Raw genomic sequence first — 108986 nt, 5'->3', positions numbered from 1 at the left:
TTTCTTGGCGCTGAGTCAAGGAGAGTTTAGCAATGAAACACTCTCCTGAAAGTCATCTAGAAACACTTGAGATAAAGGGCACCCGCTTTAAACACAGCAATGATGCAAGTTATATTTAAACTCATTTGAGGTCATTGTTCATTGGGCTAATGTTCTGATTATGAAATAAATAAACTGGAAATATATTTCAATGTTTGTTCATTGGAAAGGATGTCCCATGTGTGTACAGCTGTTATTTTGCAATGTGTGAAACAGATTTAGGGCTGGTGTTTAAATCTTTTCAGTGGGAATGCCCATGGTGGCTGTTTCATTTTGAAAATTGGATGCTCTTAATATTCCAGTCAGAATACTAGAATATTAGAATTGGACTTCTGGTGTTTCTCAGAATATAATGTAATAACCAGAGAGTGTATTGAGACTTCAAGAGCAGAGATGACCAAAGAACAGGAAGAAAGCAAGAAACAGAAAGACCCAGAGTAATAAAAATGGAAAAGAAGAGAAGCGAGGTCAAAAGAAGTGAGTTTAGATTAGACTTACTGCAAGAGGAGTTCGATGGAAAATGTGGGTGGGACTATGACTTCCTGTAGGACAAGCTGGTGTAGACACATCTGTCCCTGATCTTTGTCTGGAAATAACTCAAGGAACTACCTGTGGAGAATGTTTTAAGATTTGGGACCCCAGGACTGGAGAACTAAAACTGTCAGAGAATTCTGTGTTCCCTTCCCATGACACCCAACAGAAGAAAGTTACTATGACTTGGCATTTCCTGATTCCCCAATCTAATGATAAAAGGCAACCCAGGTAGTCTCTTTCCTCTCCCTGATTGATGGCTTCCCACTGACAACTCCAGGGGAGTCCAGCAGCACCAGCAAAGGGGGCCTAGTGGAGCCCGGTGACATGAGCAGCTAAGGAAAGCTCTCATTCTTCCAGATCTGAGACCCCCCTGTCCCACCCAGAGACACCATATGGCCAGGAACACCAGTAAGGGTGAATTCATCACCATCTATGAAGCTTCCTTCATCTCTGTGGGGTGGAATCTCACTTCCTCCAATGAGATGGGCCAGGCTGAGTAGCTTGGGAAAGTCCTTCTGCCCCGTAAAGCAGCACCAGCAGAGACCAAGGGAGCCTTTGCGGCACCAGATCAACCAAGGAGATCAAAATAACACTGGAAAGTCTCTGAAAATTAGAATGTCATTGGAACCACTGATCACAACAGTACATCAGAACATGCATGCTAAGTCTAAACAGGATGGCTGCCTGTTTAGACAGGCAGTCTAAAATAAAATAAAAATAAATAGTTCCCCAAGTTTCCAAACATAATAGCCAAAGGTCTAGGATACAACAGAAAGTCACCTAAAGGAACCAGGGGAAAACTTGATTAAAAACTCTCAGAAAATTAGGAATAGGGGAAGCACTTCAACTCAATAAACATCATCTACCAAAAAAAAAAAAATTTACAACTAACATCATTTTTAATGATGAAAGACTAAATGATTTCTCCTTAGTATCAGGAACAAAGTAATTATGTCCTCTCTCTCCATCAGTATTCAACATCAGAGTGAAAGTTCTAGGTGATACAATAGGATAAAAATAAAAATAAAAAAAATAAAAATAATAAGACATACAGATTAGAAAGAAAACTGCCCCAATTTGCAGATCACAAGATTATCTATGTAAAAAACACCTCAAAATAGAAAAAATAGCAACCTCTTAGAATTAAGTGGGTCCAGCGAGTTGCAGGATACAAGTTCAACACACAAAAATTAATCACTGTTTACATACTAACAATTAACATGTGGAAACAAAAGCACAGTAGCACCTATAATCATTCCAAAGAAAGTGAAATACTTATGTATAAAATTAAAACGTATTCTAGATAGGAATGCTGAAATTTTAAAGTGCTGATACAGAATGAGAGAAAAACTACATATAAATGGAGGTAAAGATTGTATTCATGGATTTGAAGCCTTAACATACTAAAAATATCAGTTCTTCCCAAAGTGACCTATAGGTTCAGTGCAATTTCCATCAAAATTCAGCAGGATTTTTGTAGACATATAGACTATAGACAAACTTATTCCAAAATTCAAATGGAAGGCCCTAGGCCCTAGAATAACTAAAATAATCTTGAAAAAGGTGAATAAAGTGGAAGGAATTATTGTATATGATGTTAAGACTTACTCTATTGCTAAGGTCATTAAAGTAATATTGGCAGAGTGCTGAGCACATGGATTAACATAACAGAATAGCGAACCCATAAATAGACCCACACGAATATGACCAACTGAATTTTCACAAGGGTACAAAAGCAATTCAGTAAGTAAATGATGCTGGAGTAATTGGACATCCACTGGCAAAAATGAACTTCAACCTAATCTTACATCTGAAGCAAATATTAGCCCCAAAGGGACTCTAGGCTTAAATCTAAAACATAAAACTAGAAAATTTTGAGAAAAAAAAACAACAACACAGGAGAAAAAATTTTGGATATAGAGCTAGGCAATAAATTCTTAGACCTGACACCAAAAGCATGATTTATAAAAGGAAAAAAAATTAAAAAACTAGATCTCATCAAAATGAAAAACTTTTATTTTGTATAATACTTTGTAAGAGAATAAAAATAGAAGCCTGGGAGTGGGAGGAAAATACGCACATCAGATGTCTGACAAAGGACTCACACCTAGAATACAGGGCTCTCAAAACTCAACAATAAGAAAGGTCCAGTTGCAACAGAGATAACTTCAAAAACCACAGACAGGAAGCTACAGAGATTTTCCATATACTCCCTAACGACACACATACATAGCCTCCTCAGTTATCAGTAACACTAATCAGAATGGGACATCTTTCACCAAAGATGAACCTACATTGACACGTCATCATCACCCAAAGTCTATAGTTTCCTTTACTGTTCATTTTTGGTGTTTTGTATTCCATGGGTTTGGACAAAAGTATATTGACATATATGCATAATTACAATTTCACTGCCCTAAAATACTCTCTTCTGGGCCAATTTATCTCCCTCCATTCCCTCCACCCCCATAACTGTTTTTTTTTTTAATTGTCTCCATAGCTTGGCCTTTTTCAGGATATCATATAGTTGGAATTGTACAGCTTTTCAGATTGATTTCTTTCATTTAGTAATGAATATTTAAGACCCATTACCTCAATGTCTTTTTATGAATTGACAGCTTTTTAAAAAAAACTGAAGTATAGTCATTTACAAAAATGTGTCAATTTCTGGTGTACAGCACAATATCCCAGTCATGTATATACATGCATATATTTGTTTTCATATTCGTTTTCATTAAAGGCTTTTACAAGATACTGAATAGAGTCCCCCATGCTATACAGAAGAAATTGGTTAAATCTATTTTTATATATAGTGACTAACATTTGCAAATCTCACACTCCCAAATTTATCCCTTCCCACCCCCTTTCCCCCCATAACCATAAGACTGCCTGCTATGTCTGCAAGTCTGTTTTGTAGATGAGTTCATTAGTATCTTCTTTTTTCTTTTTAAAAATTCCACATATGAGTGATATCATATGGCATTTTTCTTTCTCTTTCTGGCTTACTTCACTTAGAGTGATGGTCTCTAGGTCCATCCATGTTGCTGCAAATGACATTATTTTATTCTTTTTTATGGCTGAGTAGTATTCCATTGTATAGAAATACCACAACGTTTTTATCCGGCCATCTGTCAATGGACCTTTAGGTTGCTTCCATGTCTTGGCTATTGTAAATAGTGCTGCTATGAACATTGGGGTGCATGTATCTTTTTGAATTTTGTGTTTCTCCAGATATACACCCAAGAATGGGATTGTTGGATCATATGGTAACTCTATTTCTAGTTTTTAAGGAATTTCCATACTATTTTCCATAGTGGCTTCACCAGTTTACATTCCCATCAACAGTATAGGAAGGTTCCCTTTTCTCCACACCCCCTCCAGCATTTGTTACTTATGGACATCTTAATGATGACCATTCTGACTGATGTGAGGTGACACCTCATTGTACTTTTGATTCACATTTCTCCAATAGTGATATTGAGCATCTTTTCATATGCCTGTTGGCCATCTGTGTGTGTCTTCTTTGGGGAAATATCTATTTAGATCTTCTGCTCATTTTTTGATCGGGCTGTTTGTTCAAAATGGATCAAGCCAAAATCAAGGTATTGGAAGAGCCGTGTGCCTTTTGTAGGCTCCAGGGCAGAATCTGTTTCCTCACTTTTTAGGGTGTCTAGCGGTCCTTTGAATTCCTTGGCTGTAGCCTCTTGCTCCATCTGCAAAGCCAGCAGTGTAGCATCTTAAATCTCTCTCTGATGGTGACATTGCTTCCTTCCCCTAACAAAAAGCCATGGGATTCAATTGGTCCAACCCACATAATTCAGGATAATCTCCCCATCTCAAGATACTTAATTAACCACATCTTCAAAGACTCATGTTTAAAAAATATAAGGTACATATCAACAGGTTTGGGGGATTAGGACTTGGTTTCTTTGGGGGGCTTGGTGTCCTATCTACCGTGTGAATGTGAAGTCAAATAACCACCAGGGTGAAGAGTCATTATTTGTGTTAGACTTGTTTGGCTCCAAAGCTCTTTCTTTCCTGTCTCTCTCCCTGAATGCGTTCCTCTTTCACTGACTACATCTACCATCCATTCTGTTGTCAAAGGCAGAAAGGCCCGAGGGAAGCAGGGGCAGAAGTCACCTGGTAACTCATAAACGTGAGCTGATACATCCAATCACATATCAGTGATTGTAGTACTTTTATTTTAATTGCTTGAGACAGACACTTCTTTAGAGCAGTAATGGGTAACTTGATGGGTAACTTGCAAGATTCCTTTTTCTTTTATTATTGTTTTATTTTGAAATAATCATAGAGTCACGGGAAGTTTAAAAAGAAGTTCAAAGAGGTTCTATGTACTCTTCACTCAGTTTCTGTCAATGGTAATGTCTTAATAAGTACAACAAAAGCAGGAAGTTGGTACAATCCACCAATCTTATGCAGATTTTGCCAGTTTTATATGCACTTGTGTGTGTCTAAAGTTCTATGCAATTTTATCATGTGCAAATTTGTGTGCCAGCTCCATAACCAAGATACAGACCTGCTGCATCACCATAAGCATTCCCCTTGCTTCTCTCTCACAGTTACATCCATCTCCTTCTCTCTCCACACCCTCAGAACCAGTTTCTAGCCCCTGGCAACCACTAATGTGTCCATCTCTGTAATTCTGTCATTTTGAGAATATTGTATAAGTGGAATCATAACGGTGGTGGTCTTTTGAGTTTAGCTTTTCTCACTCAGTATAATTTCAGATGCTTCTATTTCAAGGTATATATGTTAGTGATTATGATTCTGTATTTGTCAGGGAATAAAATGGAGTAATGGGTAACTTGAAGGGGCTTTTTCTTCTGTCTTCACATCCAGTCAATTACTCATTTCTGTCTCCTAAATGTAGGTGCAATTAAAAAAAATTTATTCTTTCCCCAGTGAAATTAAAATGATTCTGTGTACTTTCCCCCTTCATACCACAACTCCCTAAGGACCATGTGAAAACATATCGCTATGTCTCACATATGGTATCAGCTATCAGATGGGGTTTTATAAGAAAATAGACAAGAGGCTATGGCTTAGGAGTTATGAACTCACATAGATGGATAAGGAGCCCTTGTGTTAACTGGACGGTTATTTTCTCATCCTTCTTTCATAATTTGTACTCAAGCCATTTTAAATTTAAGAAGGTTTCCCAAGTCTACTATGTATTATGTTCTCTTTGGGCATAAATTAATGCAGTTCCTTTCAACTAGAACACTTCTCCATGCACCTCAAATGCCTCACATTTAGCTAACACCTACTCAGTTCTTCAGTTTGCAAATTTAGTTAACATCTCCTTGGAAAAATTTCCCTGGGATCAGGGTTCTCCTTAAGTGCTCTCATAATAACTTTTTCTGTTGTCTTTTGCAACTTGTCCCAGTGAATCATCTTAAATACTCATTCAGCTTTCCAGTTCCCCTTTAAGTTCCTGAAAGGAGAAGATTATATCTTTTCATTATTGTATGCTTAGAATTCACCTGGCATGGTGAGCTAAACTATGAAGCTTCAGAAACATGCTCTAAATGGTAATCGAGTAATCATATAATTCTGACTCCAGCCACAAAATGTTCAGTTTCGTTTCCTCAGAAAGAGGAGCAGTTACAGCAAACAGGCCGATTTGGCTCAGCGGTTACGGGAATCACGTGGTTTAATAAGGAACTTCACTTGGTGTAAGGCAGTTACTGACTGAAACAGAAATGCACAGTGTGAGAGTTGTTGTTTAAGTTTTATCTGGGGCAAAATGGAGACTGTAGCCTGGGAGACAGCATCTCAGAAAGCTCTGAGAAACTGTTCCAAAGAGGTGGAGAAAACCCAGCATTATATACGATGTCAGTGAAGAGGGGGGTCGTGCAGTCAAGCACTCACACAGGCAGAGGCTGCTGCTGGTCATGAGGAGCAGATGTCGCCGTTAATGGTTTTAGTGCTTTTCTAGATAGGAGGAGATGCAAGCATTTGGGCTCATAAAAATCTTCTGAAAAGATCTGACTGTCTGAAGCCCTGTTCTGCCAGTTTTTCCAGAGCATGGACTGATCATTCCTGGTCTCCGCCCTGAGCCCCTTTCAGGGAGGGTTGCAGGTCAGTGCTGCCGCTCATGATTTAATGCCAGCAGAGGTGGATGGCAAGTGCCAATGTGATCATATCCTTGTAGAGGCAGGTGGCAAGGCTAGTTTTCAGTTAGTAGTTTTTAGTAGAAACTGAGAAATTTTATATTAATAGATGGTGTGACTAATGCAGAAATGCCACATGAGTCAACACTTGACCTTTATTTACTGACCTTCATTTCAAACTAATTTCCAAATCAAATCATTTAATCATGGACTCTGCCCCTAACTGTGAACTTAGACAAAGTTACTTGAACTCTCACTCAAGGAACTCTTCTTAAAATCAAAGTAATAATATTTGGACCCATTAAATGAGAACATATCTTTCAATCTTTGCCCAAAGTTTCGAGATCACAGGAAGTGATAATAAACTGCAGCTTTAGCATCATGCCATGAGAATAGCGGTAAAAGTAACATTATTAGTTCTGTCACCTATATGGGAATTCCGAGAAAATGTGAAATTTATCAAGGTTTATTTCTTTTCCTCTTTGATAACAAAATAAAGAAATGATGGAAAAAGGATAAACCTGAAAGTTGTACTTCTGTCTATAATACAAGTTGAGAGACACCAAACTGCTACTGAGAAGTTAGAGGAGCCAGATGCAAGTTAAAAAAAAAACATTTTTTTAAGGAATTGGAACATTTCCAAGGAAAGATTCAGAGACGTGAGTAAACATTTTGTGAGAGATTCTTCTCCTAGAGGCCCCTTGGTGATGGGTGACATGCTCTGGGCTAGCAGGCAGTCCCCTAGGAGAGATAAAAAATCTTTGTCAATGTCCTTGAAGAGCCAAAATTCCAAACAGAAGAGAAAGCCAGAGAAGTGAGATGAATCTTTTCCCCTCGAGCCATTTGCAGATTCTTCAACTTTACAGGGAGAGACTAGGAAGACAAATGTGAAAAGCAGAGTGGATTTTTGACAGTCATCTGATGTTGAGGAGAAAAAAATTCAATCTCCAACAAGGAGAAGGAGCTTTAGTAATAATCTGAGCTCACAGGTGGAATTTCTAGAAGGCTTAACCATTGGTACCAAAACAAACAAGAAATGGTGGAATGGTAGAGAAAGGGTAGACAGAATCTTGCAGAAACTGCAATGTAGATTTAAATCCACTCAGTCCTTGGTGGATTAAGGCAATAGCAACCCAATCTAATGCTGACCAGAGGATAATGTGATCATGTGAATACTCCTGGAGGAAGCTTTCTTATTATATATAGATCTAGATCTAGATCTAGATACAGATGTATTTACACTGACAAAAGTCAAGCAAAAATTCTCTTGTTGTGTCAAGAGGTAAAACAAACAAACATATAAACAAATAAGAAGCAGACACATAGATGACTCAGAAATTGGAATGATCAAACCCAAACTTTAAAATACTCTGATTATGATTAACACATTCCAGACAATAGTCGATGAAAATGACATGTTTTACCAGAGAAGTGGATTCTCTAAATACAAATCCAGTGGAAATTTTATAACCCCAAACTGCAGCAAGAATTAAATAAGTTAGCATGAAGACATTTATGTAGAGCGTAAAAGAATTTATCAGCCCCAATCCTGGGAACATTAAAACGAATTCCTCAAGCAGGAGAAAAATGATTTCAGATAGAAACATGGAAATGTGGCCAAGAGCCAAAGAGCCATGGAAAGGGGAATATAAATTAATATTGATTACACAAAACAATAATAAAAATACCTTGAGAAGTGTAAAAAGTAAAACTAGAATTAAGTGCATGACAACAATAAAAAGTTGGGAAAGAAGTCATTTGAGTTAAAGCATTGAGTTCTAGCAGTTCTTGGAAGTGGTTAAGTCCTAAAATATATGAGACAGCATAAAGTGAAGGATACTCTTTTTATCTTAGAAGAAACACAAAAACAATAGGTACAATAATGGTTGACTAGTTGTCAGAGAAAACATGCTAACCAATGATGAGTGATGATTCTTTTCTAGGGAATTTGAAATACTCAGAAAAATTTGTTACATGCAGGCTATCGTTGGGGCCCAGGGTAGACTGTCCCTGAATGTGCCTCAATGGCATACGGACTATTTTGAATGAAAGTCACTTAAGAAATGGCGGACGCGGGATGGACATTTTGACCCTCCCGCCTGTCTCCCTGAACGCAGAGTGTAAGTCTCTCATAGGAAGAACACTGTTTGCTTCTGGGGGTGGAAGGACGCTCTTACCACCAGAGACAGGGAATTTGGGGCTGAGAAACCTGCATAAACAAACTCTGTTGCTTGTTTGATTGACTACTCCAAGCCCAAACTCAGTTTAGATTCTTCACTAATTAAGCACCCAAAGCGTAAATTTCTTTGTCCTGTCAATTTCTCACAAATTTATTGTTTGTTTTCCTAAACAGGATAAAAGCTGCCTGTTTTGAACACTTATTAGGTCTCATTTCTATGAGACCTCCATGCTCATGAATGAAAAATTGCTTCTGTCTTGAAATAGAAACACACATAAAACAAGGCTACCTGTTGATTGGTTGATGTAAATGCTTTGCCTAGAGGATCATAGGAACTTTAACTTTTATTCCTCCAGGAGCAATGGGGTCAACAGTCACTGATTCAGTTTATGGAAACTTTATGGAACCTAACGACCACAAACAATGACAATCAACCAGAAATCAAAACGTGCACGATTTAATTAATATTATACTCATAAAGAATTTTTTAACCTTAAATGCATGTATTGGTAAAGGAGAAAGGAAATAATGAATGAGCAAATTGTCCCAAAAAGTGAGATTAAAAGAACAGCATATTGGACCTCCCAAAGGTAGAAAGAGGGAAGGTTAAAGGTCAGAAATGTAGACAATAGAAAAGGGCATGCAGTGGAGAGAACCAGCCAAACTAAAGACTGGTTCTTTGAAAACATTAAGGATTGGAAAACACCGATGAATCTACTAAAGTGAAATCTAAGCAACCCCTATCAGTCAGAAGCTCCCTTCCCAGATACATACCCAACAAGGAGATGTATGAATGTCCACCCAAAGGCCTTGTACATGAATGTTCATAGCTGCTTTTTCATAATGGCCAGAAAAACAGAGGCATGGATTTTAATTTGGAATAGAGTTGTTGTTGTTTCCACTTACATAATATTCTCTTCCTCTGACAGCCTCCTTATTCCTTTTAATAAGTCCTTATTTTCTTTGTTCAAATGAACAAGCATCAATCTGTCTTGCAACAAAAGTACAATTAGTGAAAGAGCTTCATTGCCTTAAAAAAATATTATTTGTTTATTTATTGAAGTATAGTCAGTTTACAATGTTGTGTCAATTTCTGGTGTACAGCACAGTGCTTCCATCATACACAAACGTACATATATTTGTTTTCATATTCTTTTCACCATAAGCTACTACAAGATATTGAATATAGTTCCCTGTGCTATACAGTAGAAACTTGTTTATGTGTTTTATATATAGTAGTTAGTATCTGCAAATCTCGAACTCCCAACTTATCCTTTCCCACCTTCCATAACCATAAGATTGTTTACTAGGTCTGTGAGTCTGTTTCTGATTTGTAATTAAGTTTATTTGGCTTTTTTTTAGACTCCACATATGAGTGGTAATCTTACAGTATTTTTCTCTCTCTTTCTGGCTTACTTCACTTAGAATGACATTCTCCAGGGCCATCCTCTTGCTGCAAATGGCATTGTTTATTCTTTTTTATGACTGAGTAGTATTCCATTGTATAAATATACCACTGCTTCTTTATCCAGTCATCTGTTGATGGATGTTTAAGTTGTTTCAATGTTTTGGCCATTGTAAATAGTGCTGCTATGAACATTGGGGTGCAGGTATCTTTTTGAATTAAAGTTCCCTCTGGATATATGCCCAGGAGTGGGATTGCTGGATCATATGGTAAGTCCATTTTAGTTTTTTTGAGGAATCTCCATACTGTTTTCCACAATGGCTACACCAGTTTACATTCCTACCAACAATGTAGGAGTTTCCCTTTTCTCTATCTTCTCTCCAGCATTTATCATTTGTGGACTTTTGAATGATGGCTATTCTGACCGGTGTGAGGTGATACCTCACTGTAGTTTTGATTTGCATTTCTCTGATAATTAGTGATATTGAACATTTTTTCATGTGCCTATTGGCCATTTGTGTGTCTTCATTAGAAAATTAATTGCTTGTTTAGTTCTTCTGCCCATGTTTTGATTGGGTTGTTTGTTTTTTTCTTATTAAGTTATAGGAGCTGTTTATATATTCTGGAAATTAAGCCCTTGTCAGTCTCATATTTTGCAAATATTTTCTCCCATTCCATAGGTTGTTTTGTTTTGCTTATGGTTTCCTTTGTTATGCAAAAGCTTATATGTTTAATTAGGTCCCATTTGTTTGTTTTTGCTTTTAATTCTATTGCCTGGGTAGACTGCCCTAGGAGAACACTGCTGAGATTTATGTCTGATAATTCTTTGCCTATGTTTTCTTCTAAGAGGTTTATAGTTTCTTGTCTTGTCTTTAAGTCTTTAAGCCATTTTGAGTTTATTTTTGTGTATGATGTGAGGGGGTATTCTAACTTCACAGCTTTACATGCAGCTGTACAGTTATCCCAACACTGAAGAAGAGACTGCCTTTACTCTATTATATGTTCTTGCGTCTTTTGTCAAAGATTAATTGACCAAAAGTTTGTGTGTTTGTTTCTGGGCTCTCTATTCTTATCTATTGATCCATATATCTGTTTTTGTACCTTCACTTCCTGTTAAAGAGATCACGGAAAAACTCAGTGTATTCTGTTATGACGTGTTTCACTGATCTATCTTTACACCACTCATATTTTGCCTAGCTTAACCGTCTCATTTCCTTAGTGCTAATTTCAAACGGTTTCTACTTTACATGCTTCTTGAAGCTCAAATGGTTGACTGTAATTTTAGCTTACTCTTAAAACGGAAGACAAAATGTGCAGTGCTGATAACACAGAGAAAGACTTTGTTCCAACTGAATTGATTAAAAATTCAGGTAAGAGGCTGGGCTGCATGGAGTGAGTTTAGTAAGCAGGGTGGGAAGGTAGTGATCCTGATGGACTCTAGTTTTTACACGGAAAATGGTTAGCTGGTACAGAGCTTCCAAGGATGAGAGACGAAGTGCTGGAGGTCACATACTGGTTTATAATTTGTGTGACCATTAGCAGATATTGAAGTCCTTGCACTAACAGCTACGGAGAGGGGATTATTACGAGAAAGATGTGAGAGGACGGAGTTGAGCTAAATTTATGACTGAGAATGAAATGATTAATTACACTGAGAGCAGTACCAACTGTGGAGTGTTACACAGACATAACGTATTATTATTATTCAATAAGGTAGAAAACCTATCATGGGAGATCATAGGAGAGAAAACATTAAAAATTAAGTAAAGATATTTACAAATAAAAAAGCTGAGCAAGGGGGAAGGGATAGCTCAAGTGGAAGAGCATGTACTTAGCATCCATGAGGTCCTGGGTTCAATCCAGGTGATATTTATTAGTTGGGGAAAATTGAGATACCATAATTTAGGATAGAAAAGGTATTTTTGTCCTTGATAAAAGTAGTAATCAACTTAGAGAGAAGGCAATTTAGATGAGAAAAAGATGATTTCTAATTCTTGTTAAATTATTTCATGTATTTCTTCATTCATTTGATATTTTGAGTATTTTTATAACAGCTGCTTTAAAATCTTTGCCAGATAATTGCAGCCTCTGTGTTACTTCAGCTTGGGTTCTGTTGACTGACTTTCCCCATGCAAGTTAAAACTTTCATGGCTGTTCATATGCTGAATCATTTTGGATTATATTCTGGACATTTTGGATAAGTTTTTTTTATGAGACTCTTGGACGGTGTCTATATTTTTCGAGCATGTAAGTAGCATTGGTTTTAGCAGGAAATCACTCTGGCTACGTTCAGGCCTTCTGTGGTCTCTAGTCCCAACGTCAGTTCAGTTTTCAGAGCCTTTGGAGTGTTACTCAGATATTTCTTGTAAGTGCTTCACCCAGTGGCCGGTCTGGGATTGTGGCAATGTTCTATTATGAATAATTTAGGTCTTAATGTCTTCAGTGCTTTAATTTGAGTCAAGGGTACACATGCACAGCTTGTGTGTGTATGTAGAGGGTAGAGGTGAGGCCAGGAGTTAACAAATAAGGTTCAGAGGTCTCTACAGATTTCCTCCCTCTTCGTCATCTGTCTGACACTTTAATGGTTCCCAGAAGCTTTTTTCTTTCCATCCTTCAGCCCGAAATTTGTGACTGTAGTTACCCTGCTAGAACATACACTTCTGCAATTGTGGCTGCATCTGTAAGCCCACATAGCAGGAAGAAAGAGAAAAAGGAGGCGGAAGAAAGCAAAGCACTTGGCTCCACCTTCTTGGAACCACAGTTCCACCAAGTGAAGAGGGTGGTTCTCCTCCCTCCGGAATTCGGGCATGAGGTGTCATGATTGTCACTGCTGCTGCTGTCTTGAGATTGCCCGAGGTTTGAGGCACACAAGAATGGAGAACAAAGCGAGAAAAAAATGACGTAATTTCATACTGTCTGGATTAGGAGCTCACTTCCCTACTCAAGGTGGAGCCAGACTGCTTCTCCGGAGGCTCTCTCGGTCTGCGCCCTGATGGGCGCTCCATCCCTGGCTTCTGGGTGTGTTACACTCAGGGCACGGCCACTGGGGAGATGGAGGAGGGCTTATTCAACACGGACTTGAGGGCACCTCAAATTCTGGTGTTTTTCATAGAATTACTGCTGCTATATAGTTTTTAGAGTCCTCAAGTAGCTGTTCTACGCTTTCTGTCAAGGCTATATAGTTACATTCAGTAGGAGAGACAGTCTGTGTTGTGCTAACTCCACTTACATGGAACCAGAATCACCCATTTGTCCGGTGTTTATCGAATCCTTTCTATTTCATAGACACTGACCTAGATGCTGGAGATACAATGAAATGGCAAGCAAATCGACAAAGTTCTGTCCTTGATAGAGCTTACAATAAAATGACAAAAAGTTTTTATTAATCAACTTTCCTTTTTTATTTTTAAAAATTTTGTTGTTTGTTTTTGGGGGGGATTGGGGGGAGTAATTAGGTTTATTTATTTATTTATTTAATGGAGGTACAGGGGATTGAACCCAGGACCTCATGCATGCTAGGCATGTGTGCTACCACTGAGCTATATACCTTCCCCCTTTCTTTTCTGTATTAACCTAGCCTATTTTGCCTTTGGTCCGTGCTTTTTCAGATAACCCCACCTCCCATTTGAGATCTCTTGACTGGCCTATCCTCTTGCCCTCAGAAATGTTCATAGATGCCTAGAATTTATGGTTTAGGCTTAACCTGAGACCTCTGTCCTGTCCTGTCCTGTCCTGTGGGTATATGAATTTAGCACCAGGGCATAAAAGAGAAAACTGTCTCCTAAAGGACTTTAGATATCTGGTCTACCATAAAAGGGGCTTAAAAGTCATTGCTTCCATCTATAGAACAAGAAAAAACTGAAAAAAAATCAACATCCCTTCTTATATCAACCAGACAACTGAGGTGATATGGAAAATCACTGCCCCAGAACTGCAGAGAGACACTACTGGATACAGACACCACACCTGACTGGAGCAGGAACCCAGGGAAAGGAAATTCCACAGGGAACAGTACCCGGTTTCTTTGACCAGTATATCTTCTGTGGCTTTGTGTTCTGACACCAATTGGGTATCCTGTAATTCAATTCAGTTCTGACTCTAACTAATTGTAGTTTGCATCAGATCTCACAAATTAAAGATAGCAGTAATTAGATAAAACTATTTTATCTAACAACAGTAGAATACACATTTGTCTCAAGGTCCCATTAAGCATCCACCAAGTTAGACCACATTCTGAGCCTTAAAACATAGCTTAAAAATTAAAAGAAGAAAAATCAGACAATATATGCTCTCGGGCCATAATGGAATTAAAATAGAAAATTGATGTCCATATAGAAAATTTTAAAAATCTAAAAACACAATGCCAGTTATATTAGCATGAAACAAAAATTTGAATAAATATAACCATATATATATATATATATATATAAGATTTGTATAAAGAAAGCTATAAAACTTTGATGAGAGAAATTAGTAAAAATATAAATGGAGGTATATTCCATGTACTTGGAAAGAAAGACTTAGTAATGTCACAATGTCAGTTCTCCCCAACTTAATCTAGTCATTCAATTCAAAGTCCCACCGAGGTATTTTATTGGTATCTACAAACTTATTCTAAAGTTTACACAGAAAGATGAAAAGTCCAGAATAGCCAATACAGTTTTGAAGAACAAAGTTGGAGGGCTGACACTACCTAACTTCAAGACTTACTATACAGCTACAGCAATTAAGACTGTGTGGTATTGGTGAAAACGTAGACAAACAGGCCAATGGAAGAGAAAAGAGACCCCAGAAACAGACTCATCTCTCATCAACTGATTTTGACAGAGGAGCAAAGGCAATGGAGAAATGACAGTATTTACAACATATGGTGGTGAAACAACTGAACAGCCATATGCAAAAAAAAAAAAAAAGAAAAAGAAAAAAGGATCTAGACCCAGACGTCACACCTTTCACAAAAGTTAAAATGGGTCAAAGACCTAAATGTGAACTGGAAAGCTGTAAAACTTCTAGAAGATAACACAGAAATTTTAGGTGACCTTGGGTTCAGCAAGGAGTTTTTAAATACAATGCGAAAAGCATGATCCACGAAAGAAAAAAAATTAATAAAGTTGGGCTTCATCAAAATAAAAAACTTCTGCTCTATAAAAAATACCACTAAGTGAATGAGAAGACTGGAGAAAGTCTTTGCAAAACATATATCTGATAAAGGATTGATACTCAAAACATATAAAGAATTCTTAAACTCAACAGTAAGAAAACAAAAATCCCAGTTAAAAAGTGGGCAAAAGCTTTCAACTGACACCTCACTAAAAAAAAGATACACAGAGTGCAAATAATCATATTCTGCTTGGTAGAACAACATCAGGGGGCTGAAAATCAAAACAACAATGTGACCACCATGTGCCCATTAGGATGGCTGAAATCCTAGACGCCAAGTCCAGGTGATGCTGTGGAGCAACAGGCACTCTCATTCACTGCTGCTGCACTGCAAAATAGCACAGCCACTTTGGAAGACAGTTTGTCAGCGTTTTGCAGAACTAAACATACTCTTACCCTATGACCAAGAAATTGCACTCTGGTATTTACCCAAATGAACTGAGAACCTACATCTGCACAAAAGCCTGAACATGAGTGTATATAGCCACTTTATTCATAATTGCAAAAGTTGGAAACAATCAAGAAGTCCTTCGGGGGAGGATATAGCTCAAGCGTTAGAGTGCATGCCTAGCATGCTCAAAGTCCTGGGTTCAATCCCGAGCACCTCCTCTAAAAAGGAATAAGTAAATAAACAAACCTAATTACCACCCCCCCAAAAAGAAGATAAAAATTGAAAAAAAAAAAGAATTCCTTCAATAGGTGAATTCACCAACTATTACATCCATACTCTGGAGTATTATTAAGTGATAAAAAGAAATGAGCTATCAAGACACAAAAAGTGATGAAGGAACCTTAAATGCTACTGATACGGGAAAGGCGGCTATCTAAACACACATGCTATAACTCTACTTCTATGATATTCTGGAAGAGGCAAGGGAGATAGTAAAAAGACTAGTGGTTGCCAGGGTTTTGGGGTTGGGTGAGAGCAAGAAGAATGAATGGGTGGGGCACAGTGGATTTGGGGAGCGGTGGAACCATTCTGTATGACACTAACGGTGGGTACATTTCCTTATTCATTTGTCAAAACCCATAATGTACAACTCAAAGAGTGAACTCTAATGCAAACTATAAACTTATAATTAATAATAATGTACTGATAATTCTCTCATCAATCGTGACAAATGTACCAAGCTAGTTTGAGACACAGCAAGGCTAATTCATAGTTTGTGTGTTTAATTTTAACTTCTATGAACAATACAACTTTAAAGACTGCATTGTAAATTCGTAAAGTGACAGGTCAATAGATCCCTCTGGTGAAAAGAGGAGGAATTAAATGGAAGTAACATTTTGATGAGGAATGCATCTAGTAGTCTGATGTCTGTATTTAATGCAAAAAATATTTTTCGACGATTTTTCCAGGTTATTGTCCTTCCAAAAGGCATTCTGGTGAACTTAACCTGAAACTACATGTGGTTCTTATCCTATGTCTGACATTCATGGTGTGTGTACTGGTTACTTTTTTCGGTAAGTGAATTGCAATCTTTGTTCACCTGGAGAATTCCATTTACTAAAAGAAGGCATGATAATTTTCTTGTCTTTTATAGCTTCTAATAGTTTTTTTTTAATTTCACCAAGTGAATTAAATCCCAATAACCTTATAAGAGGGTTTTAAGTTTTAACCAGGTAAGATAGAAGTCACATTGCCACGAATTTAATGGAATGACCAGAATCTACAGAAAGCAGAACCCAATTGACAGCCAGATTATGCTTTAATTTACATTGTTACCAGGCCTTTTATCATGTGGTTTTACTATATATATTTTCTCTCAGAAACTGTGTTTTCAGTTAAAATCACTTCAGTGTCATTGGGCCTAGGATTCTAGTAGAAGATATATTGAAATAGATCAGTAACAGCCTATGTGTACAGTTTGTAAAATTGTGTTTATGGTTGACTTTTGGGCAAGGATTCAGTGTGTATTTTTTAAACAACATATTAGTTAGGGTATAGGCTAATGACATTGCAAAGAAGAGAGGGTCAAAAAACATTGAGGTCCCAGGTCAGACTTCCTGATAAGTTTTGGCGTGATCAGAATAATACAGAATCTTATAACTCTGAGCAATTTAAAATAAAATCTACGATTCAATTCAAAGACAGGTAATAACTTATTGAAGTATATGCTCATGTCCTCTTATATTTTTATGTCCTTTGTCATCCTCACCACACCTAAATGCATACTTGTTCATCTTTTATTAAATTGCTCTCAGGTCACCAAGTTGCCAGTCAAATTACAAGTGAGAGTGTAACGTTTAAGAGCACAGATCTGAGTGCAGATTCTGGATTCAGATGTCTCAGAATTGAATTTCAGCTCTTTTACTTGTGATGGCTCTGTAACCTTGGACAGCTCTAATAACTACTCTGTGCTTCAGTTTACTCGTCGGTTTTGTAATGATAAAACTTGTATACGATTGAGCTTGGACAACGGACTTAAGACAGAAGTAATAATTAACCCTTCATGGTCATCCTCATGGTCACCTACCAAAATTTCTTAGATATTTGCTCAAGATCACCTCTGGACAGAACTGTGGAGCAGAGTGATTACTCACCACTTTCTCTAACAAAACTTGAATTTTGCAAAACAAATACAAAGAAGAAAGATTTGCTTGGACTTTGGTCAATAGGTTTGTTGTCCAGTATGTGTAGCAGTCTCTATTCTGTCATAGCTGGAGACAGAGATTTGCTTTTTCTTCCACAACACACATGCTGCGTGAATCAGAGCAGATGCGCTAGCACTTGTAGTATTTCACAAAACTGGTGGAAAAGGCATTAGAAAGCACCTGTGTTACCAAACTCACCTTGGGTCTGCTCACTTGAAGAACAGCAAAGCCAAGCTACTGACACCTGGTTGTGGTGAAGGAAGTGCAGTGTTTACTGCAGGACACCAAACAGGGAGCAATGAGCAGCTAATGCTCAAAAGACTCAAACTCCCCAGCAGCTTTCAGGGAAGGGTTTTTAAAGACAGTGTGAGGGAAAGGGTTGTGGAGTGCGTGATCAGCGTGTGCACAGCTCTCTGATTGGCTGAAAGTGAGGTCACAGGGTGATGTTTCAGGAATTTCAATCATTAACCTTCTAGTTCTCAGGGGTCTGGGTTTTAAGTGCTTGGTTTCATCTTATGGGAGTCTGGTTTCTGCAAAAACAATTTAGGAATGTGAATCATCCATTGCTACCTGTGTGCTTCAGGGGAAAATAAACACACAGTGACTGCTGTCTGAGTGATCATTGTTTAAATTGTTGCCAGTTCTCCTGCCCATTGCTATTCTTTGTCTCTGTGTGTTCTGACTTCTCTGATAATTAACTGGTGAGTAAGACTTTTTGAAATTCAGGGAAGATTCAGGAAATAGAAGTTACAGAAGTTTTTCTTTAAGCAAGAGGTGGGGAACATGAAAGGGCCTGTTCTCTAGAAAGCCCATCTGGGGATTGCTCTGTTTGGAAATCTATGTAGGAATATATAAACTTCAGTTGTTTTTCATTTCAGTAACTAGAGCTATCTTCCACCAAAACCCATCAGAATGTCTTGTACCTGCATGCCCAGAATACTGGATTGGTTTCCAAAGAAAGTGTTTCTACTTTTCTGATGACACCAAGAACTGGACATTCAGCCAGAGATTTTGTAACTCACAAGGTGCTGACCTTGTTCAGGTTGAAACTCTCCAGGAACTGGTAAGAAAATACTTCTGGCTAGAATAAAAATTTTTGACCCCATCAAGACACTATGACATTCTTTGTGTTTTTATATTTACCTAGATACTTAACTTTCAGCATAAGAAGAGAGGAATCCAGCAGGTCCTTCATTCTGATGTGTGCCATCTATAATTCCCCTAACGTTCACAGCAGGAAGATAGTCAGAGAGCAAGCCAGTGCCTTCTTTGACTTATTGATGCACGAAAAATGGATGTGGGGCATGAGGTGGGGCCATGTCCCAGGCTTCAGCTGAGCCCCTGGGACGTGCCCCACCAAGTATGGTTCCTTGGCTTTGTGCAAGAAAGAATTCAAGAGCGAGCCATAGTTGAGTAAAGGTAAATTTATTCAGAGAGATACACTGAAAGGCAAGAGAAAGGCCATGAAGTGTGGGGGTTGAGTGCTCAGATTAAAAGTAGGTACATACCCCATAGACAGAGTGTGCACTGTCTCCAAATGGGGGGGTGGGGGCAGTGTTGCCAGTTTTTATGGGCTCAGTGGCTTCATATGCTAATAAGTGGAAGGGCCATTCTGACTAGTCTGGGGAAGGGGCTGGGATTCCCAGGAAGTTGGCTATTTCCCACTCTGACCTTTTGTGGCTAGCTTTGGGCCTGCCCTGGTGCCTGTGGGCATGTTATTCACCATGTTAATATATTACAATGAGCGTATAATGAAGCTCAAGATCTGCTAGAAGTTAAATCTCACACCATCTGGAGCCTCAAGGCCTCCTAGGGGTTGAATCTTTTACCATTTTGATGTTAATTGCTGTAGCATTCCTTGAATGGCTGTACCTTGCCCACTTCCCGTCTCATTATGAGCAAGGGTTGTGCAAATAGGGGTTTCAAAATTAGAGGTGGAAACAATTTTAAATTTCTGTGAAGTTAATAACACTGCTTCAAAATAAGTCAAGGAGGAGTGATGTTGGAGAAGACGGCAGAGTGGGAAGCCCCTGGAAGTTGTGCCTCCACCTAAATAACTATTGAATTGACAGAAACTCTCCAAAATAACTAATTTGAAACTGTGGAGTCTAGATGAACGCTTGTTGAAGAGGTTGGTAAATTTCAGTTTATCTAGTGAAGTTCAGCCTTTCTGCTCAGTAGTGGCCACCATTCTTCACACCCCATTCTTCACACCCCATTATAGCAGGGAGCCAGGGGACTGCTGTCCTTGGTCCTGGTGCAGCTTGCTGGAGCCAGGGTTGACAATGAGGACCTCCAGATACTGGGGTTATGTATTGTCAGTCCTGAGATCTGCTTTTCATTGCTAAGGGGCAGGCACAAAGGTGCCATTTTTAAAACTCCACCAACTGAAGTGGTTTCCAAGGGGCATAAAGAAATAGCGTTTGATTTTTCCCTTTTGAGGGCCAAACATTTAAGAAAATATTTGGCAGATAACTTGATCATAGAGAGATAACAGAACAGAAATTTTAGTGACCACATGCAAAAGGGAATACGTTTTCTGCAAAAGCAGTTCCGAAACATCACAAAGAGATGACTCCAAGCTTCAATGATCAAAAATTCAAGAATCCCTGAAGAACAGGAGAATAAGATTCAGTTATCACAAAATACCCATAATTTCCAACTGTCAACAATAAATTACAAAACATATAAAGGAATAGAAAAGTATAGACCATTCATAGGAAAAAAAAATACCTGACAGAAATCATCCCTAAGGGAACTTAGACATTGGAAATTTTAGTCAAATATGTTAAATCTGCTGTTTAAAATATGTTCAGTGAGCTGAAGGAAACTACAGGCAAGAAATGAAAAGAAACCAGGAAAATGATATTGTGAAGGAAAAGCCCAGCTGGGCTAACAAGATAACTCATAAATCTGAAGTTTAGTGTCAGTCTATTGGGCTAACGAGCTCAGTCACAAATCTAAGTGTGATAAGTGTCGGTTTACTGATACAAGTTCCGCCGGGCTAACTTGTAAATCTAAAGTTTAGTGTCAGTTTACTGGGCTAACAAGCTAACTCGTAAATCCAAGCTCAACAAGTGTCAGTAACGTGATCTGTTCCAAATTGATAAGCTCCAGTGTACTGATTCCTTGCTTTTTGTTGTTTGAACCTTATTGGCTAATAGCCTCATACTTGTAATTAACCCTATAAAACCTCATGTGCACGTCTTGGAGGTGCTCAGAGCTTTGGAGCAGAAGCCCCTCTGAGCCCGCCAGCGTAATAAATCTGAGTACTCCAACCCTCCGAGTGGTGATTGTTTCTTGGCTGGCCTGTCATTTCCGTAACATTTCTGGAGGCCCCAGCGAGATACAACCACCCCGGCCCCTTGAGCCGCTGGACTGGTGGCTCCGGCCCACCGGGGGACGGGACTCCGGCAGCGAACGAGGAGGCGCCACCCGACGGTATTCCGGGTTCTCTTTCGTGACGGCAACTCGGCCCCCCGGGTGGCTGGGCTACAACCAGAGCCAGACTCCGTGGAGGGACGGACAGACTCACCAGGTGGCCGTCCGGACAAGGTAGGATCCCCCGGGAGGAATCAGGTCCTGTCCCATTGGACAGAAGAGGAGGCTGGTCCCCTCCTACAGGCTCTCCGTATGATGGTATTTCAGACGGGGAAATCAGGAATCAGGTCAGGGATCAGGTCCTGTCCCAGTGGACAGAAGAGGAGGCTGATCCCCTCCTACAGGAAACAGAATACTGGAATTGGTGGGAGGACTGTTGTTAACCTCTGTGTGTGTGTGTGTATGTGTGTGTATGTGTGAATGAGCGGCCTGTGAAGCATGCGATCAGGCTCGAGTTCGTAGCTCCACGGCATTCTGCTACGGAGTTCGAGTGAGTCCCAACCTGCGGTTCCGTGGTGACCTCATACGGCTCAGGGCGGTATCGGTCCCTCAGGGTCCCGATCGGAGTCAGCGGCTTATACTGACCCGCCAAAGCTAAGAGGCACCTTCGTCCCCGCGAGGGGAGCGGCCAGGCGGACGCAACGAAAACCCTCCCTTGTCTTGTCTGCGACACCGGCACAGGGTGGCTACACTGGGAGGGAAAAGGACATACACAGCCAACGAGTCAACGCCCCTGTGCCCTCGGAGACTAGGATGCTATTTCTTTGAGAAAGTCTCCTACCTAACTCTGTCACAGAACACACGAGACTTATTGTTCCCCTACTGAACTGACCCAAGTAGTGCCCCTTTTGCCTAGCCTCAGACCCCCAGGACTCAAGTTTAGAAGACAAATTCCTTCAGGACCGGGCTTGCCCGGCCCCGGAGGTCCCTTTTCTAGTCCATTTGTTTTGCCATCTGCCTTCAGTCCCACACCCCTGATACGTTAGTTCAGGATATAGAGAGGATTTAATGAAGAAAGCCCCTGAAACTGCTTGAGGCCTTGAGATCCAGAGACATCAGCTGTGACTGGAACCCAGAGTCCCTGATCAAGTTAGCCTTAAAACAACTCATAGACCCAGCAAGAGAGCAGTCTCTCTGGGAACTTCGGTGTTTTGAAGAGTGAAGAAAAAAGATATAAAGGCTACCTTCCCAAACATCTAAAGCAACAGAACTATTATCCTTAAACATCTAAAAAGAATGGGAGGCTCTAAGTCAAAACCCACCACTCTAGACTGCATGATTAAAAATTTCAAAAAGGGGTTCTCAGGAAACTGTAAAATTTAAATGACCCCTGGCAGGCTCTACACTTTGTGTGAGCTTGAATGGCCAGCCTTTGGAGTCGGGTGGCCCTCAGGAGGAACTCTGGACCTAGCAACAGTGTGAACAGTCTATCAAATAATCACTGGAACCCCAGGCCACCCAGATCAACTCCCTTACATTGACTCCTGGCTAAATATCGCCCAGACTCTACCCCCATGGATTTGGTTTTGCTCAAATGAACCTGGGCAATGCAAGATATTAGCAGCTCAGCCGGTCCAGGCCAAAAAGACAGTCAAATACTTGGGATTTATTATCTCAGAGGGACACCGAGCCCCAGGACCAGAATGAAAACAAGTTATTTGCACCATACCCAGACCGGAAACAAAAGAAAACTGCGAGAGTTCCTGGGCGCAGCTGGGTTTTGCTGTATATGGATCCCCGGGTTTTCAAGAATAGCCAAGCCCCTCTACGAAGCAACTGCTGGATCAGAAAAAGAGACCCTCAAATGGGAAACTAAACAAGAAAATGCCTTTAGGCAATTAAAGGAACTACTAACCCAAGCCCCAGCACTAGGCTTACCAGATGTAACATGAGAGTTTAATCTGTTTGTACATAAAAGAGACCAAACTGCTCTTGGAGTCCTAACTCAGAATGTGGGGCCATGGCAGCGCCCTGTGTCCTATTTATCTGAAAGACTGGACCCTGTAGCATCAGGATGGCCACTCTGTTTACGGGCCCTCGCTGCCACAGCCCTCCTGGTCAATGAGGCAGACAAACTCATACTGGGACAGACTTTAAATGTAAAAGTGCCCCATTCTGTCGTGGCCCTGATGAACGGCCCAGGTTACAAATGGATAACTAACACAAGGATGACCCACTACCAGAGGCTTCTATATAAAAATCCACGAGTCCATCTAGAGACTGTGCGAACCTTAAACCCAGCCAAATATTTGCCTGAGGGGGAAGGGCAGCCTGACCACGACTGCGAAAAAAATCATCGAAGAGGTGTATGCAAGCAGACCTGATCTAACCGACAAGCCCCTGCAAAACCCAGACCTGGAACTTTTCACAGACAGCAGCAGTTACATTCAAGATGGACAACGGCGAGCAGGTTACGCTGTAACAACAACCCGAGAGGTAACAAAGGCAGAGTCCCTTCCCCCAGGATGGTCTGCTCAGCGAGCAGAGATCTGGGCACTGGTCCAGGCACTAAGGGAAGAAAAAGGAAAGCAAGTCAACATATACACTGATTCCAAATATGCATTTGCAACCTTGCATGGACATGTAGCCATCTATAAAGAGAGGGGACTTTTGACTGCTGGGGAAAAAGAAATCAAAAACAAAGAAAAATTTTACAGTTACTGGAGACAGTGTGGGATCCAAAGAAAGTGGCCATTATTCACTGTAAGGGACACCAAAGAGAAAATGATCCTGTGAGCCAGGAAAACAGGCTAGCTAATCAAAAGGCAAGAAAAGCAGCCGCCTGAAAACACTCAATAATTAAAGTTATGGCAGCGCCAGAGCTACCCACTGCCCCAGAATATAGTCACGACGAAAACAAGTGGGCACAGGCTGAACGAGGAGAGAAAGGAAAGGACGGATGGTGGATGGAAGTGTTTTCATCCCAGAACGACTAGCTTATCATCTAGTCCAACAACAACAGGAAGCCACACATATGGGAAAAACGGCTTTGGAGGCCCTCTTAAAGCGATATTTCCTAATTTCTCGTCTCCCTACTCTGTGTGCATCAGTTTCCCAACGCTGCTTGCTCTGTGCACAAAACAATCCAAAACAAGGGCTAACTGGGCCAATGGGAATACAACGATGCGGATTGGCTCCCTTTAAAGATTTAAAAGTGGACTTTACTGAACTTGGGCCCAGTAAGGGATATAAGTACCTGCTGGTTTTCGTCTGCACCTTCACAGGGTGGGTAGAGGCCTACCCCACCAGGACAGAGAAAGCAAGGGAAGTGACAAAGGCTCTTCTCAGGGATGTTATCCCTCGATTTGGAATGCCTACCTCCATCGGGTCTGACAATGGACCCGCCTTTGTGTCAGAAATTGTACAGCAAGTGGCAAAGGCACTGAGCATCCGCTGGAACCTGCACACAGCATACCGGCCTCAAAGTTCAGGGAAGGTAGAACGAATGAACAGAACTCTAAAACAAATTATAGCTAAAATCAGCCAAGAAACCCAGCTCCCCTGGGTGGACATTCTACCCCTGGCTCTGTTGCAAATTAGATGCACCCCAAGATTTAATATTGGGTACTCTCCCTTTGAAATCCTCTATGGGCGACCGCCACCTTTAGTCAGGATGAGAAATCCCACCCCAGAAATAGGAAATTTAGGGCTCCACCAACAACTGTTGGGACTAGGAAAAGCACTACGAGAAGTTTGGGGTTGGGTGATAGAGAAAACCCCCATTTCATTAGGGGTTCAAGTACATCCCCATAAACCAGGTGACCAGGTATGGGTAAAGGATTGGAAAAAGAAACCTCTCAAACCAACATGGAAGGGACCATATTTAGTGGTATTAACTACTCCTACAGCTGTTAAAGTTGCAGGAATCATCCCTTGGATCCACCACTCCAGGGTCAAGACAGCGACTGCACCTCAGACAGAGGGTCCCTAAAAAATATTAAGAGTGTCCCGGGAGACCCGCTCAAGATCAAGATCAAGAGGGACCAAAAAAAAAAAAAAAAAAGATCGACGAGCCCTGCTCTAGCCACACCCGGAACCTGGCTAGTCAACGCACGGCCAAACCTTGAGGAAAGCTCAATGCAGCTGTTAAATGTAAATTCAGCCATGACCTCCAACGAATAGCAGAAACCCTGGGAACTCAGCAAAATCAGACTGACTCTCCGGCCGAGGTGGTCTTACAAAACAAGAGGGGTCTGGACTTACTCACAGCCAAAGAGGGGGGATTATGCCTCTTCCTAAACGAAGAGTGTTGTTTTTATGCCAATCAATCAGGAATTGTCAGAGGAATGGTTCAAGAGTTACAAGACCGAGTGGAAAAGAGAAAACATATTTTAGATAAGAGCCCATGGACAGGCCCCTGGGGCTGGACCTCCTGGCTGGCACCGTTCATAAATAAGTCCCTTGTTCCTAATTTGTGCAGCTCTGTTTGGGCCCTGTGTCCTAAACTTCCTGACCCGCTTTGTCAGTGAGCGGATAGAGGCGATAAAACTTCAGATGTTAGCCTCCAATTATGAGCCCCTGCAACATGTAATTTATGATGCTTACTCCAACAAGGGTTGTGAAAGCATCAAGAGGGGGGAATGTGAAGGAAAAGCCCAGCTGGGCTAACAAGATAACTCATAAATCTGAAGTTTAGTGTCAGTCTATTGGGCTAACGAGCTCAGTCACAAATCTAAGTGTGATAAGTGTCGGTTTACTGATATAAGTTCTGCCAGGCTAACTTGTAAATCTAAAGTTTAGTGTCAGTTTACTGGGCTAACAAGCTAACTCGTAAATCCAAGCTCAACAAGTGTCAGTAACGTGATCTGCTCCAAATTGATAAGCTCCAGTGTACTGATTCCTTGCTTTTTGTTGTTTGAACCTCATTGGCTAATAGCCCCATACTTGTAATTAACCCTATAAAACCTCATGTGCACGTCTTGGAGGTGCTCAGAGCTTTGGAGCAGAAGCCCCTCTGAGCCCGCTGGCGTAGTAAACCTGAGGACTCCAACCCTCCGAGTGGTGCTTGTTTCTTGGCTGGCCTGTCATTTCCATAACAATATAAATAAAATGAGAATATCAATAAAAAGATAGAAAGGAACCAAACAAATTCTGGAGCTGAAAAGGACAAAAAGAATTAAAACCTTACTAACAGGTTCAACAGCAGAGTTAATCTCATGTTACCCTAAGCTCTTGTATTTCATGTACTATGAAAATAGTGTTTCCAAGCAATGGTCTGCTCATCAAAATGGTGCATCTCAGTTGTGTTAAGTATATAATGACTTGCCGTGTTAGCAGGATAAACCCAAGGTTTGTTTTTAAAACATCAAGGTTGAAACCATGCCAAGTTCCTGTTGCAGTCATAATGGAATCAGGCTAGAAATCAATAACAGAAGGAAAATGGAAAAATTCACAACCATGTGGAAACTAAAGAACTCACTCATAATATCGAATGATGAAAAAAGAAATCACAGAGGAATTAGAAAATACATTGACACAAAGTAAATGAAAACACAAAACACCCAAACTGAAGGTGTACAATGGATGCAGTATTGAGGGAAACAGATAGCTTAAATGTATTCTCTGTGTATTATTAAGCAATATAAGATTAAAAAGAAGAAAATTAAAAGAACAGTTAAAAACCCAGCGTAAAAGCGGCATTTCTTCTGGGAGAGGCTGGGTAATGCCAGGTTAATGAATATTATCTCTGTGTTTTCTGGAAGGGTTTCCTGTTAAGGTATAAAGGCCCTTATGACCACTGGATTGGGCTGAGCAGAGAAGAAGGACAGCTGTGGAAATGGATAAATGGCACTGAATGGAACAGTTTGTAAGTTCTGAAAAACACGGCAGCAATGTTTGTGTTTGAATTTACTTTGCCTGAAAATGAGAGTGTTCTTCAGTTGTTTGCTCTAAAAATTCTTATTTTATGATTAGTCATAAAGGAAGTGCCAGTTTGTACGTTGCAAGGGCTTTGCAAGCTCTTTGAACCAACCCAAAGTCTATCACAGGTGGCACGGTACAAGGACTACAGATTTGATGCCAATCTTATCTACATCATTTACCAACTTTTTCAGTTTGAGCAAACCACACAACATCTTACTACCTCTGTAACAAAATCAATTGTACTTGCCCTGTTGATCTTACGGTTGACAAAAGGATCAGAGTTTTGAGGTGTATGACTGTGATGTGCTTAACATTAAAATATTGCATAAATGCAAGATAAGTTGCTAAATTAAACTACCATTGCATCAGTCTTTGGCCCTTTACAGGGGGATGACGAGAGATGGTAATAATACCTAATATTTATAAAATTATAGCTATAAGGTATAGGACAGGCAAAGTTTGGCGTTGTCAAATTTAATCTCAATTGTATATTTATAAGATCTTCCTATTACTGAAAACATTTTGGATAATGCTGAAAGACTTGGATTCAGATATTTTCACTAAATGCTTTCTTGTCTGAGGAGATGAGGGGATTTTGAAAAGCTGCTTTATGATGATAAAATAGCCAACACTGAAAACATTTAGTGACAAGGGCCCTGGACTGGACATTAGTAGGTCTGAAAGCTAGTTCTTACTCATTAACTCTTTGACCTTGGACAGATAGTAAGTTTTAGGAATTAGAATGTATATTTATCCACTGTGGTATCTGCAGTGCCTAATTTTGGATGCTTGATAAATATTAGAATTAACCTTTCTTTCTTTACAATTCTGATGTATTTACTCTGTCTAAACGTGTTTTAAGGATCAAATACATTGTTAACTATCCAGTTATTGAAAACTGATGATCACTATGGAAATGAAAAACATTATATTTATTAAGACCTAGCATGTCTCAACAATTAGCAAATCCCATCAGAGTACTGAAATTTCAACTAGCAAAGCGGAGAAACTTACAGTCTAAATGCTGACCCAAATGTCTGTGTCAGGCCATGAAACTCAGCTGAACAGCATCATATTTTTAGTACTAGAACAACCAGGGAAGTATGAAGACTGTCGTGAAATCTGGGGCTTAGAAAAAGCTGCTGAGGTCTCCAGCTATTTAAGGAAGTGGAATATTGCTGAAACTGTTGGGAAAAGACCATGGGTCTGACCTTTCCCACGAGCCAACTGGAGCTTTGGATGTAGTAAGGAACACTGCGCTTCAAAATTTGTAGCTACTGACAGGCATATGCAGAATAGAGAAACAAGGTTATACTGTAGAGCACAGGGAAATGTATACAAGATCTGGTGGTAGCTCACAGCGAAGAAAAAATGTGACAATGAATAAGTGTATGTTCGTGTATAACTGAAAAATTGTGCTCTGCACTGGAAATTGATACAACATTGTAAAATGACTATAACTCAATAAAAAAAATGTTAAAAAAAAAAGAAAAAGAACACTACGCTTATAGATGGGAGACAGATTTGCTTCATTGACTCTCTAGTTGATTTATTGTAGCTGCAGCTAATCAAAGCCCATTGACTAGTTAGTGATCAACACATAAGCCAGGAGAAAATCTGGCCCTAAGAATGAAAAGAAGGTACCTGCAACATAGTAGCATTTCTTCACTTCTCTCTTTCTCAGAGTGAGGGAGGTGGAAATAGCTTAGGCCCTGGTTTTTCATGGATTTAGGTATAAATCCTAGTTTTATTTGTTATGGGACCTTGGAAAGTTCAAAGGTTATTTTTTGTTTTTGTTTCTAGAAAGAGATAATAATAATAAATATCTTACTGGGTAATTTTTAATATTGAAGAGATGGCATGTGTGATGTGTCTTCTATTTAAAAGCTGAGTTAATGTTGTTTATTTTTCCATCTTCATTCTCTCTGCATTTGAAGGATTGTCCAGTGACCAACTGATTGATTCTGCTTCTTCCATTGCAGTTTTCCTATTAAAGGAGGAGGCGAGTGTGCCTATTTGAATGACAAAGGGGCCAGCAGTGCCAGGCACTACTCAGAGAGGAAGTGGATTTGTTCAAAGCCAGACGTGTACGTCCAGATGAGGAGACAAAGCCCGAAATGACCTTCAGACGTACATTTGTAGGTGCTTAATAGATTAGTCTCCCCATGCTTTCCTTGCATTCATTTATACTGATAAACCAACTGAAGATGATGCTCATATGCAAATAAGGTATAACAAAAGTTGACCAACTAGGAACAAGCTTTGTAGAAATAGACCAAGCAGGAGGGAGAGAAATAACCAATCAGAGTGAAGGAAACAACCAATCAGGAGTGAGGGAAATAAGCAATCAGGAGTGAGCTCAGGGAACCAATAGAATTTTAGGGGTAAGTGAGCAGTTTCAGGCAAAAAGTGAGAGAGCCTCTGTGCCAGGGAATCAGATGGTGCTGGCCGGAGAGCAGTGCCCCTCCCTGGGGGTCCCGCTGGTCTTTTTATGGGGCTTCCCGCCTCACAAGCACAGGGGATGTATGTGTTCTGATTCTGAGGAGACTGGGAACAGAAGAAAAAGAGGTAAAAGTGCATACAGTGGTTGATCTTGGTTACTGCTGTGAAAACTACTATTACGTGCAAACTGAAACATGGTGAAATAAGAACTTCCGTTCACAGTGGGGATCTCAGTGTACAAACTGGATAGAATACTATGTAGAACAGAATGCAGAATATCAGCTTCATCCTATGGAATGCGGGTCGCCAAAAAAAGATACAGCTCCAAGTTTTTCCAGTTTCAAAACAGGTACAGTTTTATTTTTTATGGCAAAGAAAAGAAAAGAGAAACTAACAAAAATCTTCAGCAAGCCTTGACGAACTTAAAAGCCTGCTTTCACTACTCAGAAAGCCTTCCTCCACCTCCTCCACACCCTGGACCGCCTCTCCAGTTTACTTCTTCAGGTTGACTCCTACTTCACTCAAATGCACCTCAGGCTTTACGTCCTCAGTTAAACTTGTGTTGATCCTCCAGGTCAGCCCTTTGCGTGGAGGGACCTATCTGTTTTGTGCCCCAGGAGCCAAAAATAGTTAACAAGCACGCCCTTGCTCAGTAACTGACTTAAAATATCCTTCTCACAGTGGTTTATTGTTTGCTTTTGTTGTTGTTGTCACAGAAAGGAATAACAGAAAAATATAATTGCAAAGAAAATCCCTTTTGCCATGTGTTAAATAAAGACTCTGGACATCATGTAGTCAAGTCCTCCGCATCTAGAACCCTAGATAATGACCACAGCAGCGTGTTTTTTCTTTACAGCTCGTTCTGCTTTTCAGCCATGTTTCATTTGTCTTTGAAAACCATTGGTAAGTTTCTTGGGAAGGCTTCATCTCTGATGGACAAAGTTGAGCTCTAGTGACTTCTGGTGGCAAAATCCAAATGATAAGGAGAAGACTGTCAGCAGGGTGTGCCTTGAGAAAAATTTGGAAGAATAAATGTTTTTATGTTGTCTGTCAACATTGTTTGTTCTGCTTCCCAGTTTCTAGTGCCCTCTTTGCAAATCTTAACGCTCCAGTCCTGCTTCTGTTGTCCTCCACCCTCCCACTTCTCTCCACAATGTTGTGTTGCATCAGATTTTTCTTCATCTTCAACCATTCCATCCAAACTTTCTTGTCCCTTTACCTAAGCACTTGGCAGGAACGAAACAGTCTATGGTTTCAAGCTAGCTGATTAAACTCCCAAAGAAATTAAAACAATAAGTGAAAGAGCAGCGTCAGGAACTAAAATCAAGGATTCCTTTGGGTTAAACAGCTCCCATCACAGCTGCACTGTGAGAATGACAATGATCAGCTACTTTGATGCTCCTTTCACAGCAACACCTTCAAAAGAGATGTCGATAATCCCCTCTTCTCTTACTCTCCGCTCATTTTCTCTTGACCCCACGTGGATGTCTGCTTTAGTTTGCTTGTTTATGTTTTTGGTTTTTTTCCCTATCACTTCACCAAAACGGCTCCTGTCAGGGTCACCAGTGACCTCCTTTCAGTGGAAACCTAGAGTCAGTGTCTCCCTCCCCCACCCTCGAACACTCCCTCTGGCCGGATGCCTCTCTGGCTGGGATGCAGCCAGCCTCGCCACCACTTCCGGGCGATGCTCTGGAGGAGGCGCAGCAGGTCCTGAGTTCTGGGTAGGCAAATGGTGCAGGGTGTGGGGGAAAGCCCTGTTGTGCCTTGGAAGGGCATGGTGACCTTAGGCGCTGGACTGAACTATGGAGAAGTTGCTACTTCTTCCCAGGAAGCATGAGTGGGAGGACAGAGAGCAGGTGCAGACACCTATAGGGCAGGGCTATTGAGTACCACAAACACAGGTTGTTATCACTTGCCCTTGCAGTCCCACCCTCTGCCCGCAGCTGTCACCGCAGAGAAGACGCGAACCAGTGCCCCACTTCCTTCAGCTGAGACCATAAATAGAGGTTTCTTCTGCTGACAGATCTGTGAAATTTCCTTTCATCTTGGAACAAAAGGCAAACGTGGTTAAGACATCGCCCTTTGCAGGAAATTCATCTACTACTCTTCCAGGTAGCACATGGCTTGTTGACGTTCCTGTGTGCACAGTGTCATTACAGCCTCCAAGCCGCAGGGCTGATCCGCTGCAGGTTGTAAATAATTTCATTATTTAGCTCTAAGCCAAATACTCTGATTGGGATGTTGGATGTGGAGAGGGTCATTTTAAAGAGAACTATTTTGGATGAAAAAAGAGCCCTACGACCTGTAGCGGGAGAACGCCCTAGGGCATGATCAATTTTAAGAAAGCTCACATGATGTCTGTATCTGGGTGGGTTGGGGTGGCTCTGTCTCAGCCCAGAAGGGGCAGATAAGGTAATTTTATAAAAAGTCTCCCTAGCCCCAAAGGGGTGCTTTACCTTATGTGTGCAAAGGACATCAGATGACTAGAGGGGGGGTCTTGTCTCAGCCCCTCTGAGTTCACAGGGATTGATCTTGGAGTTACATTCACTTCATTGAGGCAGGAAGCCCCATAAAAAGACCAGCAGGACCCCCCAAGCAGGGCCACTACTCTCCTGCCAGCACAGTCTGGTTCCCTGGCCCAAAGGCTCTATCTCATCTTTTGCCTCTGAAATGGCTTAATTACCCCTAAAATTCTATGGGTTCCTTGAGCTCACTTCTGATTGGTTATTTCCTTCACTCCTGATTGGCCCACTTCAGTAACTTCTGATTGGTCCATTTGTAGTACTTCATTTGCATGGAGCTCACTCCTGATTGGTTATTTCTCTCACTCCTGATTGGTCCTTTTCCCTCACTCCTGATTGGTCTATTTCTACAAAGCTTGTTCCTGGTTGGTGAACTTTTGTTATACTTTATTTGCATATGATGTTGCAAAGTGTAAACTTACAGCCTATAAAAGCCTGTGTAAACATACAGATGGGGTCCAGAGCTTGGAGTGTTAACTTCTCTGGTCCTGTTGGCCTTATAAACCTGAGTTCTCCAACTCTAGGGGTGCGGCTTGGTCTCTCGCCTGAACCCAGGTTGCTGTCACGACTGAGCTGCAACAACGAGCTGTAATGCTGACCTGGAACACGTTTTTCCACAACACCATTGCATCTGGCAAGACGGGTTCAAACCATGGGCCCCGTGGGGCTCACTCGAAGTGGGCACACCTGCATCAGCAGCCCCTCAGGAGGCCAGGAGGAGAGGCTGATCACGGGAGCTCTGCCTGTGAAGGCGGGGAGGCTCCTCGGACTTTGGTCAGAAGGAAGTTTGCTTTGCCAGGGGCACCAGCTTAGCGGTGGTGGGGGCGCTCTTCCACTTTAGTGGTTTGTGCTTGCAGCGTGGGAGCCAGGCTGCCTGGTAAGAATTCTTGACTCTGATTATTACTCCCCTGACCCTGTGCAGGCCACTCAAATTCTCTGCACTCCAATTTTATCTTTCGTAAAATGGGCGTAAAGAAAAGAAAAGGTGTGGCTGTCCACCTGCAGCCCGCTCTGTTTCACTCTGACGCTTGTCTGAAGGGCCTGTATGTGGGCTTTTGTTTTTAATTGTTCTTTTGATTTTGTGGAATGTTACAAAGAATGGGCATTTAAAGGCTCCATATTAATAAGTGGTCCTGGCGAGGGTCTACCTCAGTGGTAGAGCGTGTTCTTAGCTTGTGTGAAGTCCTGGGTTCAATCCCCAGTATCTCTGTTATAAAAATAAGTAAACTTAATTACCTGTCCCCTCAAATTAAATTAATAAGTGTTCCTATTAACTTAGAATGATTTTTTATTTTAACCACGCATCCCACTCTGTTAGTTACGCCCAACTTATGTCAACCCTGTGTAAGCGAAGGCAGGAAGGAAGCTTAGCTTTAAATACAGCCGTTCTCTAATCTTGGCTGCACGGGAAACATTTGGAAAGCTTGCGAGGGAGAAAAAAAACAAACAGTATCAAGGCCACACCCCAGCCCAGTTAAATCAGGTCCGCCAACTGTGGGACAAAACTATATGCACCAGTGCATTTTCTAGCCCCGCCTCAGCTGATTCCAGCTTGTGGCCATGAAAAAAAAAAAAAAAAAAAAGAGAGAGAGAGAGAAAACAAACAAACAAAACAATAAAAAGGAAGTGTCTGCAACTTGGTAGGGTCAGAGTTTGTGACTTCAAGGACGAAGGACCACCTCAGAGCCCACAGAAAGGGACTGTACCGGGCACTTCAAACTCCTCACACTCCCATCCAAAAAATAGATTTGTGGGGACAGGCTTCTGGTGGCCTTGCCTGGACACTGGTCAGACCTTTCCAGCGTGTTGATCAAGATTTCCAGAACTCTTTGTAGTTGAGAAACAGACAGCTTCATGAGACTGCTGACCCCAAGTCCAGAAGAATGAGGCTGCGTGAACTGATAGGGACTATTTTACTGTGGTCGTTTGGAATTCTGTCTACATTGTTTTAATGCTTGATTTTCCGTATCTATCAGGGAACATTTTTTTTTTTTAAAGCTGTCTGTAACTCAACAATCGAATAGGTCCTTTGGTAAACTGAAGTGAAACATTTAAAAATGATATCTGATTTTTACCGTCTGCCTTTCCTCATCCCAAATTCTGAAGTGTACTGTCTTCACTTTTCATGGAAATACAGTCATTGCAAAGTTTCAAAGAAAAGAAAACTCGGAAGACAATGGCGAGGGTCAGTGCGTGGGTCACTTCAGCACCTTGTCCCTGTCATTTGCAGCACATGTGAGACTGACCAGCACCCCTGCTTTTGAGGAATTGTCACACTCAGGGGCCTCTCTACCCAACAAAGTCCCCTCCTGACCAAAAGAATGGGATGCCGTAGATACCAGCAGAGTCCTGTCAAACATCACAGAACCCAGACACCGTGAAAGAGAAAGAAAATAAAGGGGTTTTCAGCTTTTTCCAAAGCAGCAAGAAAAAGCAGGAGGAAATCGCAGGTGCCTTTTTAATGCTTCTAGTAAGTAAGCCTTGCCTGACTTTTATGAGGTTCAAAATCAATTCCAAATCATGCAGTTCGAACCCTTACTGTCGGCTCCACCTACGAAGACATGACATCCCTTGCTTCAGTGTGAGAGTCCCAGAGTGCCCCGTGGGACTCGCCCAAAACCCAAGGGAAACCGGCTGTTTGTGGAGTGAATTCCACGAGTGTTGATGAAACAGATTAGATCTCTGTAGAGCAGGTACTGTGAGAACAGGCTCCCTGCAGCTGAGAACCACTTCCTTAGAGAACTCGGCTTTGAGAAGAACAAAGCAAAAAGCACCCTCTTCATCCTCTGAAATACTCCTCACATGAAAAGAGCCACGTGAATGATCTGCAGCCCCTAGAAGCTGTAAGCTGTTGATGCAGATGGCACTCAGAAGCAGACTCTGCTGAAAAGTTACCCAACCCAGATGCCTACCTTGGCTCTGGGCTACCCAATCATAAACCAGTGCCCTGTACTGACTTGACAGGTACAACTTCCATCTCTGATTGCCCAGAAATGACTGGTGCAATTGTAGTATCACTGAAATATGGAATAAACTCTTTTTTTAACATTTTTTATTCATTTATAATCATTTTACAATGTTGTGTCAAATTCCAGTGTTCAGCACAATTTTTCAGTCATTTATGGACATATACACACTCATTGTCACATTTTTTTCTCTGTGAGTTATCATAACATTTTGTGTATATTTCCCTGTGCTATACAGTGTAATCTTGTTTATCTGTTCTACAATTTTGAAATCCCAGTCTATCCCTTCCCACCCTCCACCCCCCTGGTAACCACAAGTCTGTATTCTCTGTCTGTGAGTCTATTTCTGTCCTGTATTTACACTTTGTTTTTGTTTGTTTGTTTGTTTTTGTTTCTTAGATTCCACATATGAGCGATCTCATATGGTATTTTTCTTTCTCTTTCTGGCTTACTTCACTTAGAATGACATTCTCCAGGAGCATCCATGTTGCTGCAAATAGCATTATGTTGTCGGTTTTTATGGCTGAGTAGTATTCCATCATATAAATATACCACATCTTCTTTATCCAGTCACCTGTTGATGGACACTTAGGCTGTTTCCATGTTTTGGCTATTGTAAATAGTGCTGTTATGAACATTGGGGTGCAGGTGTCATCCTGAAGTAGGGTTCCTTCTGGATACAAGCACAGGAGTGGGATTCCTGGGTCATATGGTAAGTCTATTCCTAGTCTTTTGAGGAATCCTCACACTGTTTTCCATAGTGGCTGCACCAAACTGCATTCCCACCAGCAGTGTAGGAGGGTTCGCCTTTCTCCACAGCCTCTCCAGCATTTGTCATTTGTGGATTTTTGCATGACGGCCATTCTGACTGGTGTGAGGTGATACCTCATTGTAGTTTTGATTTGCATTTCTCTGATAATTAGTGATATTGAACATTTTTTCATGTGCTTTTTGATCATTTGTATGTCTTCCTTGGAGAGTTGCTTGTTTAGGTCTTCTGCCCATTTTTAGATTGGGTTGTTTTTTTTTTTCTTATTGAGTCATATGAGCTGCTTATATATTCTGGAGATCAAGTCTTTGTCAGTTTCACTTGCAAAAATTTTCTCCCATTCCGTAGGTTTTCTTTTTGTTTTACTTCTGGTTTCCTTTGCTGTGCAGAAGCTTGTAAGTTTCATTAGTTCCCATTTGTTTATTCTTGCTTTTATTTCTTCTAGGAGAACATTTTTGAAATGTATGTCAGATAATGTTTTGCCTATGTTTTCCTCTAGGAGGTTTATTGTATCTTGTCTTATGTTTAAGTCTTTAATCCATTTTGAGTTGATTTTTGTATATGGTGTGAGGGAGTGTTCTAGCTTCATTGTTTTACATGCTGCTGTCCAGTTTTCCGAACACCATCTGCTGAAGAGACTGTCTTTATTCCATGGTATGTTCTTGCCTCCTTTGTCGAAGATGAGTTGACCAAAAGTTTGTGGGTTCATTTCTGGGCTCTCTATTCTGTTCCATTGGTTTGTATGTCTGTTTTGGTACCAATACCATGCTGTCTTGATGACTGTAGCTCTATAGTATTGTCTGAAGTCTGGGAGAGTTATTCCTCCAGCCTCTTTCTTTCTCTTCAGTAATGCTTTGGCAATTCTAGGTCTTTGATTGTTCCATATAAATTTTATTATGATTTGTTCTAGTTCTGTGAAATATGTCCTGGGTAATTGGGATAGGGATTGCATTAAATCTGTAGATTGCCTTGGGCAGTGTGACCATTTTAACAATATTGATTCTTCCAATCAAAGAGCATGGAATATCTTTCCATTTTTTAAAGTTTTCTTTAATTTCCTTCATGAATGGTTTATAGTTTTCTGTGTATAATTCTTTCACCTCCTTGGTTAGATTTATTCCCAGATATTTTATTACTTTAGGTGCTATTTTAAAGGGGTTGTTTCTTTACTTTCTTTTTCTGTTGATTTATCGTTAATGTAAAGAAGTGCAACTGATTTTTGAACGTTAATTTTGTAACCTGCTACCTTGTTGAATTCTTCAATCAGCTCTAGTAACTTTTGTGTGGACCTTTTAGGGTTTTCTATATATAGTAACATGTCATCAGCATATAATGACACTTTTACCTCTTCTTTTCCAATTTGGATCCCTTTTATTTCTTTCTCTTGCCTGATTGCTGTGGCTAGGACTTCCAGGACTAAGTTGAATAGGAGTGGTGATAGTGGGCATCCTTGTCTTGTCCCAGATTTTAGTGGGAAGCTTTTGAGTTTTTCACCGTTGAGTACTATGCTGGCTGTAGGTTTGTCATATATAGCTTTTATGATGTTGAGATATGTTCCCTCTATACCCACTTTGGTGAGAGTTTTTATCATAAATGGGTGATGAATTTTATCAAATGCTTTTTCTGCATAGGTTGAGATGATCATGTGGTTTTTGTCCTTTCTTTTGTTGATGTGATGTATTACATTGATTGATTTGCGTATGTTGAACCAGCCTTGTGTCCCTGGGATCAACCCCATTTGGTCATGATGTATAATCTTTTTTATGTGTTGTTGGATTCTATTTGCTAAAATTTTGGTGAGGATTTTGGCGTCTATGTTCATCAGTGATATTGGCCTATAATTCTCTTTTTTTGTAGTGTCTTTGCCTGGTTTTGGTATCAGGGTGATGGTGGCTTCATAGAATGAGTTTGGGAGTATTCCCTCCTTTTCAATCTTCTGGAAGAGTTTGAGAAGGACTGGTATGAGTTCTTCTTCGTATGTTTGGTAGAATTCCCCGGTGAAGCCGTCCGGTCCTGGACTTTTATTTGTAGGGAGGTTTTTAATTGCTAGTTCTATTTCCTTTCTAGTGATCGGATTGTTCAAGTGTTCAGTTTCTTCTTGATTCAGTTTTGGTGGACAGTATGTTTCCAGAAACTTGTCCATCTCCTCTAGGTTATCCAGTTTGGTTCCATATAGTTTTTCATAATATTCTCGTATGATATTCTGTATTTCTATTTTGTTTGTTGTAATTTCTCCATTTTCCTTTCTTATTTTGCTAATTTGTGCTCTCTCTTTTTTCTTCTTTGTGAGTTTGGCCAGAGGTTTGTCGATTTTATTTACTTTTTCAAAAAACCAGCTTTTGGTTTGGTTGATTTTTTCTATGGTTTTGTTAATCTCTATTGTATTTAATTCCTCTCTGATTTTTATTATTTCCTTCCTTCTGCTGCTTTTTGGGGATTGTTGTTCTTCTTGTTCTAATTCATTCAGGTGGTGGGTTAAATTTTTTATTTGAGATTGTTCTTCTTTTTGAGGAAGTCCTGTATCGCTTAAACTTCCCTCTTAGCACTGCCTTTGCTGTGTCCCATAGGTTTTGAGTGGTTGTGCTTTCATTATCATTTGTCTCAAGGTATTTTTTAATTTCAGCTTTGATTTCCTCATTGATCCATTGTTTTTTCAATAACATATTGTTTAATCTCCATGCTTTCCTTTTTTTCTCCTTTGTTTCTCTGTTGTTGATTTCCAGTTTCATGGCATTGTGGTCAGTAAAGATGCTTGAGATAATTTCTATCTTCTTAAATTTGTTGAGGTTTCTTTTGTGCCCAAGTACATGATCGATCCTGGAAAATGTTCCATGTGCACTTGAAAAGAATGTATATCCTATTTTGGGGGGGTGAAATGCTCTGAAAATATCCACCAAATCTAGTTTTTCTATTGTAGTATTTAATTTCTCTGTTGCCTTATTTATTTTCTGTCTGGAAGATCTGTCTAGGGATGTTAATGCAGTGTTAAAATCTCCAACTATGATTGTATTCCCATCAATATCCCCCTTTATCTCTGTTAGTAATTCTTGTATGTACTTAGGTGCTCCTATATTGGGTGTATATATATTAATGAGTGTAATATTCTCATCTTGTATCACTCCTTTAATCATTATAAAATGTCCTTCTTTATCTTTCTTTATGGCCTTTGTTTTAAAGTCTATTTTGTCTGAAATCAGTACTGCAACACCTGCTTTTTTGGCTTTTCCATTTGCATGGAATATCCTTTTCCATCCTTTCACTCTCAATCTATATGTGTCCTTCTCCCTAAAGTGGGTCTCTTGTATGCAGCATATTGAAGGTCCTTGCTTTATTATCCAGTCTACCACTCTATGTCTTTTGACTGGAGCATTTAGTCCATTAACATTTACAGTAATTAATGATAGATGTGTGTTTATTGCCATTTTGAACTTATCTTTGCAGTTGAATTGGTATATTCTCTTTGTTCCTTTCTTCTTCCTTTTGTGGTTTGGTAATTTTCCTTTGTATTATCATGGATTTTATTTAATTTTTGTGACTCCCTTGTAAATTTTTGGCTTGTGGTTACCCTTTTTTGTATATCTATTAACCCATTACTATAACTGTTTTTATTAAACTGATAGTAACATGATCTCAAACCCATCCTACTGTTAAAAAAATTTTAAAAAGAAAGAAAAAAATATTCCATATTTCCCTGCCTCCCTCTCCCACTCTCAGTAATTTGTATGTCTTCTTTTATAACTTCGTGTTTTCTTTATTTGTAATTCATGAGTTATCACCTTTCCAGTTGTGAGTTTCTCATTTCTGTAGCATCCTGCTGCTTTTCTATTTAGAATAGCCCTTTCAATATTTCTTTTAGCATGGGTTTAGTGTTGCTAAACTTCTGCAGCTTTTTTTTTTTTTTTTTGTCTGTGAAACTCTTTATTTCTCCTTCTATCCTAAAGATAGCCTTGCTGGATAAAGTATCCTAGGCTGCATCTTTTTTTCATTCAGGGTTTTGAATATATCTTGCCACTCCCTTCTGGCCTGTAGTGTTTGTGTAGAGAAATCAGCTGAGAGCCTTATGGGCGGTCCCCTTGTAACTTACTCTTTGCTTTTCTCTTGCTGCCTTTAGAATCATCTCTTTATCCTTGACTCTGGCCATCTTGATTATGATATGTCTTGGTGTGGGTCTATTTGGGTTCTTCCTGTTTGGGACCCTCTGAGCTTCCTGTACTTGGATATCTGATTTCTTCTTTAAGTTTGAGAAGTTTTCAGTCATGATTTCTTCAAAAACCTTTTCAATCCCCTTTTATCTTTCTTCCCCTTCTGGGACTCCTATTATGCAAAGATTGGGATGCTTTATATTATCCCATAGGTCACTTATGCTATTTTCATTATTTTTTATTTGCTTATCTTGTAGTTCTTCTGAATGGGTGCTTTCTGTTGCCCTGTCTTCTAGATCACTAATTCGTTCCTCTGCATTATCTAGTCGGCTTTGCACAGCTATTAGATCATTCCTTATCTCTGTCAATGAGTTTACCCATTCTACTTGGCTCTTCTTTATAGCTTCAATTTCATTTTTGACATTTTATATCTCTAAACACTATCTCTTTTAATTCCTTCAGCAATTTGATCACTCCTTTTTTGAAATCTTGATCTAGTAGGCCATCAATGTCTATTTTATTGAGCTTTCTTTCAGGGGATTCCTCTTGTTCTTTTAATTGGGAAAGGTTTCTCTGCTTCTTCATCTTACTCATACCTCTCTGGCACTGTGGTTTATGGAGTATCAGTTGTCTATTTTGGATCTTAAGGATTTTATCTATCTAATGCCTATTTAGGAATAGAACTTAGGGAAAAAAAGAAAAAAGAGAGAGAGAGAAAGATTTTTAAAAGAAGGGAGAAAGAGGGTTTGAAAACAGTGTATAATGAATAATAGAAGACCGAGTTGAAGCAGAGTATTAATCGGGTTGAGACATCCTTTTAAAACCTTTAAAAAACAAAAAAGAAGGGCGGGAGATGAATAGATGTATTTGAAACCTGTGTCTAATCAATAACAGGACATCAATACCCAATAGAAATAGAAATGAATTAAGAAGTAAAAATTAAGAGAGTAATAGAAAATAGAACAGGTAAAAACAGATTTAAAAAAAAAGGGGGGGGGGTGTTGTTGGTGTTCTCCTGGAGTCTGTGTGCTTTTAATGTGAAGTCTTTCTGTCTTCATCCTGTTTTGGAAGCGCAGCTTGTTTTCATAGGCCCTCCGTTGGCTCCCTCTTCTTTGCTGCTCCCAGCACCTGTCAGCAAGCAGATTGCGCCTCCTCCTAACACGGGGTCAGATGCAGCTCTCCTCTGCTGCGGGCGGGTGGGTCACTGCCCCTCCGGATGCCGCAGTCAGATGTTGCAGACTGGCCAGGCAGGAGGGCGGGTCGTGTCCCCTCCCAGCGCCTCGGTCAGGGGCTGTGTTCCTGCCCTACCGGCGGGGGGCCGCTGTCCCTCTACCTGCGCCACCGGTAGCTCTGCTGCTCTGTGCGGCTGCGCGCTCCGCCCTGGTCGCGCTCCGCGGGTGGGCTCGGGGAAGACCGAGGGGCAGCCTCGTCCCTGCTCTGAGCCAAGACCCAGATCCTTGTTTGTCTTTGTGGAGCAAGTTCTTTGAAGGACCAGGATGGAAGGATCCCACCTGCCCCGGGCTGTAGGCCCGTCTCAGTCTGGCCCTTGAGGCTGCTGAGCCCTTCGGTGCGGATGCAGGTTTCGCCCCCGCCCCCGCTCGGGTGCTCAGCGCCTGAGAATATGGCGGCTGTCCCTGGGCCCCGCCTCTCTTCCCCTGAAAAGTTTCCACGGGTTTTCAGAGATGGGGGTGTGCACCCCTCCCCCGAGAGCACATCAACCTGGCTGTTTTATGGAGGGCCCAGGTTGTTCTGTCCTGTACACCCACAGCCATGGCGCCCAGCCCCTTGCAGTCCCCTGGAGTTTCCTCCGTGCAGCCGCCCCCGTCCTCCGCCCGGCTTGTGCAGCCTGGCCCTGCCTGCCGCTGCCGGCCCGCGTCTCAGGCTGGGTGTCGGGGGGACGCTCTGTGCCCGTTTAACTTAGTTCTGTCAGACAAGGGCTGCTCTGTACAGATCCGAGCCTCGGAGGCTCCCACTCCGTCCCGCTGGCCTCTCAGTTGGAGAGGGGAGACCCAGCGAGCGAGCGCCAGTCCTCCTTTGCCGCTCCCTCCCCGCGGGACCCGTCCCGCGCTGCTTTGCCTTTTGTTCTTTCTTTTTGCCTTTTCTCCTACCAGATTTTGGGCGTCTTTATCTTTTGAAGAGGGCGATGTTCTGTCGGAGTTCCGCAGGTGCTCTGGTTGGCTGAGTGGGTCTGTGGATGTGGGTCTTGGTGTATTTGTGGGAGAGGGTGAGCTGCGAGGACCCTTCTACTCTGCCATCTTCTCCTGTCTCCCCGAGAAGAATTTTTTTTACCATCAGTTTTTCACCACCAATGTCAAGAGTGGAGTGGCAAAATCAACACACGTTCCAAAACAAACTCTCAGTTACTTCAGACAGTTACAGATCATAGGCATTAATCAGATATTTGTTTATTTGTTATGTTTACACAAATGAGTATCTGAACGAGGTGTTACCTAAGAGTTGATTTCAAAAGATCTGATGCTTGTGGTCAGTCTGAAGATACTGTGTTGGAGAAGCATTAATCAGGCAGTGAAAGAATAGAACCTTGACAAAAATTCTAATTAGGGAAAAACTATACTATGTAGTGTAGTTCATGATTACAAAGATGGCCTTTGGTGATGAACAAATGCACGTGAGCTTTGACTTGGCCATGGTTAGCCATACAATATAGGCAAGTTACATAGGCTCTCTGAGAGTCATTCATTTCACTACTAAGGTAGGAATAATAATAGTTTCATAAGTTTTAGGATACATAGTACAATGCCTCAGAAAACACAAACACTATACATGTTAACCTTTCATATAATTAATTCCTCCATGCATGTCTAAAGCATATAACTATACAAATTCAGAAGTATATGAATTTTTTTAAAAAGTAAAAAAATTACTTTGATGATGGATAAGTAAATAGATCTTCAATCTTCCCAAGTCCTCAAAAAAGGGAAAATTACATAATTTCACTTACAGATGCCTGTGAATGTAGGTTCACACCACTAGGGGGCAGTATAATACATTAGATTAAACAGAACTTTGGTGCAGGTACAAATTTGGGTACAAATCTCTGCTACGTTATTCTGATTCTGTGACTTTAAACAAATTATGTAACCTAAGTCAACTATAGTGGAAATAATGAAGTCTCTCTTGACTTTATCACATTAAAACATCTACAACTTTAACATATACAAAAAGCCCCCATTCTCCAAACTTTCATTCGCAAAATGGCTGTCGTTACGAGGTTGTGTAAGAAAGCAATAAATGTTAACAGCGATAGAAGAAAAATTATTCACTGATAACTGACACAGAATTGGCTACCACTAACCCTCTTCCCACCGGCATTCGTCTCTATCTCTGTCCTGACATCTATTTTGTGGTTACATGTAGCTATGCAGATCATTACTTTTAATTACTGCAACAGTAATTAAAATAATTCTTTTGATGGACAATTCAGGTGTTTTTTGTTCGTTGAGGCTTTAAAGGAAAACAGCTACAATGAATATTCTTCATATGTGTCTTGGTAAACATAATCACAATTCCATCACTAGCTTTTCTAGGAAAAAGGCTTAGATTTTCTTGTTCCTTGGGAATGTGTTTCTATTATTTTACTAGATAACACTTAAAGTGTTTTCCAAAATGGTTGCGCATCTCCACCCACGATAGGTCATTGTTGCTGTTGCTTCACAATCTCTGTGATAGTTGGTTGTGTTAGATGGGCTACATTTTGCCAATCTGAAAGCTATATAATGCTATCTCAAGGTTCCTAAATTTTGCATTTTTTTCCTGATTATACCAAGAATCACCATCTTTTTTCATGTGTACTAGTTATTTAAATATCAATTGTTGTGAAAGCCTTTTCAAGTGTTTTGCCCAGTTCTTGCTTGTGAGTGTTCCTTATCCTATGTTTTCTTGGTGTTTTATTTTAATATACTTGGAGATTCTCTTTAAACACTGTGTGTTGCAGGTATCTTTTCTAATTTTTGCATCTATATTCACCAGGGATATTGGTCTGTAATTTTCTTTTCTTGTATTGTCTTTTTATGGCTTTGGTATCAGAGTAATTCTGGCCTCATAAAATAAATTTGGGTGGGTTCCTTCCTCTTAAATTTTTGGGAAAAGCTTGAGAAGAATTGTCATTGATTCTTTTTTAAATATTCAGGAAAGTGAAATTGGTAAATACTGATTTTCTTCTGTATTCAGTAAAGTGGGATGGAACTTGGGATATTGTGATTTGGGTGCTTAATGAAACAGGACCTGGTGTATGACCCAGCTAGTCAAGTTGGAGATATTTAGAGGAATAAAACTAACAAGATAGTTACCTTCACTTAACTTTTCTTGTGAGCTATCAATTTCATTTTTTGTCAAATTATATCCATTAGAAAAAGAGTCAGTAATAGAGTAATTTTGTATGCTAGAAAGAGTGCTGGAGGCTGTGTTTCAGTTTCTTCTTTATTACAATTGTCTGGGTGAGCAGTTAACATCAGAAGATATTATTTTTTCATTTTCAAAACTGAACTGTTCGTTTTGACCAATGCCTCCCAGTTACAATGTGTGTCAAGATGATCTGGGGAGCTTTTGTTTAAAATATACATTCCCACACACCACCCCAAATCTATTGGATTATAATTTTGGGGGTTGGGAACCAGGAATCTGAACTTTTTAAAGGCTGTGATGACAAATTTGGAACAAGGCTTCTATCTATGGTTGATTTCAGCTCCAAAGTTATGAATTTGGTTCATTTAATTATCTCCTTGCACTCTCAAAGTCTATGATGCACAGCCATGTACTTCAGTAGGTGCAGAAACACTTTTTACAACACTGTTTAATAAAAAATAAAAAAATAAACAAAAAAACCCTCCCAAAATGTATATTGCCATATGTCACTTTTTGAAATATCCCAGGGTCAACAGCTCAGATTTTTCTGTTAACAGATTATTGCCAGAGGAATTATGAGGCACAATTCTAAAAATGGTTTAGCTCTATTAGCTCACAGTGTATTTTCAGTTGTATTATGTTTTCATCAGCAAACACATACACAGACATACACACACACACACAAAACCAAATGGCGAGTTGAGTGACCCAATCCTGTATTGCTTGTGGCTGAGCTCTGCTTTCCTCTGAGGATCAGGGATGAATAACATTATGTTACATGTGAACAGGAGATGCTGTCTTTCCTTTGCACAGAAATTGAAAGGACTGGTCCTCTGACTAGGGCTTTCTTTCTCGGAGTCCCAGAAATCAACACTTTCATTTGGAATTGGTATTGTTTCAAATGACCACATCATTATCTTTAATAAGACCATTCAGAAAATGTGATCATGACCAGGGACCACAACTTAGATTATTTGCACTTGCTCCCTCAGGAAAAAAAAAAAAGTAAATCAATAGTTCAGAGTCTCATTTCTCACGAGACTTACAGATCCATACATTTTTTTCCTTCAAATTATGAGACATTGCTTGAATGTGTCAAAAACAGGAATCTGAATGAACATTTTAAGTAATAAAAGTTGCATATGTTTCTGTCTTATCCTATAGATTCTCTCACTGTAGACCAATAATTAAAAGCAGTCATTCTTTCTATGTGTGTGATGTCAGTTTGTATTCATTATAGAAAAATAGGTAGAACATATTTTTAATAATTTTATGAGAGGGAAAGCATTTAAATTATTCCAACTGAATAGTTTATAAGGACTAAAACAATTTTAACATATAAGCAGAAACAAACTCTCCCATCATCCGATTAAAATTTTTAAAAAATTGAAATAAAATGAATGAATGGAACATAATGTCCATGTTGAAAAAATAGTATGATGAAGTTTCGAGTTCTCAAATTATAAAATGTTCATAGAGAGGAGCAACTGAAGGCTTAACTTCTCTGGATGTTCTGGTCACTAACACACATTCAGTGAGTCTTTTGATACATTCCCATTGGCTCACTGCATCTTTAATTGATCTAGACTCTTATTACTTCTTCTACATAAACTATCAGTAAAGAATTTTGATTTCTGCTTCAGGCAAAAAAAGTTTCTCTAAAGACTTGGGTTATATATTCTTATACTCTGTATAAGTCACAGTTTTTAGTCTCAAGAGCAACAGATTATTTTCTCCCGTATTTGTTTTCTCCTCTTCTGTGTGTTGGTTTTTCTCATCGCAGATACAGATGTTATCTCTCACAATACTACGACTTCAGGAAGCATAGCGGCACTATATGCAATAGCTAAGACATGCAAGCAACCTGAATGTCCATTGACAGATGCCTGGATGAAGAAGTTGCGATGTATTTATACAATGGAATGCTACAGAAGACTGTACATGAATGTTCATAATAACTGCCCAAAGCTGGAAGCAGCTAAGATGCCCTTCAGGAGGAGAATGGATAAGCAAACTGTGGTACATTCATATGCTGGGAACAGCAACAACAAAAATGAGCTCTCCAGCCACAAAAACATATAGATAAATCTTCAATGAATATTTCTTATTGAAAGGAGTCAGTTTGAAAAGGCCCTATTCTATATAATTTCATTTATATGATGTCTGGATAAGGCAAAACTGTAGAGAAGGTAAATATTATCAGAGTTTGGGAGAGGGATAGGGTTGGAAAGTGAAACACAGGGGCTTCTTTTAGGGCAGTGAACCTATGATGTTCCGTTGATTTATGCACTAACAATGAAAAGGTAAGACAAGACTTACATATGTATATAAGAAAATATCTGTATTTGCACAGGAAAGAAATCTCGACATTAACCCTTCAATGTGCATGATGGATTTTGTATGCAAATACAAACACAATTTGACTGCTCCTACAAAATGAGCAAGTAAAGAATGCTTGTTTCACTTTTCACAATCACTGTGGCTATATGTATGTATGTATGTATGTATATATATAAAGTCTTTGGGTCTGACATGTGAGTTTATGACAATGGTTAACCCGTAAGTGTGCACCATATTGTTTGGGCTTCCACTTGTGCCTTTAGAAGATGTAAATGAAACTTGTGAGTACATTGTGGAGAATGCAGAAGAGAATTTAGACAATCTAATGGATTATGCTGAGAGAGTGTATGTCCATGGACAGCATGGCGGGGACAGAAGAAGATCAAAAGTTCCAAGATTTCTACCAGGAATTTAGAATGTTTATACGTCAGTACTGAACAGTGATCACAGGAAGAACAACTCAGCAGAAGGCTGGCAAAATTCAAGAGCTGATGGTAGTGCATTATTCTTCAATTTGGAGATCCACTGAAGTGTTGAAAGATCAACGGCAAAGCAATGAACAAGTTATCACCCAGGTTCTTAGTGGTCACATTCAAATATGGCCACCACAGTCACGAAAATAATGACAAAATCAAATTTGTATATACAAAATTGTTAACAGAGCAAACAAAAAACCAACAATTGAGAAAAATTGCTCATGGATTTAGGAGTAACCCTGCCAAACTTCATTTGAGAAAGAGCAAGGATAAATGTGAAATCTAAAATTTGTCATGAATTATAATAATAAAAACACAAAATTTTAACAAAGTTAATGTTTGTATTATTTAATGAATCATGGCCCAAATGTCTCAATGGATGCTTTGGATAGATCAGATGTTTTGTAAGAAATAAAATATTTTCTCACATGATACGGGATAGCATCTCTGAAACCACTAAATACATATATTGGAATTGAACAATTAAGTAAATGAATGGTGACGGTGGTAGCCATGTTTCTCACTATTGGAGTGGGAGATTATAAAAATGCAAATAAGGAGATTAGCCTGGCCCATGATGTAATGTATTAGAGGTGGAGACATCAGTGTAAACTCATGGAGCCAACTCAAAGAGTTCCCAGTGGCCAAAGCTGGAACAATGTGAACAAAAAAGTAGTATTCGATTATAACTCAAAATGTAAAATAAATGTGCATGATTTTTACTGATAGAAATGATTGAATAAATAAGTAAATGAGACACTAACCAAGTATCCTCTGCAGAACAATTGCAAATGATTTATGTAGATGCTCCGTTCTGAAAGAGGTGGGGCATAAGTGTGGACTGCACACACTGACTTCTTTCCAAGGGGTACAGCATGGAAATGAGGAACAAAGAGTAACTCTTCAGTAGATAAAGCTTCCAAACACTGTTGCAGTCAAGTGCAGTCATGCTGATAGTATGTACCCTTAGTAAAGTGTGCTAAGAATGGTAATTTATCTTGTGGTCTTCCTCCAAAAACCTATAACCCAAATATAATGATGAGAAAAAACATTAGACTATCTCAATTTGGAAACATGTTACACAATATCTGAGCAACGTTTCTCAGAACTGTTAAAAATAATCAAAAATAAGAAAGGAGTGAGAAACTGTCACTCCCAAGGAGACGTGAGGACTGAATGCATTGTGACATCCTGAATGGGACCCTTGATTAGAAAAAGGTGTTAGGTAAATACAAAGAAAAAGGTATTAGGGAAAAACTGAATAAGTATAGACTTTAATTAATAATAGCATATCAACATTAATTCATTAAGTTTCAAAAACTGTACCATATTAATGTAGTATGTTAATAATAGAGGAAGTTGGGTGTTGGGTATATGGCAACTCTGTCTGTATTACCTTCACAATTTTTCTATAAAATATCCTGAAAGAAAACACTCATTCAAACAATGAAGTTCCCCCAACTTAAACCATATCCTTTGTGGTTTTTTAGCTCTAAGCTTTGTTTCGGTGCCACAGTCTGTAGACACTGACTGTTTTTGATCAGGTGATGTCTCTCTCTCCATCTCATTCAAACATGGATTATTCTATTTATAGAAAGTTTGGACAGAGTCAAAACACAGAGAGAGCAATGGTGAAGAAGCCAAGGAAACATCCCTACCACTGCCAACACAAGTGGACATGCAAAGGTAGGAATTGATACAGCGAGAATTTTCTGTGGGTCTCGTAATCTTAGGCTTTTAATGGGAAGTTTTTAAGAACTTGAACTAGAATTTACTGCTCAGAAAATTCATGAACTTATTCTGAAATAATAGGCTTACACAGATGTCTCCCCATCGGCTGGGCAGTTTTCTCTCTGCAACGCTTACATCCAGCCCAGTTCCTGGCATGTGATTATACGTTTATAAATATTGTTCAATTGAGCATATAATGGATCAGATTTGACTTGATCTGGGTTAAAAATTATGAAAGTGTTATAATGCTTCCTTAATCGAAGCAAAGTTTATAATCATAAAGATTGGTACCTGAGTTTTGTTTCACGAATTGACATAGATATACAACTTTTATTTCAAACAACATTTAGGAAAATAGATGGCTGCAGTACTCAATCTTGTTTATGTTTCTACATGAGGCACTCATTTTTACTGTCATTCAATTATTTTGGTATTTTGGTACTTATATTTTTCCTTCCTGGGCCTCAGTCACAATGAATATTATCTGTTTAATTCAGTCAAGATGTACATAAAGGTAAATGACAGATTTTAGTGGACATGTTTTAATTAATGTGATTATTATATGAATTATAGTTTTGGAACAGAAGTGTTAAGAGGAGTATTTAATAAATAGCAAATAAAGCACATTGACTCCTAATTTAGAATCAACACGTCCAGTTTTTTACAGATAATTAAACATGTGTTCATGGTAAGGCAATTTATTAATTTTTTTGTGGCAATATGAATGTTTTTAATTTATCTTTTTATTGAAGTGTAGTTGACTTACAATGTCAGTTCCAGTTAGTTTCTCAACTATATAGAAAATATAATTACATATATTTTCAAATTCTTCTCTGCTATATCTTGTTATAAGAAACTGAATATAGTTCCCCGTGCTATACACTAGGCCCTTGTTGTTTATCTATTTTATATACAGTAGGTGTGTCTGTTCATCCCAAACTCCTAAATTGTCCCTCCCCTCCTTTCTCTGTGGCAAGGAAATTTAAACAGAGATTGTAGTTTTTTTTCCCTCACCTTAAGATAATGCATACCCTCCAAATATGACATTTGTATGACACATTTTCAAGTTCATTTTAAACGTTTAAATATTTCAGAAACAAAAATTAATTCTTACAGATTACCCTGAATGTCCAAAATGGCATCAGACTGCTCTGAGACTGACTAGCATCGCCCTGATTTTGCTTGTTGTCGCAGTGTTAGGACTAACCACTTGGGGTGAGTAAATTGAAGCTGTATGTTCAACTGTCGAGACCAACATATTTCCTTTGGAGTTTTAAAAATTTCTCTAACTTTTCCAGAATCATTGTTCACCTTTACCTGATATTCTCTTTCATCGTTTTAAAAAATTATGTTGGTATTAAATGACACAGTTGATGATTTTATTAATAATTAGTAGTTTTTCCTTATACAGAAGACATAAAAATCTTGTTCATTTATAAGGTCTGTTCTGCTCATAATTGTAATTAATCGCTAAACGGTGTGAGTTTAGTAGTCACAATTCCATGAACTGGAGTTTTATTTTTTGGTGAAAGCATTTAGTTTTGTGAAAGTTGATTTGGTCATTTACATAAAACTTTTACACTTTACATGTGACTTGATATGTTGAAGTTTTGACAACATTTGTCAGTTGCTTGAAATTTGAAGGGTAAGTAAAATTAAAGATTTATTCCTAAAAATGAGATCTACCTCAGTAAGAGCTGTAATTCTATCTGCTACTGTTTCCATCTGTTGTGACCTACACATGTTAGGAGTTGTGATAAGCATTTTATGAACATTATCTTTTAGCCTTACAAGAAGTCTAAGTTCGTTAAATATTTCCCCGTTTTATGTATGAAGAAACTGTGGAACAGAGAGGCTGCATTACTAGTTGAAGATCACACAGAATTCTAACCTATTATACTAAACAGATGCAAATTTAAATATATTTTAAATTTATTTAGGCAATTTGTCTTTATTATTTCTACGTACTTTTTCCCTAAGTGGACATCCGAATCTCTAAGCTTATTACCATCCTTTGTCAAATTAAAAGGTGCAAATGTTAGAAACAGACCTCCTGTCAACCAGCAGTCTGTGCATTCACTTGTTTTAATGGAGAATTAAAAGGCACAGGGTTATGTTTGTAGAAATCTAATTAGCGTTACTACTTTTCTCCATTTCTTAGTAAGTCATCTGAGCACATATTCCTGCAGCGAGATGTTTGGTAGTGAGAATGGAACCAAAGAGTGCAATTGTATGAAGTTCTCTCCCAGGAAACAGCAGGACAATACAAACTTCACAAGTGAGTGGTTTTATTTCACTACGTTGTAGGGGAGGACAACGCCGATTAACAGGAGAGAAGGGTTTATTTGTATGCATATGCGAGCTAACAAAAGAAGCAGCTGACTCTAAGTGGTTAAAGGTAAAGGCTTGGGCACCTACTTAGCAGGGGAAAGGGAGGGAGAAGAAATGACTTTGATGGAACAGACACACTTGTCTTTCTACTCAAGTGGGTTTTTCAAGAGTACAAACGGGAAGTAAGAACCGGCGACCGCGTCTGTTCAAGCGGATGTGAGTAGGCTCTTCCTCTTCTTCATGGCCAAAAATTCCCCGAGAGAAGGAACTTCGGGTAGGTTTCCTCTCAGTCTTTCTCCTGGGGGTAAGCTACCCTAAAAGGGGGATTTATGGCAGCCTTCTCTCTCAGAAGTGTCTGCTTCTAGTCAGATAAGGGAAGGCTTCCTCCTGTATCTGCTGCATCTCAAGTGTCTTCAGCTTAAAATGACCCTTGTATCAAAATGGAGTATGTTGGCCTGGCGAACTCAGATCCCTTTCAGTGGTTTGAAGTCATTTTCTTATTTCAGTTCTTTGCCTCCAAGTCTGGCTCCTGCTAATTTGTTCAGGCTCACCGTTTGGATTATCCGTGCTCGCCTTACTGCTGCTAAATCTCTTCTCAGTACCGCTGTCTCCAACAGCCAACTTGCTGCTACTTCCAGTGTTGTAATTTTCTTGCTAGGGAACACACATAGTGTCGTCCAACCCGAGTTTGTGTGTCCGAAAGCACAGTGAGGCCAAAGATACTCAAACATTAGAGTTTTGAGCAGAGAAGGTTTTATTGCAAGGGCCCCTGAACCCCTGGATGGTTTCGAGGAAGAGTTTTCATAGGCACAATTTGCGGGGAGGTCTGCAGGGTGTGCAACCTTCCTCTGATTGGTTGGTGATGAGGTAACAGAGCGTTGCTCCAGGAATGTCAATCATCAGCCTTCTGGATCCTACCAGTCAGGGGTCCACTTGCTTGTGCTCAGCCTGAAGTTACCATCCCCCACCTGGGTGGGGACCTTAGTTCCTGTGGACGAACTCAGAGGTGTATTGCTATATACATCCCTTGAGGAGGAACCAAGACCCCGATTTATTGCTGCACTATTGTTCCTTGACTGCTTCTCCTCTGTTTCTGCCTTTCCTCCTCGCGCCCCATCAGTAATTGTTTGCCTCTGCCCTTTGGAACTCAGGGAAGGTCTAAGAGACTGAAGCCTACAAATGAGAAACAGGGGATATGGAAAGGCTTTTGTACCTGGGAGGGGCCCCCGGGTCCTGCTCGGTTTCAACTCCCCCTTTCCTCCTTTCCTTTGATGGTCTTCAATCTTAGGGGAACAGGTATTGGACGAGGAAGGGAATAAGGTTTTAGATAGAGTGGTTAGTCGTAAACTCTGCAGAGAAACTCGGTGTCAGGGGAACTCGATTTCAACATCACTCTCTCTTCCCATTTTTCAACGTTTTAATGCATTTATTTGATTTATAGACTTAGAGGCATATACAAAACACCTGGCTTAATGATAAGACATGTTGAGACAGCAAAACATTTAAGAAAAAGTCCCCGCCAGCCAGATGTGTGAGATACAGTCAAATACCACTTCCACATGAGGCTTAAACCAATAAAACTCTTTCCTGACAGAGGTCCAGAGTAGCTGCTCGCGCTAAGCGTGCAAATATTGAAAGGTAAGGTGAGCACAGGACGTGGTGTGGTTGAGGATGATATGATCACAGTCAAGGAGCAAAGGGCTCACTCCCTGACACGCACAGAAGCTAATATTATGACACTGGCTTCTGAGAAAAGAAAAAGATGTACTGTGAGGCCCACTAACAAGGAGACAGGAGGCAGGCTTGAACCAGCCTCCCTGGTCTGGGTTTCGGTCAAGCGTCTGTGAGTTAGGGCAGGGAGGCTGGTGTGCTGTTTCTGGTAACATACGGTTAAGCGGTAAAAGAAATGCGGAAAAGATCAGCTCCTAATCACCCTGGACAATAGACCTTTCGCTTCTGAAAGCCCTCAAACCTTCAGGTTCCAGTCGTGTTCCAGTCCTTTAATGCCACTCGGGGAGACACTTTGGTTCCTAGTGTTGCTTGAGATCAGAATTTTCTCCTCTGCACATGCTTTGGCTGCAGAACTTGTGGTTTTGTTCTGTTTTCTCTGGAGAACAACTTAGTATCTTGTTAGAAACAAGATGGGGCCAGTTTGGGGCTGGTTCTGTGCTTACATTACTTGATGACAATAGAGTCATGTTCCTGGAACATCAATTTTATTTGATGGAAGTTAATCGAGTTAGTATAGTGAGGATTAGAGTGTAGCATTTGTGTGAGAACCTAAGATGAAATCAGCTTTTCAGGAGATTGTGCCTGGGCCCTTAAGGAACAAGTTCATTGTCCTTCACTGTTGGAGATGATTTGGTGGAAAATGGTGAGGTGCATTAGTCTGCAATAGTTTTATTGATATGATTGCCTTTTACTCTGTTACCCAAGGACGTTATACCAGCGTTATATTCCTATGTTTATCCATGTAGCTGACTCTTCTATACTCTGCTGATTGCTGTTTTTATAATTATTATTTGTTATAATATGTGATTAGGGTGACTTAGATCATTCTTTAAAAATTGTACTCTCAAAAGATTGAGTTGTAAGGTATTTGGAGATCGGTATGTCTCACTATGAAGGGAATTAGTGACATAATTTTATCTGGATCTTTATTCATCCTCCATGCAGCCAATGGGATGTTTCTAACATGCAGATCAGCAGCCAGGCACTCCTGAACTTAAAACTCTGCAGTGACTTTCTGTAGTCCTTAGAGTGAATTCTAAGCGCGTTAACGTAGTCTGCAAGTCCCTCTGAGTCTTCACTTCCTGTAAGAGCAATTATCCATCTCTTTTGAATATTTCTCTCCATTGCAACTTCCTACCTTCTCATCCTTTCAAAGACACACACAAACACACATACGTAGTTCAGACTATACATGCTAATATAATATGATAAAATACACATAGTTGATTTTAGTTGTATTTCTTATGTAGTACGGGAAATTAAATGCAAAATCACATACGTTAGATCTTTGAATTTTTTTATTCTGTAAGCTGCCTCTTCATCATCTTTGCCCTTTTGTAAAGAAAAAAAATGGAGTGCTTATTTTTTTCTTGTTTATGTGTTTATTGTAAAAGAAGAGAATGAAACTTCCTCACAAATTACAACTATTTTCCAAGTCAAAAAAAAATCTACCTAAAACTATAAACTTTTGCACAGTTTGAGTACCATGAATTATACTAAAATATATTTATTGCCTTGATGTTAAGTTTGGGTTAATAATTCGTTCAAGTTAAATACTGATGGCCATACCAGAGTCATAGAATATAATATGAAAATATAGCTAATGTGTATGCTTATGGTGGTACTTTCCCCTTGAGATTTAGTCTTTATAATGTCATGTCTCTTTTATTGGTCATCTCAGTTATTCCCTATTATGACCATTTCTCTCTTCCTCCCCAAGCATGCATGCTTCTGGGCTTCTCTGGACCACCGGAGGCCTTCCTCCCGTGGGGGTCCCAGCATGACAGCACTCATGAATTATTTGTTGACTTTCCATCATGTTATCTTTGGCGTGTCAATAACAATCACTCTCTCTACAAATAACTGTGATTTTCAATGGATGAATTGCCTTCCATATTAATACACTGACAGAGCTTGGCTTTCTTTATTGTTGAGGTCTGTGACTTTCAGGCAAATAAGAAGAGTGAAGTGAATCATTTGTGCTTTATTTTAGAGGCCAAATTCTACCCTAGCGAAGGTCATAGCAAGGGAACCCTCTGAATAAGCATAAGAGCTTGAAGTCATTTATTTCTGTCAATAGTTTATGACACTGAATTTCAGCAAAACTAAAATTTGTCTGCAGCTTTGGTCTGAAGTATATTGTTGGGTAATTTACCTGGCCAATGCAGTTAAAATCTAATTTATTACTATATTATTTCAAAGCCCACTTTGATGTTATGACTTCTAAAGAAAATGCTCTGGAGAGAGGGTTGTGAAAAATCAGGGTGCTCTGCTGATTCAAAACAGAAACGTAGTATGTGATGTTTCCCCCTAGTAATGTGACTCCTTATACCCTCTCTCCAGCGCTCCCACAGGTTCTAGTGGTTATAACTCACATTTGTGTAGAGTATTCTACAGTTCATATTTTCATGTTTGTTTCATTTACTATAAGCATATCAGGTAAGTTTTCACACAGATTTGTGGATATTAAAAATATTATGCAGTATTTAAAATATACAGAAATTTAAATAGAATACAGTCAATACTTATGTACCTACTACTTGGCTTAAAATATAAAAATTATTAGTACAGTTGAGATGTGTGTGCACCCATTTCTGAATATAGGTTGATTTTACTAACTTTCTCAGGTTTTTCCATTTCTTAGAGGTAAGTCTGGTGGTCATAGAAGTACTGGGATCATGGTAAACATTTTGTTTTACAAAGTCACTGATAAAAAGTGTTATGAAACATATTCTTCTGCATCCAAAGGGACTCCGAAAAGAACTTTCTTTTCAAAACAGTTTCCTCCTGCTGCCTTTTAGGCATTTGGCATTTAGACTCTCTGTTTAAGTTTTCCTATGCCCTACCACTTATTAGCTATATGACCTTGAGTGAGTTACTTAAACTTTACTTTAGTTTCCTACTGTATACTTCCCTAGCCTTAGCTTTAATACCTTTATTTACAAAATGAGGATCATGAAATTAATAATTGTATGTATTTCATAACTTTCTTATAAGGAAAAACATTTCATATATTCAAGTGTGCTAAGAATTCAGGAAATTATCCGACCTGTAGTAATTAACCAATAATAACTATGACTATTTCTGGCATTTATTGCTTCTAAAGACTATTTATCAGTGGAAGAGGAGTTCATTTCTTAAAAGTGAGGCAAAAACCTTTATTTTTAAAGAACTAGTTTGCAAAATTAATGCCAAAATGGTTTTTGATACTCAAACCTTGCTCAATCCTATTCCTTCTATTTTTCTATTTCAGAAAAACCTAGCCTAAACTTATGCCTTAATGACTGGGTGCAGAAAGAAGAGAAATGCTATAACTTTTTCAGAACCTTTAAATCATGGATTGATAGCCAAAAAGCCTGTTCAATAACGAAGTCACATCTCTTGATAATCCAAGACAAGGCTGAACTGGTAAGAGCTGATTTGCTACGAAAAAAGCCCCTTTAAAGCTAAGAGAAATAAGTATATTTTATAATGAAAGAATTATAGGACAAATAATGACTGCCACTTACCAAATTCCTACCATATGCCAGGCACTGTGGTAGGCATGTTACAAAGGTTATATAACTTAGTGCTCACAATAACCTTATGAGCTAGGCAGTATTTCCCTAAGAGGAATCTGCAGAACTTGACAGGTTGTATAAACTTGCCTATTTCACTGGGATATTGATGCCACCCTTTCACATTATCTCTGGGAGAGAAAGATAGGAGCTCTCTGAGGTGCTCACCGAAAGCGTTATCAATACCTTACACTATGCCTAGTGTCTGGGGTTCGTTAGTTTCATTACTTAGTTTCACCATAAGCATCCATCTTATTCACAACTGCACACTGGTGGACGTCAGCCATCAGAGATAGTTGTTGCTCCTTTAGGAAGACTTATTAATTCCTAGTTTTTGCTTCATCTTCTCTTTGCAACTCTTTCATCAGTTGCAATTTATACCATCATCCTCATGAACTCCATTAAGTAGTACACATTTTCACATAATGTATGCATGTACACAAGAGTGTTTTGAAAACCTTCCCTTATCAATTTCCTTCTCCACACACACACATATATAGCAAACCTCGTCAGCCTTCTTAATACTTTACTAAATAGAAAGATAAGTATCAAAAACTTTCAAGTCCTATTAAAAGTCAGAAGAAGCTATTTCAATAGGTGTAACAATTTCCTCTGGACCTCCTTTCACAGGATTTCGTGCAGAGCAATATACAAGATGGGATTTACTTTTGGATCGGATTGAACATTACATATCCACAAAAGGCATGGACCTGGCTGGATAGTACCCCATTAAACCTACAGTTGTGAGTGTTGGCATTTGGGTACCAATCCTTACGGGGGCTGCCTGAACCTCCAGGTAGCCAGTTGGTTCCCACAGATTGAAGACTTTAATTATTATTAGTGTGCAAATGGGCAGGAAATTTGCCTTAGTGAAATAAAAGCTCCTAAGCTAATGTAGTTTCATATTTGGACTTTCTTTTAATTTACAGATAATGCTATAAATGGAAATAATGCTATAAATGGAAAATCATGGTCAATGTAGAAGTCTCTAATTTAAATTCTTACAAAGTGTTTCTTAAAGATTTACAGAATAATCTTTATTTTGATTAGTATTTTTTTTAGTACTAGTATCATTATTTTGATTAATGACTTCAATTGTTGGGAAATATTAAGAAAATCACCCTACAAATGCATGAGTGAATATGAATGAATGAATGAATGTTCTTACCCAGAGACTATTTACAGTCTCTCCTGTTAAAATTTATGTTCTGTACCCACACATGTCATAATCTCTGTATACCACACACACTAAATTAATTTAAAATTTTTACCTTTGATTATGTCTAGTAGAAATCTATTCCCGTATTTTTAAAGTGATGTTCCGTCAACCCACATTCAGACTTGCTTAGAATGATTAATTTGCTAATCTGGTTCTTTGAGTATTTTCTGATTTTTAAGATTTCTTGTGGCTTATTTGTTGAAGACAGGAAAAGAAACAGAATTTAGGGGCAGTTTCCTTCTGTGTTAAGGGTGAGGGGGTTGGGTACATCCTTATTTACACACGAGCACAGAAATACTCTTGTTGGGGTGTCCATGTGAGTTTAAAAATTTTGAAGGGGATTGATCTTCTCCCCTCCTCCTCTCTCTAACTCCTCCCCCTCCTCATCCGGTCTGGGGTCGCTGTTGCGTCTTTAGCAGGTGGAGTCTAGGTGTGCCAAAGAGTGTTCTTCTTTCTCAGGACCTTTTGTAAGAACGAGGAAGATCATCAGAGACAAACAGTGAGAGGAGGTTTTTAGAAGATCTTAGTCTGTTCAGACTGCTATAACAAAATCCCACAGACTAAGTAGCTTATACACAACAGGGACGTATTTCGACAGTTCTGGAGGGTGGGATTCCCAGAGCAAGGCGGGAGAATGACTGTGTTTGGGTGAGGGCTCCTGGTTTGTAGCCGGAGCCTTCTCACCATGTCCCCATACGGTGGAAGGGGCCAGGGAGCTCTCTAGAGACCCTTTTATAAGGGACTAATCCCACCTTCATAATTTAAGCACCTCTCAAAGGTCCTAATTCCTCACACTGTCACTTCAAGGAGTTAGGATTTTAACCTAGGAAGTGTAGGGGCGGGGCACACCCGCAGACGGCTGCCGTCCCTAAGACCTTTCCTTTTCATACTATCACACGGATTTCTTACCTTTCACCAGTGTTTCTTACATTTTTATTTTCATTTTAATTCCATGTAGTATTTCTATTTACAAATGACCGTTATTTGGTTAAGAAACTATTTGGAGGAATTCCTTCATAAAAGAAATTGTTTTGAATGTACATTCCCTGTCTGACTATTACAGTGTCTTAGACTCCAGCTTGGAGAGTACATTCTCCTGAGAGAAGAAACACAGGCACCACACAGTTGTGCTTTTGTGTGCTTTTGGCCGAGGGAGGACTCATGTCTGGGAAAGAGTCCAGCTTCCATGGGCGTCGCTAACGTTGTTTTCCTCGATAGATTTGAAGTTCAGGGAGAGGTTGAAGGTAACGCCTGTGCTGTGATAACCAAGAAGGGTGTTTTTGCTGAAAAGTGTCTCCTTCAGAGTTACTGGATTTGTCAAAATGTGATCTCTTCATCCACAGATGATGACCTCTGAATTGATCCCAGGTATCCTGCCTATAAAAAAAAGTGCGAGTTAAAAAAATTTATATATTTTTGTGGAAACACTTTGTTTTTACAACAAATATTATAGTGATAATGATTGATGGTAAGAGTGTAGATTTGTGTCACAATCCACCAGGGCTGTCAGCCTTAACTGACTCTTTGTTTCTACCTAGAACTGTATTTCCCTAGTCATCCTCCCTGCATGATAGTGGCTGTTTCAGACAAAGTATCCTTTAGTCTCCTCAATAATTCTCTCTCTATACCTCTCATTCACATTAGGGGGAGAGCATTTAATTTTTTTTTTAAAGAAGCCATCGGATGATATATTCTTGAACTTTCTACCACTGAGTCTACACCTGTATCTGTATCTTATTTATTAGTTTGTCCTCTCCTCCTATTTCCAAAAAAAGAGCTATCTTTCTTTCTGTCTAAATCAAATATCCAAGTCCTCCGAGTTTCTAGTCATGACTGCATCCATTTTAGTTTTTTTGAGGAGACCCATTTCTCACCATTTCCTCAGTCTTCTTATGCTTCCTTTTCTATCAGTAATTAAACGTGGGAGCAACAAGAAAAATTTTCACTAACCACATGTGGCTTTTAGTTCCTGCCCAATTTTTCTCACCCCTTTGGAGTCAAATTTCCTAAAAATTTTTAGGCTTCCTTTTTCCTCTTTCTGCCTCCCACTCCAAGTTCTTCTAAAATCTGTTTCTGCTTTTCCTAGGCTTCCTTTTAACTCTCAAAAACGTTGCTCTTCGTCAAGCGATCCTTTCTTCTTGAGATGTTCTCTGACCTTAACGTCGACGACACGATGCTCTCTTGAATTTCTCTCTACCTCTCCATCCATCCCTCCTCAGTCTTTTCTGCAGGTCTCTTTCCTTTTCTGATCTCTTAAATATTAATATTCCTCAGAGTTTTAGTGGGTCCTCTATCATATGCAATCATTGGTTGTAAGTTACTCTGTAACTTCAATTGCTATCCGTTTATTGTTGACTCCCAAACCCGTATTTCTAGGGTTTCATGACATCTTCCATCTTTTCACCCTCAATATTCAAACATCTACTTAAGTCCTGTCAGTTTTATCATGTAATTACTTCTGGAGTCCATTTACACATCTTCCTACACACCCAGTCATCTTGGGTCACTGCATGCTTTTTTTTTTTTTTTTTTTTGTCTGTGAAAGTCCATTCTCCATACTGTGATTCTCTAAACCTCACACTCGGCCACATCACTCACTACTTAATTCCCTTCAGTGGTATTTCATTGCTTAAATCTTTTACTGTCTCCGACCAAATGCTTTGTGTCTCAGCTCCTCTTCATTCCTCCCCGACTTCCACCCTTGTAGTGACACAAACACACGAAACTTTGTTCAGTTCCCCAGATGCGTCATGATGGCTCGTCTCTGATCTAATCATACATTTGTCTCAGCATAACAAACATTGTTCTTTTTCTTGCTCACCTGTTTAACTCTTGCTTTTTTTTTTTTTCAGGTGGCCAAATCAAATGTCATCTGGAGGAAAATACTTCCTTGACTGTTCTCCACTCCAGACTAAATTATAAGGATTTAATATATATTTTCATAGCTCCCTGTGCTGATCTAATTGTAACATTTAGTTTCTTTTTTTTTCCTGAACCATTGCTTAATTGCTTGTGTCTCTAAATGCACTGTAAGCTCTGTAAGGTCAATAATCCTTGTCACTGTGTGAACTAGGTGCCTGATGCAGAATGGATGATAAATAAGTACTTTGTACGTTGTTGATTATGTATTTGTAACATATTCTGACTTTCCCAGCAAGACTTTTACTACTAGTCTTCTCTAGTCTAGATAATCATAACCTTCATACAGAGAAATAAAATCATTCTGTTTTTCTTTTTTCAAAATAAGTGTCAGTGTTAGATGTATATGGGCCAATAAATGAAATTTCCTAGGTTTGTTGCTTGTTTGTGTTTTTAACCAAGAACCTACATTGAGACTTGGAGCAGAGAGTCTCTCCAGTGATGTTTGTTGATTGACTATAAGTTCACCAATGGAACTACTTTAGGGTCTTAGATACACTAAGAGTAAAACTTCAAGATCATACAAGAATTTTAAAAAATACTTGTTTCAAATTCATATGTATGAACAGAAGCAATTACAATTTATAAGGAATGAAATATAAAACTTTTGACTCAAAAAATTAAGCACAAAGAACACAAAATCATGTTTACTTAATATAATGAATACAAAAATACATACTATTTTATTAGGAACATTTGAGAAACGTGGAAAAAAATTATAGAAATTATTGAAGGGAAGCAGAGGGAAATGATGAAAGATTAAGAGATCTGAGGAAAATTGTTATGATTTTAATTAGTCATGTCTAAAAATCCTCATAAAAACAAAGCTTGTCGTACTATTTCCATATATACATCCATATATGTATATTTTTGAAGGACTAGATTGCCTGAATCACAACATCTAAAGTCATTTTTAGATCACGCATTCCTCCGAATTAATGTTTTAAATTATATAGTGATCCTACCTGGGAGGGGAGTATATGGAATAATATGTAAATTAGAAGAGTCTCAGTGGAAAAATCTCTAGGAATAAACTGGACAATTATAATTTATGGCATTTTAAAAGCTTTTATCTTTAAGCTTTTAGACTTCTTTTGGAATGTACGTGTGTTTATGCTTTTTGCGTATGTTCACAGTTGGGGAAAATTATTGCTTCACCAGGTAAGGCTTTTAATGAGGCCACTTTCTACTTCCCACTTGGACCCCCATTAGAACTGACTGTGACATCTGCCTCCAGTCCCCCAGAAGGGAAAAATAGCTTAGGTTTGCTCCTGAAATCCTTTTTAATATGTCATTTCTGCTCCCCTTGCTCCCTGGCCCTTCTTTGAATTAATCATTTTCCACCTCATTTGATGCATTAGCTCTACCAACCAAAAAAGATCTAACACTGGGGAGCCTAGACGTGTGAAAATAAAGAAGAGGACCAGTTGCATCTTCACACCAGCCACTCCCTCTTGTTCTTCTTTGGCGTTAGGTCCACATGGGAAGGTGGGCCTTACTGAGTCTGCCCTGCACAGACAGGATTGCTTCCGGTTCACCAAGCAGTCAGCTCAGCAGAGTGAACGTGTCTGAACACCCCTGGCTAAGGAGGAGGAACTGTCCACTCTACTTTTCTTCTTCATTCTTCTGGGGACTTCCTTTCTGCCCATATCATTACTTTCCCACTGATTTTTTTTTAATTCTTAGAAATTTGTTGACTATTTCTCAGAAGACAAAGACAAATAAATTGGGATTATTTTAATAGATGAAATGCACATCAAATGGTACAGCAACTCAAGGGTGGGAAGTTTGAGATGATTTAGAACTAGCCAAAAGCAGAACTCCAAGAAGATAAAAAGAATCAATAAATTCTTAATATGACATCATGCATAGGTATTAAATTATTACTCTAGGAACAAATGTCCACAGATACCATATATCAATTGAGTTTGCATTCCCATTTCCAAGCGAGCCTCTCTTAAGTCAAATGAAGTATCGTATTCACTCTCACACAGTGAGGAGATTATATTCCTGAATATATATTTTTCCTCATTTACATTAAGTTGTTTTGAACATCTGGCTTTCCTACTAAGCATTTAAAATTTAGCATGTTAATTTTATACTTTATTCAAACTTACTAGTGTATATCTATATATGCATACATATACAGGTTTATTTATATTTAAGTGCATATATATTATACTTAAAAATATAGCAAAAAGTATAATCAAGTATAAAAAAGGCTTAACTCTTAGAAGTTGTCTTTCCATAGTTTTAGAAATTAAATTTCCAACTTCAGGCATAATTATCCATTATCGCCCCCTAATGGTGATATGAGAATATTTCTGATTTTATCTAAAAAACACCACGATTCTCAATTTGTTTTTAAAGTAGTAACTTTATTTTAATGCTAATTCAAAAAATATTAAGAAGACATTTAAAAAAATCTATGTCATTAAGTAATGAAAGAATTAGATACCATAAAAGCCACGAGTCATACAAAGAGATTCTTGACATTGCTGCTCTATTATTAAAGGCTAATACAATGATCATGTAATTTTTAAAACTATAACTGGAAACATTAGTATATTTTTCTACTTAATTCTGGACATTATTCAGTACTAGAAGGTTTGAAAATCCAATACTTCAGAATATTGCGACATCTGCTGGAGAATAAGCATCACTGTCATTTAATGCTTCTTAAATACACATGAGCTGATTTATTTGTCTGAAGGACGCTAAGCATGCGCTCTACTGGTTGAGCTCTACCTTCCCCCCTTTTGTCACCATGCACTTTTTCTCCCTTTGTCATGTAAGCTTACAGCTTAGATCTCTGCAGCTCTGTCTGCATCCACTTCCTATATCCAGCCCACACTTGCTCCGGAGTCCCTGAACAGTACATCCTACAACCTCCTAAACATTCCCCCGGAGTTACCTATCGACTCCTAAAACTCAGTAATTCCAAAATATCCTTTTCTGTCTATATCAGCTAATAGCACCACTGTTCCTCTGACTGACTTGGAGAGAAACATGGGATTCGTTTTTCACATCTATTCTTCATCGCTATTGTCCTATATTTTCTGAGACACTTTCTTCCCTGTGCTGGCGCTGAACTTTCTTGCACATCATGTGCATTTGCTTTTATATGTCTTACACTGTTTGGTAATTAAATGTTGGAAGGTTCGTCTATCTAGTTTCCGATTTTCTAAACAAACTGTAGATTAAATGCTAAATTCCTTGCCACCATTTATTACAGTCTAATTTTCAATAAAAATAGCTTTATATACTCCTGATACAGGACAACAGTGGAGTAATAATACAAGTTGTTACAATTAAGACCTTAAGAACAAAGTCCTGGGTTTTCTAAGGAACCATGTAATGGTTGATTTTAACTAGGAAAGAAATTTTCTTTTTTAGTCTTTTACTGTCTTGGCACTTACTTGCCTGTAGACAGTTATCTCCCTTATTCATGTTGAGATTAAAATAATCAAATAAACATTTATAAAGAACAGGGAGGAAAAAAGTGAAAATGAGGGTAAAGAGAGAGGTTAAAAGATGGAAAATGGTATCGTCTACAAGAAAACATAAAAGAATGAAATTCTACTAAGTTATTTTCCTAAATTCTTACTAGCCCTACTCTCCAATACGTATTCGTTTAATAGAACTATTTAAATTTCTAATAGCGAGTATACATTAAGCACCCATAGGATGCAGATCACAGGTTTCACAATTATGTTAAGAAAAATTATGTTTTACAAAGAGATATTGTTAACCTTGAGTAAACATGAAGATAATATCCTCTGAAAAGTATATATTCTGACACAGAACCTAAATTGCTGTTTTTCTCAAATAGAAAGAAGTTTGAGTAACAAAGTTCAAACCACTCCCTCCCCGATCTGTCCCCCAAATTTACACTATTCCTGGTGCCCTTCAGGTTGTAGGTCCTTGCATCTATAAATAGAACTATGCTAGTTCAGACAGTTTGCCCATCACCTGACGCCCATCCTATGATGGTCTGAACGTGAACTCATTGTATTATTGTTTCATTTTTTCTTTTTTTTTTTTTGCTGTGAGGTTGGTGTGTGAAAGAGATTGATTTAACTAGTAAATCAACACACTTACGCACTATTCTTGTCACACTATGTTACACTACATTCATGAGTGAATCTCATAATTCAAATAATGCAAATATTGCAAAACTGAAAGAAAAGCCAACAACTAGCATTGATAATAAAGTTAATGAGACTGTAAAAATGTCAGCGTTCTTACTTAGAAAAACAAGTAGCTTTAAATGACATCAGTCTGAAGTCATATGATTATATATCTTGAAATGTCTAACTTTTTATTCATATTTTAATGTATTACGTATCAGAAATTTTATTCTATAATAGATTTGGAAACCTTTAGATATGTTGTGGCATATATTTCTTGAATGCCAAGAATCTAATAGGTTTATAAAAATGGACTTACAGATTTGAATGAAACATTAGTGAATAGTTCTAAGTATGAATTTCATGTACCTGTATATTAATATATTTCAAAAGGAATAAAAACTTCATTTTATGCGAAATATCTTAGATCTACGATGTCTTAGCTTCTTGGTATACATGTGTCTGGCTTGCTGCAAATCCATTTTCTAACCAAATGTGTACTGGCACTGCTAATCCCAATTTGGTGTAGATAAGCACATTCTCCAATTCCAATTATTTTCAACCTGAAACAAAACACAGAAGGAAAAAAGGAAGAAGGGGCGGCACAGAATGAATGGATACTGATGGGAATGGCTAGAGAAAAAATTTCCTCTGGTGTGAGATTTTACTCTAACCCAACACCACATTGTTTGAACATAAAGCAAACTGAATTTGTATGCTTTGTTGCCCTAAAAAGGTAGCTTTATAAACTCAAAACAACAATACCCTATATGATGGAGAAGGGCAAATTATTGTAAGATAATCTAATTATTCAATATCTTTGAACGCCGATTTTTTTCATCTGTAAAATAGAGGTAAATCTATGCACCCCTCACAGCTGCTGTGGAGGTTAGATGATATAATCATGTTGAAGCATCACCTTTGGAAGATGACAGACATTAAATCATTTGTATTACAACTTGCAGTATGACTTTTTCTCTGAGCTCATTTTATTCTCCACCACAAAGGAAGTTTCCAGGAGAACGGTGGATGTGGATTATAACTCAGATCTCTCCATGGTGGGAAAGGCTCTGAACCCCAGCTTTAGGTGTGTAAATTATATACCCAGGACTTACCAACCACTGTATATGGTCCCATCTATCCACTGCCAAGTCTGCCCTGGTTTTCGCCTCAGTCCAATCCAATACTGAGAATGGTCAGAATATCGCTTCAGGAAATTCTTTAATATAGAATATTTACAGAATGAATAGCAAAGCCCTCATTCTCTTGGGTTTTTTTTTTTTTCAGTCTACTTCAATATATTTTTTATTAAAGTGCAGACTTTCAGACTTGGGAAAGATCTTAAAGGTGACTATCTGGTTCATGGTAAGGTCAGGGGTTGTGTTACTTCGGTAACAACTTCTGTAGTAAATTGCATTGGTTAGCTTCCTCTCTTTTCTGTTTTCTAAAGAAGTTTTTGTAAAACAGAAGTTTTTTTTTTTTTTCTGTGAAAGCTCGATTAAACTTGTCAGTAAATCTTTCTAGGTTTGGTGCCTTTTAGGATGGGAGAATCTCTCTTCTGCCCATTCCTGGTAGAGTACGTTTTCTATAAATAATAAATATACCCTTATGCTCCTTAGTCTTAACCTTTCTGTCTCTTACCACCTCTGACATTCTACGTCTCAATTATTTCTGTTTTGGGCAATTTGTATTGTATACATTTAAGGTTTTCTATTCACTCTTTTCTGTGCCCCAGAGCTCCCAGATCGTCTTGGCTATAATTGACTCATTTATTAATTCTTCCCAGCATCTCTGACAAACAGTCTGCTATGACTCTCTGTTTATTATTTCTTTCACGTAGTCTCACAAAAGGCAACTTTCATTTAGCATGAACTTAGTAGATGAACAACTGTTAATCATGACTGGGGGCTTTGTTAGAACTTCTCAATTCTGAACTGTGATTTTGGACTTTCCCTGGGGTTGGGAGCCGTAATTTCTCTTGAAAATGTACAGCTGGGTAATTATGTGGCTGAACATCTTTGAAGAACAGTTGGGGTCATTCTAGTGGGCAGCAGTATTTAAATAGCTTTATGTAGGGCTTAGGGAAAAGGCCTAGTGTATGCCTTGTTTCTAAATACACCTACCCCCAGTTGAAAAGTCAAGTGGGGGAAGTCATCTCCTGAATGTTGCCTGATAACTCGTACCATGATTTGATCTGACCTGACCTGTGACATGAATGTGATCTGACCTGATGTGAGTTCTTTCTATGGTTTAAGCTGACATGGAAAGTGGGGCCTCCTCTGCTTCGTGAGAGGGTCTTCTTTGGACCATTTCCACTCTCCCATCAGCTGTAACCTCTGTAAACACAACCACAGTTCCAAAGCATTGCCTCACCAGCTCTTTGGTGGTGTTGAACACAGCGAGGTTTGCAGCGTGAGCGGCACAGAAGTTCTGACTTGCTGCCCAGGTGGTTGTATTTTCAGAAAAATAGAAGCACTTTCCTAGGTAGCCAATCCAGCCATCCAAGCATGACACGTGTTCCGTGGAAGATTTGTGCTTTTCAACTAAAAACGATCGAATAATAGATTAATTCCCTGGGGGGTGGCAATCCCTTAACTTAAAACAATTATCCCCATGAATACAATTCACCAGGTTAGCCCTTCAACCCAAAGGGTTTGGACCCTCATTTTCATGGTGTTGACTATCATGTATGTACTGATATTATTAAGTTGATATAGACAGTATAATCACAGATATAATGTATTCATGTATCTCCTAATGCATAGTTCATAGAATAAGCTTGATTAATATGTCTACACCATACAAATTCATTTATATGTATATGTACATTTATGTATATGTGTCTACATAATATGCAGGCACATTAATTTCTATAAATTACTTTACACATGTACATATTTTATACACATTTATAAAACATTGATGTCTAAATCATATAACATTTATACATGTGCATCTATACACATACATACTTATATATATTTTCAAACATCTTATTAAAATAATTTGAGCTATCTGTAGAAGGTATGTCCATAGTTTACTATTATGAAGGAGAGGTGTACAAGGCTGTTTTTAGAACCTAAAGGTAATCTAGTGTAAAAAAGTTGGTTATTAAGACAGGAACACTTTTTTCTTGTCTAATTCTCTATAACTCATCCCTACGCTTGTGAATTATGAGGACAGCTTGGAAGTTTGACCTCATCATTGCAAGTCACACAATCAGAGAGAAATCAAATGTTGTGCACCTTGAACTCAATTTTCAAAGTAGTCAGTCCACTGCTAGACACTGTTCCACACACTGCCTGCTGCCAGTCCACAGCGAGATAGAACCTCATAGTACGTTGTTAACTAACTATGTCGCCAAATATGCTGTCTGTTTCTTCTGTTTTTTGTTGTTTTTTCCCATAATAAGACCCTTTGGATGAAAAAAGCAGTGTGGGGATTTACATTTTACCACAAGTTCCTTACCTCGTAAGGACTATAAGCGACACTGGCTTAAAAGGAATTTCATATACATTAAGTTAGTTTTTTTCTTCATAGTATTTAGGAATGCTATAATCTTCATGTTATAGAAGAAGAATCATATGCTTATGCCATGTACAAAGATGTCTGAAATTATCCTTAATCTTGAGCTGAAGTATGAAACATACATGTATGACCAAATATTTTAGAGGAGGGTTAACATGAACATATTTGGGAAATGGACAACTCAACTCACCTGCTAAAACTGTGGCCAGTGTAATTATTAGGATCACCAGGAAGATGATGATAGCGATGATTTTATAGACACAAGGTTTCTTTTTATTCCCTTTTGGGGGTTCGTGTGACTCTATGGTAAGGTTGGAAGAGATAACATCTCCTATAGAAAAATTAAATCAGCTCTTCATTACGAATAAGTGAGCTTAGAGTGTTGTAAGATTCAAGATCAATATATATAAACCAACCATATTTCTATATACTTGCATTTATCAATAGGAAATTAAAATATACCATTTATAGTAGCATAAAATATTAAATACTTGTGGATAAATCTGAAAAAAGATATATAAAACATGTACACTAAAGACTACAAAACATTGTTGAAACTGAAGACATAAATAAATGGAGAGATACTGTTCTCAGGAGTCAGAAGACAAAATACTGTTACGATGTCTGTTCTACCCAGATTCATCACAATCCCAAACAAAATTCTCAGCAGGCTTTTTTGGTAGAAATAGGCAAGCTATTTCTAAAATTCATATTAAAATGCAAAGGAATTAGAATAGCCAGTTTCAAAAAAGAACTAAGTTTGAGGACAAACATTACTGGGTTTAAAGATTTATTATAAAGCCACAGTTGTCAACATAGCATGGTACTGGTATGAAAAATAGACAAATAGTCTGGAAATAGACCCAACATGTGTGGAGACCAGAGAGAGGCCAAAAAGAATAGTCATTTTGATAAACAGTACTGGAAGAATTGGAATCCATGTACAAAAAAAGATTTTGATCCACACCACATTCCATATATAAAAATTAATTCAAAAAGGATCATAGAAATAAATGTAATACTTCAAACTATAACATTTTTAGAAGAAAACATAGGAAAAAGTCTTCGTTATTTTGGATTAGAGAAAGATTTCTTCAATCCAGCCCCAAAAACATGGTCTATTAAAAGTAATAAATTGGACTTGTAAAAATTAATAACTTAGGCTCTTCAAAAGACAGTTTTAACAAAATGAAAAGACAAGCCAGAGCCTGGAGAAATATTTGCAAGTTTGATGTCTGATAAAAGTCTTGTGTCCAGAATACATAAAGAACTCTCAATACTTCATAAGAAAACAAACAACACAACAAAAAATGTGAACAACAGGGTGTAACAGGCACTTCATGAAGTAAGTTATATAGAAGGCAAATTTGACATCAAAAGATGCTCGTCATCAATAATTATAAAGCAAATGCAAATTAAAACCAGATTTAGGAGCTACTACCTACCTATTAGAATTAGTAAAATTAGAATGTCTGACCATACTAAGTGTTGGTGAGAATATGGAAGACCTGGGAGTCTCAACCATTGTCAGTGGAAACGTAAAGGGCACAACCATTATGGGAGGCAGTGCAGACATTTCTTAAAAAGTTAAATATACACCTACTATATGATTTGCCCATTCTATTCATAGGTATTTCCCCAAAAGAAATGGAAGAGTGTGTCCATACAAAGGCTGGTGCACACGTTTTTATAGAGGCTTATTTTGTAGTAATCCCAAACTAGAAACAATTCAAATATTCATTAATGGCTGAAAAAATAAATAGACTATGGTATATCTATATGAGGGACTAGCAGTCAGCAATAAAAATGAAATGACCTATTGATACCTACAACAACAGGAAAGAATTTTAAAATAATTATGCTAAATAAAAGAGGCCAAAGAGAAATGATTATATATTGCATGATTCCATCGATATAAAATTCCAGAAAATGCAAGTCTGTCTATAGTGACTGGAAGCTGACCTGTGGTTGAATCAAGGAGGGCATGCTGAAAGTGGCAATAGAAAAATACTATAATGAGGTATTAGAAAACACTTGGTATTGATGGATATGTTCATCATCTTGAATGTCTTTGTGGTTTCATGGGTGTACATCATGCATGTCAAAATTTATCAAGTTGCATACTTTAAATATGTGTATTTTATTTTTTTTTTAAATTGGGGGGAGGAATAATTAGATTTATTTATTTATTATTGTTTTAAAAATGGAAGTACTGGGGATTGAACCCAGGACCTCGTGCTTGCTAAGCATGTGCTCTATCACTGAGCTTTACCCTCCCCCCTAAATGTATGTCAATTTAATCTAAATGAAGCTATTAAAATAGTTCAAAAATCAGGCAGCTTTTATTCACACAGTATGGATTTATTTATACTGTTTTTAAGCTCCCTCGGATACATAGCTGGAAGTCATTTGACATGGATAAGAAAAAAGATGAAGAATGTGAGGCACTGACTCTCAAAACCGAGAGCAGGGACTCACCAAATGCAAGTCTGTTTCCTACACACAGAGCACCCAGCGCCCTCAGACCCGTGCTTCTTACCTGAAGACTGGGAATCTCCTGCATTCATCGGCCTTCTCTGATTATCCATGTCTCCTTCTAAGTAAAAAAACACAAACTGGAGAGAACACACGGGATGCTAGGTCCCTGCCCACTTCCTGGATTTACTTCGGCAAAGGAAGGAAGACAGCCCGCAGCGCGAGGACCGCGTCCCGGCGACCCGCAGTGGGAACGGCGCGCTAGTCCGCAGACCATGGAGGCGCTGACCGCCCGGAGGTCTGACCGCGCACCTAGCGCCTTCCTTTTTGGCGCATTGCTTCCAAAACTCATTCTCTCTCACTGCACTTTGTGGAGCTTCTGCAGGTGGTGGGTGACTGACATGATTCTTCTGACGGTTGCATTTGGTAGAAAGGAAGTGAGGTTCAGTGGTTTATGAAGCCAACAGATTGATTGAGTCTTCAGGTCATCACCATGACCTACCAAAACTCTTAGTTAATTTGACCACTACAGGTCCAACGGGAAAGATCTGGGGGTTAAACAGCAACTTAGACTTCAGGGAAAGAACATGATTTTGCTTTAGTAGTAGTAGTAGCAGTAATAACAATAACTAACAATAACAATAACAGAAGGAATCATATCTAATATTTATTGTGTTTCCTTGATGGTAAGCCTAGTTCTAAGTGCTTAACTTTTATGATTTAATTTAAACTCACCATAACGTGATCAAATAGGGGCTTATTTTTATCACTGATTTATAGAGGAGGCAACATCCTTCAAGTAGCAGAGAGGTTACAAAGCTTTCTTGGAGTAATACAGCTAATGCGTGGCAGAGGTCAGCTCTGGGCATTCAACCGCTCTGCTCTCCCCTCTGGCCTCTCGCTAGTCAGGAGGGCTGCCACAAGCCTTCTCATAGGCGGAACTTTTACTTCCAGATATAGGAAGCAGACCTCAAGTTCAGCAACAAACATAACAAAAGTGTTGTGCTATTAGCATCGTGCTAAGATGATTGTAACTGCCTAAGGTTACCCAGCATAAGTGAGGATGAACACGTGGCAGCCTGTATTCCAAAGGCATCTCCTTGAGAGGCAGACAAAAAGCAACAGGTTAACATTTTTTAAAGGTGGACTATAAGGTATAGAGTTGTCTCTAATTTTGTATGTTGCGCTTTTGACTGTATGAATATTGTTTTGCAGCTTCCAAACAATTATTTCGGGAGCCAGTCTCGTGTGTGTGTGTGTGTGTGTGTGTTTGTGTGTGTGTGTATGCATGTACACACATTAGAGACAGAGAGAGATTAGGGGAAACTATGGCTAGATTATTCTATTCAAGACCACCTGTAGCACAAACCATCCCCAAAGCTTATACGCTATCTTAAAGCCATCACTTTTGCTTGTGCACCACTAATGCTCTCTCTACTACAAACTGTACCCCAAACCCTGGCTCACTTACCGGTCTGTGCTGTGTCGGACAAGCACTGTCTGATAGCAGCTGGCAACTCCGTGGCTCTGCGTCAGGCTGCCAGCCTCCTGCTTGTCTCTGTTATCTCTGTGTCCTCGGGTCCAGACTGAACCGGGAACTGCTACTCTAGAACCTCTTCTCCGGGAGACGTCAGAGTCACCAGAGTGTCAGCCTGACCACTCAGTTCACTGCCATTTCCCCATTGGCTGGAGCTCCCTGCTGGCTGAGTCAAGGGAAGTACTCTGGACTTCCAGAAACCAGAAAGCTGCACCGCAGAAGGCCGCTCTGCAAGAAGAAATTAAACTGGGGCCAGTGATTCACAGATCACAGTTTGCTAGAGCACTTCTTGATTTCTCCTGCTCGAATCTGCTCAGTCTGCCAGTGGTCTGTTTTTGTTTTTGTTTTTTAAATCAATCTCTTAAAACTTTTTCCTTTGGTTTTTAAATTAAGGAGTTTACCTAAGAGAGCCGCTTTCAGCCTCTTTGCATCCCTTATGGGCAATTGTTGCAGACAATTATGTATGTGAAGTAAGGTTCATCTTTTTTTCAAAATGATGTCCATATCAACTTTTCATCTTTATTCCATGCATTATCAATTTCCTTCTCCCTTCACCACTTCATGCTGGTCCTGTCATGTTTTTCAAAAAGAAGTGTTGCAGAGTACAGTCACCCACCTTTGCGAGGATAAAGATATGTAAGAACATAAAGATTTGACTTGTGAGTAGTCAGAGCCATGGTTTTAGAAATGAGAGGCCGTGTTTCAACTGCCATATTTTACAGGTAGGGAAAATCGATCAAGCATAAATGAGTTAATTATTCAAGGTTACTCAGTTGATTAATACAGGACTCTGATTCCCTGCTTACTGGTTTACTAGTTTTTCTCAACATCTAAGTCCAACTTAGTTGGTAAATTTGATTGAGATTTGACAGCCTGTTCTCAATTCTCATAAAATATTCAAACCAGAAAACAGGGACTCATATCCAACTTGTGGAATCCTTTTACCCACAAATAAGATTGGTCACAATTATGCATCAGTCTCTCTAATTTGTTTTCTTCTCTCCCTCCTCAATTTTTCTAAATATTTGAGTCCCTTATTACCCCTCAGCCAGACATGCATGATGGCCTCTTAACCAATCGCTTTTCCTCCAGTCCAATCTCTTCCCTTTCTTTCAATTCAAACTTCCTGTTACTCTCACATCTGGTTTTTTTCTAGAACACATCTCTATTCATAAGCCTCACTGCTGAATTTTTTCTTCTGTTATCTCCAGGATAAAAATTAAGCTCCATAGAATGACTTTACAATTTCAAATGTCAACGTACAGTATCCAGTTCCTCTCTCTCTCTTCTTTTCATACTGAACTTTCCCTTATGTTTCAAATACTCTTGTTCTCTCTCGCCTCTGCCTGAGGACAGGCCAAGATCTCAACCTGATGTGTCCTCTTCTTCTTGTCTCCCCAGCTCAACAAACTTACAACCCAACAAACAAAAACCCACAACCTTCTCTTTTAAGACTTTTGGGAGGGTTAGTTTCCTTCCCCATCAATCTCAGACTACCATTTTGGGTCCACAAACTGTATTATAGAACTTACCGTATTAAATTACATCTCTTTGTTCATGTTTGTCTCCTCTAAGGGACTACGAGATCCAAGATGGAAGGAAATCAATCCATTCACCTCTGTATCACCACATAGTAACTGACCTGAATCAAAGTGCTAGAGCCAGTGTCTGATGAATGAATGAAAGAATGTCCCATGTCCCTTTTGTGCAGTCTTTGGTTCAGCGCAGTTGAAGTAGTCTAGTCTTTCTAAAAACAAATCTCTTTTAATTAAAATAATGAATGTTTGTTCGTCTCTATCCTGTTGGTCTCTGGTTTTGTTTCCTGGCTACTTTCCCTGGCCCAGGCTAAGTTATTGACAATATTTCCACTGGAGCCAAAAAAGTATGACTCTCCATAAAACAACCTAGATCAGACTAACACTATGTTTCTTTTCCCCACCTGCCCTTAGTTTCTCACATGGGTACCTGGATCTTCCGTTAATCTATTGCTTGCTGGCATCTACAAAATTTTATCTCCTTGGAAGAGCCAAAAAATTATCTTTTGTTAAATAAAGAATGACCACAAACACTTAATAATTGGCCGATCGCAATCTTTTTTTTAATTAAAAATATTTTTATTGAAGTACAGTCAGTTTACAATGTTGTGCCAATTTCTGGTGTACAGCACAATGCTTCAGTCACATAGGAACATAACATATATTCATTTTCATATTCCTTTTCACCATAAGTTACTACAAGATAGTGAATAGTTTCCTGTGCTACACAGTATAAACTTGTTGTTTATCTATTTTATATATAGTAGTTAGTATCTGCAAATCTTGGTTAATTCACTGACTCATCCCACAACACCCATCTGGTCGTACGCATTTTGGTATTACCCTTTGTTTTGTTACTTTGAAACTGTTTGCCAAATGATCTCTAGACTCACTCATTCAACTTGAGTATTATTCCAACAGAAAATTTAGGAGCAAACTAAGAGAATTTTTCCTTCCAAGTCCATTCCTTGCCTTGGGGGCTCATATACTCAAAGAAATTCTTTCTGCAGTTTTTTCCAATGCTTTTAAAACTACTTCCGGATCAGTGATAACTTTACAGGTGTTGAACACTTACCAGAGAAGTTTCAGAGCGTGGACCCTACAAAAGCAAGATAAGTAACCATGTCAGCTCTTGTTTCATTGTCAGGGCTCCGTGTCCTCTGGAGGACCTAGCCTGGAGCAACAATGAAAAATGATTCGTATTTACAGCCATATGAGCAAATGAGAGGAGTTGAGGCCATAACTAGTAGCCAAGGACCTCAGAGTCTGAAAAAAAAAACAAAACTAACCATGGATTGATGTCTATGAAAAACAAACAAACACATAATTACCTAATGAAAAAAGCTCAGGGCGTGGGTGAGAAGTGGGGGGTCCATAGGAGCGACAGTATAAACCTTAAATTTCTTCCATCCCACTGGGGACGTCATTCTCTTCCCTTTAATTTATTCACATTCGAATCTGCCTTTAAAATACTGACCCCTTCTCAGAGTGTTGATAGAATTTATTTGGAACGCCTCAGACATTTATTATTAGTTATGATTTTATATGACTAATCCCCTTTCTTTTACTAAGTCAATATTGTTTGAAATAATCAATATGCAAAATCTTCCAGTGTAAAGAATTTTGGTACATTTGGACAGGACAGACCAGTGTTCCTCAAGTTCTTGTCCATTGCTGACAACGTCTACCTTCCTCTTAATGTTAACTGCAGAGAGCGCCAGTTACTGTAAATGAGGAACATGTCACAAAATGTTGGTCGGGGTAGTTTTGCCACTTCAACTGCATCACTTTTCGTATTTTCAGGATAAACAATGGTTTCTGCTCCCTATGCCCCATCATTGCTATTTGAGATTTCTTCTTTTTCATGGGGGATGACAGAGCCAATGCAAATTATTTTAATACATCTAATTCCTGAGATTAATTTCTTAATTCTCCATGGAAATTCAATCCCTCAGTATTGAATAGAGAAACTCTAGTCAAGACCAGAACGTTTCTTGAGACCAAACAACATAATCCTGAAGGAGGTACTATGATTCCTTTTTTTTTAAAAGGAATACATTACCAAATAAATTCTTGAATTTCAAAGGATTCATGAACCATATACAAAAATCTGTGTGTGTGTGTGTGTGTGTGATTTTTTAATTTTTCTATGTCATCCCGTTCACCAGACCCTCAGAGGGCTTCATTCACAAAAGAGAGCTCTCTCAGTTGCTGGTAGCCTTAGGACCTGGATTTATCTCATCAGCTGTTCCTTTATGCCTTTCTTTTAAAATTTCTCTGTTTACCCTGTTTAATATCACACCAAAGCCCTCTTCTTCATTTTTTTTTTTTTGGTTCCCCTTGAGGCACATCCTGTCAAACATTTACACTGGGACACAGATAACTGTAGGATAACTTCCAGGCATCTGGTCTGGATGACCAGGGAAATAGTGTGGTGGATATTTATTTGTCATTATTTCAGATGTGCAGTGACGGAATCCCTTTCCTTTGCTTAGACAGCTCTTCAGCACAGGAGTCCAGATGACGGGAAGCCCTTCTCTCAGTCTAGATGCCTCTCCCATCCTCCCAACTGCCCTTGGAACTGAGAAGGCTGACGGGCAGGTGGGCCAAGCCCAGTAGGAGGCACTCAACTCCAGTCCTGAGTAGGGAGCTCTATGCACAGACGCAGCGGGAGTGAGGTCAGACTGCGATAACGTTAGCAATGTTTAGATCCCAGTGTATTGGTGGAAATGAAAATATTTTCCACCGATACCAGCAGTTTCTGTTTCCTGCAGAAAGAGAAATACAAAAGGAACTCATTTAGCTGAATAATATTAGTTCCTTTTTCTGCCCTACTGTCTAGTAGGCATTTGTAAACAAGCTTTTTAAGGAAGTGATATTTAAGCTAAAGATTGGAAATTGTCAGTATGTATACATCAAAAGATGCTTTGGATATGGAAGAAACTATATACAAATAGTGAGTGGAATAAGAATATATGTGAAGTAAAGATAAAATTTTTACATGGTAGTGTTATATTATTCATGCTATTTTATAATTTTTTCATTCAAAAAGTATTTTAGTTTTTAAAGAAAATTCTTTTTGAAAAAATTTTTTTAATTCTTTCCCTAATATGTTGCAAAGACTTATTCTTTGTACCCTTTCTTCTTATTTTTACTGCTTTAGTAGGCGATGTGACTTCTTTTCCCATGTGAAACCTGGGTCCCAGACTAAAGCTACCCTCCACTCAATACCATTCAATTCAACCTGATTTGTACCAGTTCAGTTTTTACCTAAAAATGAACTGAGCAAATTGCTAAGACGAGCACACACTTATCCTTACACTTGTATTTGTGGGTGTGGATTTTTTTCAAAGCAACTGCACAGAGTGAAAGTTTAATCCTCACTCACGTAATTCAATAAACTATTTTGCAGTATAATAAATATATTTTCATTTTGATAGAATGACTTGTAATTTTGTTTCTATAACAAAATATATTTATTTCTTTACTTATTTAGCTAGAATTAAGTATTTTGTGCTTAAGAATTTTTCTGAACAACGTTTCCATGTAAGAATTGACATATATGTAAATGCCTCACATGCAATTTTGTTACGGTGTTATCTACTGCGCTGCATTTTAAATCTCATACATAGAAATAAAGTAATTTATCTTTTTAGTTTAGCCCCACATTTATTGTCATGAATACTAATTACTTTCCTTTCCTTTACTCAGCATTCACTCAGATACTTCATGCGTAGGGCTATTTACTAATTCATTAAGTGGCACTAGATTGCTTGACATATTTGAAAGCAGACGAAGCTTAGTTTAATTTTGATTTTTACCGTGTTTATTTTATCATTATGAAACGTAGTGGGGGGTTTGGTTAGTGTGGATGCTGAGCATTCCTTACTTCACAGCAAGGACTTTTGGAGAATCAAGAATCCAGTCTTCTGGGAAATCTACTTCAGGATGACACCTGCACCCCAATGTTCATAGCAGCACTATTTACAATAGCCAAAACATGGAAACAGCCTAAATGTCCATCAACAGGTGACTGGATAAAGAAGATGTGGTATATTTATACAATGGAATACTACTCAGCCATAAAAACTGACAACATAATGCCATTTGCAGCAACATGGATGCTCCTGGAGAACGTCATTCTAAGTGAAGTAAGACAGAAAGAGAAAGAAAAATACCACATGAGATCGCTCATATGTGGAATCTAAAAAACAAAAACAAACAAACAAACAAAAACAAAGCATAAATACAGGACAGAAATAGACTCATGGACAGAGAATACAGACTTGTGGTTACCAGGGGGGGAGAGGGTGGGAAGGGATAGACTGGAATTTCAAAATTGTAGAATAGATAAACAAGATTACACTGTATAGCACAGGGAAATATACACAAAATGTTATGATAACTCACAGAGAAAAAAATGTGACAATGAGTGTGTATATGTCCATGAATGACTGAAAAATTGTGCTGAACACTGGAATTTGACACAACATTGTAAAATGATTATAAATCAATAAAAAATGTTAAAAAAAAAAAAGAATCCAGTCTTCTGTTTCTATAATTGAAGATGGACAGACGGAACATATGAATCCTGCATCACTGAAAGACAGGGAGGATGCTGTCTGTACAAGGGAGTCTGTGCCAGCTGCCCTCATCCCACCAGGCAATTTACCCTGATGGCGAGGAAGGTCTGGATATTCGGATTCTGCACAAGAAAGTAACCAGCTCTTTTGTCCTTCTTGCTGTTTTCATCACCTGGAGCTTCTTCATATCCTGACTCTAGGCTAATGCTATGATAGGTGAATCTTTTTCTTTTCCAGAAGCTTTTTCTACCAATATCATAGAGCTGCCAAATTCAGGCACTAATATGCATTTTGGAGACACAGGATACGATTAACTTCCCACCAAATTGGGTCCTTCATTTAGGGTTGCAGTTTTCCTTTGCTACCTGGCTTCTATTTTTCCTGGAGCGAGCAGGTGCTTCTGCCACCTACTCATGGAGCACAATTTCTTACCTTCTCTGGGACAGTTGCTCTTCTAACCCAGACCTGGACAAAGACCACAACCTCTTCCTTGTGGATTAATTAAAATAACAATAACAACAACAACAAAAATAATAATGTCTTTTTTAATTAACGGAAAATGAGTGCCTAGCTAAGGTGTAGGTTTATATTGAGGGGATGTGCTAAATAATGTTAGAAATTGAAAATGATCCAGATGATGATGCACCTCGTGTAAGAGTAGAAGATTCTTGCATCTGTGCTTTCTTTTCATCTTCCTCTTCTCCGGAACAGGAAGTAAATTTGAGGTCAAAAGTGTGGTATGTAACCCAAAGCCTTAAAAATTTTGTCCAAGTTTTTGCAAAAATACACTTAGCACGTTTCTTTCACATTAGGAACTTTCCTCCAAATCCCACATCCTGCTTTCAGCTGTTCCTGTCACTGTGGATGAGAAAGAGGAATTGTTACTCTTTGCTACACAGTAATTTTTCATGCACGGTATTCGAAGCCATTTCTCTCACTTCTCTCTGTACCACGTACCTATTTTTCTTTCTTGTTTTTTCACAGGCATTTTTCACAGCTATTCTGGAAATAGCTTCCAGAATTTTAATTTTCCTCTGGGAAAAATTCTCTCCCGAACCTAATCTGGACCCCCTGGGACTGTCATATCTTGGGTCCCCTTCCTGCCACATTGACTAAGGGATATGCACATAAACTGAACTGACCAATTAGAGTTTTTCATCTCCTCAACACAAAAATTGTTTCATAAGTAGGCATCCTAAACTAAGTCTTTCTTAAGTATCTTGCCTGATGTTTAACGTATGAACACTGGCATAGGTCCTAGATGTGCTTTAAAAACATGAAATAAAATGAACTAAAACCCACGTTTATATCTACCAAAATTTATTTTAAGTGTTTGAGTTGATTTGCAAAAATATATACTCTTGGAGAAATATTCATTATCAGGATCAACGAATTCGAAGCTGTAAAGTTAAGCAAACTTGCTATTATTTATATATTTATTTTTATATTTAGCTAACTTGTGATTATTAAATATTGAATAAACTTTGAGCTTTCAGGTAGCCAGTACTGAGAGAAAAGCGTGATTATTGTTTTTAAATTTTTTTATTGAGTTATAGTCATTTTACAATGTGTGTCACATTCCAGTGTAGAGCACAATTTTTTAGTTATACGTGAACATACATACATTCACTGTCACATTTTTTTCACTGTGAGCTACCACCAGATCTTGTATATATTTCCCTGTGCTATACAGTATAATCCTGTTTATCTATTCTACATATGCCTGTCAGTATCTACCAGTTTTGAACTCCCAGTCTGTCCCTTCCCACCCTGCTCCCCAAAGCGTGATTATTTACATAGTCCTCACTATTGAAAACACCAAATATATCCATTCCTTAGGGGCTGTGAAATTTATTTTTCTAGTATTCAAAAGTGTGCTTCTTACATGGAATTTTCTGTATTGAGATATGTTAGACCACAGACAAACTTTTATTTAATTGTCACACTATCATCAAAATGCAGGTGTTTCCTCTAAAACTAAAAGAATTGTTAGTGACTCGTGTTGTTAAAGTTTGTGGGTTAAGACGTGTGTGTGATGCACATGGTACAATGCTGGTCCAAGGCAGACTGCACACCAAGGATGGTCAGGGTATTTGGTTCACAGTTATGGGATTTTTATTACCCCGTAGGTTTAAGTAGACAACAGCAATATTGATTTTGAATGTCTGCCTAATTTCATCATTGTCCCCCAAACTCTTATTTTCACTTAACAAACGTTGCCATCTGGCCCTTGGGTTACAATATAACTCAATAGATAAGGATGGACTCAAATGCTAAGGATGGACTCAAACCAGATGATCTGAGTTTAAATTTCAGCTCTGCTGCTTACTAGATGTGAGATCTTGTAAAAATTTACTCAAATTCTTCAGAATGTTTTCATCTTTAAAATGAGAATAAAAATGGAATCCCCCTTGGTAGTTTATTGATGAGGTTCAAATATTTAATACTTTTAAAGCTCTTAGAACTATGCTAAACAAACAGTAAGTGCCATTTAAGTGGTAATTTTAAAGTATTTGAGTTTGGGACCTGAGAGAGTGAGTTGTTTAAAGCAAATATAGGATAATTTTGTGCTATTGTCTTCTATTTGTTCAACTTATAGTCATAGTTCTGTTCACTTCAACTTTTCCAAGCATCCTGCTGAAATGAGCTTCTAATTCGTATCTCTGAGGCCAATTCTTTTTCATAAAAGTATTCAGTTCTAGTAGCCATGCTGATCCTACAGTGCCCTGAGCTTTTTCCTTCAGGCAGTGGGCATAGCTCTGATGCAGTCCTGATTCTCTTTCCACTTTTCTTGTTGTAGCATCCTAATTCTCAAAAATTTTGGGTGTCACTTTTGTATTTCACTTTCGCGTTTAGAGTCAAGTGGTGGGATTCATCTCTGGCTGACGGAAACTGAGAAACGTCATGTCAGACTAGCTCATTCAACAATTTGATTGGGCTGTACAAGGAATTAGGAGCGTTGTGGAGATGAAGAAGTGATGATCTAACTAGTGACAAATGAGTTCCGTGTCTTCCTGAGAGTCCCTTACTTTCTTTGCTCTTCCGTAACTTGAGAGCCCAGAATCACCTCTCTCAAACTTCAGCACATCTGTAGTTTGAATTTTGAAACTATTGTAAACTGGCATCAAACTCACTAAGGGACTGATTGATGTGTGTGGCTGTCTAAATGATTATGTACAACTGATAATCACCAAATGCTTCTGATGTGTTCCAAATTCAAAAAAAGAGAATTTACAAAAAAACTGTATGGAACCAAAATGGATAACCTAGAGGAGATGGACAAGTTTCTGGAAACTTACAGTCCACCAAGACTGAATCAAGAAGAAACTGACCAATTGAACAAACTGATCACTAGAAAATGAAATTGAATTAGCAATGAAAAAAACCTCCCTACAAATGAAAGTCCAGGACTGGATGGCTTCACGGGAATTCTACCAAACATACAAAGAAGAACTCATATCAGTCCTTCTCAAACTCTTCCAGAAGATTGAAAAGGAGGGAATACTCCCAAACTCATTCTATGAAGCCACCATCACTCTGATACTAAAATCAGGCAAAGACACCACCAAAAAGGGGAATTACAGACCAATATCACTGATGAACATAGACACCAAAATCCTTACCAAAATATTAGCAAGTAGAATCCAACAGCACATTAAAAAGATTATACATCATGATCAAGTAGGGTTCATCCCAGGGACACAAGGTGGTTCAACATATGCAAATCAATCAATTTAATACACCACATCAACAAGAGAAAGGACAAAAACCACATGATCATCTCAATAGATGCAGAAAAAGCATTTGATAAAATTCAACACCCATTTATGATAAAAACTCTCACCAAAGTGGGTATAGAGGGAACATATCTCAACATCATAAAAGCTATATATGACAAACCTACGGCCAGCATAGTTCTCAACGGTGAAAAACTCAAAAGCTTCCCACTAAAATCTGGGACAAGACAAGGATGCCAACTATCACCACTCCTATTCAACATAGTCTTGGAAGTCCTAGCCACAGCAATCAGGCAAGAGAGAGAAATAAAAGGGTAAAGAAGAGGTAAAAGTGTCACTATATGCCGATGACATGTTACTATATATAGAAAACCCTGAAAGGTCCACACAAAAACTACTAGAAATAATCGAAGAATTCAGCAAGGTAGCAGGTTACAAGATTAACATACAAAAATCAGTTGCATTTCTTTACACTAACAATGAATCAACAGGAAAAGAAAGTAAAGAGACAACCCCTTTAAAATAGTACCCAAAGTAATAAAATACCTAGGAATAAATCTAACCAAGGAGGTGAAAGAATTATATACAGAAAATTATAAACCATTGATGAAGGAAATTAAGGAAGACTTTAAAAAAATGGAAAGATATCCCATGCTCTTGGATTGGAAGAATCAATATTGCTAAAATGGTCACACTGCCCAAGGCAATCTACAGATTTAAAGCAATCCCTATCCAATTACCCAGGGCATATTTCACAGAACTAGAACAAATCATAAAATTTATAGGGAACTTTCAAAGACCTAGAATTGCCAAAGCATTACTGAAGAAAAAGAAAGAGGCTGGAGGAATAACTCTCCCAGACTTCAGATAATACTAGAGCTACAGTAATCAAAACAGCATGGTATTAGTACAAAAACAGACATATCGACCAGTGGAACAGAATAGACAGCCCAGAAATGAACCCACAAACTTTTGGTCAATTAAACTTCGACAAAGGAAGCAAGAATATACAATGGAATAAAGACAGTCTCTTCAGCAAATGGTATTGGGAAAACTGGACAGCATCATGTAAAACAATGAAGCTAGAACACTCCCTTACACCATACACAAAAATAAACTCAAAATGGATCAAAGACTTAAACATAAGACAAGATACAATAAACCTCCTAGAGGAAATCATAGGCAAAACATTATCTGACATACATCTCAAAAATGTTCTCCTAGGGCAGTCTACCCAAGCAATAGAAATAAAAGCAAGAATAAACAAATGGGACATAATGAAACTTACAAACTTCTGCACAGCAAAGGAAACCATAAGTAAAACAAAAAGACAACTTCAGGATGGCACCTGCACCCCAATGTTCATAGCAGCACTATTTACAACAGCCAAGACATGGAAACAGCCTAAATGTCCATCAACAGGTGACTGGATAAAGAAGATGTGGTATATTTATACAATGGAATACTATTCAGCCATAAAAATCGACAACATAACGCCATTTGCAGCAACATGGATGCTCTTGGAGAATGTCATTTTAAGTGAAGTAAGCCAGGAAGAGAAAGAAAAATACCATATGAGATTGTTCATATGTGGAATCTAAAAACAAACAAACAAACAAACAAAGCATAAATACAAAACAGAAACAGACTCATAGACATAGCATACAAACTTGTGGTTGCCAAGGGCACAGGGGTTGGGAAGGGATAGACTGGAATTTCAAAATGTAGAATAGATAAACAAGATTATACTGTATAGCACAGGGAAATATATACAAGATCTTATGGTAGCTCACAGAGAAAAAAAGGTGACAATGAATATATATATGTTCATGTATAATTGAAAATTGTGCTCTACACTGGAATGTGGCACAACATTGTAAAATGACTATAGCTCAATAACAAAAGTTTAAAAAAATTTTTTCAATTTAAAAAAGCAGAAAAAAAAGAAAAAGAATTTACTAGTAATCCAGCTAAATGAAAATTTCTTCAGAGCTGCAAATTTTGTTAATTTTAAATTTTTTCCACTAGATATTTCATATATGTTCACTCAATAGTTTTCTAACAAAAAAAATCACATTGCTACTGAGCAGTTATCACCCATGGGGTTCTGTAAAAGCCAGATCCCTTCCATACTTTTATTTTATTCCTCTACCCATTCAACAAACATACATTCGGTAAATACAGTACTTGAGATTAGATTAATAAAATTTGATTTAGCAGATCCTATTCTAATGGTAATCTTAAGACCTTTTTTTATCTGACAGACTCAGGAGTCAGTCTATAAAGTCAAATCAGTTTTTTTCTTCAAATCTCTTTTCATTTATATTAGGAAACATGAAACTGATAATTAATAAACTCATTTTTTGTTTTAATTTCAGCTCTGTTTATGGTACGAAAGATTAGTAACAAACAATATGTCCAAAAATAAACAAATGGGGATGTAAAGTGTTGATCGTCACTCAGATTAATGTAACATGCCTCCACGATGGCAGACACTAACATTGTAAATACAATATAGCATGCACAGCGACATGGACTGGGTCTATGAAACATTGTGCAGTAAAGGACAGGAGAACAGAAACTCATGTTGAAACACTTGTTCCTCCGCTGCACCGTCTGGGCTTCACTGTGAATCCTCAGATATTCCAGTTTTCACAGTTTCCTGATACAGGTTTTGTTTCACCAAGACTAGTAGACAGTGGGGTTGCGGGGACCTGGAAACCTCCTCTCTGTCCCCCTCCCGCCTCCAGTCTCGAAAACGTCCACAGATATTTCCCTCCTGTAATTTTTGGGAATTCCCAGAGACCACAATGCGTCACCTAGCTCTGAAAACAACTTGGCTCATGCTATCACCCTCTAGTCTCCACATCGGTTTGCTTCTCCCGATATCAGAGTTTTCTTAAGTTAAATCTCTCTTACTCCCTAAGCTTCTTGTATGGTATCTATTAATTGCATTTATTTTTCTTTTTCCTTCCTCATCAGTAAGCTATAGTGGGTAAGTCAGTTACTGATTGTTTAATTTTCTTTTCTTTGTTTTAAATTGAGGTGTACTGACATACACCATTATATTAATTTTAAGTGTACCAACATAATGATTTGTCACTTGTATATTCTGTAAAATAATCACCACAGTAAGTATAGTTAACATCTGTCATCACACGGTTACAAAATATTTTGTCTTGTGATGAGAAATGTTAAGATCTCCTCTCTTAGCAACTTTCAAATATACAATATAGTGTTTTTACCTGTAGTTGCTATGCTGTACATTACATCCACCAGATTTATTTATTTTATAACTGGAAGCTTGTACCTGTGATTTTGTTTACTCATTTTGCCCACCTTCCACCACCTGTTCCCTGGCTTCTGGTTGGTAACCATCAATGTGATCTCTGTATCCAGGAGTTTGTTTGTTAATTTTTAATTTTCCACATATAAGTGAGATCATATTTGACTTTATTTGTCTGATTTATTTTATGTAGCATAATGCTCTCAAGGTCCATGCATGTTGTGGCAAATAACAAAATTTCATTCTTTTTTATGGCTGAATTATATTCTACTATATATATATATATATATATATATATATATATATATATATATTCTACTATATATATATATATATATATATATCACATTTTCTTTATCTGTTCATCCATCAATGGACACTTAGGTTGCTTCCATATCTTGGCTATTGTAAATATTACTGCAGTGAATATGGGGGTGCATATATCTTTTGAGGCTAGTGTTTTCATTTTCTTTGGATAAATACCCAGGAGTGGAATTGCTGTATCATATCGTAGCTCTATTTTTAACTTTCTGAGGAACTTCTCTCCTGTTTTCCATAATGGCTGCAATAACTTACATTCCCATCACTAATGCACACGGGGTGGTTTTTCTCCACATCCTTTCCTACACTTCTTACTTCTTATCTTTTTGATAATAGCCTTTCTAACAGGTGTGAGGTGTTAGCGATACTCATTCTTCCAATCCATGAGCCTCGATTATCTTTCCATTTATTTGTGTTTTTTCATTTCTTTCATCGACGTCTTGTAATTTTCAGTGTACAGGTTTTTCAGCTCCTTGGTTAAATTTATTCCTAGGTATTTTATTCTTTATGATGCAACTGTAAATGCAACTGTTTTCTTAACTTCTCTTTCTAATAGGTTATTATTAGTGTATAAAAATGCAACAGATTTCGGTATATTGATTTTGTATCCTGCCACTTTACTGAATTCATTTATCAGTCTTAACAGTCTTTTGGTGGAGTCTTCAGGGTTTTCTGTATACATCATATCATCTAACAATAAAGAGAATTTTACTTCTTCTTTGTCCAAGTTGGATGCCTTTTATTTCTTTTTCTCGTCTAATTTTTCAGTTATTAACATTTGTGTCTGCTCTCAACGTCTTAGAAAATCACAGAGAAATGGAAAAAGTTTTCAAATGATGCCTAAGAATGTCTTTGTTTAATGGCTCCATCTGCTGGAGAGAATCTGAACTGCTCGCTGTTATCAGACACAACTTACGGCAGGGACAAGCCAGGCAAGTCCCTAGAAATATCTGGAATTTTCCAGGGAGTGAAATTTCCTGAAACCCGGGTTAGCTGCCCTGTTGAGCGGCTGGAGAGAAGGTGGTTCCTGCTTCCCAACATTGCAGACGTCTTCTGAGATCTTGAAAACTAGAATGGGGACATATGGGAAGATTCCAATCAAACCAGGGTTATGGAATTCTAAATTCTATTGAGTCCTTTCTGCCATTAGAAGTAGCCCTCTCCCCGTGTGAGGAGGTTAACTTTGTTTTGCCTGAAGAATCTTTCATGACCTCCCTTACGTACGAGAGTTCAAGGGTGAGTGAACAGAAATCTAACTTGAGTCACCAAAACTTTGTCTCATCAGTCAATTCCTAGACAGGAGCCAGTTTACAGAGCCACAACGTCTTTAATGAAAGGTGGAGTAAGGACCCTGCTAAAGTGATCAGCTTTTTATGGTTAATCTTTTCCCCACCTTTTCCCAAAGAAATCTATGACCATTTACCTGAGTGACTATGCATTGGGAAAAGAAAAAGAATCAGACTTTGGGGAGGTTCCTGGGCTCTGGCTGTGGACCGACATTAATTTCAGGAGACTCACAACATCACCGTATTACACTAGTCAGAGTAGGTCAGATAAGGAGGTCAGCTGATCAATGACATTTCAGCTTTCTTAGTCTTTGTTTTCCTTGTTTTGAAATATACCCTGACAATCTTGTTTTATTTGTAGTGTTTGTCCACTTACTTCCAAAATAATTGTATATTTGAGTGTAAATCTCTTAGCAATTGCTTTCTAGAAAATGAGTACTGAGAAGTAAAAGGGAGTTTTTGTTAAAAAAAAATAGAAAGTGCATGAGAAAAATGAAAGAACCCTTCTTAGGGGAAGTCACCAAAATACATTGTTTTATATAATAATGACTCTCTTGTACGAAATTGGGTTATGTTAGTGAGGCTTCCCACATACTCTCCAAAACGTGGTGGATTTGTGGGGTCAGACTGAGGTGGGGACTTGGCAGAGGTGAATTTCTCTTTAGGATGAATGAGAAGAATAAAAAATGTGAGGAGCAGGATGGGGACCTGAGGTGGGGGGGACCAGAAAAGAGGAAACTGCATGGATGGAGACAAGAGAGTTGGGATCATCAAGGACAGAGTCCAAAAGAGATTTTTGGGGGACAATTACTCAGGGGTGATTTTTAATTTGTAGAGTGTGATGTGCATTTCTTTCTTTCTCTGTTACTCTTACGGTATCAATTTATGCTAATACTCGTGAAAGACGTCAACTAGGTAAGGGAAGTCTAGGCTCATTGCCTAGCAGGAATTAATTCTGTTTTGGTCCTGTAGCCTTCCCATTTTTCTACACCAATTATGCAAACACAGAGAGGCAACCAAGATGGAAACTCTCAGAAAATAATAAGATATCATTCTTCTCACAGGATAGATGGCACAGGGCAGGTGTCATATGGATAGAACCTCTCAGACCATCTGGGTAAGTATGGTTTAGGGCTCCAGAATAAGATTCCAAAGACTAATCTCTCAAGAATCTTTCCCAAAGACTAATTCTACTTAGCTCCACATAAGATGCTTCTGATCTTGAACGCTTGTAATAGAGTCTCTTGGTTTCCAAGCTTGGGGAGCTTACCATAAAAAAAACGGAGATGGCACAGGACTGGCTTTCTCTTCTGCAAAAGTGATGAGTTTACTTTCTTTCTTCCCTGTATCCTTCTTCCTCACATGATGTATGAGGTTCCAGACCCCCAGTACAGCGCGGGTTGACATTGAGTAGGAGAAACCGTACGGAAGCAATGTGAAGAGAGCCTTAGGGCGGGGAGAGGGTAGAAGGGGTCTGGTGAAGTCAGGCGCGTGGGGAAATGCGAACCCTGCTCAGACGGCCAGGTCCTCCTGTTCCTGTTCTGCTTCTGGCTGGAGACTGCATCTTCTGTCTCCTGCAGCCACCTGAGAAAGCTCTATATTTACGGCAGAAATATAGAGAATGCTTGGGAAGTAACTTGATAAAGAAGAGAGGAAAGAGAATTTCAGGTCTAGGGAACACCTTCTGCTAAGGCTATGTGGTGAAATAATGCTATGAGTTCCAAAAATGAATTTGTTGCGGTCCCGAAAGTTTGGTGTAGGAAGGGACTGAATAAGTAAGGGAGGGTTAGACTCATAGGGATTTCTAAACCACGTTATGGAGTTTGGTATCATTATAAAGAAAACACTGAAGTATTTTTAAATAGGAAGGTTGAATTGTCAGTCTATATTTTTAATATATCACTCAGGATTCATGAGGGCGGATGATTGAAATGGATTAAGAGTGGAAAAAGAAGATCTTGTTATTATGGTTATTTAATGTTTTAGTACTCTTGTATTAAGATCATGAAAGTGGTGATGGAGAGAAGAGGACAGATTTGAGAGATGTTTAGTGAAAAATAAATAAAACTTGGCACTATGAGACAGAGAGTGATAAGACAACATCTGGTTTATAGATTGTGTGACTGTCTCGTATTGTGTGACTGTCTCGTATTGTGTGACTGTTTCGTATGGCATATCTCTTACCGAGACATGGCATACTGGAAGACGGTTCCTTTTATGATGAAATGTAATGACTTATTTTTCTATGTTGAGTTTGAAGTACCTTTGAGATTTTAGATTTGATGTTAAGGAGGCAATAAGACATACAGGTCTGGTGATCAGGGAACGATCTGGACTAGAGATAGAACTTTGCTATGCATTGCTTTGTCTGTGGTAGTTGAAATTGTGAGAATGTAAGAGATAAGCTAAGGATAGTGTAGAAGGAAGATATAGAAAAGATAAAGACTGAAGTTCCAAAAATGCTGGCAAAATGAGACAATGATGCAATAACTGCATTGATAATTCAGATGTAAAAGTCTATTCATCAAATCTATTCGTTTTCTAAAACGTTTAATTTTTGTCTATCCCCCTTCCCACACTTCTGAGAAATAGTATTATCCCCACATGAATCATGAATGGACACACACACTCACACATAGTGCACACAGCCGTCCAGGGTTGACACATTCGACCCTCTGAACTTTCCTCTGATCTGAACCCAAACTTCCTGGGTTTCAGTCAGGGAACTAGAGACCCATCTTCTGCAGAGTGGGTTACAGCCAACAAATCCACTGCCTGTTGTTCTCACAATTGCATTCAACTATCTCAATATAAGACACCAGGGCGCATCTCATACTTCAGGTCTGTAGTTTATTTTCTTCTATTGAAAACCTATAGAAAGAAACCTTTACATCCGCCATGAAAATATCCATCTGTCCAGAGATTAAAAAGGACCTCAGAAAATATTATCCAAATTTTAATGAAAATATACCATTAAAACAATTTCAGCAACATGCAGAAATATGATGGGTAAAGCAATTCTTCCCACCTTCAGTTTTATTTCTCAAAACCGCTCTCCAGAGAACTTGAGAGTTAGTTAGAGCTAAAATAGTACCTTTGATTTCTTATCATTTAAAAATTGATCATTGTAAGAAACTGAGCAGAAATTTATATTTTGTCAACTAAACCCATGCACTCATAAGAGATTTTACACTTGCTAATTTACCTTTTAAGTAGCATACATGGAGTCCTGGGTTCAATCCCCAGTACTTCCATTAAAAAAAAAAAAACAACAACAACGGAGACATTTCCTTAGTTATCAGAACAGAAATTGGTTCAAAATAGATCCTCTGAATTTTAGTGGCACCTTCTGTCAGATGACAAGCTGTTGTTAACAACACAATATCCTTCCAATTTCTGATCCTGTGTCTGCAGTCTAACTTTTCTATCTGGAAACTTTAAGAGTCTCTGATTTACCCCTTGAATTCTGAAACTTCACTGTGAGGGGTCTTGAGGGTCTAGTCTCACCCTTTCTGTCAGTCATTTAATGGAACATTTTAAACAAGCAGAGAATTCATATTCTTAGCTTTTGAGAAAAACTTCTCAAATTTCTTCCATCAGTTTCTTCCAGTTTTTATTCCACCGCCTTTTTCTGGCATTCCTGTTAGTGAGATCCTGCTACTCCCGGGTCAATATTCTAACATCATGATATGTTTTCCTAGTTTTTAAGTCTTTTTCTTTTTAGATTCTACTAGGATGAGACTTCCTGAAGTTTTTCCTCCACTTGTATAGAAGTTTCTCTTAAAATATTTCTTATAACTTTCATTTCCAAGGGTTCTTTCTTGTTCTTTAGATGGTCTTTCTCAGTTTACTCTGTTTGAGATGCAGTTTTTTCTTTACTCCCCCCACCCTGAGATTATTAATTATAAGAACAATTTGAATTTTTCCTATCCTTTGCTATCAGTTTTGGTCTGAATTTCATCTGATAGGTGCTTGTTTTGGTCTCTACTTTTTTGGAGGTTTTCCTAAATATCTAGTGATCCTTGAGTGCTCATTAATATGTGGGAACAATGTGCTAAATAAGCAGTGGGGAGTTCTGTTTCTGGAATCAGTGGACACCATTGCAGACATTCAGGGAGAGACTGCTTATTTTTTCTTATTCTTAATATTTGTAGGTCTTTTTTATGGTCAGTTTTTTTCCAAAGAGCAATTCTCCATTATGCTAAATAAAATAAATCTGAGAGAGAAAGACAAATACTGTACGATCTCATTTATCTGTGGAATTTAAAAAAAAAACCCCCAAAACAAAAAATGAACTTATAGATGAAGAGAATAGATTGGTGGTTGCCAGAGGCAGGGGGTAGGGCTGAAGGGGGTCAAAGATACAAACTTCCAGTTATAAAATAAATAAATTATGGGATTGTAATGTACAACATGGGGACTGTTGTTAATAATACCGTATTGTATATGGGAAAGTTATTAAGAGATCTTAAAAGTTCTCATTACAAGAAAAAAAATTGTAACTGTGTGTACTGATGCATGTTAACTAGACCTACTGTGGTGATTATTTCACAACATATATGTATATCAAATTGTCATGTTGTACACTTGAAGCTACTGTATATCTCAATTAAATAAATCAAAATAAGAATTCTCCAGTTTTCTGCCTCGTTGTCTTAAGCCTGGCTGTTAAGGATCTTGAAGCTGACTAGGATATAGGTCCCAGAGTCTCTTCAAACATTATTCAGAATTTCAATTAATTCCTCTGCTTTTAATTAAGTACTTCCTCCCTTAGCCTTTCCTAAAGACTCCCAACCTGAATTCAGATTCCTTTGGCTTAAGTCATGCCTGGCAGTAAACTTCCATCCCATGCAGGGACGGAGGGTTGCAGTTTGGTTGCTCAAGGTGGAGAGGATTCCCGGACGCCACCTTCTATGTATGTTGGTCTAGTCCTCCTGTTTTCCCCCGCTTTTCACTTCTACCATATTCATCTTCTATTGCTGAACATCAAATTACCAATTTTAAAACAAGGTGCATTTATTATCTCACTTTCTGGATACCAGGAGTCTGGGCAGGGCTTAGGTGAGTCCCTTGCTTCAGTCTCTCACAAGGCTGCCATCTGGGTGTTGGTTGTGACTGTGGTCTCAGCTGGGGCTCAGCTGGGAAGGGATCTGCTCCCAAGCTCGTGTGACAGTTGGCAGCAATGAGTTCCTTGCAGGCTGTCAAACTGAGGGCTTCAGTTTCTTGCAGCAAAGGCTTTCTCAACATGGAATCTTATTTTCTGGGAGACAGTAAAAGAGAGAGTCTCCTCCAGCAGGACGACTATCACAGTCTTATGTACATACGTGCACTCGTGTCCACCCCATTATCTTTGCTGTATTCTGTGGGGTGGAAGCATGTCATGGGTTCCACCCACACTCAAGGAGCGGGAAGCACACAGGGTATGAACACCAGAAAAGAAGGATTGTGGGGGTCACCATAACCCCACTTTAAGGGTGCACTGTCTCTTTAATTCCTTAGCTTCCAGGATTCTATGCCTTAAGTTACTGACATATTCTAAAATATATGGACATTTCTCTTATGTTTATTTTCTCCCCTCAAAACTTATACCATTAAATAATCTTTTAAATTAATATTTTAATGGAGTTTCAAAGGAAGCAGAAAAAATACACCTGTTCAATATTACAAGTTCACTTGAAAGTTCTCCACTAAATTTTTAAGCATATTAATTACACCTCAATGAAGCTGGGAAAAAACCCAAAACAGAACAAAAATACATATTAAGGATTACTATCTGGGGTGCAAAGCATTTCCTTGGTCTGGGCTAAGGGGCAGAAACTAGATGTAATGTCTGTATAATGAAACACATGAACAAAATTATGTTGCCCTTAAACTTTAAACTGCGTTTAAAAAAAACAAAAAACAAAAAACTACGATTGTTCCCAGGTTAAATATACCTTCTAGACCCACAAACAAAACAAGACTGCAATGATTTTGTTCAGACACTAGATGGCACTGTAGCCTGTGGATGCCCACACGTTTGGTGACCATGATTTAATTTAGCGCAGGGGAGATTCTTGAAGCAAACTCATATGTAATTGTTACAGAGCAAGGACTCATGTGCTCACAGTGCAGAGAGCCAAACTGACACCAAGTGTTTGCAGGAAAGTAAAGGTCTATTTGCAGGGCACCAAGCAAGGAAAACAGGGCAGCGTCGGCCCAGGAGCCCTGAACTCCGATGCTTTCAGGCGAGGGGGTTTGAAGTCAGCGTTAGGGCAGCGGCTCGTAGGAGGCGTGCTGGGCTAGTGGGCCGTCTTCTGATTGGTTGGTGGTGAGGTAGCTTACAGGGTGGTGTTTCCGGAATCACAGCCTTCTGATTCCATCCACTCTGGGGTCTACAAGCTTGTGGTCAGCATGCAGTCACCATTCTCCACCTGCGGGGAGTGGCATCAGATTATCTCTATCCCCTCAGGAGGACCTAGGAGTCCTCTGACTCTCCTGCCCTAATCATTAGCTGCTTGAGCCCGCTCTTTGACCTCTGGGAAGACCAAGGACATTAAAGCCTTTTCTACAAACAAGAAACTGGGGACACGGAGGGGCTGGTGTACCTGGGAAGACCCCACAGGGCCCTACTTGGTTTCAGTCTCCCCTTTTCTTTGATTCTCTTCAATCCTGAGGCAAACAGGGGCAGGATAAGAAAGGGAATAAAGTTTTGGAGTGAAAAGTTAATTGTAAACAAGACAGGGGAACTCAGTTTGAAGGGGACTGGATTTCATCACTAGAAAGTAGAATTGTAACTTAAATAATGAAATTATTTCCTTAATGATACTATATTTAGGCTTGTTTAAAATAAATATTTCCTTATTAAGAGTAAAATAACTATTCATAATTTCAAAACTATAGAGAAGCATAGAGAGGAAAAAGAAATATCTATACTCTTATTACTCAGGGAAAACCACTGTGCTTACCTTAATAGTTTTTATCTCTTTTAGAATTTAGAAACATAAAATTTAATATTTAAGACGCTTAGCAATAATACTTTGTGTCGTTTCTCATATATGTAAACATTCTTCTTCATTATTATTTTTCAGTGACAACGTATTATTTCATCATGTAGTACAACTTATTTAACTTAATTCTTAGTTTTGAACCATTAAGTGGCTTCTGATTTATCACTACTAAAAATACCCTTTGGATAAACATTTTCGTGGTTACGTCTTAAACATCCAAGATTATTTCTTTAATGCTCTCCCTCCACAAAAAAATGTTCACATCAAAGGAAAGATATGAATCTTTTCAAAGTTTTTGATGAGTATTTTCAAACTGTTTTCCAAAGGTTGAGCTAAGCCTACTTATATGATCACCAACAGTCTTTCTGGGCATAGATCCTCCAACATTTTCTCTAGAATTTTATTAGCATGTTAATCTTAGTTATGATAGATTTTCATGTGTGAAAACCTAGTCAACATTTTGAAAATTGAGGGCAAACTCTCCCTTTCCAGAGGAAGAAATTGAAATTATACTGGAAAAGTCAAATAAAACAGATAACCGATAGTTTAATGTTTGAATACAGGGCCAAATAAAGTAGGCTGTCTGCGATACCTTCGTAGCACCTACATATTCTCTGCTATTATCTTCTTTTAAAATTATTTTCTTTTGAGAGAGAGGACCAGCTTATAAATAAATCCTTGCAAAGTGACTTTAGGTGTCTCCTAATTTCTCTGTACCCCTTCAGGGTGACAAGCAATTTAAAAAAGGAAGAAAATAATAGAGTCAAAAAATTTTAAATGACATAAAGTCCTCTCAAGTCAATTAATATATTTAATGAGCAAGTGCTGTATGCAGAAAAATGGAAAGAGCGCTTTGAAAACACACAACTGAAAACAACTTAAAAGGTCCAAACCATGTTATAATGTTCAAGTTTTACTACAGACACAGTTTTTTAAAAAAAGTTACAACGTTCTGTTTCCTGCATTTCAGTATGAGCTATAATTTTTAGTGTATTTAAAGGAATGAACACTTCTTAGAAACCCTTTTGTTGATTCTACTTTTATTTTAACACATATAAAAACAGCTTATAATTTGCACTGAATACAAAAGACAAACAAATAAACACACTTTATTGCACTTAGAAAATACTTCAAATGAAGTATTGCACGTGGTGGAATTGACCAGGAAAGGCACACACTGATGATCGGAGAGGACAAATATTATCCCAGATTTGAACAATACAGACTTTTCCCTGATTAGGATTTACCGCATCACATATTGCACATTTTCCAACACGCTTTATCTGCTTTACAAATATTCCTCATATTCTTTGCTTTTGTCTTTATCTCTGTAAAACACTGTGTATAAAGCAATGCATTGTGTACCGTTGAAAAAGACAAGTCTACGTTGAAGAAGTAAAAAAAAAAAAACCATAAATACACAATCATCCCATTCTTGTGGGGTGAGAAGTGACCAAATAACTTGACAAACTCCTTAACAAAGAGAGAAATATTACAAAGCTTAGTTTCATAAGCATTTGCCCACTTATAAATGTTCTCTAAGTTAAAAAAAATACGTTTAGACTAAACATCTGTGTTGCCAGTTAGACTTTCTCTGTTTACATCAGTTTTGAGTACCACCTGCTACCTCCTTCATACAGTGCACGTGCATGAAGGGTGCTCACTGTTCGTAGTCATTCAACAATAAATAATAACTCTAAAACCTAGTTATTTTATTACTTCTGAATTAGAAAATATATAAAGTGCATTCCAAAGCTTGGAAGTGGTCTTTCTCATTCTTGGACAAAATTATCAGTCACCCCGTGACATTGTCAGCTGATGGCAGGAGGATTCCACAATGCGGGTAGTACTGGAGTTTTTCCTCCCTTTTTCCCCACATTCTTGTTTGGAAGAAGGTTTCCAAAATAACACAAAGTTGTTTCTTTCTTTTTTTTCTTTCTTTTTTTTTCCACAAAGTCTTTCTGGAAAACATCTCATCGTAGAGCAGCATTCACTGACACAAGTTTCCTTGAGTTCCTCGCTGGAATCGTCTACAAGCAAGTGCGAGCCCTCTTCATTTGGCGGGCTTGCTGCAAATCCAGTGTAGATTCTTCTCGCACGCGGCGCTGCCGACCTCTGTGCTGTTCAGAAATGCACAGTTCTCCGAGCCCGTCAGGTTGAACCTGTCAAACAGTAAGGAAACTAGAATGATTTTCAGTTCGTTTCCGTTCAGTTATACAAGAATAAACTTTGTGGTGGTGGTGGGGGAGGCTTCTGCTTTTTTTTTTTTAGTCAGAATGCATGAGGCAAGCGTACCCGTTAAATGATCATAGACAGTCTGTAGAGACAGCAGACAAGGACTGAAGCAGTAGCACGTAGGGAACAGATAGAAAGTTAGGAGTTAAGAGCTCCATTCATTTGGGTGATGCGTCACTGGAGGATTCACTCTTGGTTATTTCTGATTTTCCAAAACTTTCGAGAAACAATTTCCAGAAGGTATACACGTTCAACAATCACACATAATAGTGCCTCCAATTTTAGGGGGTTAATAACCCCTGAAGCCCATCTGTGGGTGAGGTACCATTGGACACATATTAAGAATTCCTTTTCTAAAGATTTAAACTAATTGTCTGTATCACTGATTATCATAAAACATTTTGATAGCTAGAAATTTATTCAAGTTTGAGTTTTCAGGTGACAAAGATTAACACTAAATTTAAGTTCTTCAAAGTCTACAATGTAGTTTAATTATATGTAATGAAAATAAAGTCAGTATCTTTAATTCTGGGGCAAATTTTCTCTCAGCTCCACAGAAGCTTCTAATTAGGTATTGAAAATATTGTTCTTTATCCCTGTGGAGATGAGAACTGGGAAAGAGGAAAAAGGGCTTAATCACCCCAAACTAGCTTATCAATGAAATATGCATATGATATTGGAAATGTTGGATTTTTTTCACATCATCATAATTATTCCTGGAACATTTCTAACTGAGTGTTATTACTCACGCTAGAATTTGCTGATATCAGATTACTAGGATTTACTGTATGAATTCCAAGTAGATAAAAGGAAAAAAACAAGACAATATTAAAGCCTTTCTTTAAAGAATTCCATGGAGCATAATATACAAGGGAGATTTTATAAATTCTGCTTTATAAAGAGCACAACCTTCATAGAGAACTGTGCTTTGAAAAGGAAAAAAAAAAAAAAAAAAGGAAAGTGGTTCCCTTAAACTGCCAGCCTGGAGAGGATAAAAAGATTATCTTGAAACTCACCAGTTGTTAAATTCTTTGCCGTTTGACCATTTCCATGTCTGGCCAGCTTCATTTTTCAGCCCAATCCAGTGTTCTGCTCTACCCACGTGTTGTTTTAAAAAGATCTTGAAGAAAGCACAGAGGAAGTCTACGTTACATCACCGCTCCTTGTGAGTGTGTAATAAATCCTGTTTCTCAAAAGCTGCAATCGAGGCATGAGCGCTAAGCCCATCGTTTGTCAGTTCTCTGTAGGTTAGCTCATTGGGATTTCTCGCCTTTGAAGCGAAACAGTCAAATCACATTTAAAGACTAAGGTGAAGTCTCATTTTGACCTCTGACTGATCATGTGGCTTTCTGTGACTAAACTTTTCTATGTGGGAGACAGATACAATGTCTTCACTTAGAAGGAAACAGAAGGAAGCCACAGATGAGCCAGATAAAATAGAAGAGCAATATCTTATGGAATTGTTTTTGAATACTATCTTACCATGTCCTCTTCAGAGTCAATGAGAGCAAGTGTAGCACCGTGTTTGGAGCAGAATTCTTGGGCCAAGGTCCAGTTCCTTGTTTTCTTGGATATAAGATAGTATCTCCTCTGGTACTGGATCCAGTCATCTGAGCATGAGGAAGCATGGCTGTTTGATGGCACTGGGGACATATATTGGCCTGGACAATTGTACTGGCCTACTGTGAACAGGAAAACGGTTTGTTTTAGTAACACAAGAAACCAAATACCCAAAGTGTACAAAACCAGTTCAGGGATGCTCTGCTGTGCTAGGTGATACAGTAAAGGATAAAAGGAAAGAAGACGAATTCTTTTTTTATTTTTAATTGAAGTATATTTGAGTTACACTGTCATGTGAATTTCAGGTGTACAGCATAGTGGTTCAAAATTCTTACAGGTTATAGTCCATTTAAAATTATTATTAAAAAGGAGGTGAATTCTGGGAAGAGTAAGAAGAGGGCAGTTTCTCACCTTATCTGATCTCTCATTGTGCCTAATCATCATTGTACAGGGTATGAGAAATAAGAGAGAGTCACTGTGATCAGAGAGTGGTTGGAAAATTGAAAAATCTTGAAAACAGTCTTTAGGCTAGAAAGGGCAAAGTGCATTGTAAATTCCAAGTACAGTTTTGCATCTGAATGCAGAGGTGGAAGACTTTGAAGATGTGGAAGATATAACCCCATACTGGGAGGTGGAGGCGAGACTGCTTTGCAGAGAAGTAATTCAGAAGACAACAATCTGCGGCTTGGGGATGCTCCTACAATTGTATAAATTCATGTTTGTACAAGACACAGATGTATCTTGGCATAGCTGTATGTTTCAAATACCATATTGCAACTGACTGTCTGGGAGCTTGTAGACATATTCTTAATTATCCATACCTACTCTTCTGTGCTTTTTGAGATAAGAGACTGGCCAATTCCTGACTAATCTATGGCTTTGGTGTTATTTTTTCATCCGCCCACATTTTGTCCGTGTATATGTTCATTTATTTAGAATCTAAATCAGCCCTTTTTGTTTTAGATTTAAACATCTGCCCAAATGTAATTTTCTCCCACAGTAATGTATAAATTGTAGACATTTTAAATCCTTATAAAGAAGCTCTAGAAAACTCAAATAAAGTATTGCATTAATTATCCAAAGAATGTGGAGTCATATTTAGTATGGACGAGGGAAGTGGCCATGTACAATATGTGAGATGATCCTAAATTAATCAGAGTTTGTGATGAATTCACAAAGCGCAGACCTACCTGATAAAGCAACGAGAGCTATGATTAAAACGGTGATGAAGACCACATTCAGGACGGCACACGGGATAGGAACTTGAATGGACCCTTCATGATGAGTTGCAAAATGAGGCCTGGGGGCATCACCTGAAGAGAGAAAGTGGATGATAAGTTCAGACACGCTATAGAGGGAAGGTAGAGACATTTGGTTTTCCTTTGAGGCATTTAAAATTAAAAAAAAAAAAAAGCTATGTGTCTCCCCATCTTCTTATACAAAAGTTATACTAATTTCCCTCAAATTTTGAGTGAATTTGGATAATTTGGCTAGAAATGAAGTAATCCAGACATAATGATAAGTTCCCCAATATATGAACTCAGCAGCAATGAAAATTCTAAACATATCATAATTTTATTGTTTTAATCATAATAAGAACATTGAGTAAATATCTGATTACTCTAGATGACATATAAAAAGAACATCTTAAGTACAGTCTCTTCTCTGTAGTTGCTGTTTAAGGCAGGTGGTATAAATGTGGGTAATGTAGTGAAAAATGTTGAATGGTTATAAAAACATACACAATTGGCATGACTGAAAATAAAAGATAGATTGATAGTACTTACTCATGAAGTACTAGTGCAGATGTGAAGCAATTGAAATTTCCATATGTTACTGAATGGGAGAGTAAAATGGAAAAAAATATTTGGAAAACTGTTTCTTACATAATTAGATATTGCACCTACTCTCTGACCCAGCAATTCTGCTCCTGTGTATTTTCTCAATAAAATAAAAATATGTCTTCAAATTGTTTTATACAAGAATGTTTATAGAAGCTTTATTCTTAATAGCCAACTTCTAGAAATAACCCAAATATTCATCAACAGGAAAATGGATAAACAAATTACGGTATATCCATACAAGGAAATTCTACTCGGCAATTTAAAAAATGGAAAAACTGATACATGCAACAAAATGCATGAATCTCAAAAAAAAAAGTTGAGTGAAAAAAATCCAGCCATAATTATGTACTGTATTTTCATTTATATGACAGTCAAGAATAGCTGAATTAAGCTATGATGTCAGAAATCAGAAAACTTGATTGCTTTTTTGTGCTTTTATTAGGTTTATCTGAAAACTAATTTGACTGGAAAGGAACACAGGGAAACTTTTTAGAGTGATAGAAAGTGTCAAATGTTGATTGGAGTTGTAGTTATAACTCATTAAACTGTACACTTATGATGTGTGCATACATTGTATGTAAACTAGACCTTAATAACAAAAATCTGTAAGTGAAAAGTAAAATGTTTGAATTTTCCAAGAGAAGTTAAAATAATAGAGGAAATATAACAGTAAGTTATAGACCAAATATTGGGTGGAAATCAATTTCTTAGCTTACCCTTTGTATAATCCTAAAACAAAGTAAAACTTTCATTTCATCAGTAAGAAATATTTTTGTGGAAGGATTTAGAATATGAATATGAAGTGAATGATGATTCTTAGTTACCAAAACAACAATAACAACAAAGCTAGACTACAAATGAATAATTGAGAGAAGAGAGAGCGAGATTTTGTGACTCAGGGTTTGGGTTTGAATCTTGCTAGGATGAACCATCAGAATTTTAAAAATTTGACCTCACAAGAAATATACAGTTCTCTAGTCTGTTCTCAAAAACTGAAATGTAAAATGGTTACTTGAATGGTATGAAAACTTACCACAAAAATAGTCTCCATATGCAAAAGTATCCTGTTTTTCAGTGTGGATGACTTTCATAATTTAAAAGGTGGTCTATATAGGACATGACTTGAAATTCATGTATTTTTTTTTTCCCTTATAACATTGCTCTAAAGTTGAACTAGGCAAAGAGATGTTGCTCTCTTTCATAGTAATTTATATGTACTGGATGTCAACATCAACTTTTGCTTCTTCTAAGGATTACCTTTCCCAGCATAGATCTTCTGGGGAAGATTCAGATTTTGCAAGAGAAGACTAGACTTCACTCCTATCTAGCTCTATGTCTGTCAGCTTCTTAAAGCAAACCTTCCCTTTTTCTACTGGCATACAGCTGTCACCGGAAGCAGCCCTGGGTAGCGAGGGCAGCAAGTTCAGAACTCTCTGTCTAGTTTCACTTCTCACCACGTGAGACCCAATCATGCCGCTTAAATTCAATGCAGCAACAGCCCTGGCTCCTTTGGAAGAACCAGGGCATCCAAGTAACTCATGGAGTCCAGAGCCCAGCTCAGACTATTGGCTCATCCAGTGGGTAAGCTGTGGAGCTGACTCTCACACTATACTTTGTACCCATTAATGAGGGCTATTGTTACTCGCAGTTTGATTTATCACCCAGGTGACAAAACACTCCCTTAAGGGCATGCTTCCGTTCTGATCACCAGCCCTGTCCACTAATGGAGAAAAGAATAGAAATCCACTAACATGTGTTGAATGACCCAAGGGTGAAGCTCAATGTTTGTTCATCCTAATGGGGCCAGTGCAAGAGTGGCATAGATTAAACATTCATAAATTAAATGCCCAACAAATTTGGGATGATCTCAGGGAAAGTTAAGAATTTCTAAATTAGCTCCTTCTTTCCACTGTGCTAGGTTTTGAGCAGGCTTATTGCTGTATAATTTTTTCTTTTGAGCATCTCAGCTGAGTCATAAAGTTATGGTTATCTGGTTACCAAAAATTTTGTGTGGCTTGCACTTGTTAACCACACTTGATTTTGTGTTTTTAAGTAAAAGATGAGTTTATCAGCATTAACTGATGATTTTCTAAAGCAAACCACTCTCGTAGACACATACCCAGAAAACAGCCCCTTCCTCTAGATTGTTCTGGCTCTGCTGTTCACAACACATTCCTTTGTTACCGGATAGTTTTGCTTACAAGTGAACTCTAATTTGGACATGCTAGTGTTTGGGGAACCTCCTTCATTAGAAAAGAAGAGAGAGATCAATGAAAAAAATCATGAAAGCCTCACAGAAACACGTTATTGGAAAACAACGGGAAAATTCTGGTAGCAGGAAATAGAACGGTCTATTGACAGAATAGACAAATAGGAAAGAGGAAAAGGTAGAAAGCAGAGATGGTCATATTTCCATGAAAATTAAATTAAGGAAGAAAAATGCCTGGTTCATGTAGAATTTGAAGCCAGTTATTAGAAGGGTAAAAAAGAAGAAGGAAATGGAGGAAATGAGTCCCATAAAGAGTATAGAAGAAGCAGATTGCAGTTCCAAGAACTTTTTCATGATAGTGTCCTAATAAATTATCATCGGACGCTGTTAATAGTCAGATGCCTATGTGGCTATTCTGTCAAAGATTGGCAACCTTTGTTTCCAGCAACTGGAGGACGCTGTCATGAGAACGTGGGACGAGGCACACCAGAAGCACACAAAGGGTACAAGGTGAAGGCAATCAAGAATGCAATTGTTTATGTGGAAAATGGAATTTTCCAGAAAGAGAGGCAGTGCTTCCTAGAGGATGTCTAAATGGGTACAGAAAAATGATGGACGTGCCCTGGGCTAGGGCAGGGAGTTTCCTAGTTAAACCAGAAACATTGAGAGGATATAAACTAAAACAGAGAAACAGATCTTTAAAAGTCTTCAGATACTCACCCTGTGGTTTCCACTCAAGTCCCAGGTATTCCATCTTCTCGTAGGTAAAGAAATATTTACCTTTTCCCATTTTTCTCCTTTACCCCGACTAAACTAGAATGTAACCAAGTTCTTCAAAAACCAAGCTTCATTTCCCCCCTAACTACTGTCATACATCATAGATAGAGAGTCAGCTACTTAGATGTAGGTATTATCAGTATATAAAGAATGAGACCTGACTTACTTTGTCGTTCTTTATTCAGATGCAAGGAGCTGGTCTCCATTATGGAACAGTCTTCAGAAGTCATCTTTATCCTTGTCTCAGTCGATCCCTTGGTTACTTCCAGGTCAAGCCAATCTGCAGTGAAGGTCTTTGCCGGAGCACCTGCTCAGTCTCTGAGTCTTTGAGGTGTCTCAGCATTTATATTCAGTTACGTTGTCTCCACCCCCTTCCTCTCGCCTCCTAGTCACTCAGCTACTCCAGTTCTCTTTAATTTATGCTCCAGTGGTCCAGACAGTTTACAATGTGTTGTTGTGATGAGCTACGGGTTTCCCCTGCTGTCTGAAATGTGCTTTCTCACAACTGTAGGTGCAGCCTGGAGAGGCAAGTGGGGTTTTCCCGGAATCTGAGATATCCTTTCTTAAATTTGTAGAAAACAAATAGTTTAGGAAACAGAATATCTAAGTAAAGAATTAAAAGTTAGGGATTCCTATTTTTGAGATGGAAACAATTTGGGGAGTAATATTACCCTGGAGTCTCATTCATTCATGCACTCATACATTTGACAACTGGCGTTTATTGAACATCTACTATGAACTTGATACTATCTGGGGTTAGATTTATTGTTGAAGAAGAAATTTAAGGGCTCTATTCTCATGAATTGCTCTCCAGGCTGGAAAAGTTTTACTTAGCAAGTTACAAATCGGCTTTCAGAAATATGTCACTCACTTCTTCCCTGGGGACTAGTCTTTTTTTTAAGGTATCATTTAGTAAGTAGTTGCTTTACCGCAGGAAATAGAAACCTTGTGGCTGGAACTTCCTTTTTATGCTCGAAAACTGTTTATCTTAAATTATCTGTTTCATTTATCGCCTGCTAATATTCTTGTCATATTTTACTGTCATTTAGACTGCCTTTTTCCCCCTCAGTAATATTGTATTCTTCTATTTTTCTCCTATCTGCTAGATTATTCTTTTCAAATATCTCTGACACTTTCAACATTTGGATATGATTACTATAAAAATATATATCATTCCAGTATCAGTGTCATACAGATACGTTATTACGGTCAACACAAAATGAATGCAGAATGTCTGTGTATTGTAATTTAAGGAGGGGATCAAAATACCACTCCGGTTAATAAACTTAGTGCCCTAGATTTTATCATTAATATCACTTTAGGGTGCAGGTATCCTGTCTTCAGAATGAAGTCTTTGTGAAAATATTATGGTTAAGTGGTTGGGAAATTACCGTCTAGTGTAGGCCAGTTAGACCATCATATTTGTTTACCTAAGATAAGAAGAGATACATGTTGGTCCCAACCCTGTCTCTGCTTCCACTCTGTTTTTCAGTCAATTCCGGTATGTGTTCCCACACAGCTGCTACGGGGGTTGTTTTATAATTAAATGATATCATTTTGGTGAGACGTCCCATTCTTCCATTCACCCACTCTAAAAGTCTTCTAATCAAAACTGCCTTACAATCCAAAGGCCTTCTCACATGTTTGAGAAGGCTTTATCCATGAGCAGGCCCCTGGGTACCTCTCCTGCCATTTCCCCTATGACAGCCACTGCCCCCCCACAACAGCAGCTTCTTTGCTGTTTCACAAAAATGCCAAGCAGACTCCCGCTGCAGGCTCATGCATTTTCTCTAAAAGTTTCTTACCCCATCTACCTGCGTATCTTGCTCTCCCTTTAAATCAAGTCACTTGCTGTTCAGCTGTCATCTACCCAGCGATGTCTTCTCTTGCCTTCTATAAATAAGATAGAACCTCGCTCTCTATGCCTCCACATGCCTTACCTTTCTCTACATCACTTGTCAAGCAAGATCTGATATTATATTGCTGTTGATCATCTGCTTTCCGTGCTGGATTGTAAGCTCTTTGGGGTCAAGGACTTCTTCCGACTTGTCTCTGTGTCTCGAACATCTGACATAGTAACTGGAACCTAGTATGTACTGGGTACATACTTGTTGAATGAGCGATTACATAAATATGAGTTAAAGGGTATGTACAGAAAACATAGACGTTCCAGAATATAGAGTGCTACTCAGGGAGGTGAGCGGGATTGTAGGGCTGAGAAATATAGGACTTTAGACTGCCTCTGGGCAGCAAGTGCACATTGGATACTGCTGATGAATGACGAAGGGGGAGTTAAGTTTGGTACTTAAGGGGATCACTGATATTTTTGTCAATTTCTTTGGGTTAAAGCAACTTAGAACTTTTAAATGTTTATCTTCCTAGAATTGGGAATCTGGGTTAATGCCCACATTCTGACACTAATTACACACACCATGTTGTGAAGAATGCACAAGATAATGTCACCATTCTAAATCTGGACAAATGAACTCTTTCAAGTCTGCAGGGAATAGAGAAAGAAAATATCCTTACGCACACTGGTAATTCTTACCTGTTAATCACACACTGATAATGCTATGTGTCTTTTCCACAAGCAAAGTGGGGCTTTTCAACAGCTTATTGGAATAACACAGAAATCATCGTCCACTTATACCATTTTCCAATGTATGTTTGCCCCTCTGATGATTCCCATATAAGTGAGAAACTATTTTCTTAGCTGGACACCAACTACTTTTGAAGTTTGAATATTTCAGAACAGTTAGGCAGGTTAACGATATGAAAATAGTGTAGGTTTTACAGACACATTGTTCCCTCTTACTCCTCATGGGCCATCTGCGCTGACCTTCACTCTGACCCTTGAAAGACCTAAACTTGTTTTCATTTTATCGAATGTGCTCTTGCTCTTGTTCCCTCTGTTCTCAGATTATTCAGGGCTAACTTTCTTCTCATTTCCATTCACCTTTCATGTCACCAGCTCAATAAAACCTTCTGTGACTACCTACACAAACTAACTCCCATAGTTTCAATTTATTACCTCAGTCTTTTAGTTTATAGATCATTCATCATCTGGAACTTTGCAGTTCATTTTTATACAAAATACATGGTTTTGAAATTATCATTTATTTCCCTTACTGGGAAGTAAGGTCTTTAAGAGCAGGGACATGGCCATCTTATCAACAGTGTATCTCTAGTACCTATGGCAGGGCTTAGAACACAGAAGGAGTTCAATGAATATTTGCTGAATGGAAATGATGTACATGAGCATTTGTTACCTGTGCAGCTTTGGGAAAGCTAACGCCACTGAACTTTGGCTTTGTTAGATATGAAGTGGAAACATTAGCATCCAACTTCTAACTTTCTTTTCCATAAAGAAAACATCATAAATGAGAAAATTAGTTTTCTACCTCAGTGTTTGTATATGTTAGGTATTTAATGATCTATAAAGGAAGAACAGTTTGATTCGGGTCATGAGAAAGGAAGATTCCTCATTTGGTGTAAGTTGTTAAGAGATAATAACAAGTGAATGGATATTATGTAGATACATTTATAGATGTCTAAGTATATAAACATATGCATATATATTACATATATTATATGTATATATGTATGACATTGGATACAGAAAAATGATGTCTAGATGTTTCATGAAAATAAAAAATAAACATTATAATATTGATCAAAGTCTATTACCTTTGTACCAGATTTTTCTCTACTTGTCTTTATGCGAGCAGCCAAAGTGTTTTGCTGAAATCAGCACTTGACACTGCAAAAACCAGCCAGATTAGCCAGCACTGCTGTTATCAGTGGGCCTTTGAGGTGTCCAGTGACCCTCACACTATTCAAGTCCTCCTCAACAGCTTGAACTTTATTGTAAAATTATTTCCTTATTAATCCTCCCTCCCCTGCTACAGTCACTTTTTTTTTTTAACGTAAGAAATCTGCCTTAGATTTGAGAAATCAGTCAACGTAATTCCTGCAGAGGCATGAACAGTGAATAGGGAGGGGTTGCCCAGCCCAGTCCTGGTTGATTCCTCTTGTCCCAATGTAATTAAAAGCCTGCCATTTCACTGGCAAGAGCGTCTTCCCATGTACAATGAATTATATGTTTGTATTAATAATCAGTATTTCTTAAATCCAAGGAGGTTATTTCACACGTGAAATTACACTAAATAGGACAAAGCCAAGTGCAGAGGGTCAGGCTGCAGCATGGGAGAGGTTTTGGGGTCAAAAGGGTTTTTCGGTTGCTCCTCATTCATCTAAATATGGAAGCCAACTTCCTGTGTGGTCAGCTCTGATGAATTCAATTCTCTAAAGCAAAGAAACGCATAAAGAAAACTAAAGCAGCACAGCTTGTGCCAATAAACTCTTTCCAATCTCCTTATATATAACTTGCAACTTTTTCAGACATATTTGCTGTTTTATTTCATAAATAATAAATGAAAACATTAAGGGCTATCCGCGGGGCTAAGACTATCATTAACATTTCACAGTTCACTTGAGAAAAGGGAGGCTTAGAGAAATCAGTGCCTGGACGAAGTTGGTAGAAGCCGCTGGAACTCACCGCAGCTCTGCCTCGTGTTTGACCTTATATGAAGAATCCGGGCGAAGGTTCCGGAAAGGAAATGAAGTAATGTGAGCTGCATGCAAAGTGATACAGAGAAGACAGGATATACAGTCCTTATCAGGCAGCGGCTCTGCAGGATGCGCGGGGGACCGCAAGATTCAAACCTGAGACGGTTTCCGGACACAACCTGTTCATCCTTTTCCTTTTTTTTTTTTTTTTAATTTCTTTTTTTTTTTTTCTTTTTCTTTTTTTCCTTTCAAGGGGTGAATTAGGCTTCTGAACAGTTTTTAGTCTTTTGGGGAATTTGTGTAATGTCTCACTTACCGAGTTAATACATATTATGCAAATTGGTAAAATTATTTTTAAATCACAGATGTGTGTGTGCGCTCCGATTGGTTACGGTAAAGGGCTAGCCGAGGTAACCGTGAGTAAGTCAGTGGGGAATTTCCAGCTCTAAGCACTTTCCAACCTTCTCTTCTCTTTGAATTGATTCTTTGAACTTTCTAATTTTCCTCTTTGGTGGAACATCTCCTCAAACGCAGAAGTGAGTTGGGTTGGAAAGTCTGAGCTGGTGTGTTTCTTCTTCCTGACTTGAGGAAGTGAAGGTAAAATACCGTGCTCATGGATACAGAGACTTAGATTCTAAAAAAAATCTGTTTTTGAAAGGAAAAGATATAGAAAAACTATGCCCAAGATGAGCTGTGGTGCTTAACCACACCCTAGTACTTTATGTAAGTTAATTTGAGGTTTCTTACGTGTAGAACATCTTTAGGAGGATATTCTCAAAAACAATAGTGTTGAAATGGCAAAAGAAACATATAGAAATTTTAGATAGGTGAGGGCCTGTGTCACTAAGTGATTAAAAGAATATATCCTTTAATAAAAAAGAATATGAAAACAAATATATGCGTGGATAAGCATGACTGGGACATGGTGCTGTACACGAGAAACTGACACATTGTCACTGACTACCCTTCAATTAAAAATATATATATATCTATATGTATTTGAATCTTGATAGATTCACAATGGCTTTGAACAAAACTGCTTATCCCTCCTCCTGTGGAGCTACCTGCATGACTTACACAGGGAGAGGAAAATCTCCAAATAGAAGACATTCCAGGATTATCACCGTTCCTCTGCCCAATTTGAAGTTCAAATGTATTGAAACATTTCCTATGGATTGGATTGGACTTTACTGAAGCAAGAAGTCAGGAAAGAAAAATGGAGCTTGTAAAAGAGAATTTGTTAGAAATTGGGAGAGGCCAAGGTAGGCATGAAAAGTCATAATAGTGCATTATAAAGAATTTTAAGCTATCATACTTGACAATTTAAGTTATTAAGGAAAGTTTTTCTGCTTTGCTAGACTTCCCTTTTCCAGTTTGGTTTTTTGTTTTTGTTTTTTTGGTGGAGCAGGGTTTAGTGGTGTGGACATTTTACTGTTTGCACTGGTTGGCATTTCTGTGTTGCTGGGTTCTTCACCTCCGTGTCTGGGATAAACGAGACAAAAAGAAAACCCAGGGAACTGACCATTGTACCGTCCTTCTAGTTCTTGAGTCCTCCCGTCAGCCTTATGCCCACCATCTTCCATTCT

General features: G+C 38.4%; 3 protein-coding genes and 1 long non-coding RNA gene across 9 annotated transcripts; 2 read left to right on the top strand and 2 right to left on the bottom strand.

The window, feature by feature from the left end:
* The first annotated feature begins 11531 nt into the window (after positions 1 to 11531).
* Positions 11532 to 61172, top strand: LOC107033143 (C-type lectin domain family 2 member D-like). Of its 6 annotated transcripts, XM_072954762.1 has the most exons (11): positions 11532 to 11661; positions 16811 to 16915; positions 18925 to 19109; positions 27130 to 27233; positions 48906 to 48997; positions 50159 to 50257; positions 51204 to 51320; positions 56358 to 56512; positions 57292 to 57404; positions 59099 to 59248; positions 60733 to 61172. In XM_072954762.1, exons 1-10 carry the CDS (start codon positions 11601 to 11603, stop codon positions 59235 to 59237), a joined length of 1170 nt encoding a protein of 389 aa, XP_072810863.1. In that variant the 5' UTR covers positions 11532 to 11600; the 3' UTR covers positions 59238 to 59248; positions 60733 to 61172. The 6 variants fall into 6 exon arrangements, with proteins under 6 accessions (XP_072810863.1, XP_072810867.1, XP_072810868.1 ...); XM_072954763.1 differs by lacking the exons at positions 11532 to 11661; positions 16811 to 16915; positions 18925 to 19109; positions 27130 to 27233 and adding an exon at positions 29292 to 29427; XM_072954764.1 differs by lacking the exons at positions 11532 to 11661; positions 16811 to 16915; positions 18925 to 19109; positions 27130 to 27233 and adding an exon at positions 29408 to 31843.
* LOC107033149 (C-type lectin domain family 2 member A-like) lies at positions 59134 to 72510 on the bottom strand. The gene is made up of 7 exons (XM_072954768.1): positions 72404 to 72510; positions 70997 to 71053; positions 68648 to 68788; positions 67303 to 67472; positions 66045 to 66148; positions 65299 to 65492; positions 59134 to 59257 (listed from the first exon to the last, which is right to left on the bottom strand). Exons 2-6 carry the CDS (start codon positions 71043 to 71045, stop codon positions 65369 to 65371), a joined length of 588 nt encoding a protein of 195 aa, XP_072810869.1. The 5' UTR covers positions 71046 to 71053; positions 72404 to 72510; the 3' UTR covers positions 59134 to 59257; positions 65299 to 65368.
* A 14578-nt stretch (positions 72511 to 87088) lies between these two features.
* Positions 87089 to 96454, top strand: LOC140691283 (uncharacterized). Its single transcript, XR_012066871.1, has 3 exons — positions 87089 to 87167; positions 88282 to 88334; positions 96163 to 96454. It is a non-coding gene; the product is annotated as an uncharacterized lncRNA (long non-coding RNA).
* On the bottom strand, positions 95251 to 103129 carry CD69 (CD69 molecule). Its single transcript, XM_006199851.4, has 5 exons — positions 102998 to 103129; positions 99192 to 99314; positions 97924 to 98123; positions 97458 to 97561; positions 95251 to 96368 (listed from the first exon to the last, which is right to left on the bottom strand). Exons 1-5 carry the CDS (start codon positions 103059 to 103061, stop codon positions 96260 to 96262), a joined length of 600 nt encoding a protein of 199 aa, XP_006199913.1. The 5' UTR covers positions 103062 to 103129; the 3' UTR covers positions 95251 to 96259.
* Positions 103130 to 108986: the final 5857 nt, after the last annotated feature.

Source organism: Vicugna pacos, chromosome 34, assembly GCF_048564905.1.
Source record: "Vicugna pacos chromosome 34, VicPac4, whole genome shotgun sequence".
Classification (NCBI taxonomy): domain Eukaryota; kingdom Metazoa; phylum Chordata; class Mammalia; order Artiodactyla; family Camelidae; genus Vicugna; species Vicugna pacos.
The sequence above is the reverse complement of the archived record's forward strand: the minus strand, read 5'-3'. Positions and strand labels throughout refer to the sequence as shown.

Coding starts and splice junctions, on each gene's coding strand:
- LOC107033149 (XM_072954768.1), bottom strand. CDS start 71,045: ATGGATAATCAGAGAAGGCCGATGAATGCAGGAGATTCCCAGTCTTCA. Junction 68,789..70,996: donor AGGAGATTCCCAGTCTTCAG/GTAAGAAGCACG, acceptor ATTTTTCTATAG/GAGATGTTATCTCTTCCAAC. Junction 67,473..68,647: donor ACTGGCCACAGTTTTAGCAG/GTGAGTTGAGTT, acceptor GATCGTTTTTAG/TTGAAAAGCACAAATCTTCC.
- CD69 (XM_006199851.4), bottom strand. CDS start 103,061: ATGACTTCTGAAGACTGTTCCATAATGGAGACCAGCTCCTTGCATCTG. Junction 98,124..99,191: donor AGCTCTCGTTGCTTTATCAG/GTAGGTCTGCGC, acceptor TCCTGTTCACAG/TAGGCCAGTACAATTGTCCA. Junction 96,369..97,457: donor GGCAAAGAATTTAACAACTG/GTGAGTTTCAAG, acceptor ACTGTTTGACAG/GTTCAACCTGACGGGCTCGG.
- LOC107033143 (XM_072954762.1), top strand. CDS start 11,601: ATGTGCAGTGCTGATAACACAGAGAAAGACTTTGTTCCAACTGAATTG. Junction 19,110..27,129: donor TTGAAACTCTCCAGGAACTG/GTAAGAAAATAC, acceptor GTTTTCTGGAAG/GGTTTCCTGTTAAGGTATAA. Junction 48,998..50,158: donor ACACAAGTGGACATGCAAAG/GTAGGAATTGAT, acceptor TAATTCTTACAG/ATTACCCTGAATGTCCAAAA.